The sequence below is a fragment of the Balaenoptera physalus genome (genome assembly GCF_965194825.1).
Source record: "Balaenoptera physalus genome assembly, chromosome: 3".
Taxonomy (NCBI): Eukaryota; Metazoa; Chordata; class Mammalia; order Artiodactyla; family Balaenopteridae; genus Balaenoptera; species Balaenoptera physalus.
The window spans coordinates 172331026-172475204 of record NC_138890.1 but is presented as its reverse complement, the minus strand read 5'-3'; the positions used below and the strand labels follow the sequence as shown (position 1 = coordinate 172475204).

Sequence of the window (144179 nt, the reverse complement as noted above, 5' to 3'; positions counted from 1 at the left end):
TCACTGACAGGTGCCTAGTCCCTGCATCGGGGCATCAGGCTCCCTATCCCATTTGCCCCTTCACCTCCTACCTCTCTGCCTCCCCCTCCAGCTTCCCCTTGTTGCTTGCTAGCTGCAATGGTTACCGTCTCAAGTTCTCTGCGCTCTTTGGGACCTCTCATTCGTCATGGTTCTACCTATTATTTTGATGTAATCTCTACCCCAGGCCTATCTTTTAATATCTAAGCCCCCAACTCCAAGAGCCTGGGTGCTCTCTGCCTAAAATCAAACTCGGGATCTTTCCTAATGTACTCCTCCCACTGTCTACCCAGCTCTCAGGCATAAAACCTGCGTGTCATCTAAACCTCTCTCTCTTTTCCTTACACCTCCCGCACCAATTAGTCGTCAAGACCTGTGTCTTGTGCTACCAGGATGTATCACCACTAGTTTTAATCTCCCTTCTCCAAGTGTGTTTGGATTTTGGTTCAGCTACGTATAACCAAAAAACCTCCAAACAACAGAAATTAAATGAGGTTTCATTCTCTTATGTAGAATAAACTCAGAGGTATAGTCTCTGGCAGAAGTCCAGACTTAGCTTCTGGCATTAAAAGTCTGGAGCTTTCATGCCAGAGGTTTATTTGGGTGATGGATATGGTGACCCCATGGATGTCAGAGACCAGGCTGCTCTAGCTACTCCATCATTCTCGGTATATTACCCTATAATCCAAAATAGCTGCTTGAGCTCCAGCCATCACATTCATATTCCAGATGACAGGAAAGAGAATGGGATGAAAGAAGGATAGGTTCTCTGTCTTTAAAGATAGTCCCTGGACACATCACACAACACTTCAACTTATGTCTTATTATGCAGGACCTGACTGCAACAGAAGTTGGAAATGTTTGTCTTTTATTGATGCCCCAAACAAAATCAGGGTCTGTTACTGCAGGAGAAGGAGAGAATAGATATAGGGAAGCAATCAGCCATTGTGGCCACAAAAAAGCACTTTTCTCCAACCGAGTATCACAATGAAGTAGTCAGCTTGCACTTAAGGGCCTTGGTTTTTTTTTTAAAAAGCTGTAAACTGTAAAGATTAGAGTTACAGCTAGTCAGTTAGATGCCGACATGGAGAAGCAGGCACAAAGCTATACCTGGTCATGCACAGGAGAGGTATGTCTCCCACCTAAGCAGAGCCCCATGGGGTGGAAAAAGGGCAGGCAAAATTATTTCTGTGTGTGTGTCTCTGTCTCTCTCTCTCTCTCTCTCTCTGTCTTTCTCCGTCTGCATTGTTTCACTGGACACGCAGATATGACATGACTCCACCGAGTCCTGGCTAGCCTCATGGCCTCTTGTCTCCACACCTGCCTGCCCTTTTCCCATCCATCATTCCCTCTAACCCACTCCCACCTCCCACCCAAGCCCACTCCATGGATCTCAGGTACAAATCCGCTCCTGATTCACTCTCTCCATCATTGGTCCAGGTAGGTACCTGTCCTGCTCTATGAGTTTATTTATCCCTGACTATCCTCCTCTCCCATCCTAACCTTCACACACACACACACACACACACACACACACACAGGCAGCCAGTCCCGTATGAGTGATGCACATCTTTCACTTGTAGACTGCCGTAAAACATGGTGGATGTTTGTTTTGGGCGCATGCATTCTTACGTAATTTAGTTAAGTGTGTTTGGCTGTGGGTCTCGTGCTGCTTCGTACTTTTTCCAACCAGCCCTATGTTATTAAGACCTATCACTATGTGCAGGGATACTCTGTGGGTCTAGCTGCCTCCGGTGCTTGACGATGTGTGTATCCGAGAGGGCTCCACCAGAGAAACAGAAGCAGCAGGAGATATGTACATACATAGCCAGCTGTGGGGGGCTGGGCTGTGGGGTGGGTGTCAGGAAGGTCAGGCCAGAGCTCCGGGCCCAGCTGAGGCTGCTGTCGGTCCGCAGACAGAATTTCCTCTTCTGGGGGCTGCAGCTCTGCTCTTCAGGTCTTTGATTGAATCAGGGCCACTCAGATTATCCAGGATAATCTTTCTTACTTAATGTAAACTGATTACAGACACTCATCACATCTACCGAATTCCTTCATTGTAACACTGGAATAGTGTGTGATGAACTCTGTCCCACCAGCCAACACACAAAACTAAACTTCCTGGCACCTGCTCTGCACCCTGCCCAGCCCAGCCCTGGAGACACGCCCCAACGCCTCCCCTTCCCACCGCGTCGAACGTCTTCACAGGAGTTCCCATAGGAATCTTGGTGACAGTTTCTGTAGGATCCAGGTGTAGGTGCTAGGCCATAGCTCTTCATATACTTAATTTTACTAAACTCTGATGGATTGAGCTAAAGAATGGCTGTGCTGCCCCCAGAAGTGCAGGAAGGCTGCATCCCGAGGCACAAAGGGCATCTGCAAGTCTGATGGGTGTAAAGTGATAGTTTTCATGGGTGGAAAGCCATAGTGTTTTTCAGTGTGCAATTCTTCCATTATGAATGGGTTTAAAAGACTCTTGTTTTTGTTAAGTCTTTGAAGGTTCTTCTTCTGTACATTGCCTCTTTGTACATTTTGCTCATTTTTCTATTGGGGTTCTTAACTTTTGTTGGTCAATTTCAATGTTTCCTTGTATAATTTATTTTTCAGCTACTAGTTTTAGACATGAGAAGCATCTTCTCTCAATAAGCACTAAACAGAAATCTTTATCGAGGTATCCCTAAATTCATCAATAGTCTATTTTGTCTTATAGTGTTCGGGAAGTTTATTTAACAAGACCTCTCCCCCTCTGTATTACTAAGATACCCATTCACATTCTCTTCTACTGCTTTAAGGAGTTGTCACCTTTACTGTGTATAATATTCCCACATGTACAAGGTTCTGGCTCTGGCTCTGTCTTGTTTCATTGATTCTTTTTTTTCCTTCAAAAACACTATGTTGTTTTTATTACTACATCTTCGCAGAGTGTCCTGATATCTAGTAGGACAAGTCCTCCCTCTTTCTGCTCTTTTTCAAAGACTTTAGAGATTCCACACAAAATTTAGAGTAAATTTATCAAGTTCCTCAAAAAAAAAATTTAACGGCAAATGTGATTGGGCTTCACTTAGGAAGAAATGTCTTCATCCCCTCCCAGGGCGTGGATTGTTTCCTATTAATTCATATCAACTTCCAGGTCCATTTCTAGAGTTTTAAGTGTTAACCATAGAAGTTTCTTATGGGCTTAGAAGATTCCTACACACTTTTTGTTATTGTGAGTAATGTCTTGCTTTTTAATTATATTTCTATGTTGATTATTTCTGATGTCAAGAAACATTGTTGATTTTTAAAACTTAATTAGATACCCATCAACATTGCTAAACTTTCTTCTCATTATAATCGTTTGCTGACTCTCCTGGCTTTCCTTATAAGATGATCATATAATTTGTAATTACTGGTCTTGTGTTAAAGTTACTCATGTATTTGACTCCTTGGAAAAGACAGAATCCATGCTTGACCCACCTTTTATCACGCTGGCACCAAGCACAGTGCAAAGATGTTCAATTAATATTTACTGAATGCATAAACGAATGATGAGTCATCAAAAGGATACGGTAAACATATTGGGGCCATTCAGAAGTGAAAAATCCTGTCAAATTGGGTTTTGAAATTGGGTTGAGTAAAAAACATACATGTTTACTTGAGTAGGATGGGTTTGTGATTGAGTCTAACCCAGGGCCCATGCTTTGGGGACTAATTGTCAAAGAGAAACCACTGTCGAATCAGCAGACATAGGGACAGTATGGACGAGTGAATAAAGAACAAAAAAGATAAATCAACACGATGTTGCAGGTCAGCTCCACACAGAACTGCTGGGTCCTGGCAGGTGCAGCCAGCGGCGCCTGGTCCCTCCAGCCCCGCCGGCTACCTCCCTTGCAGGAACCCGTCCCGGCTGCCGCTGTGGTTTCCATTCTGTGCGTCCCCTCCTCCTGCCCCAGCTCTGACCAGACTCTTCAGGTTCTCGTGCTTCTCCCACCCATCTGCTTGGCTTTCTCGCTAATCTCTCCTCCCCCCACACACTCCCTGAGCTCCCACCGTGTCCAGCCCACCTCTGGTTGTGGGTGACCTGGGACACTTGGTCCCTTTGGGACACTGTTGGCAGGTCTTTGCCAGGTGGGACCTGGAAAATCAAGCAGGAGGCAATGATGGAGGCTGGGACAGGCCAAGACAGGGTGGGACTGTGCCCTCGTTGTCTTCTCCTGGGGTCACAAGCCTAGAACAGCCAATTGTCGGATTCCCCCCTGGAGCTACTTTTGACTCTGATGGTCAGGAGGAAACAGTTTCTCCCCTGAGACTCTGGAGCCACCTTGTATGTCTCTGGGCAAGTGTATCCCTGTCCACCCCCTGGGGGCTAGAAGCTGGGGCACTTGGTCTCACCCTCCACGGGTCTCCTAACCCAGGGCTTCGGCTGGCATCACAGCCTTCACGGAGACCTTCGTTTGGAGTTGCTGCCACTGCACTGAGTGGGCATTTGGAGAATATCCAGGGGCAAAGACCAGCCCCGTGGTTTTCCTTATCCTGGACCTTTTACCACAGAACAGTGTCCAGTGACACCTGGGCTGGCTGGCTCCGCTCCTGCCCTCTGTCCGAAGGTGTGGACCTTCAGTCCTCAAGTTGTCCAGGGCCTCTGAACAAGCTCCGTCCCTTGGGCTTTGGGTCAGGTGACAGATGGGCCCCCGAGCCACGGCAGAGCCTCCTCTGCCATCACCAGGTGGCAATCCGACAGCGTGAGTGTTCTGCGTTCCTTCACCACCCTCCCCAAGAAAAACGTGTGGGCCACAGGCAAGACCCAAGCCCAGCTCTCCGACCTTCTTCTCTAGGACTGGCTTAATGAAGATAGACGATCACTGGGGGCACCAGCGGGCAATTTTTCCCCTGTTCTTTAACAGAAAAGAGAAAATGCCAGCAGATCTAATTTCTAGGCAGAGCAGATTCTCATTAGAAACTCGCAAATGTGATCTGTTCTCTTCCCCATGTAGTGTGTGTATCATTTATCTTCTTCTGGAAAGGGATACATTGATCTTTGCAGAACTTTGCTTACAAAGAATAGAAAATAGCCCCAAACTCTCCCTCTGCACAGAAAAGGAGACTGGGTTCCTCCCTTCCATGGCAGACTCTCCCAGCATCACCCCCAGGAGGGAAAGGAGGCTGCGTTCGGCGTTCATGGCATCTACTTAGCTTCTTCCCCACGACTCAGCTCCTGAACATTCTTCATCTTAAACAGTGCCTCTCAAACTCCATGACACCTGCAGGACAGGTGTGTAGCTTTTTGGAGTATAGGATGGTTAATTTTAAGTGTCAAGTTGACTTGGCCATGGGGTGTCCAGATATTTGGTCAAAAATTATTCTGTGTGTGTCCGTGAGGGTGTTATGGATGATATTTACATTGAAACTGCTAGAATAAATAAAGCAGATTGCCCTCCCTAATGTGGGTGGACCTCATCCAATCAGCTGTAGTCCTGAACAGAACAAAAGTGCTGACCATCCCCGGAGTGAGAGAGAATTCTTCCTGCTTGAGGACCATAGAGCTGGGACATCAATTTTTTCCTGCCTTAGGATTCAACCCCAAACATTGGCTCTTCCTCAGTCTCCAGCTGGATGACTTGCCCTCAGATCATGGGGCTTGCCTGCCTTTATAATCATGCGGCCGATTCCCTGTAATAAATCTATCTCTCTGTCCATATCCTAGTGGTTCTGTTTCTCTGGGGAACTCTGACTAGTAGAGTACATTAACAATTTCTTTGTTTCCTGGCTTCAGGAAAGATCAGGTGAGTTCACATCGGCTCTGAGAGCACCAGGAATGGGGTAAGGACAGCTGCACCACCTCCTACTTCTTGATGGTCACCTTTCTGGACCTCAGGGCATACATCACTAATGGGAAGAGGTGAGAATAATAATCTTTTGTCTCTTCATTTCTAACTTTTTCTCTTAATGTCATGAAGGTTGGACTCTGGTCTGTGTGTCCACTGCTCATTACCAAGTGTCTGGCAGAATACCTGGGGCATATAGGTGGTGCTCAGGGAGGAGTTGTTGGATGGATGCATGTTGGGGGGGGTGGATGAATAAAGGGATGATGGAGGGATGGAGGGATGGAGGGATGGATGGATGGATGGATAAAGGGACGTATGGATGCATGCATGAATGGAAGGGTGGTTGGAAGGGTGGATGGATGGTGTGACAGTTAATTTTATGTGTCAGCCTAACTGCCTTACCGGTATCTGGTTGAACATTATTTCTTGGTGTGTCTGTGAGAGTTTCCAGAAGAGATTAGCATTTGAATCCGGAGCGTTTGTGGTATAGTAGATTGCCCCTCCCAATATTAATGTGCATCATCTAATCCTTTGAAGACCTGAATAAAACAAAAAAAGTGGCACGAGGAAGGATTCACTGGCTCTCAGCCTGGCTGAGCTGGGACATCGACCTTCTCCTGCCCTTGGTGCTCCTGGTTCGCAGGCGCTCAGACTCAGACTGAAGTCTACACTATCAGCTCTCTGGCTCTCAGGTTTTTGAACTACACCACTGGCTTTCCTGGGTCTCCAGCCTGCAGAGGGCAGATCACGATACTTCTCCACCTCCATAATCATGTTAACCAACACCTTATAATAAATCTCTCCCCAGATAGATAGATACATAGATGATGGATAGATGTGTGGGTGACTCGTGAATCCAGTCACTCTGGACCCTTTTTCTTTTCTCCATACTCATACTCTGGTCATCCAAATCAGTGCCAGAATCTTCAGTAGATCTTGCTGGGACCTGCCAAGCACAGCAGAGATTGGCATGCGTGTGTGCTGCTGTGCACCTGTGCAAGTGTACGGCTCTGTAACACAGGAAGAGAACAGGGAGACAGGGGAACAGAGACTGGACATGGGCTATGTTCTGGTGTAGACGCAGTCCTAACCCAGTAAACACAAAATTCAGGACCCATTGGTGTAGATCTTCTGAGTCAGTCTGACTGAGAAAAGGGATTCTCAGCAGCTGAGTTTTCCCGGGACAATGCTGGCCCACCTGCCCCTCGGGGGGTCATGAGGGAATCCAGTCTTGGGCTCCTCTGGTAACAGGAACGTTGGCCAGGCCAACCTTAGACTTATCCTGCTACACCAGCCCTTGAGCTCACCTTCCATGACCCTTTATTTTCCAGCATCATTGCAGGTTGAGCTGAGACACAGAAGTGGTTTCCCAGGCCAAAAAAAAAAAAAAAAAATCTTAAATAATGTTTGGACAGAACTCTAAGGGATTTAGACGTGTCTGATGTAAGCACTAATACATGGGTACTCACAGCCACACCCTTGAAGGGAGATTTCTGACCCTGGTTACACATGGTGGTGATTGAGTGTGAGCTCTAGGAAGGCCGGTTGCCCCGACACCAGCCAACTCCCACCCTCCAGTGAGGTGGCGGTGTGCAGGGCAGTTGCCCTGGGAACACAGGTGGCCGCAACTTTTTGAGTTCTTGGTCTGCTTTGGATGATTTGGAGATCTCATGTCATACTGCAGCTTTGGGTCTGAATCTAACTCCTCTGCCCCATTCTTATCTTCTGCATCCAGCCTGTGGCAGCCTGGAAAAGCAGCTTGCAACATTAATTGGAAATTTACCAAAAGTCAAAGTCACAAACAGGCTCTGAGTAAAAGCTGCGTGGACTCTTCCACGTTAAAAATACACATACGTGTAAATGCGCATCAGCAGGCGACCATCGTTAGCGGCGGCAGCATCCACAAGATCAATGTTACTGTCGTCGTCAACATCAGCAGCATCATCAACATCAGCAGCATCATCAACATCAACATCATCAACATCATCAACATCAGCATCATCATCAACATCAGCAGCATCATCAACATCAGCAGCATCATCAATATCATCAACATCAGCATCAGCAGCAGCAGCAGCATCATCAACATCAGCAGCATCATCAACATCAGCAGCATCATCAACATCAGCAGCATCATCAATATCAGCAGCATGATCAACATCAGCAGCAGCATCAACATCAGCATCACAGTATCTTCGTCAGCATCAGCCTGAACAGCAGCAGCCTCAACACAATATCATCAGCATCATCATTATCAACAGCAGCAGCAAAAGTGTTCTTAACTAGCTCAGGGCCAGGCATCCCTGGTCGTGCCTCTGCCCACCCGCATCAGAGAGTGGAAAGAGATTACTCTTCCTATAACAGAACGAGTTGTTTTGTGTGTCTTCCTGCGATCCTGGGCATGTTTGTTCACCTCTGAGGCCCTGCCCCACTGCTGAGCCATGAGACCTTCCTGCTCCAGGCCTGTCTCATCCCTGGCACATTCCTGCTGCCATATCTGTTCTGCTTTTTTCTTTTCCTGAAACTCTTCTGCTTCCCGCCTCACCCATACAGGTCTGCCCACCTTCTCCCAGAAGCCTTGCGCTCCCCTTGCCTTCGCTCACCCCAATTCTCCACCTTGGCCTGTACCTCCCACCTTGGGAATTAGTTGCTACTGTGGCCTCCCAGCTGGTGATTCCCACTGTGTAAAGCTGGCAGGTCTTTCTTTGTGGCCTCCACGTACTGCCTCCGCCTCAGGTCTGGAGCCACAGGGGTTCAGCTGGGGGCCCAAGACAGGGAGCAGGGTTAGGGTGGCCGTATCGCAGCTGCCAGCCTTGTTATGACCCCTTTTCCCAGGGGTCTTGCCTTTTCCCTCACCCATATCCCTTTTCCCAGGAATTGTTTAATTTAGTCAAGTTAAATTAGTTACTGAGTTACCTGGTGCTGTTATTCACTATAGGTAGTTTATCATGTATTGTTGACTCAGTTTTATTTGTATTTCCTTTTCGTGGCTGTAATCGAATTGTTCAGAGAGTGTGCCCGTGACCAAGCTCTCCAATTTACTCTCAGGGACGGGGAGGGTGACGGGTGTCTGATCTTGCATGCCCCCCCGAGGCCTTGGGCAGCCGTCTGGGGAACTGAGTTGTACAACTAACTTACAGACCCTAAGGTCTGCCACAGAATGTCGGCGCAGGGGGGTGGTGCCCGGTCCAGGTGGTCCCTGAATAGATGGTGGTTCACTGAGCAGGTGAAGGTGAGAAGCTGCTCTTTAACGGAGCGGAAGCCTCCAGGATCTCAGCGAGTCTCAACCCTGCCCTTGCAGGTGGGCAACGGGCCTGTCAGGCTCACCCCTACCTCCTAGGCAGTTTCCTCATCCTCTTGTGTCCCGGGAGGATTGGCAGGATTGGTGGTGCTGGTGGTGTAGACAGAAACCCGAGGAATGTCACTGAGCTGCAGAGACGGCTCAGGACCCGAGACGGCCATTGTTTTCGTTTTTTAACATTTACTGAGATATACTTCTCATATCACACGATCCACCCACTTGCAGTCTACAACTTGATGGTCTCTGGTGTATTCACGGGTATATGCAATCATCAGTGCAGTCCATTCTGGAGCATTTTCATCATCTCAGAAGAAAAGCTTGTGCTCTTTTTCTCCAGCACCTCACACCCCACCCCGACTCCCACTAAGCTACCCTCCGCCTCCATAGACCTGCCCGTTCTAGGTGTGTCACGTAGAAGGAATCATTCCATACATAACCCTTTGTGTCTGACTTCCCTCACGGGGCACAATGCTTTCAAGGTTCATCCACGTTGTATCAGGATTTCTGCCCTTTTTATAGCTGAATGATATTCCATTGTGCGGATAGACCACGTTTTATTCGTCCGTTTGCCCACTGATGGTCCGTGGACACTTGGGTGGCTCCCACCTTCAGGCTGTTATGAACAATGGTGCTGCGAACATTGTGTATTGCTTCTTGTTTCGGCTGCTTTGTTGCTTTCTAGAAGAAAGTGAAATACGAAACAGTTTTTCCCATGGCTCCAGGCCCGTACCCCAGGAGCACATGCTCAGAAGCACCCCTGCCAGGCATCGGCTGATTCAGGGCCCAGCGACAAAGCGAACCCTCAGCTGTGGGAGGGAACCACTTGGCCCCCAAGCTGGGGGAAAGGGGCATAGTTTAAAGACAGTGTCCTGTGGGGACCAGCGTGGCCCATCTTCCCCGGCAGACCCCTGGGCACCCCCAGCCTCCTGGATCAAAAGCGGTGCCGAGCTCTCCACAGGTGCCTCAGGTTTAGCCAGGGGAGGGGCCCTGGCCTGGTCCTGGAAGAGAGGCTCAGGATTTGGATGGGAAAAGCATCGTGTACCTTTTGGGCATCAGTAAGTGAAGCAGAACTTATGGACTCCTAAGGTCTGAGCGGAGGAGGGCCCCGGGGAAGGCCGTGTGGCAGGACAGTCTCTGCTTCGTTCACAGCCCTGAGCTTCCAAAGCTGGGGGAGGAGGGCAGGGGACTGGGGCACTGGGTGCTGGGGGCAGGGCGGGGTTTGGCTGGAGTCCTGCTGGGATGCCTGGAGTTTTGCAGATCCAGCTGGGAGTGCCACTCTGCCCCTTGAAGGGGGCAGCTGTTCAGAGCGAGACCCACTCCCCTCTGCTCCTGTTCCTGCTGTTTGAGGGGCTGGCTTTCGCCACAGTGACCCTGCCAGGCCTGCTCAAGTTACCATCCCTCCCTCCTTCCCTCCCATGGCCCTTCCTGCAGAATGAGTCACTGAGCCCAGAAGGGCTGGAGGGTTCGGTCTCTCTCCCCTCAGATTTTTGGTAAGTCTTCTGGAATAACTGTTTTCTTTCTCCTAAGCTGTCAGCGCTTGGTGGGGGAAGAGCAGACCTGCTGGGGTCTCTGGGCCGCTGACACAGGGGTTACACCCGTGGCCCCCTCAGGGCTGGCCCTGTAACTCTGCAGGGTTTCCTCCTTTCTGGCAGGGATGAGTTTCCCGGGGAGGTGATAATCGGGCTCAGGGCTGTGGCAGGGGATGAACTGACACCCTGCTGGGCCCTCGGAGGCCCCGTGTGTCACGTTCACCTTCCCAGCCCTGGCCCCAGCACGGGGCTCCGCTCGAAAGAGACAGCTGACCAATATTTGTTGAATAAACAAGTTTATTGATGTTTCTCCCTTGCCAAACAAGATCAGCTATTCGGGGAACCCTTTTATTTTTCCAGATAGAAAATTTAGAATAGGGACTTCTCTGGCGGTCCAGTGGTTAAGACTTCACCTTCCAGCACAGGGGTTGCGGGTTCGATCCCTGGTCGGGGAGCTAAGATCCCACATGCCTCGGGGCCAAAAACCCAAAAAACATAAAATAGAAGCAAAATTGTAACAAATTTAATAAAGACTTTAAAAATGGTCCACATCAAAAAATCTTTAGAAAAGAGAAAATTTAGAACAGCGTCCAACTGTGGCACTGGAGGAGCCCTAGGGCTCATCTTGCCCGTGGTTCCAGACCCCGGCTGAAATGCTGATGCCCAGGCCTTTGCCAGGCCATGAAGTAAGGTGCTCTGGGTGGGGTGGGGGGATGCTTTAAAGGCTCCTCTGTGGCTCTAACATGCGGTGCGAACACCAGCCTTTGCACAGATGGAGAAAGCAAGGCTCAGGCAGGGTGCGAACTTGATGGGCGGCTGGGACCAGGTCCCTGGTCCTGACTCCCGGTCCACGGCTCCTCCTGGCATGGTTTGCACACCCTGACCTTGCAGGGACAAGGGGACTTTCTAGACACCACCCCACGGGGCAGCGACCACGATCTGCCTTCCCAGTCAACCTCCATGGCTTCTGCACTCAGGATGCCCCTGTGCCCAGGAGGCAGGTACCAACACGCTGAAACCTTGGTCCCCATAGCCACAGCGCCTCTGCAAAGAGCCACCGCGCAGCCATGAAAGGTAAAACCCCGTGGACCTCAGCATCAGAGCATCGGGTGGACACAGCCCTCGGCAGTGCTGGACAGGACAGGTCTGGGCATTTACAGAGCTGCTGTCTCCTGTCTTACCTGCAGCCTGGGGACAGGGGCCAACGGGTGCAGGGACATCGCTCTTGCAGGATGGCAAGGCAAGAGTGTCAGGCAGTAGAGGTATCTGCCAGCCTCACCTGCAGAATGTCTGTTTCTAACCAATGACTAAAGGAAAAAGCATCGCAGAGGCAGAGCTGGAAACTGACCCAAGCGCCTAATGCGCAGCCGCATGACGCCGTCTGAGACCAACATGAGGACCAGGTAGCTTCCTGAGTCTTTGCTACTTTTTATGCTTTGATCAAGGAGTTCATGAACAAGGAAGCAGGTGGCAGAAGTGAAGTGGGGAGGAGGGAGCAGGGCAAGGCGGGCCCACTGCCTCCTTGCTGTGTGACCTGCTCAAGTGTCTGTGCCTCTCTGTGCCTCAGTTCCCTTATTTGTAAGAACCAGCGGAGATGAGCACTGCCTAGGGCCACCACATATGTTACATAAGTTAATCTGTGTAAGCCCTGGCATAAAGCAGTGCCACGTGCCTGGTGTCCGGCGGATAAGAGCTGCGGCTGTGAGTGCCCTGGCCCTTCTCAGCCCTTACCTGCTCCACCCGCTCTTCCTTCAAGGAGTCAAATCGCTGCAGCTGTTGGTGCAGTGAGGGGTGGGTGTCCTTCACAGAATCATTCATTGTCCCACGAGCACGGACTTGACTCTGCCATGTGCAAGTGCAGGAGATGCTGTGGGTCCGAGGGTTGGCAGGACACATGGATGGACCGGCCCGGCTCCCAGGGGAGAGTTAGCACATGTCCTGAGCTCCTGCATGGCATAGACAGTGAGCTGTGATTCCTCACTGTGTGACCCGAGCTAAGCCTGAGGTCACGCCGGACCTCAGCCCCACAGGAAATACGAGAGGGTCAAACTTGGATCTGAGCCCCTGCCACCCCACCCCACTATTGGAGGGTCTTTCAAATCAGCTACTGGTTGTTTTACTAGCTTCTGACGTGTGCTATCTGGGGCTCTTCCGTATGCCATTTAGTTCATTTGGGTGTAATTTGGTGAAATCCAACTCAATAAATATGAAATACGTACAGACTTACCATATTCACTTTGCATCACCAGGACAGGAGGAAAGTTTCCACAAGACACAGTCTTTACTGCCAGAGGGTTATTATGGGATACAGGAGACCATAAACTATTTCAGCGCCAACAGGCATGATGCGGGGAGTGTGAGGATGTGCTAGAGGTGAAGGTTGGGGTTGGGGAAGAGGCAAGTTGGGGAGGGAAGTTTTGGGGGTGAACTTGGCCTAGATTCTAGAGGCTCATGATTGGCTGGCTGGTCACCATTTTACCCAATGGGGTCAAATGCTGGAGCGTGCAGAGGCAGGAGCAGCTCTGCTGGGAGAAGACCCCTGCAGAGCCTGGACCGCAGGGGGACGCTGAGCCCAGGACAGCAGAGCCCTAGAACAATCCTCGGGTCATGAGGTTGGAGGACGGTGACTCAGATATTGGCAAAGGGAGTGAGTATTTGATGTGATTAAGAGTCACTTCATGGAGAAAGCGGAGCCCCCGTACAGTGCTGGGCGGAATGGGAAATGGTGCACCCACTTTGGAAAACCATCTGGTAGCTGTTTAAATGATTAAACATAGAGCTACCCTACAACCCAGCAATTCCGCTCCTAAGTATATGCCCAAGAGAAATGAAAACGTGTCCATGCAAATACATGTACATGAATATTCACTGCAGCACTCTTCACAATAGCCAAGACGGGGAAACAACCCAAACGTCTATCAGCTGATGAATGTACAAACAAAATGTGTTCTGTCCATACAATGGCAGACTATCTGGCCATAAAAAGGAAGGAAGTACTGATACAGGCTACAACATGGAGGAACCTTGAAAACATTATGCCAAGTGCAATAAGCTCTTACTAGAGGACAAATATTGTATAACTCTATTTATATGAAATGTCCAGAATAGGGACATCTATAGAGACAAAAGCCAATTAGTGGTTGCTCAGGGCAGGGGGGATGGAGAGGCAGGAAGTTGAGAGCTGAAGGGTCTCCTTTCTGAGGCTGTTAAATGAGGTAACCGTGATTGTGGTGGCATACATCTGAATACGCGAAAACTATTGAATTTTACGCTTTCAGTGCTGAATTGTACAGTATGTGAATTCTATCTCAATAAAGCTGTTTTAAAAAGTCATTTCAATGGAAGCATTGGCAGACTCATGTGAAAGGCTGGATATGGGAGATAACAAAGAGGGAAGGGGAGTCCCACAGGTCACAGGAGTTGCCCTGTTCATGTCTCAACTCTCGTCTGTTCCCAGGGGGTCCTGTAGGCCCCCTGGGCTCCTCAGTAAATAACAGGGGAGAAGAGAAAGAGCAAGGAACAGCCCGGGCCCAGGCAGCATTAGTGAGTCCACAGTGCACGCACATAATGATGCACCGCTGTCGGTAACAGGGAGACTAAGGCTCTGAAAGCAGAATTCAAGCATCTTGAAAGCTAGAGGGAGAAGAAATTCCCCGTGGCCTCTGAGTGTTCAGTGCATGCATCTCAAGACCTCCCCATTAGTCTGAGGTGTTTTCCAGATTCAGCAGAAAAGCACTTTGAAAGCTGCAGGTGGATTAAGAGCCCAGGAGGGACAGAGCCCCAGTGCCACTGTCACCGCTCATTCTGCAACGTGGGACAAGCCGCCCCATCCTCCACCCCAGCCTTCTCAGCTGTGCATCACAGGTCACAGACCCAGATCTTCAGAAACATGTTTGCACTAAGAATGCGATAAAAAAAGATATTGTAAACCATTTGTATCTGTCAAGACTTTGAAAAATGTTAATAAAATGGCCGTGTCCAAGTTACGCTGGGCCTGCTCCAATTTCAGAGCAGCAGAAGAGGAAAGGAGAGAAAACTTTTATTAAAAACTGAACAACTGGAACAGGTAGGAAATTTTTCCTCAACATCTTCCAAATTGCATATTTTTCCTTTTCTGTTGGAGCTATGAACACAGCTGAGTTAGTCGAGTGAAGAACATTTCTTCCTGGGGAGACAGCTGTCTTTAGATGTTATCTTATTACTTCTGTAATGCCCCACTTTGACATGGGTGGAGGGGAAGGGCCCAGCAGTAATCAATATCTTCAGAACCCCCGCTATGGAGAGAAACACCGCAGGAAACAGAAAAGCGGACGCTTTCATCTTTCTACCTTGTTTTCTCCTCACGTATCTAGGAAGAGGGACCCGCTAGTCTGGGGCACATCGACAGCGTCTGCTCTACGCCATGCCTGAAGGCCAGCTCCCCATCTACGTCCTATGGGACAGAGGAGAACAGAGAGAGAGAAGCAAGATGCAAGAAAGGATGCAGGTGAGGGTGTGGAGTAAAAGGTGTGTGCCCTGGGGTCTGCAGGGAGATGTGTGCGGGTCACCCGGGGCCTTGCAAACTGCAGGGCGGGGGTGGCCTCCTGACAGCGGGCGTTTCTAACAGGTCTCAGGTGAGGACGACACTGCTGGGGCAGGGACCCCACCTCAGCAGCGGGGGTGGAGGGCTACAGCGGAGATGCGGTGGGCAGCGCTGACACGAGCTTCCCAGGGACTGAGAGGAGAGGGGAAGGGGAGCAGGGGTCTGCAGGGTCCTCACGGTGCCCCCCCTCCCTGCCATCCTGCACCAGTGCAACGGGGAGGGGGGAGAGCAGAGGAGCCCAGGCGAGGCGATGCCCTCAAGGGTTTTAGGTGGAGAAAGAAGGGGAGCGGGAGCTTCAGAGCACAGGTGGGGGAGACAGAAGGTCTTGCTGGTGGCCCGTGAGGCCCTGGGCTCAGGGAGGGGCTTGGAAAAGCCAGGAGAATGAGGAGCCAGCAGCGCTCGGGCAGGTGACCAGCCTCTCCGGACTCGGATGCTTGTCTGTACAGAGCCGACCGGCACTGTTGCAGGGATATCCATCCCAGTGCCCTGAGCAGCCCAGACCGGCAGCAGCGGGAACGGGGCAGCAGGTGCCTCGGGGTACGGGAGTGAGAACCAGTCAGGCAGGACTTGTGCTGGCCGGGGACCCTCACAGACGCTTATGGCTGGTGTGACCGACCCCGCGGGCACCAAAGGCTCCACGTCCCCCAAGGTTTTCCCAATTCTCGTGTTACTTGTCCTTTTGGTGAAGGCTGTTGAAGATGGTAATTAAAACTGCAATGACATCTCAGAGGGTGTGCTCCTTTCCTGGGGAGGTTGAAACAAATTCACACCCATTGTGTGGCTTGAAAACAACCAAGATTTATTGTCTCAGAGTTCTGGAGGCCAGGAGACTGAACTCAGGTGTCTGCAGTCCCTGTGAAGGCTCTGGAGGAGGGGCCTTCCTGCCTCTTCCAGCATCTGGTGTTGCTGGTGGTCGTGGGCGGTCCTTGGCTTGTGGCTGCATCACTCCCATCTCTGCTCTGTCTTCACGTGGCTTCCCCCCTGGGTGTCTGTGCCCAGATGGCTCTCTCCTGACAAAGACACCAGTCATTGGATTAGGGCCACCTTAATCATCCAGCGTGACACCTTCACTTGAGGCCCTCTGCAAAGACCCTATTTCCAAATCAGGTCACCGGCACAGGTGGGAGGTGTTAGGACTTCTCCACATCTTTGTGGGGACTCAGTGAAACCCACACCAGAGGAGCAAGCGCATGAAATAACCGCTAGTCATTAACGCTTTCGTTCACCTTTGTTTCTGCCCCCATTAGCCTGCTGGTCACTGAGAGACCAGAAGCGGAGGCCCACGCTGATGTGCTGCACAGCTGGTGGCCCAGCTCGGCTGTGTCTGGGGCAAGAGGGGCCAGGGAAGCAGAAGCAGTGGGGTGGGTGCTGGGGTCAGGGTTGGGGTCAGGGACTAAATGAGGGGAAATTTCATGGCCCAGGAAGGGGGCAATGGTTCTAAACGCCCCCCTGCACACTCTATCCTGGACGGCCTTTGGCCCTAGTAGTGTCTCTGGATCCAAGATCTCCAGGGTTGCTCAGAACCCACCACCTTTTTAGGTTCTGAGGGGCAGCAAGTGGACACACCTCAGAATTGAGAAGATAATTCCCAGGGCTTGAAGCCTGAGAACTGCTACTTCATAGATTTACGGGAGCTCAGATTTGAGCCATTATAAAGGTCACTGAAATCTTCTCTCCCATCCAAACGGAATCCCTGGTTTTCATAAAACACTGAAGAGGTTGCCCTGCAGGGACGGAGGATCACCCAGTTTAGCGTCACCTGCCCTAGAAAAAAGCTCAAACCCTTTGCAAACCTGGAACTTTTCTTCATTATGGAAGAAACTTAAGTTCATTGGGAAGAAATATTTTGTACAAAAGACGCATAAGGAGAGAAAGTATACCTCTCCCCGACCCTCGCCTCCACTCCAGGAAGGTACCTGCCCTTAAGTGTCTGATGTGTGTCCTCCTTTTATCCACGTGTGAATGCACATCACCTTAGAGTAAGAATGTGGTCCTGCGGGTGTCACGGGTCCCCCAGGCACTCTGTGCTACACAGGCTCCTGTCACACAGCCACACACGCCCCTCCTCTTACAGGGGTTTACAGCCTGATGACAGGGCCAGGCATCCTAGGGTCTCTGCTCAGGACCCCCCTGTCCCGCTGGCCACTCCAGCGCCCCTCTGTCCTTCCTCATCTGCGTCTGCGCCATCACTGCTGTCTCTGTCGGCTTTGTGCCAACAGGCAGTCTGCTCCCCATCCCCCGAGACTCCACGGCCATCTGGACCTGGCTCTCTGCTCAGTGGCCTCCGAGTGGGACATTGTCTGTCTCCTTTACACATCCAGCCACCTGGACATTTGGCCTCTTGTCACTTGGAGATTAACATGGACACCCGTGGGGTTCATGGGATAAAATGTAAATATGTCTTTGGATTGGTTATATGCTTCCCCAACCTTTTATTTTCATTTTTAGATTATTTTGATGTTTGTGTTTCTGGCAGTTTTGTTCCAGGTAAACGTAACAAATGATCGAATTAGCTCAATGCAGATAAGGGTGTTTTGTGATTGAAATGATGCCTTTTTGGCCCAAATCTAGACCCCTGTGCCTGCAGGAAGTGTAGGACGGGGTGATGGGTCACCCTTTGAAATCAGGGGGTACAGCAGGTCGGGGAGAGGTCAGACAGAGCTGGAGCAGGGCAGGAGCATGTGTGCATGGACACATAGAAGTTTCTAAAAGCCGGGACCAGGGTCACAGCTGAGCCCCTCCGACCGGCTGGCAGCACACCCTGTTGTCAAGGCTCTAAAATCCTTCCCTTCGCCTGGAGCTGCCCCAGGGCTGCTTATAGCCCCGGAGTGGGTATTTTTAGAGCTTCCGTTCAACTAATTCGGTTACCTTGGGTATAAAGAAGAAGGGTCAGCGTCCCTGGTTTCCTCGGGCTGGTTTTCAGGGCTGCTATAATAAATACCACACGCTAGGTGGCTTAATAAAGGAGAAATTTATTCTCTCAATGCTCTAGAGGCCAAAAGTCCAAAGTCAAGGTGTCAGCAGGGCTGGGCTCCCCCTGACTCTGCGTAGAATCCTTCCTCGCCTCTTCCAGCTTCCGGTGGTGCCCACATCCCCATGCCCCTAATCTCTGCTCCAGTCTCTGCCCCATCACACACGTTGTCCTGTGCACGTCTGCGTCTCTTCTCCTCTTGTTATAGCCACACCAGTTACATCGGATGAGGGGCCACTCACGGTGGTGTCACTCACCATAACTTATAATTACAACCGCCATGACCTTATTTCCAAATCTGTTCACATTCTGAGGTTCCAGGGGTGAGGATTTCAATGCACCTTTTTGGGGAACACGATTCAGCCCATAACACCCCTCTCTTCTCTCAGTGACAAGATGGCAGCACTGCCAACCACCACCTGCTAATACGTCGACAGTACCTCCCAGAACCCCTTGACGTGGCGGATGTCATCAGCGGGCTCTTCCGCGGAGCAAATTTAAGTCACATAATTACGTGTAACACTGTGACCGTTTCCATCTTTTTTGGAACGAAAAAGTCAATTTTTTCAGCCTGTAGCTCAGGGCAAAAAGGTAGTTGTGCCCCTCGATGCGCCCTCTGACTGATTTCTGTGCTTGCAGCGTGAAGAGAGGATTTCCAATTTGGAAGTGAGAACCTGAATGGAGAGAGAGCCTCCCCCCATTGCTGGCCGAAGTGCTGCCCTGCTGGGACATGGGAGCCTCCCCCACCTCCCCCCAGGGACCTCCCCAGATCCGCAGGCTCCAGGCCACTGGCATAGAAGTGGTGGGGCTGGTGCCGAGGGGTAGGGCGCCTCCTATGGGTCACTATGAGAGAAGCATCCCTCGCGTGGACTGAATGTGTCCCCCCAAATTCCTACATTGAAGCCCTAATCGCCAATGTGACTGTATTTGACAACGGAGACTTTAGGGAGGTAATTAGGCTAAATGAGGTCGTAAAGGTGGGACCCTAATCCTACAGGACTAGTGCCACCATAAGAAGAGGAGATTAGGACACAGGCATGCACAGAGGGAAGGCCATGGGAGGACACAGCAAGAAGGTGGCCATCTACACCGCAAGGAGAGAGGCCTGAGGAGGAACCAGCCCTGCCAACACCTTGATCTCGGACTTCCAGCCTCCAGAGCTGCAAGAAATGAAAGTCTGTTGTTGAAGCCGTCCGGGCCGTGGTCCAGTGTCACAGCGGCCCGAGCTGCTAATGGCCGTCCCCACCCGGATGCGAGGTCCGGAGCAGGGCTGGGAGGGGTTCAGGTGTGTGGCTCTGGCAGTGGGAGGACAAGGCTGTGGCTGAGGGGACTAAGAGGCCAGGTGCCTTCGGTGTTAATCAGCTCAGGCCGCCGTAACGGAACGCCTCGGATGGGGCAGCTTAAACAAGGGGGTTTTACTGCGCGCGGTTCTGGAAGCTGGAAGTTTGACACCAAGGTACCAGTACAGTCGGGACCCGGTGAGGGCCCTGTCGCTGACTTGCAGACGGCCGGTTTCTGTCCTCACCTGGCTGAGAGAGGAAGCTCTGCGCTCTCTTCCTCTGCTGATAAGGATTCTAATCCCATCGTGCAGGCCCCGTCCTCAGGACCTCATCGAAACCTGGCCACCTTCCAAAGGTCCCACCTCCCAATACCCATCCCGCTGGGGCCGGGGCTTCAGCCTTTAAATGTTGATGGCGTACAAACATTGAGTCCACAGCACCAAGCCAGGCGTGAATGGGAAGGAGGCTGCGGAGGGTGAAGCCGTGTAGATGGCTCAGGGGTACAGGGGGGAGCTGCTTGCATGTGGGGCAGGGGGTGCCACACGTTCTGGGGCGGGGCATCGCTGACACGGCAGCGGGAGCTGGAAGGTGGTGACGTCAGCCTCAGGCAGGGCTTCCTCTCTCTCAGGCAGGAGAGGGTGAGGGAAGAGCCAGGCGCCCTGCTGAAGTGAGACCCAGGGAGAGCCAGGGAGCGGAGGCCCAAGGGCCCTCCTCCTTGTCACCGAGGTTGCTGACTCCCGTTTGGGGCCTTCCTCTCCCCCGGGACCCCTGCCCTGCCGGGCCCTCGGAGGTGAGGCCCCTCCACCTGTGCCTCTCCCGGCTGCGCTCCTCCGATGGCACTGGGATGTCCTTGTGGCTCTGCACGACCTCTTGCCCATCTGCCCCGGCTCCACCAGGCCGCTGAACTCCCGGGAGATGACACCCCGTTGTTCCCATTCCCGGGCCTGCCTCTTCCACAGCTCACTTCCCGCACCCAGCAGGGGCCCATCACAGGGGCCACCCTTCCTCACCCTCCCCAGCAGAGCCTGGTGCCCCCTCCTCACCCATGCCCAGTTGGTCCCTCCTCCGGCCACCCAGACCCTCAGGCAGTAACAGAACTCGGGGTCTCCTCCATCCCCCGCAAACCATCCCCACCAGGGTAAATGCCACGACGGCTGTGCTTGTTTACAACCATCACTCTGCTTCTCCCCCTCCCCTCTCCCAAGATCCTGGACTCCTGGGGGCAGAGGTCAGGCCTGGATCACTTTGAACTCCGGCAGTCGGGGGCATCTAGCAAGCCATCTGGTACATGAGAGAGGCTTGCCACTTAGTTTTTAGGAAATAATGAATAAATCCCTGAGAGAGGCTACAGTTCATTACTTCTACACAAGTCTGAAAACTGTACGTGAGCATTACGTTTAATATTAACATTTTAATGGTTACGTAAATAAAATATTTAATGCTCTGTGTCTGGGACACTTTCAAATTGTCCAAGAAAACTCATTTCTAAGTGAGCCTTTTCACATTTCATGGCGTCCCTACTCAACACTGTGTTCTGTGACAGGAGGAATATAAGAAGGGATGATCAAGACTGACTCTCCTTCCTGTTCTAGAACTTTCCAGCCGCTCCTGCAGCCCCTCCCAGCTCAGTCTGGAGGCGGAGGACCGTGGTGGCCACCTCTCCTGGGAGCACACCAGAGGCTGGGGGTGGAAGGGGCCACTGCTCAGGGGAGCCTGCCTGGACCACACGCGCCTCCCCGCAGTTCTGCAGGCAGCTGACCACGGGCACAAGGCCATGCGGCGGAGACCTGTCCCAGCTGTGAGTCAGCCTTCCACCCACAGGTGGCCCTCTGCCCACGGATGGCCCTCGGACAACAAGAGTGGGGCCTCTTGTCCCAACCCTGCAAACAGCCTCACTGAGGTAGCTCTGCATCTTGCTTGGGACATTGTGGAAGGCCTCAGGAATTGGTCAGCCCCAGAAGGAGGGAATGGGGTCTTGTGGGCAAAGCTCCTTCCCCACTTCCCTGCAGGCCAAAGCAAAGCAGCCTCCCACTAGGGCCTTCCCTGCAGGGTCACGGAGTGACCTCAGCTGAGTGCAGCACAGGGCAGCAGACCCCAGGACCCACTTCCGCCTTCTCTGCTGTCTGTCTCCCAGCTCCCAGAATGACCACTTCCTACTCTTGCCCCTTCCTTGAGGAGCCAGCCTCCAGACCCTGGGGGCTCCTGGAAATGCCGGTTCTGGCTGAACCCAAAATAAGCCTCCGTGTCCAGAAGTTTCCCATTAACGTCGGGGGCCAGACCTCTCTCCTGCTGAGCCAGTGTCCAGCAGAGATGGATGCAGGGCACCACCTCCCTGGAGAAGAGGCAGCCCACCAGGACGCCTTTCCTGCCTGGGAGGGTTTGGGGTGAATCAGTACCGAGGGCAGCTCCCTGATCCAAAGCTCTCTGCCACCTCCTTGGTTCTGTTTGATGCAGGTTCTGCGTCTTGGCAACCCAAGTGTCTAGATGCCGGGGCTCTGGCCAAGAGCTGTTTCTCTAAAAGAGCTTGTGACATTCTTGGCAGAGATGAAAGAGAACGGCCTTCCTGCCACCCAGCCTGGCTGGTAATGCTCTGAAGGGCGATGGGTGCTGAAACTCGCTTGCGAGGTCTCCCTCCAGCAAAGCCTTCGGATGTGCGGTTTCCCTGGGACTCACGCCTTGGCTCACAGCCCAAGATGGCAACAATACGAGGAGGTGAAACCTGACCAGATGCCAGACTCCCGCAGGGACCCCGTCCCCTCCCTCCATGAATGGTGGATGCGAATATTGGCAGAGGGGCCGCTGCCTCGGGCCTCGCTGAAACCCCTGCCAGCTGAGAGCTCTGGCCCGACATCTGGTGGCACTTGGTGAAGGAACCCAGGGGTCCTCGCTTCTTCTCCCCGGGGCTGTGCATGGGGTGGTCACATCCCTCCCACCTTAGCTGAAAGGGGCTCTGGAAACTGATTTTTTTCAATGGATGTAATGTTGTCTTGGATGACATGGGGTTTCCCTTGGTAAGGAAGGCAGAGGTGAACAGGGGACGGGCAAACAGCAGCTCTGCCCCAAACACAGAGAAGGCCCTTCAGAAGGAAATGGGGGCCCAGCGACCCTGCTGCAGGGATGGGGCACTGGATCCCGGGAAGGGTGGGCAGTGGGTCAGGCCATGTCCTCAGGTTGCAAACAGAGAATAGGAGAGAAAGAGCAGTACCTAGAGGCCTGGAAAGGGCTGTTTGCCTTCTTGGGACAGTAAGAGTGAGGGTCACACGGAGCTGGGGGAGGAGCTTGCTGGGGAAGGGGCCCCGTAAGCCAGACATGCTCTTGCACAGGCATGAATTCCCCACCCAGGCACCCCGCTCGGAGGCCTCTCACTGGGGACCTTATCTAGGGCTCTGGTCTCCACTGCGACTCAACACCGCTCCATTCCTGGCCCTTCCGCCCTCCCTCCCACGGCCCCCCAGCCCTCTAGGTTTGGAGTTCCTGGCAGTGGGATGATGTTCCCAGGCTGGGCTGATCTTCCTGACGCCCACCTGGCGCCATGTGTCCAGGGCGCATGTGAAACATGGGAGTCGATGCCTTCCCCTGCCCCTCACACTCCTCACGAGTCAATAACCAGACCTTGGTTGTCACTTTCAGGTTGGCACATTGATCTAACTGACCACCTGGACACCCGATTGTTCAACAATCTCTAGTTTCTAGCGTCGATCTGGGGCCCCAGCCTCCTAACAGGGGTGGAGATGCCAGGAGACCAGCTGAGGAGGAGCCAGCCTCAGAAGGCAGCACCGGGGCCTCAGCTGACGACCCTGCAGGCTGAGCCCCGGTCAAGGTCCCCCTGGAAAGGTTGGCCCCTGCCGCCAACCCCGGAGCCCCCTGCACACTTCTCCCAGCAAGGATACGGGGATGCAGAAGTGTCCTCTCACTCACTGGCCACTCGCAGAGGGTCAAAGGCCCAGCTCCCCGCTCCATCACCGCTGCTTTCTGCCCCCAGCACAGGGCCTGGTGGAAACGTTCACCAAATACTCCCCGAGGTGGGGAGGGAGGGAAGGAGGGAGTGGATGAATAATGAAAAAATGGCGCCCTAAACTCGCTGAAGAGCTGAAGCCAGAACCACTTGCTGCGTGGCTCCTGTTTCCCCTCCCCAAGCACCAGGCCAGCATTCAAGTTACTCAGCAGGCAGAAGCAGGGTCTCCCTTTTACTGCTGATTTTGGAGCCCTTGGGCATCCCAGCCTCAGTGGACCTGTCTCCATGGACCACACCTGTCTCCTCACTCCTGAGTTCACGTCCTGTCCACAGAGCTGGTGCGACCCTAGTGCCTGTCTCCAAGGCCAGGCCTCAAGGGAGAGGAAGCTTCCACATCCTGTACCTTGGGGCTTGATGTCGCCCAGCCATCATGCTGGGAGGAAGCCCAAGCCACATGGGCATGTCCTGGCCGACAGCCCCACTGAGGTCCCAGCTGACAACCAGCAATGGCCACCGGACATGTATGAGGATGGTTTTGAGATGACGGCTGGATGCAATCCTGCAAGAGACCCTGGTCAGCTCCTTAAAGGAGCAGCTGGAGGAGCAATAATATGAATTTAAAAGTAATAAAATTATTGTCTTTGCTTTAAGCCACTACATTTTAGGCTGATTGGAGATTCAGCAGTAAAAACTGGAAGAAATGGTCAACTAATAAGTGTTGCTAAAATTGAAGTAATAGCTCCTTCCCTGCCCATCTTAGAATCAGCCTTCTGAGCTGTTAAATTCCATACAAATGAGTCATAACTCTTCTTAGGAAAACTGCAGAACGCTCTTTTTATCACTTTGAATCTCTTTTGAGAAATATCACCTGCATTGTGGGCCAGATCTTTAAATTTTAAAATGTCGATTTGCAACGCGGGCCCTAAAGGCTACTCATAAAAAAGGCCTCAGAGAAGCAACTCCCTTTGTTCATTAAGACAGTATTTTCTGCCTCGCTCTCTCTCTGAGCAGCATAAAACTCTTTGCTCAAGGAGCCAATATTTGAGCAGGAATAGGTTGCTTTAATAATTGATAATTAGATAACTTTAATATAGAATATAAGGTAGAATGAAACACAAGGTAAATGCATGCATAAAAGTGAATGGGGTTCCCAGCGCTCCCAGCACAGCGGCAGCGGCGGTGGAGATGACGGCCCAGGCAGACAATGAACTTGCAAGCACACGGAGCCAAGGTGTTACCGTCCTCCTCTGAGCATCTGCAGTTCTACTCTATTGAACTCGACCTTGAACCCATCCTACTTTATACCATGTTCTTTCTAGTTTTCCTGGGTGTGGTCCACTCATCCAGGCCCAGCGAGCCTCTCAGGGGTGAGGAGGCTGTCTGGGGGCCCACTCAGTCATGAGAGACTGCCATTTGTTGAATTAATGCATCAAAAGCTATCTTGTCCGGAGATTGGTTCAAGATGGCAGAGTAGAAGGACATGCGCTCACTCCCTCTTGCGAGAACACCAGAATCACAACTAACAATCATCGACAGGAAGACACTGGAACTCACCAAAAAAGATACCCCATGACCAAAGACAAAGGAGAAGCTGCAATGAGATGGTAGGAGGGGCGCAATCACAATAAAATAATATCCCATAACCACTGGTTGGGTGACTCACAAACTGGAGAACAATTATACCACAGAAGTCCACCCACTGGAGTGAAGATTTTGACCCCCATGTCAGGCTTCCCAACCTGGGGGTCCGGCAATGGGAGGAGGAATTCCCAGAGACTCAGACTTTGAAGGCTAGCAGGATTTAATTGCAGGACTTCAACAGGACTGGGGGCAACAGAGACTCCACTCTTGGAGGGCACACACAAAGTAGTATGTGCATCAGGACCCAAGGGTAAGGAGCAGTGGCCCCATAGGAGATTGAACCAGACTTACCTGCCAGTGTTGGAGGGTCTCCTGCAGAGGCAGGGGCTGGCTGTGGCTCACCATGAGGACAAGGACACGGGCAGCAGAAGTTCTGGGAAGTACTCCTTGGCGTGAGTCCTCCCAGAGTCCACCATTAGCCCCACCAAAGAGCCCAGGTAGGCTCCAGTGCTGGGTCACCTCAGGCCAAACAATCAACAGGGAGGGAACCCGGCCCCACCCATCAGCAGACAAGCAGATTAAAGTTTTACTGAGCTCTGCCCACCAGAGCAACACCCAGTTCTACCCACCACCAGTCCCTCCCATCAAGAAGCTTGCACAAGGCCTCTTAGATAGCCTCATCCACCAGAGGGCAGACAGCAGAAGCAAGGAGAACTACAATCCTGCAGCCTCTGGAACGAAAACCACATTCACAGAAAGATAGACAAAATGAAAAGGCAGAGGACTATGTACCAGATAAAGGAACAAGATAAAATCCCAGAAAAACAACAAAATGAAGGGGAGATAGGCAACCTTCCAGAAAAAGAATTCAGAATAATGATAGTAAAGATGATCCATGACCTCGGAAAAAGAATGGAGGCAAAGATCGAGAAGATGCAAGAAATGTTTAACAAAGACCTAGAAGAATTAAAGAACAAACACCTAGAAGAATTAAAGATAAAACAGAGATGAACAGTACAATAACTGAAATGAAAAATACACTAGAAGGAATCAATAACAGAGTAACTGAAGCAGAAGAACGGATAAATGACGTGGAAGATAGAATGGTAGAATTCACTGCTGTGGAACAGAATAAAGAAAAAAGAATGAAAAGAAATGAAGACAGCCTAAGATACCTCTGGGACAACATTAAACACATCAACATTCACATAATAGGGGTCCCAGAAGGAGAAGAGAGAGAGAATGGACCCAAGAAAATATTTGAAGAGATATTATAGTCAAAAACTTCCCTAACATGGGAAAGGAAATAGCCACCAAGTCCAGGAAGTGCAGAGAGTCCCACGCAGGATAAACCCAAGGAGAAACATGCCGAGATACATAGTAATCACATTGACAAAACTGAAAGACAAAGAAAAATTATTAAAAGCAACAAAGGAAAAATGACAAATAACATACAAGGGAATTCCCATAAGGTTAACAGCTGATTTCTCAGCAGTAACTCTACAAGCAAGAAGAGAGTGGCACGATATATTTAAAGTGATGAAGGGAAGAACCTACAACCAAGATTACTCTACCCGGCAAGAATCTCGTTCAGAGTCAATGGAGAAATCAAAAGCTTTACAGACAAGCAAAAGCGAAGAGAATTCAGCACCACAAAACCATCTCTACAACAAATGCTAAAGGAACTTCTCTAAGTGGGAAACACAAGAGAAGAAAAGGATCTACAAAAACAAACCCAAAACAATTAAGAAAATGGTAATAGGAACATACATGTTGATAATTGCCTTAAATGTGGATAGATTAAATACTCCAACCAAAAGACACAGGCTTGCTGAATGGATACAAAAGCAAGACCGATATATATGTTGTCTACAAGAGACCCACTTCAGACCTAGGGACACATACAGACTGAAAGTGAGGGGACAGAAAAAGATATCCCATGCAAATGGAAATCAAAAGAAAGCTAGAGTAGCAATACTCATATCAGATAAAATAGACTTTAAAATAAAGAATGTTACAAGAGACAAGGAAGGACACTACATAATGATCAAGGGATCAATCCAAGAAGAAGATATAACAATTATAAATATATATGCACCCAACATAAGAGCACCTCAATACATAAGACAAATGCTAATATCTGTAAGAGAGGAAATCGACAGTAACACAGTAATAGAGGGGGACTTTAACACCTTACTTACACAAATGGACAGATCATCCAGACAGAAAATTAATAAGGAAACACAAGCTTTAAATGACACTATAGATCAGATAGATTTAATTGATATTTATAGGACATTCCATCTGAAAACAGCAGATAACACTTTCTTCTCAAGTGCACACGGAACATTCTCCAGGATAGATCACATCTTGGTCACAAATCAAGCCTTGGTAAATTTAAGAAAATTGAAATCATATCAAGCATTTTTTCCAACCACAATGTTATGAGATTAGAAATAAATTACACGAAAAAATCTGTAAAAAACACAAACACATGGAGGCTAAACAATATGTTACTAAATAACCAAGAGATCACTGAAGAAATCAAAGAGGAAATCAGAAAATACCTAGAGACAAATGACAATGAAAACACGATGGTCCAAAACCTATGGGATGCAGCAAAAGCAGTTCTAAGAGAGAAGTGTATAACAATACAATCCTACCTCAAGAAATAAGAAAAATCTCAAATAAACAATCTAAACTTTCACCTAAAGGAACTAGAGAAAGAAGAACAAACAAAAACCAAAGTTAGCCGAAGGAAAGAAATCATAAAGATCAGAGCAGAAATAAATGAAACAGAAACAAAGAAAACAATAGCAAAGATCAACAAAACTAAAAGCTGGTTCTTTGAGAAGATAAACAAAATTGATAAACCTTTAGGCAGACTCATCAAAAAAAAGAGGGAGATGACTCAAATCAATAAAATTAGAAATGAAAAAGGAGAAGTTACAACGGGCACTGCAGAAATACAAAGCATTATAAGAGACTACTACAAGAAATTCTATGCCAATAAAGTGGACAAACTAGGAGAAATAGACAAATTCTTAGAAAAGTATAACCTTCCAAGACTGAACCAGGAAGAAATAGAAAATATGAACAGACCAATCACAAGTAATGAAATTGAAACTATGATTAAAAATCTTCCAACAAACAAAGGTCGAGAACCAGATGGCTTCACAGGTGAATTTTATCAAACACTTAGAGAAGAGCTAACACCTATCCTTCTCAAACTCTTCTAAAAAATTGCAGAGGAAGGAACAATCCCAAACTCATTCTACGAGGCCACAATCCCCCTGATACCAAATACAAAGATACTACAAAAAAAGAAAATTACAGACCAATATCACTGATGAATATAGATGTAAAAATCCTCAACAAAATACTAGCAAACAGAATCCAACAACACATTAAAAGGATCATACACCATGATCAAGTGGGATTTATCCCAGGGATGCAAGGATTCTTCAATATATGCAAATCAATCAAGGTGATACACCATATTAACAAACTGAAGAATAAAAACCGTATGATCATCTCAGCAGATGCAGAAAATGCTTCTGACAAAATTCAACAGCAATTTACGATAAAATCTCTCCAGAAAGTGGGCATAGAGGGAACCTACCTCAACATAATAAAGGCCATATACAACAAACTCACAGCAAACATCATTCTCAATGGTGAAAAACTGAAAGCATTTCCTCTAAGATCAGGAACAAGACAAGGATGTCCACTCTCGCCACTATTATTCAACATAGTTTTGGAAGTCCTAGCCACAGCAATCAGAGAAGAAAAAGAAATAAAAGGAATATAAATTGGAAAAGAAGAAGTAAAACTGTCACTGTTTACAGATGACATGATATTATACGTAGAGAATCATAAAGATGCCACCAGAAAACTACTAGAGCTAATCAATGAATTTGGTAAAGTTGCAGGATACAAAATTAATGCACAGAAATCTCTTGCATTCCTATACACTAACAGCGACAGGTCAGAAAGAGAAATTAAGGAAACAATCCCATTCACCATTGCAACAAAAGAATAAAATACCTAAGAATAAACCTACCTAAGGAGGTAAAAGACCTGTACTCAGAAAACTAAAAGACACTGATGAAAGAAATCAAAGATGACACAAACAGATGGAGAGATATACCATGTTCTTGGATTGGAAGAATCAATATTGTGAAAATGACTATACTACCCAAAGCAATCTACAGATTCAATGTAATCCCTATCAAATTACCAGTGGCATTTTTTACAGAACTAGAACAAAAAATCTTAAAATTTGTATGGAGACACAAAAGACCCCATATAGCCAAAGCAATCTTGAGGGAGAAAAGCAGACCTGGAGGAACCAGACTCCATGACTTCAGACTATACTACAAAGCTACAGTAATCAAGACAATATGGTACTGGCACAAAAGCAGAAATACAGATCAATGGAACAGGATAGAAAGCCCAGAGATAAACCCATGCACCTATGGTCAACTAATCTATGACAAAGGAGGCAAGGATATACAATGGAGAAACGACAGTCTCTTCAATAAGTGGTGCTGGGAAAACTGAACAGCTACATGTAAAAGAATGAAATTAGAACACTCCCTAACACCATACACAAAAATAAACTCCAAATGGATTAAAGACCTAAATGTGAGACTGGACACTATAGAACTCTTAGAGGAAAACATAGGAAGAACACTCTTTGACATAAATCACAGCAAGATCTTTTTTGACCCACCTCCTAGAGTAATGGAAATAAAAACAAAAATAAACAAATGGGACCTAATGAAACATAAAAGCTTTTGCACAGCAAAGGAATGATAAACAAGACGAAAAGACAACCCTCAGAGTGGGAGAAAATATTTGCAAATGAATCAATGGACAAAGGATTAATCTCCAAAATATATAAACAGCTCATGCAGCTCAATATTAAAAAAACAAACTATCCAATTAAAAAATGGGCAGAAGACTTAAAGAGACGTTTTTCCAAAGATACAGATGGCCAAGATGCACATGAAAACCTGCTCAACATCACTAATTATTAGAGAAATGCAAATCAAAACTACAATGAGGCATCACCTCACACCAGTTAGAATGGGCCTACAAACAACAAATGCTGGAGAGGGTGTGGAGAAAAGGGAACCTCTTGCACTGTTGGTGGGAATGTAAATTGATACAGCCACTATGGAGAACAGTATAGAGGTTCCTTAAAAAACTAAAAATAGAATTACTATATGACCCAGCAATCCCACTACTGGGCATATACCCAGAGAAAACCATAATTCAAAAAGAGTCATGTACCCCAATGTTCATTGCAGCTCTATTTACAATAGCCAGGACATGGAAGCAACCTAAGTGTCCATCAACAGATGAATGGATAAGGAAGATGTGGCACATATATACAATGGAATATTACTCAGCCATAAAAAAGAATGAAATTGTGTCATTTGTAGAGACGTGGTTGGACCTATAATCTGTCATACATAGTGAAGTAAGTCAGAAAGAGAAAAACAAGCATCATATATTAACAAATATGTGTGGAATCTAGAAAAATGGTACAGATGAACCAGTTTGCAAGGCAGAAATAAAGACACAGATGTAGAGAACAAACATATGGACACCAAAGGGGGAAAGCGAGGGGGGTCGGGGTGATAGTGGTGGGGTGAATTGGGAGATTGGGATTGACATATATACACTAATATGTATAAAATAGATAACTAATAAGAACCTGCTGTATAAAAAATAAATTTGAAAAAAAACATGTAAAGCACAGGGAACACTACTCAATACTCTGTAATGACCTACATGGGAAAAGAATCTAAAAAAGAGTGGATATATGTATATGTATAACTGATTCACTTTACTGTACAGCAGAAACTAACACAACATTGTAAATCAACTATACTCCAATAAAACTTAATTTAAAAAATAGAAGTGAATGAGATTAATAGCATCATTGTAGAAAAGGCCTCCTACTGCCCAGCAGGTCAGTGTTTGGTTGACAAGAAAAATCAGTCACCTCAGACTCCTTCAAGAGGGTCAGAGAGTGTCAGCCCAGAGCAGGGAAGATTCAAGGGCAGTTTACTGCCTGGGAAGGAAGTTCTTTGCATGTCATCAGGGACTTGTTCAAACGGTGAGTCTTTACAGAGCACAGGCTTTGGCTTCATCTACAAGAAGCCTTGGGGACACAATGCTACTTTTTGGTGCTAGAAGGACCAAACCAAGACAGTTTCAAGGAAGTTGTTGACAGGCGTGTGATGGCTCCCTGCAGACTCTACACCTGGGTTCTAGAGCAGCACGGAACAGAAGGTGCATTTGCTTGGGGTGGAGGTAATCAGGACCAACGGGAAGACTTTTGCAGCCTTACAGCCCCTTTCAATCTTTCCCAATACACCCCTGAGCCGAGAGTGTCTGTCAGTCTTGGAAGATGGATTTGGAAATTGAAGCCAAACCACAAGATTTATAAACAGTGCATTTGTTCCTGGTCTTCTTGACATGTGGTAGCTCAACTAAAGTAAGGTTTCTGTTCTTGTTTCCTCTCTTTTTTAAAAAAAAATTGGACCTCAGAGGTGCAGAATTGGGGTCTGTGCATAATCCTAGATTCAGGTTATAATACAACCATGGGTCCATGTACGGCTGTCTTTGTTAGGTACGCATGTCTATCTGTCTGTATATGATAAACACCCTGAGCTCACCAGCCAGCTCAAGCATGAGAACACTGCAGATAACTAATACCTTCATATGTGCTCTTTTCCCATCATCACTTTGCTTCTTTCCTCAGAGGCAACTACTGTCTTGAATTTGGGATTCATCATTACTTTGCTTTAAAGAAAACTATTATGACATACACATGTAGGCCTACATATTTTGTGTAGCTGTGCATTTTTAAAACTATATTAAAAGGCTCTCATACTATATGAAGTCTTCTGGGACTTGCTTTTTCATGCAACCTTATGATGCTAGGAAGCATTGTGTTTTTAATCTGGCTGTAGTTCGCTCACTATCACCCATGTATAGTAGTCTATGTGTGCGTGGACTCCGTTTATATAGGAAGCTGGGATTCTTCCAGTTTTTTCCAGTGCTATTGGAAACAGCACTGCTATGTGCATTCTTATTCGAGACTTCTTTTTTTTTTAATTTTTGAATTTTATTTTATTTATTTCTTATACAGCAGGTTCTTATTAGTTATCCATTTTATACATATTAGTGTATATATGTCAATCCCAATCTCCCAATTCATCCCACCACCACCACCCCCACCGCTTTCCCCCCCTTGGTGTCCATACGTTTGTTCTCTACATCTGTGTCTTGTTCGAGACTTCTTATACACGACTGTAAGCATCTCTCTTCATGGTTTCTAGGACTGGAATTGCCAGATTGTTGGGTAGGCTAATGTTCTAATTTACAATGTTCAAAGATTGATTTCCAGAGTAGTTTTAACAACTTACGCTCCCACAGCAATGTGTAAAGTATACTCTTGATCTGCTTCCTCTCCAATACTTGGCACTGCCGGGCTTCATAATTTTGCCGAACATAGGTGTGCAATGGTATTTCATTATGTCATGGGCATGTCCCTGATTTCTAATGAAGTTTATTATAGTTTACTGGGCCCCTGTATTTCCTCTTCTCTGAAAGGCCTGTTCATATCTTTCACCCATTTTTCACATCAATTGTCTTTTTCTTATTAATTTCTAGAAGTTTGTTTTATAGTCTGTGTCAGTTACATGCGCTGCTAATACTGTCTTTATTCTAGCTTGCCAAATTCATCAGTTTCATAGTGCGGGATTTTGGTGTATTGTTTAAGAAAGCTTTTTCTACCCCAAGGTCAGAAAAATAATCAATCACCTATATTTTCTCGTTAAAAATTTTAAAGTTTTGTTTTGATGTTCCTACGTGTAAAGTTGACCTTTGTGTCTGATGTGAGGCAGGGATCCCATTTTACTTTCTTCTGTATGGACGAAGAAAAACCACTTTTCTAGTTCCATTTACTGAACAATCTCCCTTCAACCAGCAATGTCCCATGTCACCTCAGTCGTGTATCAAGTGGTTCTGCTTGTGGGTTCTCTGTTGTGCCCCACTGGCTGATTTCTTATCCTTAGCCCAACACCACACTGTCTTAATTGCTATAACTTCATGATAATACTTGACGTCTGCTAGGCAAATCCTCCTCCTCCTTATTTTTGTTTAGAATACACATGGCTCTTTCTCAGTCCTTTGATCTTCACTACACGTGTTAGAAATCAGGTATCAAGTTCATGAAAACCCTGTTGTGATTCTGAATGGAGCTGCCTTAAATCTAGAGATCCATTTAGAGAGAATTTGTATTTTTGAGCCGTTTTGTTTTCCTATTCACAAACAAAGGATATCCAGCCATGTCTTTGGTCCTTCTTTAATGTCATAGTCTGTACAGATTTCCTGTGTAAGGGTTTTACAAATAATTTCTCAGATTTGTTCTAAGAAACTTGCAGATTTTTTTTTTCTACTATAATGTTTTTTGCTATTCACTTTTCTTTTTCTTTTTTTTTTTTTTTTTGGCTGCATTGGGTCTTCGTTGCTGCGCGCGGGCTTTCTCTAGTTGCAACAAGCGGGGGCTACTCTTCGTTGCGGTGCATGGGCTTCTCATTGTGGCAGCTTCTCTCGTTGTGGAGCACAGGCTATAGGCACGCAGGCTTCAGTAGTTGTGGTGCGTGGGCTCAGTAGTTGTGGCTCATGGGCTCTAGAGTGCAGGCTCAGTAGTTGTGGTGCACGGGCTCAGTTGCTCCGTGGCATGTGGGATCTTCCCGGACCAGGGATTGAACCCATGTCCCCTGCACTGGCAGGTGGATTCTTAACCACTGTGCCACCAGGGGACTCCACCATTCACTTTTGAAAATCAATTTTTCATCTAGCCACCTTGCTAAACACCCAATTTTTCTAATAATTTATAGACTTTTGTGTTATCACTGTAGATAATCATATCTACAAATAATCATTTGTAGATATTAATATTTGCACATTTGCAAATAATGACAAGTGTTTCTCTTTTTCATCCTATGCTATTAATTCCTTTTTATATGTAATGTCAAAAAGAAGCATAGAGATATGGGACAGCTTTGCCTTGTTGTTGATTTTAAAGTGGATGCTTCCATGTTTCATCATTAGAATGATTCATTGTGTATATTTTAGGTATCCTTTATTAGGTGAAGAACATGTGCTATTACTCCTAGTTTAATAAGAAATTTTTATTTTTCATCGTGAATGGTTAATTTTATAAGAGGCTTTTTCAACTTCTACTGAGATGATTTTCTCTCTCAATACAATGACATTTTCAGATTTTCTAACATTAAATCTTCCGTGAACTTGTAAGCAATTCTTAGGTATTGGTTATTATCATTTTCATACGCTCTGGGATTCAGTTTGCTAATATCTTGTTAGGGATACATCTTCATAAGTGAGATGGGCCAACAATTTGGCTTTCTTATACTGTCCTTGGTTTCAAGGTCATACCTCGCTTATAAAATGAGCAAAAGCCAGTTCTCTCAAATAAATTAATTTTCTGTCTCTCCTTGTTGACATTTTCAAGTTAACGGGGCCAGCTCAGTAAGCAAGATGGGAAGGAGTTCAAAAAGAGACAAGAGGGGCATTTTAACAAGTTATTAGGATACGAACAAGAACATGTTTTATAAAGACAGCCTATTTCAGTGTTTCTCAACTCTGGCTGCAAAACAGGATCACCTGGAGGGCTTTTAAAAAAAATGCCTATGTCAGGCACACCCAGGCCAATTAGACTAGACTTTCTGGGGTCGGGCCCAGACATTGCATTTTTTAAAAGCCCTCTTGAGTGGATCTAACCTGTAGCCAGGATTGGAAATACTGGCACATAAGAATCTGGATTTTCCTTTCCGTGAAGCAGTATCACAGATCTTCATCTTATTAATAGAGTGTTTGCTGGCATATTTCTGAGTGGTAACAATGGTGCTGATCACAGCACAAACAACAGAGACACTCATACTCGACAACTCGTGATTGAATAAACTATGGTTCTTTTATTCAATGAAATCTATGTAGCCACCCAAAGAAAGTTCTACAGAGATGTTAGTGATCTAGAGTTCATGCAGATTATAAACTAGTAGGTACTGACCATGACATTTCATAAAACATTTAGAGAGAGGAAAAATCGCATGGATAAGCAACAAATAACCTCGTTAATCACTCTGTGTTGCGAGTAGGAATTGTTTTAGCTTGCTTTTATGGGGTTTTTTTCCCGTAGCCTGTTTGAAATGCATAGGAAGTTCTTAGGCAAAAGATAAAATAAAATGAGACAGTTACATAATATCTTACTTTATTTAAGACAGTTTTGTTACAAGGACAAATCCACTCATGTCAACTCCAGCTTCCGTATGCAGCACACACACACTCAAGATGACGTCAAGCTGGCATAGAACCAGGATCCGAAGGTTCAGGTGCAGCCCCTTCTCCGAACTCCTGTCTCTCTCCCTCTCTGAGAACCTGCTCCTGCTTCCGTCTCCCCGGACGTCCCCTTTGCCCAAGTCTGTAGCTTGCCGTGGAGGGCCTTGGACTTAGTCATAACCACACGATCTTTGAATCCAGTGCCATCCCTTTGGGCAAGTTGCTAAACCTCCTCAAGGCTTAGGTGGTCATTTATAAACAGAGACATAATGGGACAACCTCACATATTTCTAGCAAAGTACCTGTTGCCTTAAAAACATTCAGCCCATGTTCACTATAAAACATCAAGGGTGATTATTACTTGTTGAAGATGTGCGATTAAACCTCAGCATTGGGGCTTCCCTGGTGGCGCAGTGGTTGAGAATCTGCCTGCCAATGCAGGGGACACGGGTTCGAGCCCTGGTCCGGGAAGATCCCACATGCCGCGGAGCAACTGGCCCCGTGAGCCACAATTACTGAGCCTGCGCGTCTGGAGCCTGTGCTCTGCAACGGGAGAGGCCGCAACAGTGAGAGGCCCGCGCGCCGCGATGAAGAGTGGCCCCCACTCGCCGCAACTAGAGAAAGCCTTCGCACAGAAACGAAGACCCAACGCAGCCATAAATAAATAAATAAATAAATAAAAACACAAAGTTAAAAAAAACCCTCAGCATTGCCCAGGGGGACAGAGGGCAACAAGGACATTCTGGGGCTTGGGGGAACAACAGCATGGACCAACCTCAGCATCCCGCAGAGCCAGGAGGAGGGAGGCTGACGTGTGAAGGGGAGACGGTGCCTGGAAGGATGGGCTCCTGGCAAGTCAGATGGATGGCCTGCTCTGGAAGGACCAGGACCCAGAGCCCTTCCTGCTTCCGCAGCCTGAGGCTGGAAGGGGGGCAGCCTCCCCTGACCTTTGCCATCACCATGAGCCTGGACCTAACTGTCCCAGCCAGCACGGCCCGAGGAGACAGAGAGGCTGGACACGTCGACATAAACAAGGATGGGCGCCCACAGGAGAGACGAGATTTTCTCCAACTTTCTGCAGACTCTAATCCCACTAGTCTGTGCAGGCTGTTCACTGAGCGCTCGCCAGAGCCCAGGCACCAGGGCCGTGGCACTTGCTGACCTGCTAAGTTCTCTGACCCACCCAGGCCACTGCTGTGGCCTCAGATGCGGGGCGTGAGGCACAGAGGTTGGAGGCACCTATCAGCCCCCTCCCCAGGGCACAGCCCAGCCTCTCCCCTCAAGCCCGTGCTCCCCGGGATCCACGAGGGGTGTCACTACCCCCACTCCACTGCCTGCACCCCTTTCGATCTGTCCCCCTCCGAAGCCACCGCCCAGGTCTCTTCTGAATGACGGTGCTGACCTCTGAGATGCGGGGACTGCCTCAGGCCCACGTCGTCCGCACGACCGTGGAGACCTTTCCCAACCGCCCACCTGACAGTGTGGGCCCTGCTCAGAGCCCCCCCCTTGCTCCCCATCACCAGCCACCAGGTGTCCCAGGGTCGTAGAACGTTATCCTAGGAGGTGCTCTTTGCCAAGTGCTTTGGGGGGAATGCATTTGGAGAGGGCAGCGCCCCATCTGCCCTTCCTGGGATCCACGGACACAGGAGCACGTTCAAGGCTCTGAACCGAGCCCAGAAAGAGGCAGAATTTACTGTCCTAGAGAGAGAAAGTGGAGCAAAGGTAACTGGGCAGCGGGAGGGAGGAATGGGGAGTTAGTGTTTAATGGGCACGGAGTTTCAGTGTGGGATGGCAAAAAATTTCTGGAAGTAGTGGTGATGGTAGCACAGCATTGTGAATGTACTTAATGCCACTGAACTGTATACTTAAATATGATTAAAATGGTAAATTTTATATGATGTATATTTTACAATAAATAAACCTAAATAAACAAACAAAACCCCTAAATTTATCTCATGGTTTCCATGGCACTCGAGCACATGTCAGCTGGGTCCTCGATTTCCAGGCTGAAATCAAGCTGTCAGCCAACTGTGTCCTTATCTGGAGGCTCAGGTGAGAAATAATCACCTTCCATGGCCCTCGGGTTGGTGGTGGAACGTATTTCCTTGCAGTCGTAGGAGAACTGGGGTTCCCATTGTCCTGCTAGCTGTTAGCCGGATATGACCCTCAGCTTCTAGAGGTCACCCTCAGCCCCTTGCCATGTGGCCTCCTCCATGGGCCCCTCAAACTTCCAACCTCTTGCTCCAGGAAGGGCTCAGTTCCTTGAAGGGCTCACCTGATTAGGCCAGGCCCCCCGGGATCATCTGCCTTTTGATTAACTCAAGGTCGACTGATGAGTAACCTGCTTACAGGCATGATATCCCATCAGAGTCACAGCTTCTGCCTGCAATCCAGGGGGCGGATTATAAAGGGCATGCCCACCAGGAGATGGGCATCTTAGGGTCATCTTAGAGTTCTGCTACCACACCTGCCCATGTATATTAGAAGTCCCACTAAATCGGATTTAACCTACAATAAACAGCTGGTTCCACTGAGGTTCTCCGCTTGGCTTGTAGAGCCTCCTGGGAAAGAAGGTTTTACTGTGAGACATAGAAGGAATGAAAAATTAGTCTTTACCCTTCTGCAGGGCCAGCCCGCTTTGAAGACCTCAGGAGCAGCATTTGCAAGACACAGGCAGCTGGAACAGTTAGTGTCAGTCGCTCCATCTCTCTGCAAAAGAGAACCCCTTGTGGTTGTCAATTAGCTGTGCTTGCTGGCTTAACAGTCTGTTGCCTGGACTTGAAGGTAAAAAAACTGGGTCAAACGAAATGATTTCAGGCCTGCGAAAGAGTTATGTCTGCTGACCATCCTGTCTGTGCTCTGGACACTGTCAGTGCTTGGAGGGGCGTGGACAATGGTCTCCAGCCAGGCTGCCCATGAGAGCCCCTGGGGACCCTTAAGAAACGGGTGCCTGGATCCTACCCACCCAGACTGATCACATCACGTTTTCCTGTGTATTCTCAGCTCTGCTCAGGTGGCGCTAACGGGAGGCCCAGACAGAGAACCACTAGATTGGATAATCATTTGGGGAACAAGTCCTAATATGATAACAATTAGAAACCAAGCTGATTTCGTTGAAAGCGTATCCAGCTTATTAGAGCAAGAACTGGAGCCCTGTAGGGAGTGGGGATACAGCTTAGAAAGAACTTGGTTTCGTGCAATGGGAGAGGGATGGCTTGTTTCCAGGACATCCAGAGTCAGAGGAGGATTCACGGGGCCAGAGACGCAGCCCACTGCGCACAAGTTCAGCACGGCCCTCATGGAGCTGTGGTCTCCTGGGCACGTACAGCAGCAACACGATGTGTCCCAAAAGCTTCTCAGATCCTGGCTGGTTTTGTGTGTGTGTGTGTTTAACTGGAGCACAACAGGATTCAACTCTGTGATCTTGCACTTTTTAGGTGAGATAATTGTATCATGGTGTGCTAAGAGAAGGCACATCTTTTTCTCCTGGAAATTTATGAATGAGATCATAGACTGTCTTGGATTTGCTTTAAAATCATCTAGGTCAGGTGTGTGTGTGTGTGTGTGTGTGCGTGTGTGTGTGCCAGGGGGCGGGGTCTGTAGACATAACAATATAAGCCCCAATGTGACTTGTCAGAGTTGAGCGATGGTTGCATAGGGAGGGTTCATTGTACCATTCTCCCCACTTCTGTGCATTTGAAATTTTCCATAATAAAAAGTTAACAAAATTAATCTGATGAACCAAGAGACAAAAGAATAACACATCAGTTAAAACTTTAAAAGTTACCTTAAGAAGAAACAGCTGAGTTCAAAGCGGCACTGAGCTCTGCTGCTGCCTGAGAAGATCCTCACAGCCCTGAACCTGGAAACCACGTGCATTATGACCTGACACAAACGTGAGATCCGGCGTTGGGCTGGGACCTGCCCCTGCCTTGGCCGTGGGCTCCTGACAGAGAGAGAGAGACAGCGCTCTGGCTAGGACCCCCTCCACCAAGATCTCCGGGACAGCAGGGCCAGGTCTGCATCTCTTTGCACCCTCAGCGCTTGGAACAGCACGTGGTGCAGAGAAGTGCCTGAAAAATCGCTGGGCGTTTACAGAACCAAAATAAACCAACTGATTTCTTCTTCTCCTTCCAGGTCTGGTCAGGCCCTTGCAGAAGATGCTTCCATCTGGGGATCCCCGTTTCCCAAGGATGTAAACAATGGAGAGGGTGGAGATGTTGAGACAGAAGGGCCTTAGCAGGGGGAGCAAAGGCAAACAGCAGACACGCAAGGTCTGGACCAGGATGGGACTGGCCGTTTCTCCATGTGGCACCCAAAGGAGACGAGAGGTTTCTATTCTGGATCAGGGGTGAGCCGCGTGAGAGACGCTGAAGAGCTTGCTGAGCGGTCATCCCACGGGGCAGAGGTCATGGCTATTCTCTCACCAGCCATCCTGAGCACACGTCATGGCGCTGGGCACGTAAGGGTGCACTGTGGAAGGAAGGAAGGAAGGAGGGGGAGGGAGGGAGGGAGGGAGGGTGGGAGAAGGGGATAGAGGGGAGGGGAGGGGGAGGGCAGGAGGGAGAAGCTCATTATATCAATAGGAAGTTACGGCATATTCCACACTGGAGACCTTTTAAAGGAGAAAGAAACCATTCAGGGATTTGGACTGCTGAATTGCAATACTGAAAATGCAGGGCTCAAACCAGTCCAGGAGAACTGAACCTTGAAGGGGGAGTGGAAGAAACACACAGGACTTATAAAAATAGAACTCTGGCCCATGGTCTGCAGTAACCAGCGCGGGAAGCAGCCCCTTATCTGCAGTAACCAGCCCAGGACGCTGCCTGCAGTATTTAGTGACAATCTAGGAAGCAAAACAATAATCCCAGCCTCACGTGGACAGCACTTGATTAATAACTGATGACTTCCCTGATTTTTTTTTTTTTTTTGCCCCTTCCCACTTATGAGCAGCCAGAGAAAGCGGATGTGGTCCCCTAATCAGTCACATAGGTTACCAGCCTCCAGCCCCCAGGCCCACAGCCTCCGTCGGGGCCACCTGAGCCGTCCCTTTCCTCCACCAGGAAGCTCTCCCACTCCTAATCTCTGCCAGAATGCCTCACCACAGCCGGATCTGAGCAAACAGCCTCTGCTTTCCTCATGTGGTGGGTCTTCTTTTATTTCTACAGCCCTCACTCCCAGACCGTTTTCCTCCCGCTTCTGCCCCCGGCTGCCCGTGCTCCCTCCTGCTCCTCCTTCATTGCAGCTCTGCAGGTCACACTGTCAGTTGACCTTCTGCCCCTTACTCCTACCCCTGGGGCATCCCCTCAAAGCACCTCTGCCCTCCCTCCCTCCCTGCCCTGCTCCCTCCATGGTCCTGTTCCCCTTTCTGCCTTTGCTGGTCTCTGGACTGGGGTTACTGGATAAAATACAAGATGAGAGTCAAATTTGAATTTCAGAGAAACAACAAATAAGTTTTTAGTATATAAGTATATCCCAAATATTGCATGGGACATACTTATGCTTAAAAATATACAGTCATACCTCGTTTTATTGCACTCCTCAGATATTGCATTTTTTGCAAATTGAAGGGTTGTAACCCTGTGTTGAGCAAGTGTATTGGCACCATTTTTCCAACAGCATTATTTTTTAACTAAGGCATGTACATTTTTTAGACATAACTGCTACGGCACACTTAATAGACTACAGTATAATGTAAATATAAATTTATATGCACTGGGAAACCAAAACATTCCTGTGACTCACGTTATTGCCATATTCGCCTTATCATGGTGGTCTGGAACCAAACCCACGATCTCTCTGAGGTCAGCTTGTACACATGTTGTTTATCTGCTAGTCAAATTTGACTGCGTGTCCCGTGTTCTTATTTTCGAAGGCTGATGACCCCACCCTGCGCTTCCCCAGGTGGCCATTTACCCCCCCTTCCCCCAGCCCAGTGATGACTTGGGACAAGAAAGAATGGCCTCTGGCAGCAGGACCTCTACGCCCCCAAGATTTCAAAGAAGGCAGTGGAGACTTAGGACGCTGATGTGCACACAGGGAGGTGCGGGAGCTGCACTACCTCTGCGCTCCCCCGAAGCTGGGGAGGGGGCCCTGCCGGCTGCCTGAGTCACACAGTCACACACGTGTCACGAATGATCCTCTAATCGACACCGTGCGGTCGTGATTCCACCCATTTCAGATGCGGAAGCCGAGGTCACAGCAGGGCTGGACCTGCACTCTGGCCTCATTGTGTGGTGGGGTGCCCACCTCATCCAGGTGACCACAGGCAGCAAACACAGCTCCCCTTCTGCCCCCTGAGGCATCCAGGCTGTGAGCTGGGAAGAGGGCGAGGCGGGGGACACCCCGAGAAGAGACTCTCCGAGCCTGGAAATGCAAGAGCATCATTCAACCCTCCTGCCAGCGATTACCTCTGCGCCTGGAACGCACGTGCTTGTGTCTTGATTAGAGCCACACTCGGAGATGTTGGCTGTTAACTTGATAAACCTCAAGCAACATCTGTTGGGTAGAAAGGATGACCCCAGATGTTATGCCACAGGTGCCCCGTGGCCTAGTGCCCAATTTTGCATCTCCTCTCAAGCTTATTCCAGCATCTCCTTTCCAGCTGACTGTACCTATCTCCGTTCCTCAAAAGCTCATTAAACCAGCGTCACCTTCCTGCCGCTCCCCTCGTTGCCTTCTGAATCATCAATGAATCGTTGATCCACGGTCACTACACACTTGTCTCAGAATTGGGTTTTGAAATTTTCGAAATTATACCTGGACCCCATGACGGCACGCTTGTGCTTACCGGTTTTTTTTTTACATGCAGCAAATCAAGCCGTGCTTCCAAAAAACCATATACAGTAAAAGTCTGATGTTACGATTAGCTACAGGCTAATATTTATCTTGTCCTCAAATACCAGCATTATTTTTAAAAGAAAAGAAAAGGCTTGCTGAGCTGTGGGGTCCATGGCAGCAGCCGGGACCTGGGAACTAGCCCTGACTGGAAGATTGTCACCCACTTTGGTTTCCACTTCGGACTGTCACCTCCAGGATGGGGGGGAGGGGCACGTGCTTTCATATCTTGACGTCTGGTGATGGTGCTGTGTCCTTGTCTACAAAGCCCTAAGGAGCCAGAGCTACTCTGAACAGCAGTAATCATAAAAGGCCCTTCAGGTAAGCTAATTTGATGGGGCAAGCACGCAGCCCACGGGTATGTATCTGGCGAGACCCCCTATCGAGATGGGAAAGTGAGGCAGTTATCTGATGCGACACGGATTGTGGAGGGGTCAGGAGACGAGGGCTCAGGCCCTAGCTGGACCCCGTGCGGGCCGCTCCCTCGCCCAACATCCAGGGGGTGGACAGGGGCCCTCAGTCCCAGCTGCAGGGAGAGGCGATTTCGGGCTTCCTGCTCTGGAGGAGGAGGCCTGCCAGTCTTGGGGCTCCTGTGCCTCCAGTTCTGTGACTTTGGGTGACGCCCTTCTCCATCCCGAAGGCCGTTTCCTCACCGATAAGCGAGCCTGGAGGGCTGAGTAAGCTCTGAAATTCTGCATCTTGGTGGGTGACGATATTCCCGCCCCTGATTATGGAAGTTTGTAGTAATCATATTTTTGTTTGCATGACAACTTTTTTGGTCTTAGCGCTGACTTATTTGATGCCAAGTCCTTGTTACGACAGCCAGCTCGCCACCATTTTATACCATCTCTTATCCTCCTTGTTCCCTTGGGGAAACACTGCCTGCCTTCTAACCGTTTCTAGAAATGCACTCCGGCAAAACACCTGTGGTGCTTGTGCCGGGCCCTCCCAATCACGGGGTGAGAGAGCTTCTGCTACGGTCGAGGGTCGGCCTGCAAATTCCCTGCTATGGCTGACCCACGGTGATGGTCCTGAAGGCGCAGAGCAATGGGGACTGGGGGAGAAAGGCCGCAGGCACCTCGACGCCCTGTATGCCATGATGGGGAAGCAGGGCACTGAGGGGGTTCTCCAAAGGCCTGCAAGTACTTCTTAGAGCCACCGCGCTCTCTTCTGAAGAGATTGATCCCCGCGGGACATTCACACGTGTCTGGGAAGCTACTGAAACCTCAGCATGTATTCATCTTCGGAAGATGAATGATGCATCTTCAAAACAGAGGAGGATCTCCCTGATTCATAGTGGCTTCCAGTCCTGGGACGAGGGAGGACCACACACGAGAGCCAGTGTCCGTCGTTGGTGTGAGGTTGATGGGCGTTGCCGATTCAGCTGATGCAGAGGTGACGTGGCAGCGGGTCAGCAGGGAGGGTAGGGCCCCAGCTCAGGGATTCTGATGACTCTCCCATGGCTTCCAGACACACTTTTCGTTAAGTCATTGCCGGGCTGTCTGGTGCCAGCCTGCAGCCTCAGAGGGCAGGGCCACCACCAGCTGGGCTGTGCTGGCCACAGACGAGCCTGATGCCTGAGTGGTCCAGGCAGCCCGTCCTGGGCCAGGATGTTGGAGAGGCACAGGGGTGGGGTGGCAGGCCACAGTTCCACCCACCGTGAGCTCACGAGCAGGCACCCAGCCCGAGCGCAGGGGAGGTGAGAAGGAGTCTAAATCCCCACGTGGGCATCAAACAGCCTGGGAGGTTATCCCGGGGTTTGAGGACGTGTTTTCTTAGCCCCAGATCATCTCCTTACCTGAGGCTCAGGTGAAGAAGGAGTGATCTGCTCCAGCAGGGGGACAAAAGCTTTGTCTACCTCCTACACGGCACCATGCATCACTTTGGTCACACGAAGTGGTTAACTCTTGTCTTGGTAACTCAAATGGCTTACACAGCAGAAATTTATTACTCACGGCTCTGGAGCCTGGAAGCCCAAGATCAGGTGCGAGCGAGGTCGGCTTCTGGTGAGGACTCTCTTCCTGGTTTGCAGACGCTGCTTTCTTGCTCTGTCCTCACGTGGCAGAGAGCAGAGAGACGGCAGCTCTTCGGTCTCCTCTCATCAGGACACTAATGCCATCCTGGGAGCCCCACCCTCATGACCTAATCACCTCCCAAAGGCCCCACCTCCAAATACCATCACATTAGGGATTTGGGTTTCAACATGTAAATTCTGGGAGGACGTAAACATTCAGTCCAAAGCAACTGTATTACTTTTGTGTACCATTTATTTTTAACAAGTAATATATATACACAGGACAAAATTTTAAAGTATACAAAGCATTCCCCTCTGATTCCCATTGCCCCAGATACCCGGTCTCCTCCCTGGAGACAAGCGCAGTGACAAGTTCCATGGGCATCCTCCAGAGATAGCCATATAAATAGTGCAAAAGCTGGCAGGCCATATGGGCCATTCTGCACCTTGCTTTTCTGCACTTACCGACGTATGTTAGAGATACACATCAGTAAATATAGAGCTACCTTATTCCTTGAGCAAGTCTTATTCCATTGTGGACATACAGCAATCTATTTCATTGATCCCCTATTAGCAGCTGGTTTCCAATCCTTTGTTCTGACCATGCCACAGTAATTAATCTGAATACACACCCTTTTCCCACTTACCAAAATATTTGTTGTATAAGTTCCTGGGAGTATAATTCCCAAGTCAAAACTTATAGGAATTTTAAATTTGACAGAGATTGTCCAACTGACATCCAGAGAGGCTTAATCCATGTGCACCCCACCAGCAATGTGCCAGGGCACCTTGCTCATAGTGTTACAGGGGAAAGACAAACTATCCCATTGCTTAAATTTGCATCCTCTCATAAGACTGGGCATATTCCAGATGTTTACTGGCTATTAGTATCTATAGATTTTGCCTGTTTCTCTGGGTGTTGATCTTTTTCTTTTTGATTTGGAGGCACTCTATTTATTAAAGAAATTAGCCCTTTGATTTGGCATGCTTTTCAATTTATCTTTCGTCTTGACTACTTTATAGTTCTTTCTTCCATACAGGGGATTTTTATGTAGTTGAATTTTTGAATCTTTTCTTTCATGTTTCTGGGTTTGGGGTCATATCTTTTAAAACCTTCCCCACCCCAAGGTTGTAAAAATCAGTTGAACTTTAAACGCCCCCTACACACACACACACACACACACTCACTCACACACTCACACACACTCACACACACTCACACACACACTCACACTCACACTGTATTAAATGTAAGTCTACTGCAGTCACACTGCTTAATGTCCACCCATAGAATCACTGATCTTCTAAGCTGGAGGGAGATCAAAGGTCAACAGGTCTAGGGCTTCCCTGGTGGCACAGTGGTTAAGAATCCACCTGCCAACGCAGGGGACACAGGTTCAAGCCCTGGTCGGGGAAGATCCCACATGTTGCGGAGCAACTAAGCCCGTGTGCCACAACTACTGAGCCTGTGCTCCAGAACCCACGAGCCACAACTCCTGAAGCACGCCTGCCACAACTATTGAAGCCTGCGTGCCACAACTACTGAAGCCCACGCGCCTAGAGCCCGTGCTCCTCAACAAGAGAAGCCACCGTAATGAGAAGCCTGCACACTGAAACAAAGAGTAGCCCCCGCTCACCGCAACTAGAGAAAGCCCACACACAGCCAAAAATAAATAAATAAATTTATTTATAAAAAAAAAAAAGGTCAACAGGTCTGGCCCCCTTGTTTCAGCAGTGAGGGAACTGAGACCCGCTTGTGGTGACCATCACCACCTGCAGTCCCACTGGCAACTGGCCGTGTGGCTGTGTGAGCACTGGCCACAGGGAACCCACCCTCGGTCTCCCCTGGATTCTGCCCAGCCCTACCCCACCTCCAGGCCCAGTCTCTCTAGGGAACCAGGAGAAGAGCTGAGGCGTGGCTTCCTTTTATAAAATTCACAGTGTTTCTGGTTGAAATTCCATTGATATTTAAATCATGCAATGCCTTAGGCTGGGGGCTTTGGCAGGAATTTCAAGATACAGGTAGAATTCCAGGGAGCAAAGAGAAGAAATTCTTCTTCCTGCCAATCCTTTTTCTGGGGGGATAGAAAAACACGTTCCTGAAAATGCCCATCCTGACCGTGGCTTTCCCTGGAGAATGACACACCGAACAGTACAGGATGAGGAGCTCAGAAGGGGGACCACTCTGTCCATCCACGCGCAGCCCTTGGGGGAACCCGGTGGAAGATGCCCGGGCACCTGACCAGAGGGCGGGGATGGAGGGAGAGTGGCCGCGAAAGCCCTTTTGGACACTGAGGGTTAACTGTTGCTGCTCGGTGGGACCCAGCCCACGGGTCACCTAAGAGAAGCTCTCCCACTGGGATTGGAAGTGGCTGATTTGATTTTCTTCTTCGTCTATAAAATGAGTCATTTCTTACCCATCCCTTGGGGACGATTCCCTTCCCAATGGCTCTAAATCTAAGCAATTCTCTCTAACCATCTAATACATGCTCTCAAATAGATGCCTGGTCTCCTGCTCCACTGTAAGTCCTGGGGGCCCAGGGCTCAGACGGGAGGCACAGCACCCCAACTCTAGTGAAGGGAGGGCAGAGCCACCCCCAGAGAGAGCTGGGCTCTGTGAGCAGGTCGGGGAGCTCAGGGCTTTAGTGACTCCCCCTGGCAAGTCTGACATGCAAAGACCCACTGCCTCACCCCGCAGGTGAGCATGCCTGTGCAGCTGTAACTGGTGCATCTGCAAACCCCAGATCTCCGGGGACAAACGACGCACTGGCCCCAGGAGCTGCAGAGGCTGCCCGCACCGCACAGGCGAACGAACGCGATGCCGACTCCGGTCCCGCATGGCTTGGCTTTCCCAGGCTCTCAGCCAAGGGGACAGCAGGGGGCAGCTCTGAGTCAAGGGGCCAGCAGGGGGCAGCAAAGGCGAAAATGCGATGGGAGGCTGGCGGGGCAGTGTGGCCCGGCGGGGGGAGGGCAGGGTTGTTCAGAGGCCGACATCCACCACTGGCCTGATCTTTATTATTCACAGATATCGGGGTGCCTGTGGCCTGTGGCTGGCCCTACTCCGCAGGAGTTAGCCCCTATAAGAACTCGTGGAAAGCACACCTGTGTGCCCCCCTAGACGAGGGCCGTGGCGTCCCCGCCAGCCCTGCGGATCCCAGGCACCGGATGCTCACCCTCGCCCGTCATCGCAGGAGCCTCGAATGCACCCACCCACCCCTCCCCAGGCAAAGGGAACCAACATGCTCCTGGCGCATCCCTCTGTCCCCAGGAACAGCCCGAGGTATCTGGGCGCCCGGGTCCCTCCTCCAATCCAGCCCATCCACAGCGACTCAGAGCTGCCCCCCGCTGTCCCCTTGGCTGAGAGCCCGGGAGCCGAGCAAGCCTGGGAAAGCCAAGCCATGCGGGGACCGGAGTCGGCAGCGCGTTCGTTCGCCTGTGCGGTGCGGGCAGCCTCTGCAGCTCCTGGGGCCAGTGTGTCGTTTGTCCCCGGAGATCCGGGGTTTGCAGATGCACCAGTTACAGCTGCACAGGCATGCTCACCCGCGGGGTGAGGCAGTGGGTCTTTGCATGTCAGTTACAGGAAGGACCCCCCCCCCCCGCGCCCCCGCCAGGGCAGCACGTTTCACAGAAACGTGGACGCGTTTGCCCTCCATGTATGCACCCCCTTCTGCCCCTTCCTGATGGCAAAGAGGGAGAGGAGAGCAAGGGCTCAGGGACGTCTGAGACCTACCCGGCCTTCTGGTCCTGCAGCTCCAGGGGGAGCTTTTAAAATCCTGTGGCTGAAACTTGGCATCTCTCCTCTCACTCCCCCTCCTGGAGATTCTTGATACTGTGCCTGCATGGGGTGGGGGGGAGGTGCTGGGAGGGCCCCAGGCTGGGGAGGGGGTCTTCTACATAGCTCCACCTGCCAAGATTCAGATGAGCTTAATTTTCTGCAATTAATGATTTTTTAATGTTCTTAGTGTCATGTTCCAAGTGTAAAATTCATATCCATAATGCTGAATAGATATGCTTTTTAAGCTACATCCGCACAAGACTGCACGAGGAGTCTCTCCTCCCTCCGCAGGCTGCCCTTGCGAGGCAGGAGAGAAACCCCAGCTCTGCCCTCTGAGAGCTTCCTCCCGTTTCCTCGTCCTGAAACGTGCCAGGCAACGATGCCCACCAGGCAGCGTGTCTCCACGTGGGAACGGGGCACAAGCATTCAGCAGGTGTTGGCTTGGGAGAGGAATCGGAGATCACGTGGGAGTCGCCCGCCAGGTAGACGCTTCCCAAGCACCGGCTGGTTCAGGTTCGGCTCCTGGAATCTCACAATAGGCTGGTGTCCCAGGGGTGGGGGGCTGGGGGCTTGTTTAGCCCCTTCCCTGAGTCCTGTGACCAGCTGGGCAAAGCAGACACACACACACACATACACACAGAGGTGACCAGAGAGCCAGTCTCACTTCTTTCCAATCCGTAAGCCTGAGGGAGGGACAGAAAAGCCAGTGTCCCCTCGAGAGGCTGGCATCCGTCACGCAGGACGCCTGCCGCTGGGATTTGCTCACCAACACCAGGCCCTGCGGAGAGAGACAAACCTCCCCGTCCTGGTGGAGCTTGCTGTCTAGAGGGAGGGAAGCAGACAGAGAATGAAGCACATAGCTGCTAGAGGGCATGTGGAAGCGCAGGTGCAAATGCGACCGCGAGGGTTCATGACAACAGGTGAGTACCTGGGCGGGGCCCCGTGGCTTCAGCTGGTGAGAGAGAGGGCTTGGGAGACATCTCAGCTCCCAGACTCTGGGTGACACCTGACACCACCGTTGTGGCTTTTATTTTGATTCCTTATGCACATCATGCTAGTGAAGGCCTCTACTGGGACTGTCACCCCTAGAGGGTCACAGCCAGCCAGGCAGAGGCTAAACACCCCTACAAACACACCTGGCCACCGTTCAGCCCTGTGAGAGGATAGGGAAGAGCCTCATCCGTCCGACTCCTGGGACCCAAGTCCTAGAGCAACAGAGATGAACAGAGATCCCCGCACCTAACCCAGAGGTCACGTCAGAGGTGCCAGCAACACAGCGTCTCCTGAAATCTAACCGGAAGCACAGGGAAAGCCCACCTCCCAGGATGATGGCGCTAACCTGAAGGCACCCAGGTGCCCGCCACCTTCACCCCTTCAACTTTGGTCCCTTTGATGAGCAATAATCAAAACTCCTTGATACTATCATTTCTCATTTCTTAAGTCTGCGTGGGGCTGTCTAGTGGTCACTTGCACACCTTTTTCTGCAAATTACCTGTGTCTCTCCTTTGCCTACTTTTCTCTCAAATTGTTCATCTTTTTCTTAGTGATTTGAAGAAGCTATTTACATAGCATGGAGGTGATGTGTTATCTGTTACACATATGGCAAATATTTTCTCTCAATGTGTCACTTTGTAAAAATCTTTGTTTATGATGTCTTTTATCCTTATCAAATCACTGAACTATTTAAATAAAGGTTTTTTATATACCTTTCCAGTTCATTCTCTTGGATTTTCATACATAGATAATTATCTGACCTGCAAATAATGGCAGTGTTGCTCCCTTCTTTCCCTCATTTCTTCTCTTGGTCTCACTGTACTGACCAGGTTGTCGATGTGGACTAACTGAGACAATAGTGAACAATATCTGTTAGTCGGTTCTGGTTTCTAATATTTTTACCATTAAGTATGATGTTTGATACAGGATTTCTGATAAATACCCTTCATGAAGTTAAAAAAGTTCCCTTCTATTCTTAGCTTATTTTTACTTTTAAGGTAAGGAATGAGTCTTGAATTTCATTAAGTCAATATTTTAATTTTTCTCCTTTAACCACTGAATATTCCTTATGATTCCTTATGTAGCTGTATTCAATGTATACGTTCATATATAGTTTATTTTATAATGTAAATATATAATAAATAATATCTACAGTATATATAATAAAATACACAATTATATAGAGAATGTAATTCCTTATGCCCCGTGAATACATCATAGCGCATCCCTTGTTTTAATTCCCGGCTTGTCTTGTCTCACTAATGTTTTACTCAGGTCTTTTCACATCCATGGTAGTGATGTGTCAGCAGCTGGGCTTCCTTCTTCGTATGTGTCCTTGACCACTTGGGGCCTCCTGGGTACGCCAACATAGAACGATGGGGGAAATGTCCTAACGTTTTCTATAAAGTGAATTTAACATAGGAAAGAGGTGTTCCCTGAAAATTTGGCAAAGCTCACCTGGAAACCCCCCTGGGCCTCGTGCCTGTTTGGGGCGAGGAGGTGGGTGCATCTCCAGCCGCCCTTTCCCTTTGTTTCTCTCCGTTTCTTGGAACAAATCTGGTGATTTCCTGTATGTTTTCATTTCACCCATGCCTTCAAGCCCATTGGCACGACGGCAGATGGGTGTGTCCTTGCACACTTACAAGTCTCTCCGGTAGTGCAATTGCCTTCTCTCACTGCCTCTTTCTTCCTTGAGCAGTTTACCAGAGATGTGCCCATTTTACTGGTCTTTCCAAAAGCTTTTGAATGATCGGTCACCCCTCATGTATATGTGTTCTGTTTCATTGCTTTGTGTTTGCTCAGGCTTGTTAATTGATACTCAAATCCCTATATTCTACTTTGCTTGTCAATTTCTGATAGATGTTATTATTAAAATGTCTTAATATAACTGTGGATTTGTCAATTTCTTCTTCTATCAGTAATATTTTTTGCTTTTTTAGTATTTTGTTGTAAGATGTTTTAAGGTTAAAGGCTGTTATATATTCTTGGTAGATGATTTCTTTTATAAATATAAAATATATTAAATATTCCTGTTTTTCCCATTTAATGTGCCTTACAATGAATTCTGTTTTATTTGATATTAATATCAACACACCTGATATCTGTCCTAATTTAAAATGCACATATTCCCTGACCAATAAATGTCACTGATAGGAATTTATTCTAACCCACATGCCATGTGCAGTATTTGAAATGAAAGGTACAAGGTTATTCTTGCAGGCTTTTGGGGTAGTAACAAAGGACCGGAAACAACCCAAGTGCCTATTCACAAGGGTTTGGCTAAATAGGGGATCCTCTGCCCCCTAAGAAAGAACAAAGCTCCTGATGTACTGATATGAAATCATTTCCAAGCTGCATTATTAAATAAAAACAAACGCTAGGAGCAGAACATTCTGTATAGAAGTCATGTTTGTGTAAAAGGGAGAAAATGCCTGCATGGAATATCTCTGGAAGGATATACAGGAAATTACTGATGCTCATGGCTGCCATGGAGGAGAAAGGGGGCCGGGCGAAGGTGGGGGGAGGCATCTTGCTGATGTGAACCTCTCAAATACTGAACGCTGTGAATGTTGGACTCTTCCAAATAATATTAAAGTAAAACACCCACACCTCCATCTTTCGTTAGTGTTTGCCTGTGTCCGTCTCGTTTCAATTGTTTGAGCTGTTTTGTGTTTCTTGTGTTTTCTTGTTACTTCTATCCTTTTTCCCCATTCTTTGCTCCCCTTAGACTGATAAAATTTTGCTACCTTTTTCCTCTAGTGGATGGGAAGTCATAATTCCTATTTTTATGTCTCTACCATGTTGACAAACACGTGTCAATTGTGTAGGGGATACACCATGCCTGGGCACACAGCCCAGCCCTGCTTCCTTCCCTGGGCCTAGCGTTCCGATCCAAACTTCCTGCGTGCAGATCTCCAGCCCGGGGCTGTTTCCCAGGGAACCTAACTAAAACATGCATTGCTGAATCAGCCTTAGAGAACCGTCACCTCCCTCCCAAGCAGGACAGGCCCTCAGCACACCTCGACCTTCCCTCACCCACCGGAGTTGACTTGCTGATTATCACTGGGAAGCAGAGCCCTGCCCACTTCTATATTTATATGTACTTTATGTCTCTGCCTTTCCAAAGATTGCACCACGCAAACGGTCCAACGCTAATAATGAGATCAGTTATTAAAAGGCAAATGTGAATGTTGGCGCTGGTTGCATCCCATTTAGTGCATGCTCTGGACCCTTTATACTGTTTGTACTTACTGTTTAAAACTGGCTTAAATATTTAGACATTTTGTTACTGGGAAATGCTATCTGTTGCAACCAAAATCCACCTGGAAAAACAAACCACAGATATTTATTTTTATTTTAAAAAGTGTAGCCATTCTCCTGACACCAATGACAATCTTATAAATAATCTAATTAGAACACAAATTTGCATAATTTCCCAGGTGCTTGGATACTTTTAATGCAAGGCCAATGTTTTCCAGGTTTTATGAGTTTCTCATTCGCTACTTTAAAACTATCTTCAATACTGAAGTTTGACTTTAAGGATGGAAGGAGCTGGTGATGGAAACTGGTGCTTGAAAATCAAAGAATGGGGTCCATTACACAGTTCCGTATTTCCTGCCGAGACCAGTTCCTGAGCTGCTACCACTGGCATGAATAACCCCCTCCCCGAGCCCATGAAAAGAAGTGACAGGAGGAGCATATGACCCAGGCGGTGCTGTGCGGTTCCCGGGCTTTCCCTCCGTGTCTGCCTGCCTTAGTCACTCCTGAGACTGAGGACCTCTGCAGCAACAGAGCCTGTGAGCAAGACCACAGTTTAAGCTGCATGCACTTCACCCAGCTGATCTCTGTCTGCCTGATCAAAAGGTTTTATCCAAGAGGGAAAAGAAACAAGGGCTATGGACGTCCCTGGTGGTGCAGTGGATAAGAATTCGCCTGCCAGTGCAGGGGACACGGGTTCCATCCCTGATCCGGGAAGATCCCACATGCCGCGAAGCAACTAAGCCCGTGCGCCACAGCTACTGAGCCTTGCGCTTTAGAGCTCACGCACCACAGCTACTGAAGCCCACATGTCACAACTACTGAAGCCCACACGCCTAGAGCCCATGCTCCACAACAAGAGAAGCCACTGCAATGAGAAGCCAGCGCACCACAGCGAAGAGTAGCCCCCGCTCACCACAACTAGGGAAAGCCCGCGCACAGCAACGAAGAACCAATGCAGCCAAAAATAAAATTAAATCTTTTTTTAAAAAAAGAAAAGAAACAAGGGCTTAGCAGTGAATGCCTTGTCCTAGCAGCCTAAAAAAATCAGCCTCCACCTTGAAACACTTGCTGTCAAGTGCTGTCCCCAGTGTGTCCCACTCTGTCACAACTTCAGCCGTATCAGGTGGGTTCCGTCCTGATGCCCATTTCACAGATGAGGAAATGGAGGCCCAGAGATGTTAAGAAACTTGCCCGGGCTCACACAGGCAGTCAATCAGTCAGTAAGTGACTATATCAGTTATCTATGGCTGTGTAACAAATCACCCCAGGATTTAGTGGCTTGAAACATGTATCGTCTCGTGGTTTCTGTGGATGAGGAATTTGGGTCTTTTCTGGGTCTCCGTCTTCAAGGTGTCTCAAGAGGCTCAGTCATCTCAAGGCTTGACTAAGGACAGACCCGCTTCCAGGCCCGCCTGCACAGCTGTTGGCAGGATTCAGTGCCATGTGAGTTGCTGCCCGAGGGCCCTCAGCTCTTTCTCCTTCAACACAGCACTCACGTCATCAAAGTGAGTGAGCCAGGGCAGAGGTGTGCCGGGAAGAGCTAACACAGCAGGGCTGAGACCACTGTCCTCAGAAAGGCCTGAATGCAAGGCTGGCCTCTGGGAACTTAGATTTTGGGAGTGTTCCTCCCACCCTAACTGATTGGGAGGGTTTCTGTGCCTCGACTGTTTATGCAATGTCCTGAACACCTGCTTTCCTCGTGGAAGGCTGGGATTTTGAATGTGCCAGGCAGCGGGCGCCTACATGACCAGCCCCGGTACAAACCTTGGGCTCTGAGTCTCTGATGAGCTTCCTGGTGGACAGCACTTCACACGTACGTCGCAACTGGCTGGATGGTTCTCCCAGCCCGCTGGGAGAGGACTCTTGGTTTCCTCCCGCCTCTTTGATGGCGGGAGTGTTCCTCTGCATGGTTAGGCATCATTAATCTCACCAGTGCCCTTGCCGTGGGCTTCGCAGGTCTTGCCAGTTTTCTGTTACCATAAACGATGTTGCATTGCATGATATAGACACGTCATTTTGCTCACTTGCAAGTGCAGGAAGTGGACTTGCTGGGTTTGAGTTACGTATTTGTCATTCTTTTTTAGGCACTTTATTTTATCATCTTCTCTAAGGTGGTATTCTAAAGCTCAAAGGAAACAGAGGCTTTTAAGTGAAAAATTTGTCTCCCAGGTTGACCCACCTGCAACCAACCCACCGCTATTTCTGGACGCGTGGGTCTCCTTCAGAGACGCCCTCTAGACAAATACGGGCGTATCTGTGTCCTGGCGAGGAAACGTTCGTTCTTCAGCCAGATCGGTCTTCTCTCCTGCAACGTCGTCTTTTCAGAGCAGAAACCCCTCACCAAAATGTTGATTAGAACTGGAGAGAAACCTTCAGTATAAGTGTTCATGTTAAGAACATCCTTGTCAATTTTTATTTTTGGTTTTTAAACGGTCTCATGAGGCTTAGCCATATGCCATCATCCTCTAGCTTATTTTTTAATAAAAGGGATTTTTTTTTAAGAAGCTTTCTTCTCCCTGTAGCATCTGTGCTTCTTCTTAGCTGCTTTGTCCTGTTTGCTTTGATCCCTACATTCAATGACAGAGGCTGTTTCCAGACGTCTGGGGAATCCTTGGCTGTCTACTCCTGACTACGCGAGGGCTCCAAGGCGTCTCAGCTGCACTGCTGGGGAGAATGCCACCTGAGGGTGACTCTAGGGGGCCAGCTCTGGGAACCCTGAGGCCACGCCTTAGATCTTTCCCCTGGAGCTGGACAGGTTCCAGAGAAGTGTCTTCCAATAATCTCCCACGGGGAGACTGGCCGCCCCAAACATTCGGGAGCCCAGGGAAGGGCCGCCTGTGGACGGTTGCACAGCGGACTGCTTCTCGGTTGTGCTCACCACTGACTTAGGGGTTCACTCTCTCGGTTCTCTTTTTACTACCTCTGTTTGCTTTCCAGCTTCTGAAATTGTGTTGCTTCTGTACTGCCCTCTCTTTGTTTTTGTTTGTTACAATGTGGTTACTGTAGTTTTACTAGGGCTTGGGGGGCAGTGAAATTAGATGCCTGGATTCAATCCATGTCTCGAACCAGACAATCCCTCCTAATTATCCTCTGCTTCGAGGAAAGTTCATAAATTTACATTTGACAAAAAAGCTTAGAGGTTTAAAATAGCCTTAATTTTAAAAGAAGCAAGAAAACATACACTCATATATCACATTTGTTCCTCTGGAGGTTCACTCCTTACTGGCAATTTTGAAAAGCCGCTGAAACCATGAAAATGTGATCACTAAAAAGCAGCCGTTGCAATGCAACTGTCCCTTTAAAAGGAAGGTGTCCTGCGATAGAGGCCCCACTCACAACTGAACTGCCGGCTCTGCTCCTGTAGGTCAAGACTTTTTAAAAAATTGGAATCCTGTTAATTCAGGGAAGGAGCAGGAGGTCTCAAGAAAAAAATTTGAATTTATTTTTTCAAAAGGTAATGAAGGCTTGGTTATGTTAATAATAATAATAATAATAAATGTTATATACCAATTGTTGTACCCCTACTTAGGGAATCAGGGGAAATCATTTACATTTAAATTTGAATTATTTTCATTATGTTTTGGTAACTAAAGTTCCCGTATTTATCAAAACAGCCTACCTGCAGGCTGCTCATAATGTGATAAAAAAATAAACTACTGTGTTTTAAAGAAAAAACAAACATACAAAAACAAAAAAATTGGAATCCTGGCTTTGTCACTTACTCTGTGTGATGTCTGGTATTACTTATTTTTGCTTCAATTTCCTTATCTGTGAGTAGGGGGTGATACCCCCCTCCATTAGGTTGCTGTATTCAGTGAGTCACATATCAGTTGTCAATTTACTGTCTCACGGCTCCAAGTTCATCCATCATTGCCCTCTCTGCCAAAACGGATCTGGGTCCTTGAAATAGTTCTGCCAGCTCTGTCAGTAGAGGGCACTAGAGTGACACTGCAGGAAGAAGGGGTTTTGCCTCAAGATTCTGGTGTCCTTGCTCCCCAGCTGCCCCACTGTGTGCAGCTGCCCCGTGTCCAGCTCCTGCAGGGTGCAATGGCCAGCAGCGCCCAGCGGCCAGCAGCCTTCCCCGGCACCCTAGAGCGCAGACTTCCAGCAAGTTCCACCAATGCAGAGCCATAGCAATGTCCCTGCGGTCACACCCTCCTCAACAAATCCTGGGGTGAGGAGTGATGGGTTCTTCCTGAGGTGCTCTCGCTCAGGGCTAGCTGCTCCTTCTGTCATTCCCATACCCTTCACCATTCTCTTTACTTTTTACCAGCCAAGCCCTCATTACCCCGACCCCACTACCGTAAGCCATCCTTCCTATTAAATTTCCCGTTCCCACAAATTACTATGTGGTTTCTCCTGGTCACACCTGACTGACATGAGTCAGTGTAAGTAAATCACTTAAATATCATTGGCAAAGGCCCGACATTGTCCTGTTAAATGACTGTTATTACCTAGGCCTTGGTTTGCTTACATGTTAAATTGGGATGAGATCTAAATACTCAAGGGTGTTTTATCGACTGCGTGGGCCCACAGTAACTGTGATGCAGTGTGGACAGACCTGGGTTTGAATTATGGCTCTGTCATTTAATATTGGTCGTGACAATCTAACCATGCCTATATAGACTACAGCTATACAAAATGTTTGTAAAGTACCTCAACTGAACAAATGTTAGCCATCTTTACTGCAAAGAAAACAGCAAGCGTTCTAATTTGCCTTTACAGGATCACAGTCTTGGATGAGCTAAGGTTATATAAACCAACGGTCCTCAACCTGACCACAAGTTAGGCCATATTGGGTTTAGACTCCACTCCGGTCATAAGAAATAGAGTCTCCAATAATAGGGCCAGAAATCTGCATTTTAAAGAAGCTCTGGAGAAACTTGAACAGAACTAAGAGCTCCCCCTTCCCTTTGGTTGGTGAAGTTGGCCCTGGCACAGCCGGTGGGCATTGGAAGGGCCAGAGTCTGAGGCTTTCAGCTCCAGTGAAAGAGGGGATTAGTACCTTCAAATGTTGAACAAATAGAAATAGGAAAATCAGGGCTACGCTGCTTACGTGGGGAAAAAGGGAGGATAAATAGGGAAGGGGGACTACAATAGAACCCGGTGTTGGGTTGGAATCAGAGGTATTGATGTGACATGGTTTGAAACAATGTATAAGTAACACATACAGATGTACAAATGTAAGGTGTGTGCACACACACATTCATTTCCTAGCTCTCTCTGCTGAGAGGGTCTGTAAGAAAAAACACCTCAGTAGCCGTGACAACACCTAATACCAGACGTTGGTTTCTACCTACCAGGTTCCACTAAAAGGATCCGGGAATCCGGGGTGGCTCCAGGACTGGACCATCATTGTACCAGAAAGAAGCATGATGGGGACATGTGGAAGGACGTTAGAACCGACTAGAAGCAGCTCCCATCAGCAAATCCTGGGACAATGACAGTAACATATACCTTACTGAATAAAACAGGAATCCTTGAGTCCACATGATATAAATGAATAAAGAAGTAAATAGGGGAGAGGGGAAAAGTGTTTAGTGTAGAATGCAAACTAATAATGTAGAGGAGTGATAAAACTGCAAATTATCATTTTGCAGATCTCATGGTAAAAACTGGTTCAGGAAAAATTACCAAGAAATGCTAAAGCTGGTAAAGTTTGATAACAAAGAGGTACATAGTCAAAGTATCTCCCTGCAAAATACCTGTTAAGGTTTTAAGTGAAGAAATGTGGAGGCAGTTTTACTCAAGTAAAACTTAACTAGGAAGCGACAAATCCACATCACGAGCCTCTTGATGTGCTCCTGGTGCCTTTGTTTTTAGGAAAGACGTGCTGAAGTATGAAGGGACAATGAAACGTGTCTGCAACTAACTCAACTGGTTCAGAAGAAAAATTAGTCACACACACACAGACACAGGAATTTAGGTGAAGGGTAAATAGGAACTCTTCACACTACTGAGCTGGAAAGTATTTCAAAATCAAGAGACTTAGGAGACAAATCAACCAAACACAGTGTGTGGTCTATGTGTCCAAACCAATTTAAAAAACAAACTGAGAGTAAGCAAATGTGAACGTTAACTAAGCTATTTGTGGGGTTTTTTGGTCTTTATTTCTTTCCCATCTCCCAGCAACCACTTTTCTACTGCTTTTTTCTGAATTCAACTTTTCTTTTTTAGATTCCACACATAAACGACACCATGTCGTATTTGTCTTTCTGTCTGCCTTATTTCACTCAGCACAACGCCCGAGGTCCATCCATGTTGTCACAATGGCAGGACTGCCTTCTTTTTTACGGCTGAATAATATCCCATTGTATATATATGCGCCACATCTTCTTTACCCATTCATCTGTTGATAAACACTTAGGTTTACCCGTTTCCGTACCTTGGCTATTGTAAATAACATATGACTAACATGGGGGTGCAGATATCTCTTGGAGATAAGTTTCATCCCTTTTGGATAAATACCCAGAAGACTGCTGAATCATCTGGTAGTTCTATTTTTAATTTCTTGAAGAACCTCCAGACTGTTTTCCACTCCCACCATCAGTGTACCAGGGTTCTCTCTTCCCCATGTCCTCACCAGCCTTTCTCCTTTTAGGTAATAGTCATCCTAACAAATTGTGAGGTGACATCTCATTGTGGTTTTGATTTGCATTTCCCTGATGACTGCTGGTGTTGAGCACTTTTTCATTTATCTGTGGCCATTTGCCTTCTTTGGGAAAATGCCTACTTAAGTCCTTTGCCCCTTTTTTTAATTGGATTTTTTTTGAATTCAGTTGTATGGGTTCCCTGTATTTTTAGTATTAACAGGTTAAATTTTAGTATTAACCCCTTATCAGATATATGGTTTGCAAACATTTTCTTCCATCCCATAGATTACCTTTTCATTTTGTGGGTTTCCTTTGTAGTCCCACCTGTTTATTTTTGCTTTTGTTGTCATACCCAAAAGAATCATTGCCAGGAGCCATGTCATGGAGCTTACCCCTTATGTTTTCTTCTAGGAATTTCAGAGTTTCAGTCTACATTTAAGTCTTTAATCCACTTTGAGCTGACTTTTGTATATGTGTAAGATAGGGGTCCAGTTTCATGCTTTGTGCATGTGGCAATCCTCTTTTCCCAGCACTATTTATTGAAGAGACTGTCCTGTTCTCATTGTATAGTCTCAGTTCCTTTGCCAAAAATTGACCATATATGCATGAGTTTATTCCTGGGCTTTCTATTCTGATCTACATGCCTGTTTTTCTACCAATAGCATACTGTTTTGCTATAGCTTTTTAATACAGTTTGAAATCAGGAATATGATGCCTATAGCTTTATCCTTTTTCTCAAGATTGCCATGGCTATTCAGGGTCTCTTGTGGTTCCATACAAATTTTAGGATTCTTTTTTCTGTGAAGAATGCCGTTGGAATTTTTTAGGGCTTGCATCAAATCTGTAAGACCATTTTGGGCAGTATGGACATTTCAACAATATTAATTCTTCCAATCCATGAGCATGGAGTATCTTCCCATTTATTTGTGCCTTCAATTTTTTCATCCATGTCTTAATAGTTTTTGGTGTACAGAATTTTCATGTAAGTTATTTGACGTTAAGGAATTGTTACTGCTTTTGGTGTGAAGTTATTGAGGTTATTTTTTATTTTTATTTTTTAAAAGATTTTTTTGATGTGGGCCATTTTTAAAGTCTCTATTGAATTTGTTACAATGTTGCTTCTGTTTTATGTTTTGGTTTTTTGGCCATGAGGCATGTGGAATCTTAGTTCCCAGACCAGGGATTGAACCCACGCCCCCTGCACTGGAAAGCAAAGTCTTAACCACTGGACCGCCAGGGAAGTCCCGAGGTTATTTTTTAAAAAGAAAAAGGGTCCTTATCTTTTGAAATGTTAGACACGATTTACTTCAAAATAATACAAAAAGGTGGGTATTAATGAGACTGTATTCACTGTGAAAGCCAGGTGACAGGGACGTGAAGGTTCACCACACCATACTCTTCTTTCCTGAAATTTTGATGGTCTTGATAGGATGTGTCACCCAGAACCCCGCCTGACACATAGCAGGGACCTGGTAAGTGAGTAACTGAAACGGCCACGCAGCTCCTGCCTGGTGAGCACAGTGCCCGAGGGAGCCCATTCAGGACTGGAGACGGTTCCCAAACTGCTAAGCAACCCTCTGCCCACCCACATCGGGCTCACTGTAGCTGCAGCGTCAGTACCGCCCTCTGGAAGATAAAAGGTTAACCCACAAGAAAGTCCTTCAAGCGCTTTCAGGCCTAACTACTGACTTTATTCAAGAGCTGCCTTCACATTAAAATTCCTTCCACCAGCTAAGAAGGCTTTAATCCTAATGTTTCCATTAACCCCAAAATAAGTTAGTTCCTTCTGCCTCATGAACTGGAGTAAACACTAGAGTCGTACACATACCCATTTTCATTAATGACTCTTTATTTAAACTTTCCAAGGATCCCAAACCCCATTTAAAAATTAAAATTGCAGGGTACTCCAATAAAAGCACATAAAACCCTCAAGACTAGTATCACAATTCACGATACAGCTCTTACTGTGAGAAAGTTTATTTTACCTTTTATTACAAAGGCACAGAAGTCATCTGAGACCTCAGATATTAACCCCACTGCGTATTAATGTCACACTAATGGGCCACTTAATACAATTATTAAAGTTGATAGTACAGTTTTCCAACAATCCACACGTAGTTACAGATTCTCTCTAAAAAAAATGCCTAAAAGAAGCACTAGGCCTTAAGACCAATACAGGCATAACAAAAGGGACCTGAAATTTTCTGCCAGGGCAGTTATAATTCTTGGTAGAATAAGACTTTAACAATGAAAGTCTATTACCGGCAACAGGCATACTGGACCCAACTTTGCCAAAGAAATGAGGAAATTCTAACAAGCTAAAAAAATACCTTCCATACGCTCCACGTGAAAGGCGTCCGGGGCTCATTCACAGACCTAACCTGCCGTCACCTCCCAGTCTTGACAGACGTGTGCCTCACCGGTCACAAGTAGTCCTGGGTTTCGCCTCAGCGGCGGCGCCGAGGCGGAGGCCCCTGCAGCCAGCGCACCGGGGCGGGCCGGTCGCCGGGTCACTGCCTGTGGCGGCCTCCGGCCAGCCGGCTACCCTGCCCCTTGCTCGGCACCCAGCTGGTCCTCCGGAGCCCCAGGGCTGGCTGCACTCTCGCTCGTCGGAACAGCCCTCTCTTTCTTCTTTTCTGCCGACACCTCCAGCCCCATCATCCTGAGATAGTGAAGCCGTTCATTCTTTGGCACAAAAGTTCGAATTGAGGCCTTTCCCCGCCATCCACACAGCACAATGGGGCACTGGAGCGTGTCCGGTTTCCTGTGAACACAACGGCTCTGGGTAAGCATTAAGCATCCTCCTAACTGCACCGTAGGCAGTGCTAACACACAACCGCTCCCCAAAAGCACCCCAAAGCCACGGGGAAGGCACTGTAGTCTGTGATTCTACGGAGGCTTCTCTCAAAGGAAAACCAGCTTCCTTCCTCCTGTCCTGAAGAGTACCAACGCCCTCAGGTTGGCCAGGTTTTCCTTCTAAAAACTCAACAGTGGAATAACCCCCAACTCTGCAGATTTCAAAACTCACAGTGGAATAACCCCCAACTCTGCAGATTTCAAACACTTTCAGTGTTAGAATTTCCAAATACTTGCACTTTCGCCAATGTGAAGACCCATCTGTATGCCCCACCCTACCAACCACCAGGAACTTGTCCTGTCCCTCGTGGCTCCTCACAGCTCGCGGCCCACGTCTACAGATGAGCAAACTGAGGTCCCGCAGAGGCCGGATAACTGGGCCCAGGGTAACAGCGCCAGCCGGACGGGGCACCAGGACCGGGAGCCAGGACCACCATGCTTTCCGTACTCAATGCTTCCCGGAATTGGGTCTGGTCACCCACCCCCGTAACGGTACGATGCCCGGCACGCCGAGCCTGCCTGTGTCCAGCAAGCAGTGCCACCCAGGTCCAAACACCCTGCCTGCCCAACCGGCTTCCCAGGCGGCATCAACTCCCCTTTCCTAACTGGGAGGGCGGCTACTGTCTATATTACGCATGTGCCCCTTACCAAGCACTGTGCGTATCAGCCTGTACCATGCATACTGTTATTTACTTTCTTTCAAACGTGACTCTGGTCTAGTTTTTAGGCTCCTAAAGCCCTCATTTAAGTAAACATGTGTCCCAAGCCTACCTGATGCCAGGCATCAGTGACACAGGCTGTGCAAGGAATAAACAAGCGTTTCAGTCATATTTCTCAAAAAACAAACAGAAAAAGAGAAGAGAAAGGCCTGAACCAGGAAGAGAGAAACCACTAAGAAAAGGAGATGGAAACACATCGGACCTTTCCATTTTTCTAGGACAGTGAGTTGATAAAAAACGATGACAGGAAAATACCAGAAAATTCCCATACTCCCGTTTTCTTCCTCTTTAAAAAATCTAATTCCTGAAGCTGTCTTTTCACCTGTGTACTTCAACCAGTAGAAACCAGCATATGTGGAAAAGCGGACCCGCATCTTAAAACAGCCTACAGTTTTCTACGTGGGCCACACGAGCACTGTTACCTTACAACCCACCTGCCGTCTTACTCCTGGTCCCGCCCCGCCCCAGGTTGCACCCCACGGACCATGCTGGGTGCCAGGACCTGGCCTCCCGTGCGAACTCCACCCAGGCTGCTGCCCAGCTGGTCCTGCCTTCCAGAGAAGCTGCCCAAACCCCTCTCCAGCCCAGACTCTGCTCTATCTCCTCCTTTGGAAATGGTGCTTTATTTGACAGAGGCAGCTGTTAAATGTAAACCAGTCTGGGGACGCGAACGCTGACTCTGCCACCCCCTTGCTGAGGACCCCTGGGCCTGACACCCAAGTCCTCTGTCTTGTTTCTGGCAAGCGCTGACCACGTGGGACCTGCTCCCCCTGCGAGGGGTGTCGCAGAGCAGTGGTCCCGTGGTCCCGAGGTGGCTGTCAGTCTAGCTACGGGGGCCGGCCCCCCATGCCCCGGCCCAGAGCAACACTGCCTGGTACCTAACAGGTGATCCACAAACACCAGCCGAACCAACAGCCGAGGTGGAAGAACTCAACCTCTCTTGACTGTCCTATCTGTACACTTTCTCTGTTTAAGGTAAAAATCAGAATTAGATTTCTAGGGCACAGAGAATAGGACTCTGCATTTTATCATCTAAATAAAAATACATGTGGCTTGAAAGGAATGTTTTATCAAGAGTATCTTCATGACATACGAGAATATTCCAGTTCTAAAATTTGCACAGTACTATTTGAGAGGAACATCATAAAAGGCTTCTAAGACCACCCACCACCCCCCCACGGACAAGAACACGGAGGCTCCGAGGGCAGGAGCGTCTCACTTACGCGGGGTCCGGTTCGTACTTCAGGACGACGCTGCCCTTGGCTGGAAGAGAAACAGACACACACTGGTCGAGCTCTGCCAGCAGGGACACCTCTGCTGTGCACGTTTGTGTGCCCAGAGAACAGTAATCTAGACTCTTGGTCTCAGGGATCTGGAGGCAGAAAAGAGGCCTTTCCGTCTAACTTCACAATGCCATCTGCAAGCCAGGCACCAAGTGGGGTCACGGGGACAGTGGGGAAGAGGCTCACGTCAGACCACTGAGAGACTGAAACACTCAGCAAGCCTCTCTCAGGAGCAGGGAGGTGGGGATTAACTACTGCTTGATTCTCAAAATTCAAGACTAAATAAATAACTGCTCCCACTCCCCGAAAGAGCATGGAACAACACATTAAAAAATGCCAAAAATTATGCTGCAGTCGTCCAAACGTAGGATTAAAAGAGAAAGAGAGCACACGTCCCCTCCTCCTTTAAAACAATCCCTACTTTGAACGCAGCCCTGCCTGGGGAGACGAGGAGGCCTCGGCCCGGCAAGCTCCTACTCCTCAGGCTTCAGGCCTGAACGTCAGGCATGAGACCACGTTAACTTCAATGACTGATTTGTGCCCTTTTCAGCCAATTGAGCCGGAAATAAGGAATAAGTTATAAAAAAGTAAGCAAGAAAGAAAAGAAAAACAGAACTAGAGTCCAAGTGGGATTATTTGTATTCTTAGGACGAAACGTCACTCAGTGATTCGAGGTGGAAGTTTATGAAACAGAAAAGCACGGATGTGACCGCCACCCGCAGAGCAGCAGGAACCTTGGGCAAGGACGCACATTCTGCCGCAGGGCGCTGGTCAAGGTGCCAAACCAAGCCGACAGCCTGTGCTCGTCGGTCCCCTGGGCCTCGAGACGCAGACCCACCCGAGCGCTGGGACCTGCCCTCTGCATCCACGTGGGGCCCGGCCCTGGCTGCCCGAGTGACAGTGGGCAGCCTGGGGCTCTGGCAGGCGGGCTGGCCGGGCCCCGACACCTGCACAGGTAACCGTGGAAGGCTGGCTCGGGGAAGGAGAGCAACCCCAGCAATGCCCTTGACCCTCAATGAAAGGGATTATCAGGTATGTCTCCAGAAATCCCTCCGAAAATCGACGCAAGCACTAAGAACAAAGTCACAACGTCCTGAAACATAGAAGTGAAAAAGCTCCATCAGGCAGGAACACCTACATCTTCACTATGTGTACGAGGACAAGCTGCGTCTCTACGCCAGCCAAACTGCTTACCCATGTCCTTGACTTGGCTGTATGCCTCACTGCTGAGTTTTCTAAAAAACGGATTTTCCTGGGTTAACAGAATTTTAACATCTTCCATGGAGACGATGATAATTCTTGAATTAATAAATGGATACAACGTATATATTCCCTGTGGGAATAAAGAGAGGTGGCCATTACGAATGGCAGTAATCACCACCCAGGCACGTGAGGTGAGCCGCCGGCGTCTGCGGGGTCTGGCCGGCCCTCCCCTCACAGCAGCCCCTCCCCTCAGGGCAGCCCCTCCCCTCACGGCAGCCCCTGGCAGGCGGGATGCCAGTGACACGCGGGACACACGCCAGCAAGCACAGCCCCACCCTAGCGCCCCGGGAAAGCTCAGTGTCCTCGAGAGCCCCCCTGGCAGAAGCCAGCCCGGCGCTCAGTGGTCCTGACCCGCCAGGCCGGCTCAGAAACACCCATCCACGCCTCCGCGGCCCCCACCGGCCGCGCTTACCTCCTGCGCCAACCGGAAAGCACAGTCGAACTCTTCACCGCTGTTGTTTCGACACCAGACTTTAACCCCAGTGTTAATAACCTGGGATGGAAAATATCAGATGAAACGCACGTAAGTGAAAGTCAGGATAATCGACTGAAATACTCCTTTCTACCACAAGGAGACAGAGCTCTAAGTAGCTGCTGAAAGAAGGAAAAAAGGAGTGGAAAATACTTCAAGAGTCATCTGACTAAAATAGACGTTCTCTTGGCCCAACCGATACTCTCACACGGCTTCGGTTTCTGTGGCTTATACGGACTGATAATTACAACAGACGTTAAAACCAAGAAACTCTGAGAACACAAGAATAGGTCAGCACACGTTCCACGGGCCATCAGGAGCAAGGATGCCGTCAGCCTGGAAACCCCAGCAGACACCCAAGAGAGGAAGGAAAGACGGCACCTAACGGCCCAGCCCTGTCCTGAGAACACTCTGACCTCGGGGGCCTCCAGACCACACAGAGATGAGCAGCGTTAAACACGCAGGCAAGAGGGAAACGAGCTGGGAAAACTGTAAAGCAAATGAGAAGAGGGCCCAGCAGTGGAAAAATTCTAAGGAAAATGGAAACAAACAAAGCCAAGCGCCCACAGGAGCAGCAGGCAGACGTCGGTCCCCCACGACACAGACAGCGTGAGCCCAGCGGGGCCGACAGGACACGGCCGAGCAGCCTGGGCCTGGCAGCGGCTGAGACCCCCGGGCAGCTCGGCTCCCCTCTGCCCACGACGCGCAGACTGGCAGGGCCGCGTCAGGACCGGCCCCTCCCGCCCGAGTCCCAGCAGACGCGAAAGCACAGCGCCCTGAGCGCACGCGGGCCCCGGGGCTGCGTGAGTGGTACCTTCACCCTCTCGCTGTTGTTCAGCAGCACGTTTCTCAGCTCCTTGGACACCATGTAGAGCTGCCTTCTCTTCCCCTCCACGGTTCGCGTTAACAGATTCATCTTTGGGAAGGAAGGGCCCAAAGCATAAAATTTCCTGCGAAGAAGAAAGGGCGGCTTACAAGAGTTCCGTTCAGAATGTGACGAATGCCTCTTGGCAGCCTGCTCGCCCCGACAGGTCCCGCTCCTCAAAGCTGCCGTGGGTAAGGGTGCCGGCACTCTGCCGTGGACGCCCACCTTCACCCGCTTCACCTGGGCCTCCGGGAGCTTCGCCCGAGCGCAGCTAGATCTGGGACCTGCGTTAACAGGTGCGACCTGCCCCTCAACTGCTGCCCCAACGCCTCGCCCGAGAGCACCCACCTGCCCCGTGGGCGTTTGAGGGGGGTTTTTACAGACTCAGGCAACGGACCCGCTGTCACGAGACAATGAATGTAAGTGACCACTCTGGTTTAAAGATACCGAGTTCAACAAACAAGGAAGAGGGGAACCCAAGACTGCTATCCTGAGCACCTTTCCCCTCTGTTCTACCTGGAAATCCCACCCAGACCCACTACTCTTCACTTCCTAACCGGGAACAAGGCGGGGAGCCCTGGCCGCAGCCCAGAGTTTTCCATCTCTCTATCATCTATACCTTTGGGCGGTGTAGGTTCTCTGATTACTGCTCACCTTAAATTGAAGGGTTCAGTAAACACCCTCTAAACTTTCATCCAGCTCCAACATGCGTTAAAAAGGGGCTAAATGAAAAACTACAGTTAAATGTGACCACGCGTGCATTTAACCCTACGGTAAATTTAAAAGAAGAACTTAAAACGCTGAACTCATCCTTACTGGATAGGTGGAAATAATGGGTCGTCTTCAGGAATAAATACAAACGGATCTTCTTTAAATCCAAATAACTTCATTTTCTTAGACGGAGGAGGACTGAGAAGGGAATGGAGACGAGACGATCTGTCATCTGAGAAATGCCGCTAAATCCCAATAGCACACGCCTCCGCCCGCCCAGCCCTCATCCCAGCTCCGTGCAGCGCGGGCTCTGTAGGGAAGTAGGTCTCTTCCCTCCAGAGGACAGCCCGCGGCATCCACCCTGGGGGTTCCTCAGCACTGAACCGTGTCCTATACAGCAAGGACCTTCTCACCCCTGCAAAACCACCCCCGAGACAGCTCTGGGTTCCTGTTTAATCTACGAGGGCTGGGGAGACACGAGAACGTGAGCAACAAGACACACCGTTTCTTACCCACACACACCATCTTTCTTATTTCCATTATTCTCTAAATTCTCAGCTCTTTCAGTTGCTTCTGTGTCGCTAATCCCAGCAGCCGGTTTACTCTCCAGCTCCAAGGGGTGGGAGACGCTCTTTCCCATGGGGTCTGCTGGGCCCGGCTGCACAGGCCCCCGTGGCTCTGCAGACTCACCCTGCAGCTGGAACAGGGGGTAAGCTTGTTTAAACTCAGCCAACAACCTCCTCTGCCCTGATACAGGAAAAGACGGAACTCAAAACGTCACAAAATCCATCCAAATGAATACAGCATCTCATGTACAAAAGAGAGACAACAGAATTTTTTTAAAACAAGTGTTTTAAATCTATCTGCTATTATAAGCAGAATTCATGGGCACTGATTCTAGTTTTAACTTCCCGTTTCCTAGCAAAGGCCAACAACGCCAGCTTGTCTTCACTCAGAAATGCTGCCGTGCATCTGCTCTGCGTGATGAGTCGCATGCTGCCCCAAACATACTATCCAGGGCCGAGAAGACAAGGACATACATAAAGGACAGTGGAAACTCTCCCAGGACCCCTGGATAAACCGCTGTGGAGATTAGAAGAAAGATAGTAGAAAGATAAAGTGCACCTCCAGGGACCGAGAAACTACCTGTAGAAAAACGAACTTCTGATCCGGGATAACAGTATAAATTTGGCTTTAAGAATGTGCAAAACGTTTCACTTACATTAATTTTTTATGTATGTTTTATATACGATCTTACATAAAAAAACTATTACATGACACATAGCACGGCAACTACAAGTAATAACACTGTTGCATATCTCAAACTTCTTAAGAGAGCAGATCTCAAAAGTTCTCACCATGAGGAAAAACATTCTGTAACTATGTATATACAAACAGAATCATTATGTCGTCCACCTGAACTAATATAATGTTGTATGTCAATTACACCTCAACTTAATAAAATTCTTTAAAGCTACACGTCCTTTCTAACAGGTCACGAGATTGGTAAAAGTGATAATTCTCAATCCCTATGAAGTGAGTTTATGAATTAGGACACTTGAACACAGAAAAGTTCAACGTGTCCCTCAGTTCACAAAGCTATTAAGTGGACAAGTTGCTAAGGTCCTAAAGCTATTAACACTAGGCAACACCACCTCCCAGAAAATGTACTCTACTTAATTGTTGAAAAAAAAAAAAAAGGCAAAACAGAACAAACCCCCAAACCCTTTGACAAGGCTAGCGATGGTACGCATCCTTCCTATGCCCACCTGTGCCTGCCATTCGGAGCCCGTTTCCCACGCCCCTCTGTGCAGGAGGCTTTTTCTGCTCCATTGCAATGGCCCAGATCTAATCCTGCGCCCTCACAAGGATACCAACAGCACTTCGTCAGCATGGCTCTCCCTGGCTCCAATCCTGACTGTATTTACAAGCTCCATCACTTCAACTAGACAACGGCGTCCTGAAGACTGAGAATCTGAGTTATCAATGTGGCCCCAGCAGAGTCACGCTGGGCGAGCTCACAGGGCAGGCCGCCAAAACAGGTTTTCTCAGCTAAATGAATGAGGAACTGACACACTCAAAGGAGACAGAAGAAGTAGTAAGATTTAAATGAGCAAATGATACCAAGTTGTTCTAAAAAGTAAGATGCCACATCAGAGGTGGCACACTGAAAAGCTCAAAACCACTTATGTGACAAAAATGTCAGCACAGCCCCAAGTGCAAGGGAATCTGAAGTACACGTATGCGACAGGCTCTGGCCAGTAACCATGTAGTACAGCACCAGTCGTGCGCTTTGACCATGTCAGATGTGACCGGTGCCACGTAAGATGCTTCTTCGAGTGAAAGTTCACACTGTTTTTAAATCTCGGAACGAAAGCATGAAAAATATTTCACTAATAACTTACTTTCACTGCATGAAAATCACATTTTATTATACTGCGATAAATAAAATGTCATTAATCTCACTTTTCCGTTTACTTTTTAAAACGTGGCTGCAAGAAAATTTAAGTTACCGTGTGGCCGGCGTTCATGTGTTAGGGAGCACTGCTCCGAGCTCTGTGGTCCCATTCCTGACCGGGAGTGAAGGGCTGTGAGAGTCAGGGGCTCCGCCTCTGGAAAACCTCTCCAACTCACAAGCACCGTGCCGACGGCCCGCAAATGCCACGTCGCTTCAGTGTGAGGCTGTGCCCCAAGCATTCGTCGGGATTAGCCATACCCCAGAGAACGGTTTCCTTTCTGTTTCTCCGAAGGCCAAGCATTACTTGTCCTCGTTTTCCAGCACGCACTGTGACCCCAGGCCATGTTCCACGGTCACGGAAGGAAGGCTGACGGACACGCTAACAAAGTTCCCCACGTTGATACACTGATAAAGGGGAGGAGAGCGCATCACACGGCAACCTTGTGTCAAGACTCAAGGCTGCCCTCTCCGAACCCCTCGGCTTCATGGCCTCCCTTACATAACCCAGGGGGCGGCTGAGGTTCGCTCGACAGGTCAGGCCCTATCTATGTCCACGTCAGCCAGGCCTGGACAGCTTGTCATGACCTCTCATGGCCAAGGCAAAGATGGGCTGGCCTGAGGTTGGCAGAGTTGTTCCGACTGAAACTACCCACAGGAAGGCAGACACAGACACTGGCCTGCAGGGGTTCTTTCTGATCCTAGACCACAGAGCAGTCGTCTTTACGACTTTCCAATTTTTATTAAAGAACTGGATTTAAGATATAGAAGAAATGCATTTCCCAACTCTGCCTTTTCCACCTCCCTTGTAAGACACTGCTGCTTTCTGGAAAACTCAAAATTTAAATTTAAGAACACCACCAGCACCGCCTCACACACAAAAACGCTCCACTGACCTCAGCCAGCTTCTGCCTCAACTGCACAAAAAGACCGCACGGTATGTTACGTTGTTTTGGAAGATGTTTACCTTTGGGGGACGTTTATTCCATGGCATTGAAGACTTTTTCACAAATACTGCCACGAAGAACCCTCCAGTGTTTTGATGATGTGGTAATATCCTAAGACTGAAACAAACAAACAAAAAAAAAACACCCCACACAATTTACCGTTTTTAACTGATCCTAAGTACACTCTTTTGCTGTAAATATTCACCCAGCCCTCACTGACAGAATCGTCAATGTGTAATGTGTAAAAAGTTAACGTACTGGCCAAAGTATTACCTAATTAAGTTCAAGCCATTTATTTTTTGTTATTTACAAATGCTCAACGCCTGCAGCTCAGGCCCTGAGAACCTTACTTGCTGAAAAGCTCACACACGAGGGGTCGGCCACAGGCGCAGCCCAGACCACGCAGGACACGCCAGAGATCCCACCTCCCCACGAGCTCACCACCGCTCTAGGTGCATCGCCTGTGACTTCTCGGGGTCCTTTGGGGGGAACATGGTAGGCCGAATTTGGGTGTGTCTGCTGTGGGGAACATCATCCCACGTTGCAAACCACTGCCCATCCTTCGTCATCACCTGCAGGACGAGAGGGTGGGATTCTAGATTACCAGCCCCACCTAATAATAGGAAAAGTCAGAGTGGGCGATTCTCATTTCTCTCCAAAGCGAGGACTGTTTGCAAAGATAAAAATGAGACAACCTTTTATTCCATGAAACAGGACAATCGTCCTATAAAGTAGCATTTTCATTTTCCATGTGGGTTTTTATTTCTTTTTTAAAACAAGCCTCAGATTGTTCCTCGTTTAAAACTGAAAAGTGAATTGTTTCATATTGGAAACAAGGCTTGAATTCCAGCCAGTTAAAAGAAAAAAAGCAAAACTATACTTATGGGGATGAGAATAAACAAAGCTGACTTCTAATTGCAGAATAAAGACAGGAAAACTTTTCCAGGGCCAGAGAGAAATATTTGTGTAATCATACCATTTGTCATTAAACATAATTTTGAAATTGATTCTAAGCTGCATAACCAAATGTACTATTTATTCAAGTTACCCAACCGTGGGTGCTTTAAAACGTCCACAAGTCTAACACGTCTATCGAGCTGATCTGCCCTTCTGAGTCAGAGACCTTGCAGAAAGACTACCTTCCACTGTGTGAGCCCAGGCATCCACTTTAGTCCTGGCAACTCAGAAGACACATCAGCAAGCTCCAAGGCACCTATGTATCAAACAAAAAACAAAAACAAAAATTCACATTATGCCCAGTGAAAGAAGCTAATTATAAAAGATCACATATTGTATGATCCCATTTACAGGAAATGCCCAGGGAGGGCAGATCCACACAGGCAGAGAGCAGATTAGTGGTTCCTGGGGCGGGCGGGGGTGGGAACAGGGAGTGACTGCAAATGAGCTCTTCTCAAAAATGCAGTGAAGTCACTACAGATCACCGAACTGCACACTTAGAACAAGTGAATGTTACGTGCATAAATGACAACACAGTAAAGCTGCTGCAATAGGGAGCTGCAGAGTCCACACCGTGTCCGAGACAAACTCCACAGCAACAAGAGAAGCCACCACAATGAGAAGCCCGCGCACCACAACAAAGAGTAGCCCCCATTCGCCACAACTAGAGAAAGCCCGCGCGCAGCAACAAAGACCCAACGCAGCCAAAAATAAATAAATAAATTTATAAAAAGAAAAAAACAAAACAAAACACTGTGTCTACAGTAGCACTACTAAAAGAAGCTGTAAGTTCGGGCCATTACAGGAAACCTCTCAAATCAACTACCATCCACAGACCACAGACAGATCAGACAGTCTCAGGAAGAGGAAAATCCAACATAAGCTCCATGGAAGCTATGAAAAATGCAGGCAATCATGAAAACAGAGCGAAAGAATCCCCAAGGTGGAGGCCCAACAGTAAGAAACCTTTGACAAAAGCATCATACTGACCTCCACTAGTACATCCAAATATTCTGGCTTTTAAAAGCAAACACTAGATAATAGTGCAAGTGTACGAAAACTGGTTTTCTCAATCAAACACTGCCCTGGGCTCAGCAGTGACTTCCTGCCAGCATTTGGGTCAGAAGCTGCCAACGCTGGCCCAGCGCGTGTAGACTGAAAGCCTATCAGCCACCCTTCCCCCAGCTGAGTCTGAGGACTTCCAGGTGGGGACCACAGCCTCTCCAGTCGAAATCCCCAGCAACTGCAGAGTACAAGGCCCAGCCAAGGCCTACTGTCTGATGAAGCCACGTCCACACATGACGCCTCTACATGACGTCTACACATGACGGAGGATGGAGATGAGACATCTACAATGTGGTCTGGAGCAACCACGTGCAGAGATGGCTGTGAGAGCAAACCCGAGACTGGAAACCCACCTGCCTGGTAAGAAAGTAATTACAGAATAGGACACTAAGAGTTAAATGTACTGTCAAATTACATCACCCACAGCCGTCCTCTTCACATGCCTTTCGAAATAAAGTACCATCAAAAATGTAGAGCTCAGACTTCCCTGGTGGCGCAGTGGTTAAGAATCCGCCTGCCAACGCAGGGGACATGGGTTCGAGCCCTGGTCCGGGAAGATCCCACATGCCGTGGAGCAACTAAGCCCGTGTGCCACAACTACTGAGCCTGTGCTCTAGAGCCTGCGAGCCACAACTACTGAAGCCCGTGCATCTAGAGCCCATGCTCCGCAAGAAGAGAAACCACCACAATGAGAAGCCCGCGCACCACAACAAAGAGTAGTCCCCGCTCGCCGCAACTAGAGAAAGCCTGCGCGCAGCAACGATGACCCAACGCAGCCAAAAATTAAAAAAATATATATATAAATAAATAAATTAATTAAAAAAAAAAATGTAGAGCTCATAACCATGCAAGGAACACTGTTCAGAAATCACGTCTTTATGTAAGTACAGCAAAACAAAGTAAACACAACATAGTAAATTCAGGTCGAAAGGACCCCAAAGGTTTAAACAATCAGAGGGCTGACCACACAGCACAGAGATCACTAGGCCACTAAGAATGGAACAGAAGCCTAGACGGTCTCGGATACCGCCTCAGGAAATGCACACCTGTTTCAACATCTGCATTTCAACTTGCTTCATACATAAGTAGAAAACTCGGTAGCATTCTATTCTGGAAATGTAGTTAGTTTGAAATTTCCAATTATTTCTGTTAAGGAGAAACTGACGGAAAGGTTAACATTTCAGCAAAAACATGAAAACATTATGAAATGTTCTTACAACCTGTCTGGCCCCTCAGTATAAAACAGTGTGATAAGACCTCACACCCATTAGGATGGTTACTATCAAAAAACAAAACAAAAAAACAACCACCACAACAAAAAAAACCCAGAAAATAAAAAGTGCTGGCAAGGATGTGGAGAAATTGGAACCCTTGTGCACTGTTGGTGGGAATATAAAATGGTGCAGCTGCTGTGGAAAACAGTATGGTGGGTCCTTAAAAATAAACACAGAATTACCATCTGGTGCAGCAATTCCACTTGTGTGTACGCACAAAAGAACTGAAGGCAGGGTCTAAAAGAGTTATTGGTACAGCCATGTTCAAAGCAGCGTTTATTCACAACAGCTAAAATGCAGAAGCAAAACCAAGTGTCCATCAACAGATTAATGGATAAACAAAATATGGTCTAAACATACAATGGAATATTTTCAGCCTTAAAAAGGAAGGAAATTCTGATATACTATATAACATGGGTAAACTTTGAGCACATTTTCTGAAAAGAAGTAAGCCAGTCAGTCACAAAACAACAATACTGTAATGATTTCACTCAAAGGAGATATCTAGAGTGGTCAAAGTCACAGAGACAGAAAAATAATGGGGGGGTGAGCAGAGGGGATACTGGGGAGTCATTTAGTGGGTCCAGAATTTCAAGGTGAAGAGCTCTGGAAATTGGCTACACAACAATGTGAATGTAGTTAACACCATCGAACTATATATTTTTAAATAGTTAAGATGGTACATTTTTAAGTTATGTAAGTTTTACCACAATTTTTTAAAAAATGCAACAGTGTGGTAAGGATCTGACATAACCTTTCAAACTTAGAGAAACAAAATGGGCAAACTGCATAATTCACGAAATACAACAAACCCATTATATAAGCATGTTTTTAATCAGGGATACCTCATTTTAGGGTTTATGGGCTAATCACACAAACGAACGTAGAAATACAGAAAAATACACTATAGCAATAAAGGTTTTGAAAAGTACATACATACTCTTATTGAAAGATCATCATGCACTTACCTTCACTCTTTTCCAGTAAAGATGCTATGACTGCTTCATCTTCAATGGGGTTTAGTGAACACGTAGAATACACCATCCTGCCGCCTTCCACTAGCTGTTCAGCGCCCCGAGTTGCAATCCGCAGCTGTAAACTAAGGGCCGGAGACTAGGTTACCCTAGGTTACCCTATGTGCCGAGCACATCCGCACGGCACATACGTCATAGGCACTGACTATAGCACATATTCATTACAAATTTTATGACAGACATAATAAAATATAAAATACTCTATGCAAGGTGAACAACTCCCATATAAAGAAAAAAATAACAACAAAAATTTTAAGATTTTAAGTGAAGTTAGAGTAACCCTATATAAGATGTTCCCTGTTTATCTAAAAAGCACCTATTTATAGATGTTGTTACTATATGTTGTTGTTACTGTTCTGTTAACCTTTCCCAACATGCCAACAAGCAAAGCATAAAGCTGATTAACAACTGAATTCAATACAGTAGCTAAATTTCACTATTAAAAAGTCTCCATACTTATAGAAATATTTGCTTTTTCTTTCCATGAGCAGTTTGCATCTCTTAGTACATTATAATCCCAATTGCCTGTTTCACAAAAACAGTAGTAAGTTTTTAACAGAGAAACAAAATTTCCTGAAGTTATTTATGGTAAATATTCATTAGTACCCTCTAGATCACCCATAGTTCTATATTTGTATAATTTTAATGTTAAGTGAAAAAAAGAAAGTAAAGCTCTGTAGACAGTACAATCAAAACAGCTATTTTAAAAATCCCTCTGCATGGAAAAACACTATAATACACCAGGCATGACAGAAATTATCTCTGAGTTATAAGAGTTTCTTTTTCCTTTCACTTCTAAGAACTTTCCAAATTTTCTTTAAAGACAACCAAAACATATTTCTGAGAGGTCAAAATGTTAAGCAAAATAATTCAACACAAAAGAACTGAAAACAGAGAGGAGAAATATTAGTAAGAAATGGTCATTTCATGGAAAACACATGTTTGAAATGTTAAAGGAAACTTTTATAAAAGGCATTCTCAATAAACGTGTACCTGAAATGTATACAATCTTCAGTTCCCTACTCTTGAGAGGTTTTAAAAACAACTACTTCTGACAAATAAGCAAACTCGCATGAAGGTGGCCATTAACATTCTGAGGCTTACGGTCAGTCAGCTGAAGCTCTGGATGCCCAGGTAATTCAACCATAAACCTTCACTAATCTCTTAGTCACACAGGGCTACCAATTACACAGTTTATTTACCCATGCAGCTGCAAGCTGTTTAAGGTGCTCCACTTTTTCCAGACGTCAATGTTTTTTCTCATAGTGCCATCTCCACTGCAAAGAAAGATATTTAAGAACTTAAAACTCTGAACCGCTAAGATGATCACAGCTTAACAAATATGTCATGTTCCAGTTAAATTACAAAACAGGTATCATTATTATTATTATAAACACCAATTAGCAAACAATCTAAATTCTCACAAGCTACAATAAACTTTCTATTTTTGTTTTGGGGACACTCTAGTACAATAAACTAATTGCACTTCAATTTCAATGCAATAAGGAAATAAAGATTTGAAAAGAACACCTCTGTCAACAAAGAGATAGTAATTTGTTTCCATTTGAAAAAAAATACTAGCAAAACTAATCTTCAGACCTAGGACACAGAACCTTTTGATCCTGCTACTTAGAAAAGAAACTTGGCTAATCAACAGTAACATTTTAATCAGAATTACGAGAATAATGATAAATTTACACTCATAAAGGATTCCCACAGCAAATTCAATTAAGCCAATTTAATTTCTTTACCAAGATTTTTCTATATATCACACTTAAACATTTTTTAATTTCTGCTTTTACTTAATGGAAATCATTTACATGTAAATTCCATAATACAGAGTTGATCAGTTAATCTTTCTGTCCACATCTAATTTTATCTACTCAGAATTTGAGTAATTCCTGTGTCTGCTGGCTTTCTCTGTAAAATTTAATTTTCCTTGATGGTCTAGTCACATGTCCTTGAGGTGAAGGGTCTGCAGGATGGAAACGTCCTATACGATATAATTGCTTTCAAATAACATCCCTTGCTTGTATGGTGGTGGCTTAAATTCTAATTCCCTCAACTTACAACTCAGAGCTCATGAGGTCACGTCTTTCTCACAGTATGATATCTGTGATCGAAAGAACACAGGGGTGGGAAAAATCAGTTTTTCTGACCCAAAGGAAAACTAAAAAGCTGCCATCTAAAAAGAAAGGAACGTAGCTCATGACCTATTTCAATTTTTTGAAGGAGAATTCTTTCGGTATTTGACAGGCAGTCACACTCAGTGCTAATGAGTTCTGCCACCAGCAGTAATCTGCCCCTTGTTTAAATAAGACAGGATTTAATTCCGATGTGTCATATTTAAACACTGTGTTTAGTGCTAACAAAGTTCTGTGGCAGCATTTGTACTATGGTCTCAACAAAGTCATGTGTTCAGAAGGTATTAAACGTGTGACACCAGTGCCTATGTCACTGCCTCCAGGAAATTAACAGACATTTTAAGTTTTATTCTCTTCTTTTTGGAAAAACTCAGTTATTCAGCTATGCCATGAAATTCTTTTATAGGTAAACCCAAAAAATCTATTGTAAAATTTCAAGAAAGCTATGTGTACAAATACAGATGAGTTTCCCAAAGGTTGGAACCCCTGGGTTTCTCTGTGCTACATAAGATTCACCATAGAAGCCCAATGTGATCACGTATTATCCTATGACAAGTATCCTACATACTCACCGGAAGTAAGCACAAGCAAATCGCTCCCGGCACTAACATCCTGAAATGCCTGTTAACGAGGCTTTATGATGACGCTGCTTGCCTCTCAGGTATCTTCTTCGTGTCCCTTTTTAAGACGATCAAAACCACCCCCTTGGGCTTCCCTGGTGGCACAGTGGTTGAGAATCTGCCTGCTAATGCAGGGGACACGGGTTTGAGGCCTGGTCTGGGAAGATCTCACATGCCGCGGAGCAACTAGGCCCGTGAGCCACAACTACTGAGCCTGCGCGTCTGGAGCCTGTGCTCCGCAACAAGAGACGCCGCGATAGTGAGAGGCCCGTGCACCGCGATGAAGAGTGGCCCCCGCCTGCCACAACTAGAGAAGGCCCTCGCACAGAAACGAAGACCCAACACAGCCAAAAATAAAAAAATAAATAAGTAAAATTAAAAAAACAAAAAAACAAAAAAAACCACCCCGTCTGATCTCTTTGTTCTGTTTATCACTAAAATTGAGTTTCTGTCTTCTGATTTACGCTCACAGTGTCTCTCTCTTCAAACCAGGTGCCACAAGCTTCATACCTGCAATTGCATGCGTGCCGTGTGCAGATTCACTTTAGACTATATCTGATCTGGTTTTGAGTGGACTCTGGGCTTTCTGGCCTCTGAATCGTACCTGCAAGGGACGTCACATAAGATGCGGTCGTAGAAGAGAGCCTCCTTCTTCCCGTTCACATCCACCTGGAGCCGAGGGATGCAGGAGGCGTCGTGGTTGACCACCATGATGCAGGGGCTGCCCAGCCGCTTGGCCTGGTGCACAAGCAGGTAACAGCGCTTGTTGTCCACGTCATTCGCGATGACAAACCCCTCTGGGAACGCAAAGCTGTGCGTCAGGTGAAGGGTGGCGTAAGTGGAGCAATTTCCTGAAATGCGCAACCTCTAGGTGGGCAGGTGAGACGGGCAACTGAGCAAACTTAAGACCGAGCTTCAGATTTGCTAGAACTAGGGACGTGGTCCAGAAAAAGGAACCAGGTGGCTCGGCATGGATTTTACAGTCACTTAAAATGTCAAAACTTCAAAATTCATCTGTTCAACAATTATTCACTTTGTACCAATTACTGTGGCAAAAGTAACGTTTCCATTATTAACTATTAACTAAAAAGGAGGGTGAGGGGAGAAAGATGTAGAAAACAACGAAATCCCCCAACAAGTGTTTAAAATAGTGCACATGTGCTGGGCCTCCATTCTAGACTCTGCGAATCCGCTTCCTGGGGAGGGGCTGAGGCTCCTGAGGGTCAACCCGCTCCCTGGGAGGCTCTGACCTTCGCAAACTTACATAACGTCCTCCAAGTTCAAGACAGATGTCCCATTTCGTATGTGATGTCTGGTAATGTCACAGAACTTACCTATTAAATGGCGGTGGGATTTGAACCTGGGGAGTATGACAGCAGCTCTGAACAACTACACTCTCCTGCCTCTCACACAGGTAGTAAACAGTCAAAAGGAAACAAAAACCCCAATGTGAGACTGTTACTACTGAAAACTCAGAGGGCAATCTACCTACTGTGGCTTTAAAAAGAAACACCACTTGCTTTTATAGAAAATACACGGAATCCTAAAGTAAAGGCCCTCCCCACAGTGCCCGTGCGGGTCTGGGGACACGTGATAGGTGTGCACAGCATCCAGCTCTGCTTTCAGAGACACGGAACCCATCTGCCTGATGCCTCCTGTGTTACGCTCTTTTCCTTGGCTACAACCCACCAAAGTAGCACCCCTACCCTTCAAACACCAGCCCAGTGCATACCTGGGAAAGGCACGCTCATGTCGGCATGCAGCATCTCGATGAGCTGTGTGGTCTTTGATCCAGGTGCTGCGCACATATCTAATATCTACTGAAAAGCAAGAAAGTGTCTGATGTTCTTCTTTTGATAAATCAATCATTCTACATTTAATTTAGAAAGACTTAAAGTTAGTTTTTCATTTCTATTTCACAACCCAAACACATATATTTATAGAATGAATCTATAGCATGTTATATTGAACTTCCAGGAGTCTAATATTATATAATGTCCCCAAACCACAGAAGGATAAAGATACTTACTCCACAGGGGATAGGAACAAAATGGCACTAGACACCAGCGAAAGCAATACATTTAGGGATGATGAGTAAAGATGCTAAGTGCGAGAAGCAGTATAACAAGATGCTACGAGGCAGGGCTAGCGGGGTTCAAGTCTCAGCTCAGTCACTGATGACTAGTTTGTGACTTCAGGCTCCACTTTTCTTTGCCTCCTTCCCCTCATCTGGAAAAACGGGGACAGCGATAGCATCTACCCTCACAGGGATATGTGGATAATAAAGTGAATCAATCCACAAAAAGAACTAGAGCAATGCTCAGCATTCAACAAGTCCTCAATACACGTTCACTATGACTTTCAACCGATTTAGTCAATCAAGAACACTGAAGATCGTCTGAGTAGTAAGTAAAGAAACTGAGTTGTAAAAATTGCAAAAAGAACCTAAAATAAAATATATGTCATTCTCCACTTTACCCAAGGTGAAAAGGAAAACAGAAATGACTGACTATATAAAGAAAAAAAGGTCTCAACAAAACAGAGAGACACAAACACTGATAGTAGCCTACCCACCAGAATTTTCTATTCAATGCACAATACCTTATGGTGAGGGTGAGCATTAAGCAACAGTGGTGGAATCATGCTAACGGCTTCTTGACGACTGATGTTTCCCTTAGAAAATAAAATTTTTTAAAAATCAGCAATGGCATTAAGAAAGGCAGAAAAAAATTAATATTGGGCGTTATTTCCAATGCAACAGGAAAATACCATATAATTATCCACAGAACACAAAAGTTAGTACTATCACATAGTAAGTAAGACAGATTTTTATACTAGTGGATAAATGGTTGCTACCAAAAGACTAAGTAAGGATGCCCGTTAATATCAAAACAACATTAGAATATTAGAAATTCAAGTATAACACGAGCACAGGACAGGACAAAAATCTCTGTCAGAAGTTTCACAGCTGAAACTGTAAGTTCTATTTCTTAGTTCTCCTGTTTCCAGAACAGCCCACGCCTGCTTTGTATTCCTGAGAACTGTCCCCATCAACCACTGCCCCCACGTTTCCTGTGGAAGAGAGAGAATAATTAAAACTCCTCACTAAACCAACCATCCTCTAGATCTTCACTCATGGGTCAGGACATCTGTTAAAATGTGCAGCTGTTCAGATTCAGACAAAGTTTCTCAGTGAAATCCAGCACTTGTGTCAATCACAACTCTATTTTAACAGCTTAGGACTAAACACTTAACAAAAAGCCAAAACAGCATCAGCTGCCAGGAGGCTTCTGCTTCTTTACAACCTGGGGCCCCTGCCCTGGAAAGGTTGCCCAAGCAGCCATCACTCATCTTACACCGGCGCCCCTGACTGTCAGAACCTAAACACAGGCCTCCACTCACACCTGTTCCTTTCACCTCATGGGTTTCCGGCCAGCACTGCACCTGAGAGGACTGAACAAGGACTGCCGCGCCAGGGGCACGGACCCCAAGTTCTGCGTTACACCTGTGATTCTGATGAGGCTGCCTTCTGTTTTCACCCGAGCTGTCATTCAGAGCATTCACGTAGGACGAGGATGTCAGGCCCTTGGCTGGACACCCCAGCAGGTGGTCCCTTGATTCATGGACACTCTTTGCAGCCAACTTCGAACAACCCAGGGAGTATTGCACCCTGCTGACTCCTGATCAAAAATCTGGACTGGTTCCCGACAATACACGCCACCAACACTAAACTCCAGTGTCCTCTACCTTTCAAAGCTGCCCAAACCCAGCTCTTTATGACCTACCGGACTGTGTATCCCTCCATTCCCCACAAACCCTCTGCTCTGTTGAAGTTCGAGCCTAGATTGCTCTCTAACACATCCACGCAGATTAAAAGCCGAGCCAGAGAACCCCTCCTTGTATGAGCCCGAGCACAGAGCCGGGCCCGTGGTGGTGCTCAGCTCTGTTTACTTCTTACCAGGGTGGGGATGGGGGTGGGAAACCAGGCAAGCGGAGCCCAGGTTGCCAGGTTACCAAGCTGGACACAGAGCCCCAAGGGGGGACAGCTCTACCCTGGACTGAGTAGCTACTAGAACGGAGCGAGGTGAAAGGTTTCTAAATTGGTTATGGCTTCAAGGCAAGAAACATGGGAAGCACGATAGTCCTGTCAGCTGGATACAGAAGCTCAGAGGTGACACACAGAGGTTTCCTTGGCTAGAAAAAGGAGATTAGAAAATAGGAAGGGGCAGCTTCTGATTTTAAATGTGAGACTATTAAGAATGCCAAAAAAACTGAAAGTAAACTGCAAAGCTTACAACATCCAAATTTTATGGGCATTCACTCAATCATGCGTTACACACGGGAACAGCTATTTTGTTGGGGAAGACGTGATGCTAAAGGTTAGAAGTTCAGTGACGGAACCGCAATCAGGGAACCTGGGATGGCTGCGGAGCCGAGAGGGCGAAGGCGAGGTCGCTTTACAAGAACCAAAGCTGTCGTATTTAGGTCTTGTTTGTCTGTCCAGCAAAGGTGGGGTAAAACACTTTAATAAAATACACACGGCCGTGAGAACATATGACTTTCTCCACGGGAAAGGCACGTGGCACGCGCACCTCGGAAGGATGTGAGAGCAGACAGGGCAGCTGCTCCAGAGCGAGGCCCATGGAGCAGGGCACTGTGCCCACCCCGGGGCTGCGGCCACCCCAACCCGGAGTGGCCAGAAACAAGGAGCCGTGCCGGCATCTGTGGCGGTGCCCGCCGGACGTTTCCCGGTCAGAGGAGCCACACGAGAGAGCAGCTGCGTAAGTTACCAGAAATTCAGGGGGCGACACACACTTCAGCGGGTCTTCTCCGGGCCTCGGCCACCTCACCACTCCCAGTGGCACGTATGGTTAAAATAAAACTATGGGACTGATACTGAGGCCCATTTAAAGTTTCAAGGGAACCAGCAAACGTAGAGGTATCTACTCACAGATTCAGTTTCGCTAACCAGAAACTGGTGAAACTTTTCCAATTGTGGAGACTTTCTCAAGATTTTTCGACTTAAGTTTGTGTGCCAGGCAAGTTCTTCAGGATACCTGACCGAAAAGAAAGCAAAACATTTATGGGTTATGTTAAAGCGGCCTCTTCACACTTCTTGCTTATACAGGTCATAAGCCAAACGAGACACCCAGCTGTGTTCCGGCCGCTCAGGCCCGTGCTCGCGTGACGGCCGGCAGCACTGTGAGAGCTCTGGGACACAGGGGCGCACTGTCGCTGCCCCGTGGCCCCGGCACAGGCGGCCTGGGCGCTCTGAGAGACACACGCACACGACGCCACTGAGAAGTTATGGTGACGCACGTCCACGATCTGATGAAATGGGAGACTCCCACCCCGCTGCTCTCCACTGTGGTGAGCTAACGTAACGGCACGGAGGCCAACAGAGGACACAAGGTGACGAATTACTTATAAAGTGCAGATCACACAGAATCAAAGTAATGCCGTAGGGCGGGTATTAGACTGTTTGACAAACATTTGATTACCATCTTTTTAACTATATTTTTCACTATTTCCAAAACAAACCAGTCCAATAACGTACTGAAATGTTTTACATACCAAAAACCCTTGGACATCACCAATGCATTAACTTGAGCTCCTAGGTTGCTACTTATACAGACCTAAGAATGAAGCTTCTCCTGCCATTTCTGGGAATATATTTGAACCGTCTACAAATCACGCCATCACTGATTAGGAAGTGTGTGCTTTCTCATCGCAGCTTGCACCTGCCCACCCACTGAGCTCCAGCTGCACAGGTCAGTACACGGATAGGACACATGGGGCCACGCTCAGCATAACGTGGCACTCGGTGACAAATCATACCGAACTCACTGTTAACTCTGAGGTACAATAATGAGCTCAACTTAACAATGCAGGGTTACAATGTTTCCACGTGTCAAACTGCAGCTAAGGTGACAGCCATGAAAATGAAGCCGGAACGTCTGTAAAACAACACATCTGACTGCTTTGAAACTCTGATTATTTGACAGACACAAACTCAGGCTTAAGATCTGAAGACACTGCTCAACTGTCATGTTATCATGAGATACATTTGAAAAATACTTTCCACCAAATAATGAAGATTAAACTGGCTGAATCTGTTCACAGCCACCCTCCAAATGTCCTGGTGTTTTGTTTCTATCTCATATGCCTGTTTCTCTCTTCAATATTTAACCTGTTTCAAATATACAGAACCAAAATGCAATCATACTTATCAGACAATTCCAAAAAGTTTAGCTTTAAATACTCCCTTTGGCCTCACTAGAGGTGAATGGCAGCGATTCACGCACGTTGGCTCCAGCTGTAGAACTGAAGAAAACCTGCTGCCCCACTGCTACCTTTGCTGATACCCAAACGTCTACTGGCAACCCTAAATTGTCTGTGACTGATGACGGCACACATGCCAGTTACTACTTTACCAAGTCACCAAACACCACTAATTTGAATGCTGCCTGCCACTATTTATTGTACATTGCTGAAGTTTCAGTTTCAAATAGAGACAGCAGTCTCTAGATATAACTTGAGGGAATATTTCCTTATGTGCCTTACAGGTTGAATTTCTAGTAGTTAAAATATAAATTTACTATTGTAAGAATAAAATTTGATTGTAAGTTATTATGATTGTGAAAGCTCTTACTCTTATGAGAAAAATATTTAAGAAGTTTTAGACAGTTAAATACAAAGACAGACAATTAAAATGAAAATGTATGTTTCTTATGTAGCTTTAGGAACAACTCTTTTGAGCTAACAAATGTTTATGAAAATCTTCACGGATTTCAACATCAAACAATCTTAAAAAACTGTATTTAATTTATAGTTATGTAATTCAGATTTAGCTCCTGAGTCTTTAAAGTCCTATTTGCAAACTTGTCGTATCTTTTAAGGATAAATTAAAAGCACCACTGTCCCCTTTGTCCCTAAAAAATTCTTAAGAGAAACAGTCTCTAAATATATACAACACCTATGATAAATCATCTTCAACCCAGACATTTAAAAAGAACACAAACAGCATGACAATAAGGTGTGTTCTCAACAACTGTCAAAACAAGGTCTCTTAAAAAATGCTTTAGGATAATTCCTTACAGCTCCTAGTCTATGAAAAGTAAGGATAAAAATGAAATCTGCCCAAGCTATAAGTCCTATACATAACATTCCTTCTAGAAAACCTGGTTCCCAAAAACATTTCTCCTATATTACATCCCACTATGTACCAAAAAGTTAAAAGAATACATGATCTATTTCTGCATTTTGAACAATACAGAAAACCACCAGAAGTATTTTAAGTTTCTGCTTGACTTGCTTACTGATTTATGGGTTTCCCACACTTGACAAGTGAATTTGATTGATTAAATGTTTATACAATAAAACTATCACACAACTGTCACTGATAATGGGAAAAGGGTGAATATCAGGAACCCAAATCTTACAACGTGCTGCTCCCACCCTTCAGCCATGTTCAGAAAATCAAAGCAAACAGTAACGTGCAGAGAAAGCCTGGCAGCTACTGGAGTGACTCGCTGTGTTCTTCACCCACAGAGCACCTGCAGAGCCTTTCCTACAAGTCTGGGAACTCACTGGTCCTGTACCCACACCCAAAATTCAAAAATCGAGAGCAAAAAATAGCTGTTAAATGTTCAATGAGCTGATTAAACAAAAGTATGACCACAGTTTGCAGAGAACAATAAAAATAGTGAGACTAATTCCCGTACTTGTTGGAACTGTGGAGGAAAATTCCATAAGGACAGGCCCAGATAAAAGGCACCTCTTTCCCACAGGAGCATGCTGAATTTTCAGCTCCTCTTACTGCCCAGACGCAGAGGACGGTCAGAGACCGCTGCATCTGAAAAGCCGCACCTCTGAACATAAAGTTGAAGGAATAAATGTTTTCAGGTGATTGCGAGAGGCAGCAAATGCAGGCAAGATTACTAGAAATAGAAACGTGCACAAAGACGACCTTAAACCTGCTTCTGGAAACATCAGATGACCCCTACTTAAGTGCCAGGACATCAGTCACATCTCCAAACCTCGGCACGGAAAGGTTAAGTCTGTAACCCAGGGCCTCTGAGAGGAGCAGCGGCTCACCGCGCGAAGGCTGCCTCACTCGGCAACGCTGCAGGCACAGCAACTGGAAAACATCTTCCTTGTCCACTGGCCTCAGGACAGCAGACGTGCAGTGAGTGACCACCAACAGCCACCTAGCACCTGAGTCCTTTCCCTGTCCTCTAACAGTCAAGCTTTTAAACTCTGACTAAAATCACTTAACGAAGAAACCATCATGAAATTTTCTGGCTTAATACTGAAGGTTTAGTCCTGTGTCCCAGAAATGCATTCTATAATGGTGACATCTGGTTTCGATCTGATTTCACCATCTGGCCATGCAGCATTCATTCTAAAGGTGGATGATGTGCACATCTGTGATACAGACACTGAAAATCCAAACGGCCAACAAAAGAATGGAAGCAAGCAAATCCACAGCCCATGATTAATGAGAACCTGACCTTGGTTTGTGATCACTAAAGGGTATCACAAGGGCAAAAATGAAAGATAACATCAAATACTTGAAGAGTCAAAGTTCCAAAAGTTGCCAGGAAATGCTGGTTAAATTCAGCGTTTTATGGCAATCATTTAAAATGTGGTGTTGTTGTTTTGTGAGAACTCTCAATACCTCAAAGTTGATCATCTGAAATGTGGAACTACAGCAATTTAACGACTTTTCTGTTTATAAATTAGTCCAGGGCTTGGCATTCCTATGGTTTGTGCTCAAGTACTCCAGACATTTTACGAGACAGAAGGGTCTGCCTTCACACATCTGAGCCCTGAACTGGACCCTGAGAAACAAGTAAGCCACAGGACACCTACAGGACAGTAAGATAAAAGGGCGGTGAGCAGAGAGGGCAGGAGTGTGCTTGGGCCCTGGAGACAGCAGACACACAGGACGGCTGAAGCGGTCTTTCTGAGCCCTTGCCAGGTGAAGGGCTATGATGTGATTTCTAGTCATGTGATTCCTACTCTTTCATTTTTTTAAAATAAATTTATTTATTTTATTTATTTTATTTTTGGCTGCGTTGGGTCTTCGTTGCTGCGCGCGGGCTTTCTCTAGTTGTGGCGAGCAGGGGCTACTCTTCGATGTGGCGCGCAGGTTTCTCCTTGCGGTGGCTTCTCTCGTTGCGAAGCACGGGCTCTAGGCACGCGGGCTTCAGTAGTTGTGGCTCACGGGCTCAGTAGCTGTGGCTCACGGGCTCTAGAGCATAGGCTCAGTAGTTGTGGCACACGGGCTCAGCAGTTGTGGCTCGCGGGCTCTAGAGCGCAGGCTCAGTAGTTGTGCACACGGGCCTAGTTGCTCCACGGCATGTGGGATCTTCCCGGACCAGGGCTCGAACCCGTGTCCCCTGTGTTGGCAGGCGGATTCTTAACCACTACGCCACCAGGGAAGCCCCGATTCCTACTCTCTTGTATGACTTTCGGTGGTGTTGAGTAGTCCGAAATGAAGTCACAGGGACCAGTGTGAATCTCCGTGGTGACTGTTCGGAAACGTCCGGTATTTGGTAACGTCCTCAGAAAGACAGCGAGGGAACAGAAGGGGCGACAGATAGAGAAGAGAACCCCGGGTGCGTAACTCTTTAAAACACTGAGACAGTGGCTGGAAGGCTCATCGTCCCGGGCCCTGATGCTCCAAGGCCGAGGAGCTGCTTCAGAAGGACAGAGACGCTGCTGGGGGCGCCGTCAGAGCAGACGGGGACTTCCCGCTCGCTCACACCCCAGGAAAGGGGACCAACACTCATGCTGAGACGCCTCCTTCGTCACCCCCTTCCTTCCCTCAGGTGCATGACTACCTTCTCTTGTGTAGTGTGGTGTGTACAATAAACCGAGTGAGTCACAAAATGAATATCGGCTACCCTCCGTGTTATCTCCCACGCCGTGATTCTTACCTGGCCTAACCGCTGGGCCCTGCAACAAAACATTAAGTCTGCAATGCTTCTGACATGAAGACAAGGGGTGTAAATGGAAATGGTGGAAATGGTAACGTCAAGGAAGGAAAAAGGCTGGACTGACTTGGAAAAATTAACTGAAATCAAGACTTCAATACACTACGCTGCAAATCACATAGGAAAACTTGCACACCAGCGTGAAGTAACAGCGATAAAAAAAAAGCCCTGGGAAGAAGAACTGGAGAATGCCCGGAAAGTATATTCAGGTTCTTTCACGCCAACAGCAAACGCACTACCAAGAAATACATTCAAGTGAGAAAGATTAAAACCCCAGAGAAATACCCAACAGGATGAAGCCTCGTTATACCTACCAACTCAGGGGCTGTGGAACTTCAACTTTCTGCCCGTCCACCTCCAGGTCCTCCAGTTCCTTGAAATACTTGTTCTTTAAGCAATGGAGAATCTCTTTTGCGTGGCTATTAAAAAGTAAGCAAGTTTCAAATCCATCTGGAACGCTAATTTTATAAATTTTATCTCTTTGCAAATTCAAGATTATGTTTTAAAGCTAAAACTATCGTTGTGTGGAGAGAACACATTCTTTAATTACTGCCTTTTTAATCTATTCTTTCAAAGCTTAAACAATCCTCATTGTCTGACCACTAAAAGATGATAAACTAAACACAATACTACTGCACTCCTTCCCTCCTAAATATTCCTCGAGTTCCATTTTCACTTGCAGGTCATCTTCAAAAGGTATAACTGAAACCATACCCTGTAACTTACACACTCAAGGCCCATAAGGCAAAACACAGTGATTAACTGAGACCTCTAAGCTTGTTTTGCAAAACACCAGGGATGTGCAGACATGGAGACAACGTGCTAAAGGCCCCTTCACGTGGCACAAGCGCGTTTAGCGACTAAAATAACCCACGGTAAACTTTAGACATCACAGGCTGAAAATCCACCACATGTAACAGACGGAACGCCCCACCCTGAATTTGCACATGTGACCCATAAACAGGCAGGAAGGACAGAGAACCTGTAGGGAACTCTTGAAACTCACCCCAACTTTCCACCCATCATTTCCGAGCGCCCTCCTCCTCTTACTGCCCACCTCCAAGATAAATACCCCACTCAACAGCTGACGGGGAGAGCCGAGCACTGCCTCCTGTCTCCTTGCTTGGCTGCCCTGCAATAAAGCCTTTTCACTTTCTGCAAAAGCCCCTTGCCTCGGTATTTGGTCTCTGTGCAGCGGGCAATGGGCGCGCACTTGCTCACCTACACGACTACAAAAAAAAATTTTTTTTTTAAAGGAAGAGAACACTGTACGTTTCACTTAAAACTCGGTAATGTCACAAATTCTCATGTGTTCCAAAGGGTGGGCATCCTCAACTCACGAATTCCCAGGAGTCAACCCTTTCTCAGGCTGCATTTTCCTTTCTCACACTGGCCTCCCAACTTGCAATCCCTCCTTTCCCTATGACGTAGGACACTTAGGCTCCCTCCTCTCAAGGCCTCCGGGGTCTCGAATCCGCACCGCTGACGTGCGCTTCTTGGGGGAAAAAATAACACCCGCGTTTTCAACCTTGGGCATGCTAACCCCAACTTTCCAGGAAATACGAAAAGCCTGACCCCCTACCTTTTGTAACCCGTAATTCTTAGCGTGGCCGGGAGAGGCTCCCTGAGCGCGTCCATGAACTGGTCCCACTCGCCTTCGGGCACGATCTTGAGCTCCTGATAGTAGTGCTCGAACAGCTTGTTCTCCTTGACTATCTCGGGGTAGCCGCCTTCCCAGCCCTGAGAAATAAGAAGGACGTGTGCCCGGGGCCGAGGAGCCCCCCCTTCGGCGCCTCGCAGGCCTTGGGATCGGGGAGGCCCCCGCGGGGCCCCGGCTCCTACCGCCCCTCTGCGCTTCCCGCCGTCCTCGGCGCCGTCCTCCGCGCTCCCGGGTCGCTGCTGCTGCTGCTGCTGCTGCTGGAGCCGCCGGACCCGCGACCGCCGCCCCATGGCCCACGCGGCAGCACACGCCGCCCGCACACAGCGAGCCGCCACCCTCAACCGCGAGCACTTCCGGGCTGCAGCTCGAGGACCCCGCGGGTCCGCGCCTGCGCCTCTCCCGGACCTGCAGGACCCTTCAGGAAACAAGCCAGAGAGCCGAGACCCGTGCTCCAGGAAAACGACGAGCAGGAGGAGCCGGGGACAGCCCTGAGTGGGAGAGTGGCTCTAGAGAGCAGGCCGAGAGACGCCTGCTGGCCGAGGGCCTGGGTTTCCGCGCGGGCTCAGGCGGCGATGCGGACAGCCCGAGGTCACGCGTGCGCACCACGGCGACGGGGGGGGGGGGGGGCGGAGCGGGCCCGGAGTGGGCGGGGCTCTAGCTTGTGGGCGGGGCGGGCGGCAGGCCCGCCTCCCGCCCAGTCCGCGGCGCGCCCCCTGGACTGGTGAAACAGGCGGGGTTAGCGTATCCACTGCTCCCTGGCCGCCAGGGCGGCGTGGATCCCGACCCCGGGTTTTGACAGCGGGCCCCGACCTCAGGTAACCGCGCCTCCCGCCGCCCCCGCCGCCGCCCTATATGTGGCGCGTCGCGGCTGCCGGGCCATGGAGCACGCCTGCCGTCCCCCACAATGGAGCTGGCCGAGCGGTTCCTGCTGGACGCGCTCGCCTACCTGGAGTGCGCCCTGGGCTTCCTGTGCTACGTGCTGCTGAAGCTGGTGGGCTCGCCCTACGGGCGCTACGCGTCGCCGCGCTCCGCATTTCGGCTGCCGGCGCGGGCCGCCTGGGCGGTGCAGGAGCTGCCCTCGCTGGCGGTGCCGCTCCTCGCGTGCGCAGGCGCGCCCGCCGAGCGCCTCAACCGCTGGCCCAACTGCATTCTCCTGACCATGTTCCTCGTCCACTACGCGCAAAGGTGAGGGCGGGCGGCCCCGCGCCTCTCCCTGCCACCCCTGGTGCGCTGCCCTCTCCCTGCCACCCCTGGTGCGCTGCCCTCTCCCTGCCACCCCTGGTGCGCTGCCCTCTCCCTGCCACCCCTGGTTCACTCCCTTCTCCCTGCCACCCCTGGTGCCCTGCCCTCTCCCTGCCACCCCTGGTGTGCTGCCTTCTCCTTGCCACCCCTGGTTCACTCCCTTCTCCCTGCCACCCCTGGTGCGCTGCCTTCTCCCTGCCACCCCTGGTTCGCTCCCTTCTCCCTGCCACCCCTGGTGCGCTGCCTTCTCCCTACCACCCCTGGTTCGCTCCCTTCTCCCTGCCACCCCTGGTGCGCTGCCCTCTCCCTGCCACCCCTGGTGCGCTGCCCCCTCCCTGCCACCCCTGGTTCGCTCCCTTCTCCCTGCCACCCCTGGTGCGCTGCCTTCTCCCTACCACCCCTGGTTCGCTCCCTTCTCCCCGCCACCCCTGGTGCGCTGCCCTCTGCCTGCCACCCCTGGTTCGCTCCCTTCTCCCTGCCACCCCTGGTTCACTCCCTTCTCCCTGCCACCCCTGGTGCGCTGCCCTCTGCCTGCCACCCCTGGTTCGCTCCCTTCTCCCTGCCACCCCTGGTTCGCTCCCTTCTCCCTGCCACCCCTGGTGCGCTGCCTTCTCCCTACCACCCCTGGTTCGCTCCCTTCTCCCTGCCACCCCTGGTGCGCTGCCCTCTCCCTGCCACCCCTGGTGCGCTGCCCCCTCCCTGCCACCCCTGGTTCGCTCCCTTCTCCCTGCCACCCCTGGTGCCCTGCCCCCTCCCTGCCACCCCTGGTTCGCTCCCTTCTCCCTGCCACCCCTGGTGCGCTGCCCTCTCCCTGCCACCCCTGGTGCGCTGCCCCCTCCCTGCCACCCCTGGTGCGCTGCCCCCTCCCTGCCACCCCCGGTGCCCTGTCCCCTCCCTGCCACCCCAGGCTGGCTCCCTCCGCCTGTGCAGCAGGGCCTGGCGCCCTCTCCTTGCGCCTCTGCTCCCTCTCCCAGCATCCTCTTTCTACTTTTCTAGTTCCACTTCGGGCTCTTTGCTGTGGGTGGAGGAGCTCTTTTCCCCCAGCCAAATGGTCACCTGCAACTTGGGAGCCTGGTTTTCTCAAACTCCTTGTGACTTCCCTTTTACAATGCTTGGACTGTATGGGCGTGAATGGATCACGTTCAGAGACTTTCACCTCCACATTACGCAAGCGCCCCCGCAACTGTGGAGGTGGCTTTCCAAGAAATAACCTTAAACACACATAAGGTCTTTACACTGACTTACAAATGTTTCGTTTTTGTGAAGAATGCTCAGTGGCTGTGTCTGAACTGTTCAGGTCTCGTAATAAGTTGGGACTTTCTCCAGCTCTTAAGTTTTGGCTTTTACACAGCTAAACCAAATGGCTGGACAAAAGTTTAAAATCAGAATATGAAAATGTGTATTCCGACTTCAAAAGGCTGCCGAGTTAAAAAGGGCGTTCCCTGCATGCTAGAGACCTGGGCTGACCTGCTCTGTGAACGTGGGCAGGTTACTTGACCTCTGTAATCTTGGGTCCCACCCCACTACGCCCACTTCATTAAGTGGGACGGGAAGGAAGTGTGGGTGTCTCTAAGCCTCTCTTGAGTCCCTGGCACAGCTGTGTCCCCATCTGCTTTTAAGCAGGCACTGGAAGTGGGCAGAGTCAGTGTTCCACAAGGCTTTCTGGGTGCCCTGTTTCTGACACTCCTAGAGAATTCCAGTAAGCAAAGTTGTTACCAGACCCATGGAGGTTCTGTAATGTGATTGAGCATTACTGCAATTTGCATATCAATAGAATTCTCATGACTACATACATTTCTCTATAAATATGCCAGAATCTGTGTCTGTTTTTGTCACAACTAAAAGCAAGCTCTGGAGTCAGACTGCTAGGTGTTACCCCAGCCACGTCCCTGGTGACTGGTGAGGTAAGTTATTAAGCTGCTCTGCAGCAGATTGCCCCATCAATGAAATTGGCGCAGCCATGGTACCAGCTACCCACCAGTGGGATTGGCATGCCTTAAATACTCAAGGCAACTCCATAAAATGCTTGTGAGGTTCTGGGAAATCTGAATGCTCAATGGTGACAAATAACACCACTTTATATCACTATGCAAATGGGCGTATCCACATACACACTCTGCGTGACATTTGTGCATGCTGTTGCCAGCTTCAAGTGCCAAGTAAAAAATCTTCTGAAGACATTGAAGGCATTGGAAAGATATGAAGGGAGCACTTTACAGAGCTTTGTCTGAAAGCCTGGAGTTGAAGCTTTTTGATGTAAGGTGTCACGTGTAATTGTATCGGGGCTCACTCTAGTGGGAGACTGGATGCAGCCTCCCAGAGGGCCGAAGTCGCTTCTACAGATAGAACTGGAATAGATCCTTTCGTGCAGATGAGGCCACAGAGCCACAGAGTTCAGGTGTTTTACCCAAGGTTGTTGGATGAGCGATTGCCGGGACTAACACCCCGCTCCCCTCCTCGGTTTCTAGACCAGTGGCTTCAAAAACTCTGCTCCAAAGGATTTGCCGGGTCACGTGTAGTTTTTTAAACTGCTGGGCTATTTTTTTTTCCCCCAAGTCGTTCATGTTACTATATATGTAGCCCATGTGGTTTGGGGGCATTTAAGTTTTTCCAAATAGAAAAGATAAACATCTTCCATTCTACCCAAGCAACTAATTTATTCAACGGTCATTTGACCTAAGTCGGTGAGCCCTTGGACGAGAACGGAAGCGCAAACCACATTGAGCGCTTGTTCCAAACCACTGAACTCCTTGACCCAGAAGCTGTTTCCTCAGCCCCTCATTTGTCAGGGCTCTGTAGACCAGACCAGACAGTAAGAAGGGAGACAGGTGAATCCAAGCCTGAGTCAGACTGGTGGCGGGAGAAACACGAACCACGGGACATCCGTGGGAGACACGAGACCGAGTGGGCAGCGACTTCCAGAACTTGGCAGATGTGTGCCGAGGCCCTGTGCTAGGACATGGGCTGACACAGGAGGGAGGCGGGGCCCCGCCCTAGGGGAGCTTGAGCCTCTTGAGGACTGAAGCCAGAAGGGGGCTTCCCATGGTCTGTGGGAAGGGGTGTTTGCCTGTGTGTTTTTAGGTCTTCATTCGGCACACGTTGACTACGGATTGTTTGACGTATTTGGCATTCTACTCATCGTTGGGCGTACAGAGTTGAGAGGTTCTCTTGAGTCAGTGAGTACAGGACAAACTCTGGAGAATCAACAGGATCTTTGGGGCACAAGAGCCAGGGATGGGAGGGAAGGCCTGCCTAGGAGGGCAAGAGGGGACAAGTGGGGGCCAGAACACACCAGGGCCCTGACCAGCTCCCCCAAGGATGGTGAAGCATGTTTGTAGTAACTTTTTTTTTTTTTAACTTTTTGGCTGCACCGCGTGGCATGTGGGATCTTAGTTCCCTGACCAGGGATCGAACCCATGCGCCCTGCAGTGGAAGCACGGAGTCTTAACCGCTGGACCACCAGGGAAGTCCCCGTAGGAAGGTTTTTTTAATCTATGGCAAACCACATGGTTGTCCGGCCGGCGGCCTTTGCATCCTGTCTGCACTGAGGTCGCCTCCTGTTGGTCACGGGCTTCTGAGTTCCCAAGGGCACCACCGCATCTTCTCACACCGCCGTTGGTTTCGTGTGTGTGGAGCGTGTCCGACCTCTCGCCCGCTCACCTGAGGCAAGTGTATGCCAGAGATGGGCAGTTGCCTGTTCTCACGTCCACTCAGAGCTGCTGTGCATTTATCAGAAGCCCAGGTGTGGCTCCCTCAACCCCGTCTCACCTCGTGTTCTACTGCTTTCTGTCTAGACAAGCGGGGATTCAGTATGACTGGAACCCAGCGTACCTGTATCACAGATTTTCCCTTTCCATTCAGCAGGGAGTGAGTGAGTCACTGATTATTTCTTCACCAGCTCCTCTGTTTAACAATAGTTACAAACCAAAGTCCCACTTGAGCGCTGAGATGTTTATTTACCACTGGGGCCCCAGTCACCCCGAGGCCACAGAGGAAGGGTGCCAAACACCCCCCTCCAAGTGTGCAGACTTTGAAACACCCACCCCGAGGTCTGTGCTCAGCCAGCTCTGTGACCTTGTGGGATCTTGATTCTGTTGTCATCCTTGATTGCAAGGCCTCAAAGCACCTCACCTACTTCAGGTTCATCGTTCCTCCTGCTGGGGCCTGTTAATGGTCTGGGGAGAGCCTGGCCCAGCCTCTCTTTTAACTGTGTCATAAAGCATGTATAACATTAAAACACAGCAGAGGACTGGAGAGGGTGAAGGGCACACCAAATCCTTGGCCCTTGCCTTGTGGATTCAAATAATTTGAGAAGGAAAACTTTTATGTCAAAGTATAGAATGACAGAAAGTAAAGTATTCATTGTGTCTGTAACCTTGCCTTGAAAGAGCAAAGTGCTTATTTAAGTATGTAGCTTTACTGCAGTTTAATCACTACAGGGAAAGAGTCTTTTACAGAAGGAAAGAAAAGCAAAGGGAACTGATCCAAATCTAGGAAGTGCTGTAGATTTCAATGATGTCAAATTGTTGAGAAAAAAGTAATACAGTCAAATATTAAAATCAACAACCACTCTCAGTTTTAAACATTTAAAAATGGTTAAATCTACCATTACCTAAATTACTGCCAGATCACCAAGTTGGTTACTTAGTGTTCCCGAACTTGGGTGGGCGACATTATAGGCTGTCCTAGGAGATGATGGCCAACTGCTTCCATTTCCAGAGTCAAATCATTTGCTGAATGATTGCGTTATTTCTCGTTGCAAGAAAACTGCAGTGTTGTTATTGCAGTTTATTGGGAAAACATTTTAAGAGAGAATTCTTATGCTTCACTATGCGAATTAAGCAGTCATGGAGCTTGTGTCTGGGAGCCCCAAAATTGAGATCTTAACTTTCAACGATTAAAGAATTGTCATTCCACGTGGTTGCCGGCATGTTGACCTTTGAAAGGAATGCTTTCGCTTGAGTCTTTCCAGCAGATGGGCGCAGTGGTTATTTGCCAGTTACTTGGGTTTTGTGTAGGCATTAACCCTACTGGCTTGAGTGGTTCAGGAAACCACATGAGAGCTGCTTGGGAGGATGAGAAGCTTGGGTCTCTGGGCGCTACTTTGCAGTGAGAGTAGAAATGCGGGCTAGCTCTGGGGACTTTGTTCTTTTCTGTAATCCATTTTCCTTTATGGGTGCTAATAGGACACTTTCTTGTTTCCTTAAAATTCAGGACAAAATTTAAGGAAAAATTTGTGGTTTGCTTTATTAATTTTGCCTGATTCTCTCTGAGCCTTTTCCAATAAGCAATTGCAGGTCTTCAGCCCAAGAAATCAGATTTCTCCCTCTCACTCATCAGGTCTGTTCTGAATGTATTAGCTTCCAGGATTTAAAATACATGTGTGCGTATTGCATGCAAACCTACAACTGAGGTACGTGTTCCTGTAGAAAACTTAGAAAATGTGGAGGAATTCAAGGAAGAAAATAAAAACCACGTATAGTTCCATCACCCAGAGATAACACTGACGAAATTTTGGCATATCTCTTTCCCATCTCCTTCACTGTCTTTAATAAGTTTTTGATACTTTTTTTTCTAAGCAGTAAAGATAACACACATAAACACGCATAAAACCTTATATCCCACTTTTGTCACTTCACATAAGTATTACACTGGCTTAGTAGACATGCTTACTAAAGACGACTTCTAAACACTAATGTGCCACAGAGTGAATAGACAGAGCCAGCCCTGCCTGGTCCTGCTTCTTGCCACCACTTTGCGATGTGTTGGATGGCACACCTGGGACGTTGCCTTGGAGCCTGCCTCTTCCTAGCCTACTGTCTCTCTCCATCACCCAGGGCACCATATTCCTCTGAGCCTCTGGGTCCTGATCTGTTAAATAGGGTAAATAGTAACAGTTCTGAAGTATAAAAAAAAAACATGTTGTATAGGATTAGGAATTATTGGGAACATTTTTGTCAGGAACTACGAGAAGCACTTTTATGCTTTCTAAGCTTGTAAACTCACCCAAAAAGTAAACAGATGGCAGACTGCCCTGAGCATCAAAGCCCCACGGAGTTTCCGGCATCTCAGGGCTTTTGGTTCAACCAGGCATCAAACATTCCCTACATTCCTGATTGTCCTACAAACACAAACTTTTGTAAGTTTCCCTGGGTAATAAAAACAATTTGATGGAAAGTACATATTCTTTCTTTACATGGAACAGAAAGAAAATAAAATAAGGAAACTGTAACACAATGAAGAACAAAGTGTCAAATTCAATCCCACATCCACTTCTGATGATGTAGGAAACAGAATTCCTTCTTAGCTCCTTGGGACCTGGCTACTGTGTATCCAGAAGAGGAAATGGCTTTATAACCCAGTACCTAAATAAAATGCTTTTAAGTCCAAGTGCTTCATAGTTTCTCAAAAGATTATTTCTATTTTAAGGAATTTTCAACCTCTGACTTAATACCGTCATTTTAAAGAGGGGTGGTATTCATGTCCCGTAGGTGGTTGTGAGGGTGAGGCAATGTCTGAGAAGAGCTTTGGAAGACGAGTGTCTGTTGTAACCAAGGTGGCCTGGGTCCCAGACCCTGGCGTGTGACTGGTGCTGTGTCCCTCCAGCAGGTGTGCCTGCCTTCCTTACTGTCTGAGCCTGGATCCTTCACCCTGATAAACGGCTGGGGTCCACCGCAATCCTTGAGATGCTGTTGTCCCTCCAAAGTCTAGATGAAGGCTCACATGAAAGCCGTGCCCAGAAGCCACCGCTCCTTGGTCCCGTTCTGGTTCCTAATTGGCCCAAGTCAAAGGAAAACACTGCTGACAACAGCTGCATGGATTTCCAAGGAAAAGATGTAAAGCTAAAGGGAATAACCCAAAAAGAGAAAAATGATCGAAAAGATGCCCAGAGGGAGCAGGGCACTCCCCTCTGGAAGGCCTGTTGCACTTGGACATCTGGCTCCTGGAGACCCTAGCCGGCATGTCCTCAGAGCCAGTCCTGGAGGTCTGCAGGCATAGGTGGCATGGCTCAGGACAGCTTGTTCTGACTTCGATGGTTTTATGGCCAGGCCCATGGTCATCAGGGTCACTGCTGTCCCCTCCAAGGGCAGAGAGCAGAGAGCAACAGAATAGGCCTGTGTCAACCTATTATAAGGCCCTGTTTGCAGTCCTTGCCCCTTTACTGGCATTCACGTGAGACCAAAGAGAGGTAAGTCCTCTCCCCAGGTCCTTTATGACTGTCTTCCCCACGTTCCCCCCAGGGCATGCATAGGAGCAGAAGTCAGTGCACCTCTCCTGCCTGGTCAGGTAACAGGACACAGGTGTGCAGTCCCCGCCAGCCACCAAGCCACAGTGAGCCCCGGAACGCAGCGGCTGCCGGGAATCCACAGCCGGGGCCACAGGCAGGAAACGTTTTCTAAGAAAATCAAAGTGATGGTTCTAGGTTAGATCTCCTGTTTTAAATCTAGACCAAGGGCTGTGAACTTTTTGGGAAAGGGCCAGGTAGTGCATATGTTACACTTTCTGGGCCAAAGGCCAAAATAAGGTACATGGTGTAGGAATTTGTAACGAAAGAGAAAACAAGATTTCACAAAAGTTGTATTGACAAAATTTGAAATATGATACCTTAGTGCAATTTTGGTAATACAGGTGTAATGAGAAGAATGGGGTTCTTTTTTTTGTTGTTGGGGAATAACATTTAACTTAATTGGACATCAGGGTTAGGGCACCTTCTTATCAAAATCTCTCGTTAAGTGTCTACCTCCTAGCGCGATGACATTTTATCTTTGAAAATGTCCTTTCGTGCATGTATGTCCTGCCAAATATTCATATCAGTCCACAAGTTTATGATTTTAATTTAGCACAACCCTAGCTTGAAAGCCTTTTATGAAATTTTTTTAAAACTTTATTCTATAAATTTATTTATTTATTTATTTATGGCGGCGTTGGGTCTTCATTGCTGTGTGCGGCTTTCTCTAGTTGCGGCGAGCGGGGGCTACTCTTCGTTGTGGTGCACGGGCTTCTCATTGCGGTGGCTTCTCTTGTTGTGGAGCACAGGCTCTAGGCATATGGGCTTCAGTAGTTGTGGCACGCAGGCTCAGTAGTTGTGGCTTGCGGGCTCTAGAGCGCAGGCTCAATAGTGTGGCTTAGTTGCTCCGTGGCATGTGGGATCTTCCCAGACCAGGGCTCGAACCCGTGTCCCCTGCATTGGCAGGCGGATTCTTAACCACTGAGCCACCAAGGAAGTCCCATGAAATTCTACTGCATTCTTCTCTCTTGATATCTGCCTTTTAGTGGGTCATGACATTGTAGATTAATATCTTATGATTGAGTATCAGGTGGCAGCTCCTCGATTACACAGCTAAGTGGATTTTGAAGTATGGAAACCAAGGTTCTAGAAACACTGGTAGAACTAGTCTGGGCTTAGAAATTGTGTCCACTGCACATTGATGTGAGAAAGTAGATCTTGCTGCTGCTTTTAATTTTTAACAGCATGGAAAGTATTAATATATAAAGCAGTTTGACATGACATGTTATTCAAACAGTGTCAGTTGTCATTGAAATAACTAACACAGTGTAAATTTTGCACCTAAGTGATTTTTGTCCTACAGTTTTAGGTGGATTCACTAAGAAGGTGAATCGAGCCTGTAGCAAAAGCTAATTTCCAAACCCTTTAAAACTCAGTAAGAGTGGGCTTCCCCTGTGGCACAGTGGTTAAGAATCTGCCTGCCAATGCAGGGGACACGGGTTTGAGCCCTGGTCCGGGAGGATCCCACGTGCCGTGGAGCAAATAAGCCCCTGCGCCACAACTACTGAGCCTGCGCTCTAGAGCCCGCGCTCCGCAACAAGAGAAGCCACCGCAATGAGAAGCCCGGGCGCAGCAACAAAGACCCAACGCAGCCAAAAATAAATACATAAATAAATTTACTAAAAAAAAAAAATCTCAATAGTAGTGGTTGAGAGCAATTTTTCTCAATGAGAAAATTTGTCTTGAGCTCAAAATAGTGGTCAAGTCCATGGAGGGACTGTCACATGCACTGTTGATGCTATTGATTCAGTCACACACAATAGATTTTGTTTGTTTGTTTTGCCGAGTACCTGATGGTATAGGAGATAGCTTTAAACACCTTACTTTTTTTTTTTAATTAATTAATTTATTTATTTATTTTTGGCTGTGTTGGGTCTTCGTTTCTGTGCGAGGGCTTTCTCCAGTTGCGGCAAGCGGGGGCCACTCTTCATCGCGGTGCGCGGACCTCTCTCTATCGCGGCCTCTCTTGTTGCGGAGCACAGGCTCCAGACGCGCAGGCTCAGTAGTTGTGGCTCACGGGCCTAGTTGCTCCGCGGCATGTGGGGTCTTCCCAGACCAGGGCTCGAACCCGTGTCCCTGCATTGGCAGGCAGATTCTCAACCACTGCACCACCAGGGAAGCCCTAAACACCTTACATTTTCACAAGCTTTGTAAATTTGTAATTCATCTGTGTGTCTGTCCCACACATTTTTACCACCATGAGTAGTAACATCCTAGCTGATTCCACGTTAGGCTGTACTGAACTAGTGTTTCCTCAACCTCTTTGGAAGTATCCTCACCTTTAGTTGTTCCACGCAGACTGTTTAGAGAACCTGGGCCTGCAGTCACTCCAGCCTCGGCCCTGAGCCCTAGAATAAACAGCTCAGCAATAGCAGCCGCTTCCGTGGACACACCAAGAGCCAAGGATGCTCACATGCTGCATCTTCCGCCTCGCTTTTTAACTACTGACGTCGCTCCTGGTGTCCTAACTCCTCCAGCGCTGTTCTCCCCAAAAGGCTAATAATAATGTACAGCAAGTTTATATTCCCCGGACATGTTTCTGCGGCTGCTGCAATTAATTGCCTCACCTTTGGCATATGGTTTCCCTTGCTTGGCTAACAAAATGAACTGCTTGGTAGCTTCCTTTGGGGGGGGGGCCGTAGCCTCATTTTCATTTCTTTTGTAAAGAAATTCTGTCATGGGGTGCTGTTTTAAATTCTCTGATTTTTTTGATCGTTGCTTTCCTGGGAGTTGGGGACATTGTGATGACGGCTCAGCCTGGTAGTGGGGACCTCTGTTATATCCTCCTGGCACAGCTATAGTGGCATTGCCTTCCAAAGAATGCTTTGCCATCTGATGCAGTAACAAAATAGCCCACACTCCACTGTACCTTCAAAGCACGAAGAGGCCATCAGCTTTTCTTGTTCTGACAGGATGGGTATGCACTGGTCATACACAGCCCAGTGCTGTGCTTGGTACTCGGGTCACTGCATCACGGTGATGGGCAGCGAGCGCACCAAAGAGCGGTGCAAAGTGATGAGATGGCCACGTACAGGTTCTGTCACAGCTACTGAACTCTGCGCAGACAACGTGCAAACAGAGGGCCATGGTCACGTTCCAGTACTGCTTTATTTATGGACCCTGAGATTTGAATTTCATGTAATTTTCACGCATCATGAAATATTCTTTTGATTCCCCCATCCCCAATATTTAAAAATGTAAAAAGCATTCTTAGCTCACAGGCTGTAAAACACAGGTGGTGGACAGGATTTGTCCCAGGGGCTGTGTTTGCTGACACCTGATCCAGACTCACGTTGATATCACAGGCATAGAGCATTAGTGACGGATGAGGAACATGTGTGAAGGCAAAACAAAAGAGAGGTTTGGGTTTCACCTTTACAGTGTGCTAGCCAATGTTTGCCAGTTCAGAATTCAGCCCTGAACTTGAAACCGGGTTGGGAGAAATCCATCAAAAGTTTGCTGTACAGAAACGTCTACCACCTTTGCAGAATGTTTCCTCAAAGCTGCTTCTTCAACACTTCATGCATCTATAATCTAGAAGTTTGTGACATCTAGCCTAGAAGTTTGCCTCCCACCATTTTTTAGTACCTGTTTTTCCTATTCCAAGCTTACTGTTTTTCCCTCCACTCTCTGACCCTGCGTTTCTATTAGCCTGTGTTGAACTCAGCATGTTCCATTCAGGTCAACAGTCCGTCTTTCAGTCTTTTATTTTTATCAATGAATGTAATGTACATTTTCAAGTTCTACATTTTAACAGGCATCTTTCTAAACCAAGTCCAACCCCTGCGTCCCCCACAAGTCTTATATCCTGCTCTCTCTTCTTTTTTTTCCCGTATTTCTCCAGACTTGGAATTCTAACACTTTCTCAGTTCAGTCCTGCAATTTGCCTCCTGGAAATTTCCTTGAGACCATAACTCCCCAAGAAGTTTTCTCCTAACTTTCTCACCCTACTGTCCCCTTTCTACTTTCCCACGGCTAGAGAATCCCCTACGCTGACTGTGGAAATGAGGCTGCTCGCTCCTGGTACTTCTGAAGTCTGGGCACTCAGGGACAGGGTGAGAAGCATTTTGTATTCTGCCATCGACCGTTTCCTCTGGGTCTCACACAAGGGGCCCTACCCTGGCTGTGAAACAGGGAGAGGCAGAAAGGCACCTTGACAACAGTGCCCAATCACAACATGTCAGACTCCCCGCCTGTTTTTAAGGGAGGCTATGCCGGTCCGAGACACGCACACTTACCCCCAATCAAGACCAAGTCCTGGTCTTGCAGTGTGAGTGTTTGCAGTTAACCTGCATCTCCAGTGCCAGCCCACTGTACCAACTGTCTGCCAGATAGGAATCATGTTTTCCCGAGGCGGAGAGAAATGGGTGAGATTCCCTGTTCTTTTTGGGGGGCTTGTCAACACTGTAGTTTCCAGGCAAATCTCTACTTCACTGATGATGTCATAACCAAATGGATGCTTTGCCCTAAATTTGAATAAGGTCTTCTTTGGGGGAAGTGGCGTGAACAAGGTGAGAACCTTGAAGGCTGCTTGTGATTCATGTGAAAGTTCTCCCAAGAAGCTGAGTGAGACTGTTGGGGAGAGAATCCCTTGAGGATGCATAGCCAACATTATAGTACTATTCTCGTGCTATTACTATTACTATTAACAATCAGTTACGTTTTTACTCTAGAGTAGATGGCCAAAATGGAAACAATAAGTGTTTACATTTTTCCTTGTTTTAAGCTATAATTTACATAAATAAAATTCACTCATTTTAAGTCTATAGTTTGATCAGTTTTGGTGATTGGATTAAGTTGTGTAGTCGTCGCCACAATCTGGATACAGAACTGTTGTACAACAATTCCTTTCACTGACAGAGGGATTCAAGTTGTCACTTTCTTCTTGGGTCAGTTTTGGTCACCTTTGTCTTTTAAGAATTTTGTCTGTTTCATCCACGTTGTCAAATGTATTGACATAAAGTTGTTGAAAATAGTTTCTTATTATCCTCTTAAGGGCTGTAGGTTACGTAGTGATGCCCCTTCTTTAAATGTATTACACATTGATTTTAAAGAGAAAATTCAAACACAGAATAAAGTTTTGCATCCTGTTTTCTTCATACATTTCAAGTTTCTTGTCCTTGTATTTTCCCTCTTTAAATTTTTAGTAATGTGCCCCTACACCAGCGTGATATAACCGAAGAACATGATCTTCAAATTGCCCAGGTTTACACTGAAACTCAGCCACTCTCTAGCCCTGTGGCCTTGAGCAGATTACTTAACCACTCTGAGTCTTAATCTTGTCCTCTGTCAAATGTGCGTAACACTATCTCCTGTGCAGGTAGCTGGGAGGCCTTGCTGTGATGGGCACTCAGGGAATGAGAGCCATTGTGATAGTGATGGACAACGTGATGCTGGTCCCCAACTCCTAGTGCTCAGACTAGAACGAGTTACTGGTTTTAGGATGGTGGGAATTTTGAGAGCCTCTTGAAGCCTTCAGTCTCTCTCATTCAGTGTGTCTGTTTCACATTCTGTACAGTTGGAATCCTGAGTTTGTGCACAGTGGTGTCCATTATTGAAACACAGTTCATTCTTTAACTAGAAATGCTGCTTTTAACAGATGTAGTACTCTGGGCAAGTATTACTAAGAATGACTTTTGTACAAAAAGCAGGATTAAAAACCCAAGACACTTAAAGTAGAATTGCAGAAATTAGATTCTTTATTGTTGTTGCTTTTAAAAAAAAAAAAAATATATATATATATATATGTATATGTTTCTTTTTTCCGAAGGGCCTTGATTTTCCCATTTCTCATCCGAGGAGGAAAGCCCATGCCATTGTACACCTTTATGCTGGCATTCATGTTCTGCACCTATAATGGCTACTTGCAGAGCAGATACCTGAGCCAGTATGCCGTATATGCTGACAGCTGGCTCACTGACCCCCGATTTCTAACAGGTGAGTGTCCTTAGTGATGCGCTCCATCCTCCTAATCATAACTTCGGTGCTCACCTTCCAGCAGTGTCCAGTTAGAAAGCGCACACTTCTTGAGCGAACAGAGAGTCTGCGTAGGTCCATGGCCTAGCAGGGGGCCAAGCACTGGCGGAAGGGAGGGTCAGGCTGTTCCAGCGCCGCATCAGTAGCAGCAGATGACGCAGGTGCCCGTCACCCTTGCCCACTCAAGCACTGAAAGCACAAATACCTGTTCTCAAGGTGAGCCTAAAAATAGCAACCAGCTCCGGCAGAGTGAGCAGTGGATGGGAGTGAGTTCATTTGGGCACTAATTGACTGTGTAATCAAAGACAGTCGTTGAACAGTCGTTAAACAGTCGTTAAACCTCCCACGGTTTCTTCCGGAAAGCGAGAGAAAGTCAGACTGGGTCATCTTCCAACAAGGCAATTAGACTTTTATGGTTATACTGACTTCAAACTTTGAGGTTTGTGAAGTTTTCGAAATTTTTAAAATTTTTATCAATGAATGTAATGTACATTTTCAAGTTCTAATTATAACCTTACAAGTTCTGAACAAAAATGATGATAGAACATTAGCCATCAGAAATATTTGCAAGGATGTTAAAACTACATAATTGGGGAGCTCTTGTCTGTAAGGAAGTTTCTTCTATATGTTTACCCTCCTAACGTTTAGACATTCTAGCACATTCAGGTATAGCTTACCCCCAAGGTAGCATGTTAAGAATCTTGAGTTGGTCCATCAAATTCTCAAACTGCCCCAGAGCCCTTCACCCTAAAGTAAATAAAGTGACCTTACGTTTCATCTGGCTTTTTCTCCATGTGTATGAATTTGTCATAATAGAGAAAACGAACATTTGAGTAGTACTTTGTTGTCGACGAAGCAGTTTCACATTTCTCGGTCATATTTTTTTCTGTGAATTAAAATTTTGCTCCCAGGGCGGAGTCCTCATCAAACCTGAGAACTGTGACAGCAAGGGATCTGCTTCCTCATCTATCAAAGCGGGGACGAATGCGAAAATTTTCAAGAGCCTTTTCTAGCTCCACAAGTCTGTGCCTCCATGAAACACCAGACTAAATTGTTTTGTTCGCACCCTGCCCCCAAATGTCGTCTTGATTTATCTGCTCCCTGACTGTCTGATTTTCTTCTGCCCCAACTCTCAGAAGGAGACAGAACAGGCTTGGCCATCTGCCAGGAGCTGTACCCACGCCTCTGCCTCTCCGAGGTTCAGAAGAGGGCAAAAGTTAGGTCCTTTTCACAGGAGAAAGAAACGTCATATGGTTAAGCAGCTGGCCTCAGATCTAAATCGAGTAATAGCTGGTGGTTTAAACCAGACATCACACTGGCCCACAGTGAGGGCAATGAGGGACAGAGAAAGGGGATGCTTTTTAAACTCAAAGGTTTTAAATGTTTATTTGAGATTCTCATGGGAATCGTTTTTATGATGAATTGTTTGAGCTTTTGATGAACAACAAAACAAAAGAATTCTTTGGTCTGTGAATTTCAGTGTCCTTTAAAGGAGCTCTATAGATAGACCATGTTATCTGCAGGTGCCTTTGAAATTGGTCTAAAATTTAAGACATCAATAAATTGTATACAGACTTCTTGACTTCTCTATGATTGAACAGAAGTAATTGAAAATGAGGAAATATGCCAACTGAGAAACAAACTGGGTTACTTTTTTGGTATTATATTCATTTCATAAAGTTTATAGCTTTTGTAATTACATGGATAATTTTAGAAATCACATAATTAATTATACTTACAATAGTTATTATGAAAAGGTTAAGCAAGTATCAATAATAATAAAATCCTAACAAAAAGTTTCCCAGAGAAGTAAGAGTGGTTAAGCTAAAAGAATTTATACAAAGATTTTAAGATCCCTAACGATGAAATTAAATGTTTAGTTCAGATAAGCACAAATATTAGTTTTCCTACGAATCTAGGCAATATAGGGAGCTTGTCTCTTAGAAGACAAATAAAGGAAGCATGGAATTTTGAGAACGTGATGCTTTCTGGAACAACAAATTAGGGGCCAAATCACCTAGAAGTGACATACTGAAATTCAAAGAAGGTAGCGAGTCAGCCATAAATTGATGGATCCAATAAGTGACTTACAAAACGTATTAGACAATTTGGTACAAACTGTTTAGAAAGGAAGCTGCCTAGTGAAGTCAATAGGAAGAAATCTTGAAAGCCTTGCTGTAGACCTGAACATGGTTTGTATGTCCCTGTTCTAACTGTGGAAAACTATCTAATGCCACTGGGATAACTGATGAATAACTCATAATGTTACTCCAAGTGTACGTTTCTTTGAAATTGACTTGAATGCCACCATTAAGCACCATCTGCCTTTCACATTTTTCTAAATATCTCAGAATAATCAAATTAACTCTTTTTGTGAAATCAAGTTATTCCTTTTATCAAACACTATTTTGACATTTTGCCTTTTCTTGTTGGAATTGATTGATACGATACTGATAAGTCTTCTTTAAGTGACGAGAAACCTCCGAAGCCCTTGAAGAATTGGAGAGAAAATGTTCACATGCTGTGGAATATCTACTCAGAGCCGGGCAGCTGGCAGTTGAAGATTTAGTTGGGGGATGCGGTGGACGAACAGACCCAGGACCACCGACTGATGAATGAGCAGGAAATCAGGGGTGGGAGAGGCCATGGATGTGCATTCAATTGTTCAGATGAGGTTATAGAGAAAGAAGAGAAGAGGACCAGCGATTAGCTCCTTGGAACCGCCCCCTCAAGGGGCCTGAACGCAGCCAGTCGTGGTGGTAAAGCCCGCGCTGGGATTTCCCGTCTCCTCTTCTGCCAAACAGAGGGGCCAGAAGGGGCGTCGTGCATCAGACAGTGTTTGAGAAGACAAATAAACTTTGTGGGCTGACCCGCTGACGATGATAATACCTCTTCCTAGAAAAGAGCCTTGTGCCTTAGTCATAAGTCAAATTTCTAATCATACCCGTCATCCTAAAAACATAGATTGTGGCCATCAGGTCAAGCTATTTTAAATAGATTAGATAATTGAATAGTATTATTAGAAAAGCAAAGCCCTTATCTAGCAGGCCTAGAGCAGTGCTTATAAGTCATCTTTCTAAATAAAGCACAATATTTATTATAACAATGATTTTTGCTATCAGTCATGGCTAATATGTTATACCAATAATGATAATATGAAGGACTACAGTAATACCCTTCATTCAGGCTTGGGTTTGTAAACTTTGTAGTTTATTAACCATAATACTCTTGAATATTTTATTTTCTTTATATCTTATTTTCTTTAGGTTTTGTCTTGTGGTTGTTAGGCATGCTGATAAACATCCACTCAGATCATGTCCTAAGGAACCTCAGGAAACCAGGGGAGACTGGATATAAAATACCAAAGGGTATGTACCAAAAATGGGGAATTTATTCTAAAATTTTATTGAATGATGCTTTGCTGTTTTAGTTTTGCCAGATCTCGTAACTAAAGTGCAGTATTTGTTAGCTGCAGGTTTTCAGTGTGAGTCACCATTATTGTTCGTAACAGTGACTGATTACTGTTTTGTTAAAATGATAGAGGAAGCAATTCTGACTAACTGAACGCTTATTAAGCAAAAAGGAAGCTCTAATTATATCTGTCTTTGGAAAGAGAGATTAGTAGGAATTTGTGGTCTACAAGGGGTGTCCAATACTTCATTTCTAGCCACAGAATAGAATTGATACCTTGATTGACCCTCCCTCCGAAAACAATTTAAAATGTTGGGTGAAAAATTTAAATGCATCAGTGTGGTATCAAGAAAGCAAGTAATCATCAGAGGGCAAAATCTAAGTGAGTGCTAGAGTCCAGAGTGCATCTTGTTTTAATCTGTGACCACTAGCTGACCCTCATGCTGGTTTTGTGGCCCAAATTCGTGCCACTTGCCTGGTCTGAGAAACGTCCAGCTGTGAATTAGGGTCCATGTATTCCTGGGGATGGTGCGCTCATGCCTGTGGCCAACGCAAGCCCAGATCCCCAAGGAACCTGCCTTCAACTCAGGCCTCCGAGAGCCCAGCAGACCACACACCACAGAATAAGGGCCACAGTCAAAAGTTGCAGAGCCCATGAGGAATAGGGCACCACGAACAAGAGCTTCATGAACGTCAGCGATCTCAGATCTTAGAATTCATAGACACAAGTTGTAAAGTGAATACTTAAATATTTAAAAAATAAAAAAGGGATTGAAATTATGAGCAAAGGAGAAATATACTCTAAAAAGGACAAAATGGATACAAGCTGGAAAATAGTAGAGCTTCTGAAAATTTTCTTTAAAAATCAGTAGGTAAAACTAAAACTAGAGCGAAAGTGAGAAGCACACAGCAGCACTTAGTTTGGTGTCCTTCACCTTATCTTCCTGGAAACCATACAGGAATAACAGCAGAACAAATGACCAAAAAACCCTGTAAACCTCAAATGACTTAAACTGTGGCCCTGGGGTTACCCTTGGAGTGTGCAGCTCTGCTCTCCGGCCGATGACTCCCAGGCCCCCATGCCCTGCTCTGCCCCTTGGGTCCCCCCCACCTCCCTGGGGTGTAGTGGCCCAGATGTTGGGGGAGGGGTCTGGTCCACACAACACCCCACGTGCTTCGAGAAGGGTCTGGCCTGTCATGTAGACTTGATGAATCTGTGAAGATTTGAGGAGTGAATGAATGAGTCTGTCCTTGAAAATTTGTACTTTCTTCAACCCTTTGTCTAGGGGTCCCTATAGGTCCATTTTATCAAGTTGGTTCATTAACTGTTAGTCTGTGTCCCATCCTTGTTTAAGTTTTGTCAGCTTGATTCATTAACCAGTGAAGTGATATATTGAAGTGCGTTAAAACCGTAGCATTTTATAGTCAGACAAACAGATAGGTATTGATACAGGCATGTACTTACTACCAGAAGCTGTGATATGAAACAGTAAAACCGGTCACGTTAGATGTGTCTCATTGATGAAAATTCTGTAAAGGTTGTATTTCCCCAGAGTTGATTTGTATGTTCTCCGAGGAAGTATCCACTGGTATCTCTTAAGTCAGGATTTCATTAGGCACTGTTTCATAGTGAACGCACTGCTGGGTCTCTGTTTTCTTCTAGGGGGCTTGTTTGAATACATCACTGCAGCCAACTACTTCGGAGAGGTCGTCGAGTGGTGCGGCTACGCCCTCGCCAGCTGGTCCATCCAAGGCTGGGCTTTTGCTGTGTTCACCTTCTGTGTCCTGCTCACCAGGGCTCAGCAGCACCACCAGTACGTTTGAAAACACTTTTGGCGTTTCTAATTTGTCCTCCGACCTTGGTAGAGCAACCTGCAGGTTAGATTTTTGAAATGTTCATATCAATTTGCCAAACCCCAGTTTAGACCAGGCTTTAGCTAAATGAGCACGGAACCACGCAGACGTCTGAAGAATAGCCCAGGTGTAGTCGTCAGATACGCGTCGGCCACGTCATTTGCTCCGCCCTGCGCTGAGCCTCTTTGAATGTCTGCTGCTGGGCTCGGTGGTCAAGTGGAATGTCAGGCAGGGGGATTCAGGGTCTGACGTGGACTCGCCGATGACCGCAGGGGACGCTGGCTGGGCAGCAGGCCCTCGGGCGGCTGCAGTTGGAGGCATCAGCGTCTGGCCCTTGCAGAGCCCCTTCCCACAAGGGCACCCCACTGTGCAGGGTCCCTGATGGACTCCTGGGATACCGCACCCCGAAGTCACATTGTTTTCCAGAGTGTGGGGCCTTTATCGGATCCCCAAAAGGGTCTGTGATCCACTTGACCAACAACGTAGAAAACAAAGTATGTTAAAGCTGAAGCGAGCTTGGGGGGCATCTTCCCCATCTAACAGGTGGGGAAACTGAGGCTCAGGCTCAGACAGGGTGGAAGTCACGTCTCGCTGAGACTGGAGAGCTCGCAGACCATCTGAGCATCGGGACAGTGCCCTGATGCCGCAGCAATGCTGGAAGTTTGGCGTGGCTGGCTCCCCAGTGCCCACATGGACAGCTCGTGTCCTCTGAGCTCGAGAGGACGCTGCTCTGCTTCCGTGGCCTCATTCACTCAGAAACATTCCATCCTAATCTCCAGGGCTGCTGACACAGAGGCATCCAAAAATGTATGTCATTGTCCTGCTTCACAGACTTTGCCATCTCTTTGGGGAACAGGACAGAGCTGGAAGGCCAGCAGAAGAATAGATGATATCACGGTGCAGTGGGAAACACAGACTTCTTAGAGTCAGAAGTCCTGGGTTTATTTCCCAGGCTCACCATGTATTTAAAGACACAGAGGATTATTATTGGAGGTAATGAGGAAGAGCTAAAAATATCTGTGTAGCTAATAGTTAAGGACATTACAGCAAAAGCGTGAGAGTTATTGAGTTCCTGAGAGCAGCACCTCTGTTCTTTGAAGTGCCCCCTGCGCTGGTGAGCTGGTGATCTTCCCTCCTGCCAGTGAGGGGAGCAGGGCCCCAGGGCCAGGACCCGTGTATATGCCGGAGCTGCTGCGAAGACAGGGGTGGGAAGGAAGCCCATACCAGCAAGAGCTCAGGAAAGGGGTTACAGCATCAAAAGTGGCACAAACGTTCAGGAATGATTCGCCGTCTGGGGTTGGATTGAGTCCTAACCCCAGGAACAGAGTCCGTGTAGACGGGCTTAGTTCAGATGAGGTCGCCCTGGAGTCAGGCCCTAGTCCAGTAGGACTGGTGTCCTTATGAAGAGGAGACACTTGGACACAGACATGCACGCAAAAGAAGCGACGGCTGCGTTCAGGCAGACACAGAGGGAAGCTGAAGGCCGAGAGTGTGGCAGTGATGGAGCCACAAACCAAGAACCCCAGAGGCTGCCGGAAGCTGGGAAAGGCTGGAAGTGAAACCGTGCACCTCAGACTGGGACTTAAACCCACGTGCCGGGACTTAAACCCACGTGCCGGGACTCAAACCCAGCCGAAACCCAGATTAGGACTTGAACCCGGCCAAAGCCCACAGTCTTCCAACTGAGGTCACACACCTGCTTTCAGGACTTAAATGAAGCTCAGATTCTTGATGTCTCATCGCAGAAAGAATTCAGTGAGAGACAAAGTGATAGGTAAGAAGTGGATTTATTTAGAGAGAAACACACTCCGTAGAGAGAGTGTGGGCCATCTCAGAAGGTGAGAAAGGCACCAGGGTATGGGGGTTGTCAGTTTTTATAGGAGCGGGTAATTTCATAGGCTAATGAGTGGGAGGAGTATTCCAGCTATTTTAGGAAGGGGCGGGGATTTCCAGGAATTGGGCCACCGCCCACTTTTTGATCCTTATGGTCGGTCTTGGAACTGTCATGGCGCCTGTGGGTGTGTCATTTAGCGTGCTAACGTGAGCTTGCTGATACTGAGGCTCAAGGTCTGGTGGAAAAAGTCGACTTGTCCGCCAGCTTGGATCCATTTGGTTCTAATCAGTTTATGTCATGTCCTCGGGCTGTGTCATTCTTTCAAAGGTTGTGCCCTGCCTCTTTCCCTCCTGTTTCAGAAGGACCCTCCCCTGGAGCCTGGGAGGGAGCAGGGGCCCTACCTCACCCGGACTGCAGGCTTCTGGCCGCCAGGCATAAATGCTGTTGTTTCAAGCCCCGGGTTTGTGGCTCTTTGTTACAGCAGCCCTGAGAAACCAACACCCCAGCCCTTCCAGGATTTACAGTCCATGGGGCCGTAAGCAAAGGCAGTGAGTCTGAGCTCCTCAGTTTTCTCCTCTGCTAGATGATTTCCCCAGATCTCATGCCTATGAAGCACTTTTCTCAGAACCAGAAAGATTCATACTCTCAGCAGGCCTGGCTGAAATAATATGTTATTATCACTTTAGACTAAAAGTATCTAACAACGTCCTAGAAAATGAATAAAACAAAACTAGATTCATGTAACAGCAGTGACAACAACTGCCAGCTATCTTCCCCCCACCCCCGCATCCCTTCCCCTCCTTCCCTCCCTCCCCCTCCTCCACCTTCCTCTCCTCCGCCTCTTCCTTCCCCTCCCCCTCCCCTTCGTGTCCCCATCTCCCTCCCCTCCCCCTTCTCCCCTTCTCCTCTCCCCCTCTCCTTCCCGCCCCCCTTCCCTCTCTCCCTCCCCCTTTCTCCTCCCCCTCCCTCTTCCCCTCCCCCTCCCTTTTCTCCTCCCCCTCCTCCTCCTCCCCCTCCCTCTCCCCCTCCTCCCTTCCCCCTTCCCCTCCCCCTCCTCCTCCTCCCCCTCCCCCTTCCCCTCCCCCTCCTCCCCGCCCTCTTCCCCTCCCCCTCTTCCTCCCCCCTCCCTCTTCCCCTCCCCCTCCTCCTCCTCCCCTTCCCCCTTCCCCTCCCCCTCCTCCTCCTCCCCCACCTCAGCACCAGCACCTACCCCACACAGCCCAGTGCAGGGGCCTAAGACCACTTTCTCATGGCCATGGGGGAGATGCTATTCCTGTCCATTTGTTATATTAGATATTAAAAAGTGAATATTGGTTGGTTTCTAACAATAAAACCAAAAGAGATAATCCTGACATTTTAAGAGCGTGGAACAGAGGAAGATTGAACAAGAGCACACTAGGTCAGTCATAAAGATGTTTTCTTAAATGAAAACAGGGCACAGGAAAATCCCTCTCAACGCTGCAGTGTGACACAGATAGAAATAGACAGTAATCCTATTTTCCAAATGAAAGTCTCTGTAAAGAAAACCCAAAGGTGTTCTTTGCAGATTCACGGGTTGAAAGGGCTCTTTTTCATTCATTTGCTGTTTAAATTGATGTCAGTGTGAAAGCAACTTTAATTGTTGAACAATTAATTCGGTTTAGTGGAAGTATGTTCAGAAATGTTAGATTTACAAGCTGAGGACAAAATAAAGCCTATCTTTTTTTTTTTTTTTTTTTTTAAATCCAGTCAACCCAACTAATGAAACCATTAGATAAATTGCTTCCAAAGGGAAACAATCCCTAGGACTAGTCCTTGCACTATATTTGACTTACTGACAATGTTCTTAAAGCAATATTTTATTACAATGAACTTCTTTCTGTAACAACTAGACGTGAAGTATTTAAATCCATAAATGATTGTTATATTGATAATTAGATCTGTAGATCAGAAGCTTAGGGTCACCTGTTCCGAGTAGCTAACAGATATTCAGGTCTGAGGGCCAAATTTCAAGGAATGGTTAAGGGGGGCACGTTTTCTCACCGTTTTCTTCCCTGCCAGCCTCCAGCCGCCATGCTTGTTGGATGGAGCCGGCGCGTGGCGGCACATGATTTCACAGCTGTGCGAGAATGAACTCAGACGTGTGCTTGTTCACACTCGGGCACTGGAGGTTGGGGCCGGCCTCAAGGGCAGTCTTTGAGGGCAGACTCTGTGGAAATAAATTATTGCATGCTTATCTATTTGTTAACTTTAATGTCATTTTTAAAAATGAACTCAATGTGTCTTCAAGACACTGGTTGATGACACAATGATTTTTTTAAAAAGACCCACACGAATATGACATGCTGCCATCTTGTCACAGCCTGTTTCATGAGACTTGGGTGCATAACCGTGATTTGTGAATGCTTGGAAAGTGTTTACTCAACTGTCAGTGACCCATCCCTGTGTTCACAAACACAAAGCTGTTTCTGAGCCAGAAACACACAAACGGTTAGCGGTTTTTTTGCATTCAACAGAAAGGCAATGAGATGTTAGTTCAGTCTCCACAGTAATAAAATCAAGACAAAAAATTGGTATCCAGCCGTGGTCAGTGTCACATAAGCTTTGATTCTAGGGGTAGAAAAATGAATGAGAAAAGTAATAGAAATATGCTGCTTGTCCTTTTAAAAGTATCTATACATACACACATACTTATAAATCTTAAGGTACTTTTTGCTTTTTGGCCGCGTGGCATGTGGGATCTTATTAGTTCCCTGACCAGGGATCAAACCCGTTCCCCCTGCAGTGGAAGCACAGAGTCCTAACCACTGGACCACCGGGGAAGTCCTGTAGAGTATATATTCTTGAGGTGGGTTTGTGGTCTCAGTGATCACACAAATGAGAAGTTTCCTGGGTGGCTGCACAGCGCCTGGAGCCGTCCCGAGGGCGTGGGCGGGAGCGCCTGTCCTGTTCTTGCTGTCTTCGGGCCGCCGCCTTCGCTGTCGCCCATCTGAGGCTGGTGTCCCGGGTCCCCGGGCAGTTTCAGGACGGGGGCTCGCCTCCTGCCCTCCTAGCGTGCTGTCCACACTGCTGCCCCGTGGGAGGCTCTTAGGAGCTGGCTGCTGGTCCGTGTCCTGGATCCCACGCGGGCTGTCTTAGTCTGTTCAGGCTGCTGTCGCAAACATGCCATAACCCAAGGCCTTATAAACAACAAACGTTTATTTCTCAGAGTTCTGGAGGCTGGAAATCGGAGACCTGGGTGCCAGTACTGGCAGTTCTGGGAAAGGCCCTTTTCTGGGTTGCTTTCTCGCTGTAACCTCAAGGACAGAAAGAGCCGGGGGACCTCTTGAATCAGGGCACTAATTCCATCCTGGAGGCTCCACCCTCATGACCTCATCGCCCCCCAAAGGCCTCACCTCCTAATACTATCATCGCCTCGGGCGTTAGGTCTTTCACATGACTTCTGCGGGGGTCACATTCAGACCATAGCACAGGCTGACGTGAGTAAATATGCGGCCTGTGCACATTCTTGGCGCCTCTGCTGCCCGTAGCCCTTCTTGTCTCCACGCACATCACTGATCTGGAAAAGTCCGTTGTTACCGTGGCCTCATGTCAGGGGAGGTGCTGCTTGATCTGAGGTCCAGTGACCAGCTTCTGTGGGTGGTTCTCGTCATGTGTCTTTTGGGGAATACAGAACAGCGCATGAGAGCACCATGGCATCTGCTAGGTTGTAATTCTGTATTTGTGGATGGCAGTGTTGAGTTGATCTAAAATCGACAGGATTTTGTGGACTCACTTTCAGGTGGTTGTTTTCATATGTTTCTGCCATCTTAACAAATAAGCTAATTTATTTTTTTAAATTTTTGAATTTTATTTTATTTATTTTTTTATACAGCAGGTTCTTATTGGTTATCCATTTTATACATATTAGCATATATATGTTGATCCCAATCTGCAAATTCATCCCACCCCCACACCCCCGCCATTTTCCCCCCTTGGTGTCCATGCGTTTGTTCTCTACAATAGCTAATTATCTTCCATCATTGTTTTTAGTCTGTTTAGCACTCTTTTGTACTTATGGAAAGGCTTTTTCTGCCTATTTCTCCATTTTGTCAAATTATTTTTAATCTTTTACTCCTTCCACTTAGCTGCCACCCTTCCCAACGGGCTATTACCCCACAACAAATGAGTGTGCCTTTGTTGATTTAATTTATATCAAAACTGAAAATACCTGTCTGAGTGCAGGGCCGAATTATGAACAACCCGTGTCACGTGTTCCTGGGTTCGTTTGAGAGTCACCTGGCACGTAGCTGCGTGCCCCTGCCACAGACCCTGGGTCTGGAGCAGAGAAAACTCTTGGGGTAACTAAAAGATACTCAGGATACACCTACTCGGTTCCTCTCCCCTCCCCCAGTCAGCCTGCTTCCCAGGATCTGCAAAGATAGCGCCCCAGTATCCTGATGTGCGTGTTTATCACACGCCTGTAATTTTCCCTGCCAATATAAAGGTGAATTATATGAGTCACATCTTCGTGAACCGTGCTGTACAGTCTGATATGTTTATTCATGATACAGACCAAGTCAAGCTATGTGTCTGAGATGCCAGAATTTGTATTACTACTTTTAAAAAGCTCAGTATCCCTTTATGATGAGAAATATCGTCCGTTTTGTTAGCCACTGTTAAATGTTTCAGTGAGAAAATTAACTTTTTTTTAATGTATTTTTTTGTCTTATTTCAGGTGGTACCATGAGAAATTTGAAGACTATCCAAAATTCAGAAAAATTATGATTCCATTTTTGTTTTAAGTTCGTTGTCAATGGGGTTACCTTCAGCTTGAAGCTTTCTGATCATGTTTCTCTCAGGATGATATAAATGAATTTATGTCTCTGTAATTTTTCTGCTACTTCACCTTTTTCAAGATTTGCTCTAGGATTGTGTAAATGAGTAAACTATCTAATAACAGTAGCAAATGTGTAAGCTACCTAATCACGGTCTAATCAAACTGAAATGGCAGGGGGAAGTATGACGCTGCATACCAGGTCACGGATCTGGAACTCTGTAATTACAGCTTGACCCTCCTCTGATTTGTTTGCCTCTATGGACCAAAACATTCTCTACCCCTTGCACAACTCCCTACAGCAATGGGTTTAAGGTCAAAGGTGATGTCCCCTCCCCCTATGGAGGCGTGTTCTGTCTTCATGTCCCTCTCATCCCCCTAGGTCGGAGAGGCCTGGGTCCCCACAGACTACCCACCACAGCCTCTCACTGTTGGGTGCTGGGCAGGTGGAGAAGTTGGGCGTAGGGAGAGGAGAGGCCCAGTGGAGGCCGGTGCAAAAGGCCTCTGGCACCTGCTCCAGCCTGGACCACCAGGTGACTTCACTGGCAAGACAGGGCACTGGGGGCATTCTTAAGGAGCAAGCTGCTGTGTCCCCCATGAAAGGGACTTACTTCCTGGAGGCCCTGAGCTGGGAGCACGAAGGTGCTGCGGGACAGCCTTCCCATCTCGGGTCACTCGCCATGAGCCATTAGGAGTCTCTGGCTTGGGATGATTTTTCTTCCTCCTTCTAGGTAGAATTAGAATTTTTTAAAGGCACTTTTTCTTTTTAAGTACCTCTCAATATTGCAAAACTATAATTTGAAGCAGAATTTCTTATTTTAGATGCACTCAAAACCTCCACGGAGATGAATGACAGTAATAAAATGTACTACTTACTGCCAGATATGTAAAAGAAGTCTCCCCGCTGGAAGGCTACCTACTGAGTCTCTTGGTCCCTCTGTGAAAATCCAATGAACACATGGTACAGACCCCTCCTCACCTGGGACAGCACTACCTCTATTGTTCCCACATTTGTAGGGGTGGGAACCGAGCAAGGTGTAAGTGGAGAGAGTCCGTGTGCACTTATGATCGCTAACGATGCTGGGTGGCAGAGGCCTCCGGGACACGCCTGACGTTGCGTCCTGTATGTTCTCCGACCGACTGCCACCTTTGGGCAGGGAGCAGGCCCTCCTGCCCCTGCACCCTGGGCCCCTGGGCACCCCATTGGCTCCCTCCGGCTTCTCCTGGCTCACCTTCCCAACCAGGGGCTCCCTCCCCATGAGGTTTCATGTAGAAACTGTGTTCTTGGTGTTAGTGGTTTTTAGAGTCCCTTAGGGTTTTAGAATTACACGGAAAACTTTTCCTGATGTGGTTGGGCTTCATTTTTAACTAAAAATTGAATGCTTTTGTGGGGAAATTCTGTGATCAAATAAGCTTTGGCCCTTTTTCTGACTGAATAATTACTTGAAACCATAAAACAACAAATATTTAGGATCTCCTCCAGAAAACTCAAAAATCTGAGCGAGTCTTGACTGATTTGGGCCTCTGGGCTCTGGAAGGTGTACCTGGCCAGAAAGATGCTTGTCTGAGAGCTAGAGATGCTCACTGTGATTTTTACTTCTGTTGGTGCTTCTTTTTTATTTGAGTGACCAAAAGTTTGGGTTAAGTGGGGATTTGAGGCATGGTGCTACTTCACTGTCATGTGCTGGGTGGATGATTGACAGCACGAAATCTTGTTCTATCTTGTCTGCCTGTCTTCCCTTTGCTAAAAACCGTAACTGGAAAATTATGACAATTTGTTATTGTGTTAGTTAACAATAATTAAGGAGATTAATAAAATTACTGGTAAAAGTTTGGTTGTTTTGTTACCCTTCTGTGTGGACAATTCTTCATGCTAGAAGTTCAGACAGCCCCCTGAAATCTCTTTCCCACCCATATTAATATTTCATAGTGCTAAATATTCTCTTCTATCTCTTGGTAGAGCTGTGTGACATTCTTCATATAAATCTTGTGCATTTCTGCTAAGGTTATTTTTATTTTTATTTATTTTTTTAACATCTTTATTGGAGTATAATTGCTTTACAATGGTGTGTTAGTTTCTGCTGTATAACAAAGTGAATCAGCTATACGTGTACATATATCCCCATATCCCCTCCCTCTTGCGTCTCCCTCCCACCCTCCCTATCCCACCCCTCTAGATGGTCACAAAGCACCGAGCTGATCTCCCTCTGCTATGCGGATGCTTCCCACTAGCTATCTGTTTTACATTTGGTAGTGTATATATGTCCATGCCACTCTCTCACTTCATCCCAGCTTAAGGTTATTTTTAGATATATGTGAATGAGAATATGTCCCCAAATACATTTTATAACCAGGATAAATCAAACCTACTGATGTTTGTATATTTGTCACATCCAGCCATGCTACTAAGATTATTTTATGAATTCCAGCCTTTTGTTGCTGTTATTCTTAGGTTCTCTAGCTTTACAGTCATACCATTCTCAATAAGTAGTTCCTATTTTGCAGTATTTGAAGCTGTTGCTATTGTCGTTTGCTGCTTATATTAGCAAGAAATTCAAAAGCAATACTAAATAATAGAGGTGATTGCTAGAATTCTTGCATAATTTTAACAGGAATGCCTAATTTAGAATTATTATTTTGAGCATTCATTTTCTTGTGAGTTATCGTTCTGTTTAAGCTTTAGCCGTTGGGATCTTGTCTTTGCTTTTTTTGTTAGTCTTCTTTTTATTGAGAATTTCAAATGCACTTCATACAGATCAGAAATGAAGGCAAGGGTTGGCCAGCAGGCGTAGAGGAGATGGCAAACTAAGAACAGGCTCACTTGGACATTCTGATCTTGTAGATTATTCATTAGATATTCTCGAAGTTTATCTTTTTCTGTTTTACTCTATGTTTTTTATGGTAATTTCCTCTGTATTGCCTCATTTGTTAATATTCACTTTGATCTTATTTTCACTATTCTAATTTGGGGGAGATTTTTCCATTGTGTTCGTAACTGCTGAGAAGGAGTGCTTCATTTATTTTCTTCTGAGCATGTGTATTTTTGGCTTTTATTAAGGCTCTATGTTTCTGCTAAGTAACACTGACCACATTTCCTTAAGTTTAACCAAGTTCCTATAATTATGATCCTGAATAGTCCCAGCTATGCTTCTTAGATTTGCTTTGATCCAAATATTTTTAGGAAACTAGTTTTTTGTTTGAAATCGTGCTTTTTACTTTTCAACCATTTGGGGGGATTTTATTTAAACATTTTTTGTTCTTTTCACATGTGTGGGTATAGTAGAGACCATTTTCTGTGAGATTTCTCCTTTGTGGATTTTGAGTTTTCCTTTGCAGCCTCAAACCTTTTTTTATAAAATAACAACACCATTTTTAAAGTTGGTGCTGTTTGTTCTATAGTTAATTCAAACATATTAGTTATATTGTTAAAATTCCCTTTTTTTTTTTTTAGCACCTTAGGAATGATTTTATGTTTTTAGGAGTTCACTTAGAAGCTCCCAGTTAAATACGATGAGCTGAACGTATGCTTTGACTTCCTCCTCCCCATCCTGACCCCATTACAATCGCTGCGAAAGGATTTAAGGGTTAAGGAGGGATGGCCCCATAAGGAGAATAAGAGCGGGTCACGGCAGCGTATCCACAGCACGTGTGGGAGTGGAGACAGGTAAAGCTGGGCAGAGGTGATGTGAGGACGCACGGAGCCCGCAGTGTGCCTGCCAAGATGGTCCTTCCTAGACGCCAGGGCTGATGGGAGGGTGGGAGGGAAACGTGCACCTTAATATAAGGGCCAACTGCACAGAGCAGGTGACAGTGCCCCCTCCCCCACCCCATTCCTGCTCCCCACAAACAGCACGCAAAGCCCAGAAATCAGCTGTATACTCATTCGCAGGGAAAAGCGTGGTGGGAGCAGGGGTGGGAGGCCTGCCATGAATAAAAATTAGCTCTCTGGGGAGACCCCGAGCAACTAGATGTTGGCAGCCCAGGACAAAATGTGTCCACGTTTTGGTCTTTAGGGACCCTCCAGTGTAGCGTGGTAGTTCGTCACCTTCTGCCTGGGGCTGCCCGGGAGCCTGAGGAGGCATTGTCCCCTTCGCGATAAGCTCCTACTCTGCTTTTCTGGTGCTTTTTAAAACTGTGAACTGATGACCAAGAATCACCGGATACTTAGAGAAGTCTCTGTCGTGAAAATTAAAACAGATGCCTCTGGAGAAAACATCATTCCAGGAGCAAAAAGGAAATGTTTTTTAAAAAATTGTAACATCTGGGCGATTCGGCATCCATAGATGAGTGGACAGCTGTGGGACTTCGTGCGCTGGAATACGAAACCAGCGATGTGAAGGGGTGGCCTGCTGACAGAGGCTTACAGACCACACCTGATAGAGATTTTGTATCCAAATACGTCAAGACCTCTCAAACTTCAGTAATAGATATTTTAAATATATTTTAATGGGCAGAAGATTTGAACAGACACTCATCAAAGAATACATTCGAATGTCAAGTAAGCGCATGCAAAGGTGCTTACCATCTTGAGTCACTAGGGAAACACCCATCAAACCACAACGAGATACCACTGCCCATCTCTTCGAATATCTAAAATTAAAAAGAATGACCAACCACGGTTTGGCAAGGATGTGGAGACCCTGGAACCCTCACATACTGCTAGAGGAAATGGGGAATGATCTAACCACTTTGGAAAACACTTTAACAGTTTCTTAAAAACTTAAACATACATTTAATATATGACCCAAACATTTTACTCCTATGTATTTACCCAAGAGAAATAAAAGCACATATCTATACAAAAACTTTTACATGAATGTTCATAGCAGTTTTATTTATAATAGCCAAAAACTGGAAACAATCCAGTTGTCCACCAAGGGGGGAATGACTTAAATATATTGTTGTGTATCCATACAATGGAATACTACCCTGCATAAAAAGGAATAAACTGTGGATCTCAGCAACAACATGAATGTGTCTCAAAATCATTATGCTGGCTGAAAGAAGCCAGATAAAAAAGAGTGCCTGCTGCATTGTGTGGAGATAAGCATTTGCCTGGGAATGAGGGCAAGGGGCAGGGGTCTTACGAAAGGGCATGAGGAAACCTTTGGGGTTGATGTTTGTTATCTTGGTTATGTGAAGCTGTGTGCATCAAATTATACACTTTAAATATATGTAGTTCATTGTCCCTTACATCTCGAGCTTTTTTTAAAAAAATCATGTTATTACACTTGCAAAACAATAGGATGCTATGAAAACGAAATTATCTGAGAACAATGAATCTAGGAACTTAGAAAACGAGAATTTGATAGAAGAGGTAGAAGGCAAAATCAAGGCTGTCCTAGAAAATATAACAAAAGACCCAGAACAAGGAAACACAGCACCATGTAGACGGTCCCACATTTGACTCATGGGCATAACAGGAAAGCCTTCTCCGCAATTCTTCCCTAACTGGGATGATGTCAAGAACCTCTGTCCACATAAGCTGATCTGAGGATGGCTTCAAGGTGACCTGTGAAACAAGGCGGACTCAGACTAGACCGGAAGCCCTGGGTGGCCTTCAGGTGAAGGAAGGAAGCAAGTGGCAGAACAATCACTGGAGAATGATACAGTGTTTGCGAGTTGAGAGGGAAACAAAACACTGTATCTGTGGAGAATGTGCATGCACATGTAGTAAAAGTATAAAAACAGGGATTGCGGGGGCTTCCCTGGTGGCACAGTGGTTGAGAGTCCGCCTGCTAATGCAGGGGACACGGGTTCGAGCCCTGGTCTGGGAAGATCCCACATGCCGCAGAGCGGCTGGGCCCGTGAGCCACAATTGCTGAGCCTGCGCATCTGGAGCCTGTGCTCCGCAACAAGAGAGGCCGCGATAGTGAAAGGCCCGCGCACCGCGATGAGGAGTGGCCCCCGCTTGCCACAACTAGAGAAAGCCCTCTCACAGAAACGAAGACCCAACACAGCCATAAATAAATAAATTTTAAAAATAAAAATAAAAATAAATTAAAAAATTAAAAAACAGGGATTGGATACACAGAAGTCCTTGATCATGGTTGTCTTTGAAGAGGATGTTTCAGCAAAAATAGAAATGAAGTCTTCCCTCCCCTGAGAGCAAGGAAAACAAAGGGGCAGCAAACAGGCTAGAGAAGAAACATAACCTGGCCTGAAAGAGTTAATCACGCCTTGGTTTACTTTAACTGTCACTGATTTGGAGTAACTAGATTTGTACTTTACAAAGCTAACCTCACTCCCTGACACTATGTAATTTACACTGGGTACCTATCACCCCTAACTCTGTGTGAGTTACATCCCGGGGCACTTACATTCTATACACCCCTTGTAACAAATCACCCCCTATAGGTTTTGCATTTCAGAAACAAGGTCACCGGGTCGATAAACCAGAGGCAAATGGATGCAATTACCAGACTGCCGGACCCCAATTACGGGGCGGCCTGACGCCAGCTATGACTGTTTTGAAATAATGCAAAGGAAAGGAAGAATGCAAGACCTTCACTACTTTGATCCTTATCATATACCCCGGACTGCGAGAGCCCCACATATAAAATCTTCCCTGATTTCCAAGGAGGGAGAGCACAGCTCTGGAGGCGCTAGCCTGCTGTGTCTTCCTTCTGCCCGGCAGAAAAATAAAGCCATCTCTCTCTCCCACCAAAATCCCTGTCTCTATTTCTGTTCGGCCTAGGTGCACAGGGAAGCCAACATTTCGGCAGCAAAGGGAGGAGACCGGAATTGAGGAGGGGAATCTGGGCTACTTCAGGCTTCCAGTCGAGTTTGTTTTAAAGATCTAAAGCAAATATATCAAATCTATGTTTCAAATATTAATATTTATGCTGGGTGGCTACGTTATACTTTGCAGTTCTATGTGTTTTTATTTTTTAATTAAAAAAGGAAAAGAACACAGAAGTGGACAGTGGAGTCTGGATGGTGAGGAAAGTGAAGCCAGGATGCTGCAAATAGGAAAGGAGAGAACGGGCTGTAAGCAAGGCGTGCCTTGAGTTGGAGCAGCCCTGCACATGGAAACTCACAGGACTATAGAGAGCCCCACACAGGCAGCCATCCCGTTCTTAGGGCAGAGGGTCTCACACCTTCCTTTGCTGTCGTTGTTGTTGCTGGGGAGATCAGAAGCAGCGCAAAGAGTTCATGAACACCGTTGAGATTTGATGACAGTTCCCACACATGGAATGAGGAAGTTTAACAGACGACAGATACTGTATCCCCGTATCCCAAAAGAGGAATGCAGGGTTAGGTTACTCAGTACATTTCTGGAGAAACCTGTGGTCCACTGTGGCCAGGCACGGAATTAGACAAGGGGGCTAAAAGGCACAATGCAGTTGTGTCCCCAGTAGATCTGGGGCCTAGTGTAGAAGGAAAATACAACGGGTTGTTTACATTATGGGAAATGAAAAGGACAGAGGGCCCTCACTCTGCTCAGAGGCTATAGTATGTTTACAATTTGGGGAAAACAGTCTGGGCAGAGGCCATACCTGTAGAGGCCAGAGGAGTGGAAGGCCAAGAGGCTTCTGGGACCAAATGTAGCCCAATGTTGGTGAAAATAAGTGAGAAAGGGGGAATAGGAGGGGCTAAGATAAAACAGGTGAGGCACGTGTGAGGAAGACACCGTGTGGCAGGCAAAGGACAGAAAGTCCTGTCGTTCAGAGCCCGCAGAGATGTCTGAGAGGGGCTATGACATCAGACCTGGAGGCTCCAGAGTTTTCTCTGGCAGCCGTGAGTGTGATGCAGAGGAGCGGGCAGGACAGGGAGACTGGTGAGGGGTCAGGAGAAGAGCAGGTGCGGACCTGCCCCAGGCAGGTGCTGGGGGAGGGGTGGGCATGATCAATACCGAGGAGTAGAACTTGAAAGGCTGTATTGTTTTTTGTTTTTTTGGCCTCACCGCACAGCCTGTAGGATCTTAGTTCCCCAACCAGGGATCGAACCCCGACCCCCTGTAGTGGAAGCACCGAGCCCTAACCACTGGACTGCCAGGGAAGTCCCATGAAAGGCTGTATTTTTAAATGAGCCAAAGATCTGAACTTCACTAAGGAAAATACACCTGTGGCAAATAAGCACATGAAAAGATGTTCAACATTTTTAGTCATTAGGAAAATGCAAGTTGATACCACAGACATCCTACCACACATGTGATAGAATGGCTCAAATGAAAAGCCTGAACATACTAAGTGTCGGTGAGGATGTGAAGCAACTCAAAGTCTCACACACCTGGCTGGTGGGAATGGAAAATAGCAAGACCGATTTGGCAAACCAGAAATTTCCTTCCTCTCTTTTTTCTCTCTTTCTCTCTCTCTCTCTCCCCCCACCCCGTCTTTTCTTTGTTTCTTCCTTATTTTCTTCTTTTCATTCTTATATTCTTTCTCTCTCTCTCCCTTCCTTATTTTCCTTTTTTTTTTTGAATTGTCAAATATTTAATGCTAATTAAAGACCCAATGGTCTTACATTTTTATCACTATTTGATCATGAACAGCAAACATTGTTGGTCTAAAACATACCATCTATCTATATACAAAAACACTGTAACATATTCTTAGGCTCTAATTCTGAGTTTCAAAGTTAAGCTGAATTTCTATTGAATTTTAGGAAATGTTAACTGTAAAAGTGATTGAGCTTTTTAAATGTATTGCTTGTTCTTTGAAGACCATTGACAGAGTGAATTTAATAAGCACACCGCTGGAAGCTTTAGGAGTTACGTTCCTAATATTTATCTTGCCTGGACTTAAAATTACTGAAAGCTTTCCTTCACTGTCAAAGCTCAGAAGTATTTATCCCACGGCATACTGAACTGGAAATGTGCCATTAGAGGATTTGGAAACGGTTTATCACATACGAAGTAAAGACCATAATACCATAAGAGACTCCAGTTCAAGTTGGCAGGCAAAATATAATTTAGACTTAAAATGCTGTATTTAAAGAGAAAATAAATTTTCAATTTGGATAAATAAAAATACTTTCATTTTCAAAGGCTTGGCACCACAAAGGATGGCGTGCACAGGAAGAATCCTTACTTCACAGTGTCCTCTGCTCTTTCTAGAGACTTGAAGCTGGTCAAGTAGTGAATAAGAATGAACATTTTCCTCAGTAAGATTCGTAAGTCATAACTTATTTACTTCCCCCCATTAAAAACTGTTACGTTCCATTAAATACTGTTACATTTACTTCAGGTCATTTAATAAATTTATTTATTTATTTATTTATGACTGTGTTGGGTCTTCGTTTCTGTGCAAGGGCTTTCTCCAGTTGCGGCGAGCGAGGGCCACTCTTCATCGCGGTGCGCGGGCCTCTCACTGTCGCGGCCTCTCCCGTTGCGGAGCACAGGCTCCAGTCGCGCAGGCTCAGTAGTTGTGGCTCACGGGCCCAGTTGCTCCGCGGCATGTGGGATCTTCCCAGACCAGGGCTCGAACCTGTGTCCGCTGCATTGGCAGGCAGATTCTTAACCACTGCGCCACCAGGGAAGCCCTACTTCAGATCATTTAAAAACTAGGTCTGTTCAAAGTGGAGGTTCTCCAAGTACAATGCAAATTTGTTTGACCAGAGAAAAGCAAACCTTACTAAGAATATAATCTTTATTGACAACATTTTAACCCTCTTTTTTTAAATTTAATTTAAAAAGCTAGTCCAAAAATGGCCTCTTCCTGTAAAGATGCATCTCTTCCAAACCACAGTGAAAGAGATGTAAGTAATTTTCTATTTTATCTTCTACCACATGCCTCAGAATTCCTCGTGAAATCGCTCTCGGACACACCAGAAGAGCATTTGCAGAATGAGTTATGGGGATGACAGTGTATGAGGCTGTTGGACGTGTACACAACAAAACCAGGAGGCTGATTGTTAACCCGTTAAAATTATTCAGACGTCAAATGGTTGGTTATGTGCTAATTATTTACATAGAACATGGATTCACCAACATAAAAAATAAGTAACAGCTGCCAGGAGACTACTTCTTTTCATGTGCAGAGGGTTAAAACTCTTCTTCCCACTTTCTGCAGGCAAATCCTCCTCTGATAGACATCTTATGCCTTCCTATGATAGAAATCTCTGGCATTTTCCCAAGTGATTGTCTGAACAGCAGGCTAGCAGCCATCATAAACAGAGACGTCAGCCTCAAGTGGGCCGTTCACCCAGGCTGATCAGTGCCCAGGAGGCTGGGTTCCAAGGATTAGCTATGAGCGCAGCGTGGCCTCCGCGGCTTACGTTTTATCCACCCCTGGACAGCACTGTCCCAGGGCCCGTCCATCGAGGTCCACCTGAAGACCTGGTAGGGAACCTGGGGCATAGTCGGGGCTCAAAACACACTTGTTAAATGAAACAATGACTCCCACACTGCTTCTCACTCAACAAGAAAACCAAGGTAGAAAAGCTCCACGCTTTAGGACGGGACAACCTGGGCTGAGGGTCTGGATCCTGAAATAAGTGTCCCGTAGGGAGTTGGTGGCTTTCACACAGACAGTCTGGACAAGTGTGCCTGTCGCTGCCTCTGGCTGGAGGTCATTCAAGCCTACTGCCAACCACAGCTGGCCTGTGTATTTTTAGACCTGTAATCGTCTTGGAATCCTGTATGCTTGGACACGAGTGCGTGGGTGCACATGATTGATGGCTCTTGGGGGTGTCCCCTGGAGACCCCTCTTGCACAGAAGCAACTTCCAGAAGCTAAAACCCCTCCCTGGGCCAGCTTGGGGCCCTCACATCTGCCTCTTTGCTCTGTTATTGGATCTTGTTCTCAAAGCGCAGACTCAGCCTTGACTAGCATCACTAAGGATGAGATTTGGGCTATCCTTGCGCTATGATGAAGTCCAAGATTGCCAAATAAGTCGCAACTTAACAGCCTGTAGCTGCAGCGTGATTCAGGGGCCCCTGGTTCCTCCAGCCTTCTGCTATGCCCCTGGGGAGGACCCGCCGTCTTTGTTTTTCCCATCGGAACATGTGACCCCAGCCCCACTGGGACCAACTCTTAGCTGAGATTCAACGTGGGACCCCGGCGCTGTCCACCCATCCCAGGCAGGAGGCTGGTCTGCAGGGAAACTGCCCTGCTACTGCTGAGGCTGTAGCCTCTCCTCGGGGACCAGCGTCCCAGCCTCTCTCTAGCGGCCAGGGCAGTCTTCCCTCATCGTTCAGGATCCTTGGGGAACCGGGTGCATCCAGGGGTCCAACCCACAGCTCCTCATTCAGCATGGAGAGACACTGGCCGCCCTGCCCACGGACCTGCTGCCTTCTGAGCTGCCTCTCAGCATCTGCAGTCTCCTATGAGCCGCCTGCTTTCCCATACCTGGCCTCCCTCTGCCAAAATCACTCTGCTGTGGCAGCCCTGGGGCTGGAGCAGGGGCCCACGCCCTTTCCCACAGCTTGTCCTCCCCTCTCCCCCGGGGGGCAGTTTCAGAGAGCTCCTCCTTCCTCCCCTCACTCTGCCCAGGTCTGGAAGGGACAGGCTTCCCACGCTGTCCTCGCTTGCCTAGCTGGGCTTTCTTTCTGCCCTTCAACTTTGTGGCTAAGCCTTGCTGTTGCACAAGGTGCGGGACAGAACGCGGGACTTGTTTAGCACGAAGGGGCTGAAGTCAAGTGGTATTGCAGAAGCTGTTATCTTTTACAATTACCAGCTGCCTTATTTGTTTTAACCCCAAGTGATTTTTCCCTCAGCCCCAACAGACGGTCCCTTTCCTTCACTGACTCAGAATCCCTCCAGCAACCCCCAGGGCTCAGTGCCAAGCTTCTCCTCACTTGACCTGGTAGCAGTTGGCACTCTGCCTGGCAGGGACTTCTCTCTCTACCTTTTACCTGCTTCTCATCCAAACCACCTGAGTCCCAGGCTCCTCCCTCCCATGACTGTGCAAGGCCTCAGTCATCCGCTATCTGCTACCCACTCAGTCTGCTGCTATTTATGGGAAAACAATCCACTGGCTGTCTTGGCTAAATCTGAAATCCAACAAGGCAGAGAGCTTACTATACCTGCCCTCCTCAGAGGATGCTTCTCAAGGGCCAGGCTTCCTCCTGTGACTTCCATTTCTGCTGGATCCAGGAGGGAATGTCTGCCCCGGGTTCCACAGCACAGCAGTTTGAATCACTCTACCCACTGATTCCATTTCTAGAAACCTCTGTTTTATTGGGTAGGACCCTCTTGATATTACATCTCGGTGAGAAGAGAAATGCCAAAGGGGATGGATACCCAATGGGTCAGCTCATGGAGAAGCCATCTCCAGCAGGCTACCTCACCTTCCCCTGGTAAGCCCAGCATCAGGGACAGTGCCTGCAGATCAAGCCCACTTCTGTTACGTACTTTCAGCTCTAAAGACTTTCAGCTCTAAAAAACTCATTCGAATCAAGCTTCCACAAAATTTAGAGTCGAATCCATAGTTTTATGTCAATACCATAATCACTATAGCTTTGTAATATAGTTTAAAATCAGGGAGCATGATACCTCCAACTTTGTTCTTTCTCAAGGCTTCTTTGGCTATTTGGGGTGCCATACAAATTTTAAGATTATTTGTCCAATTTCTGTGAAAATGCCATTGAAATTTTCATAAGGATTGCATTTATTTGTAGATTGCTTTGGGTAGTATGGACATTTTAATATTGATTCTTCCAATCCATGAGCACAAAATATCTTTCCATTTATTTGCGTTCTTCCTCAATTTCTTTCACTGATATCTTGTAGTTTTCAATATACAGGTCTTTCACCTCCTTGGTCAAATTTCTTCCTAGGTTTTTTTATTCTTTTTGATGCAATTGTAAATGGGATTATTTTCTAAATTTCTCTTTCTGATAGCTTGTTATTAGTGTATAGAGACACAACAGACTTTTGTGTATTGATTTTATATCCTGCAATTTTACTGAATTTGTTTATTAATTCTAACAGTTTTTTGATGGAGTCTTAGGGGTTTCCTATATTTACGTTATGTCATCTGCAAATAATGACAGTTTTACTTCTTCCTTTCCAATTTTGATTCCTTTTATTTCTTTTTCTTGCCTAATTGCTCTGGCTAGGACTTCCAATAATATGTTGAATAAAAGTGGTGAGAGTAGGATTTCTTGTCTTGTTCCTGACCTTAGAGGAAAAGATTGTCACCACTGAGTATGATGTTAGCTGTAGGCTTGTCAAATATGGCTTTTATTATGTTGAGGCATGTTCCCTCTATACCTGCTTTGTTGAAAGTTTTTATCATAAAGGATGTTTACTTCTGTCAAATACTTTCTCTGCATCTATTGAAATGACTGTATGATTTTTATCCTTCATTTTGTTTAATGTAGTATATCACATTGACTGACTTGAAGATATTGAGCCATCTTTGCATCTCTGGAATAAACCCCACTTGTTCATGGTGTATGATCCTTTTTTAAAAAAATTTTTTTAATTAATTAATTTATTTATTTTTGGCTGCATTGGGTCTTCGTTGTTGCGCGCTGGCTTTTCTCTAGTTGCGGTGAGCGAGGGCTACTCTTTGTTGCGGTGCTCAGTCTTCTCATTGCAGTGGCTTCTCTTGTTGCAGAGCACGGGATCTAGGTGCGTGGGCTTCAGCAGTTGTGACATGCGGGCTCAGTAGTTGCAGTGCATGGGCTTAGTTGCTCCGTGGAGTGTGGAATCTTCCCAGACCAGGGCTCGAACCCATGTCCCCTGCATTGGCAGGCGGATTCTTAACCACTGCACCACTAGGGAAGTCCATGTATGATCCTTTTAATGAATTTGTTTTTTTAATATTTTGTTGAAAATTTTTCCATCTGTGTTTATCAGGGAAATTGGCCTGTAATTTTCTTTTCTTGTGGCTTCTTTGCCTGGTTTTGGTATCAGAGTAATTCTGGTCCCATAAATGAGTTTGAAAGATTACTTTCCTTCTCTGTTTTTTTAAAGAGTTTAGGAAGGATCGGTATTAATTCTACTTCAAATGTTTGGTAGAATTCATCAGTGAAGTTGTCTGGTCCTGGACTTTTTTTTTTTTTTTATAAATTTATTTATTTTATTTTTATTTATTTTTGGCTGCATAGGGTCTTCACTGCTGCACGTGGGCTTTCTCTAGATGCGGCAGGTGGGGCTACTCTGCGTTGTGGTGCGCGGGCTTCTCATTGCGGTGGCTTCTCTTGTTGCAGAGCACAGACTCTAGGCATGTGGGCTTCAGTAGTTGTGGCTCGTGGGCTCTAGAGCGCAGGCTCAGTAGTTGTGGCGCACGGGCTTAGTTGCTCTGCAGCATGTGGGATCTTCCCGGACCAGGGCTCAAACCCGCATCCCCTGCACTGGCAGGCAGATTCTTAACCACTGCGCCACTAGGGAAGCCCTGGGCTTTTGTTTCTTGGGAGGTTTTGATTACTGATTCAATTTCTTTTATGTGTAATTATGACATATAAGACTGTAACACCCATCTTGTGAGATGCTCTCTCTGCTTTGAAGAAGCCAGCTGCCATGGTGGAGTCTGCCCCATGGAGAGGTCCACATGACAAGGAGCTAAAAATGGCCTCCAGGTGACTCACAGCAAGACGCTGAAGCCCTCAGCCCTACAACCACAGGAACTGAAGGCTGTCAACAACCACACCAGCTTGGAAGCAGATTCTTTCCAATTAGAATCTCTGATGGGATCCCAACCCAGCTGACACCTTGACTGCAGCTTGGTGAGACCCTGTGCAGAGGACCCTGCTAAGCTGTGCCCCCGAGTCCCAACCCTCAGAAACTCTGCGGTCATAAACACGTGTTGTTTTACACCTTAAAGTTTGTGGTACAGTTGTTATGCGGCAATAGATAACTAATACAATTATAAAGAGTATGATGGTTTGCTTTTTTTTTTGAAAACCACAATGGACTGAGGACGGAAAACTTTTCAGAACAGCTCAGACAAATGTACACATATCAGGACATCCTCTTAACCTCACAAAGAACCAGAACATTTTGTAAAACTGCCTTTTGTCTGTTGGTTCTAGCCCCAGTGCTAACATCAGGTTTGGTCAAAATGTCCTTCCTGCTTTAAGTTATTTCAAACCCCAACTTGTCAGAAGATCGTAAATGGAACTGCTAAGTCAGTAAAATAGTCTTTCTGAACTTCTAGGACCTTGTCCACAGAATGATGGAATCTAATTAACACTATCATTCAACTATGAACCAGTTTAAAAACTGCTGAAAGCAGACCACTTCCTCAGGTTTTTTTTTTAATGACATTCTCCACTTTTCCCTGAAGAAAATGGGGCTGGAAAATCATATTTATATTGCCACTGACTAACGGAACTCAAAGGTAATATTTCAGAATGTTCACCTTCATTTATAAAAACCTCACCTTTGTCAAATACAATACGAATGGAATATTAGATTGTTACCTCATCAATTCCCGGGTCTCCTAAAGCAGTCAGTTTTTACATAAAATGAAGATACGTTTAAAGGAGCAATATAAAACTCCCTCAGCATTTAGTGGTCTATCTAGACGTCTGTTGGCAAATGGACAGGTGTCTATCTATAGGGAAGAACAGGAAGGATTAAATACTATTCTCCTGCTTTCAGGAAGGATGATGGGACTCTCTATTCCACCAGAAATGAAACAAGATGGATTCAACAGGACTGGAGCCTGGAGAGCTGATGGGGTGCTGGGGAGGGCTGCCTTAGCATTAGGCAGAGGACTAGGGGTTTGCATTACCCATGCAGCTAGTCTGCCGGTGAGCATTTGTTCTGCTGCAAATGGAAAAGGGGAGGTGGTATCTCTTTTTTTTTTTTTTCCTAAATAACCCATTAACTTTAATTAATTAATTTATTTATTTTTGGCTGTGTTGGGTCTTCGTTTCTGTGCTAGGGCTTTCTCTAGTTGCAGCAAGCGGGGACCACTCTTCATCGCGGTGCGTGGGCCTCTCACTATCGTGGCCTCTCTTGCTGCGGAGCACAGGCTCAGTAGTTGTGGCTCATGGGCCTAGTTGCTCCGCGGCATGTGAGATCTTCCCAAACCAGGGCTCGAACCCGTGTCCCCTGCATTAGCAGGCAGATTCTCAACCACTGCACCACCAGGGAAGCCCGGGAGGTGGTATCTCTTGAAGACTGTATATATGAAGCCCTCTGGTCAAAGAGATCTGCCCTTTGCCAGGGTACCTCCCTAAGTTTGCATTTCCTCTAGGAAGATACTGGAAACCCAGCTGCTTTATATAGATTACACTGGAAGAGTGGGTTCTTCAGTATCTATGAATGAGTTGGTTGAGGAAGAATGAATGAATGAGATTGTTAAAGCTCTTTATTTTGGAGGGAATATTTGGAAAAGTGTTATGTAGTACCCAGAGTGGAGTGAAAACCATGGGAAATGAAGGGCCGCTGGGCTAAAGACAAAGCCCAAGGATGTGAAAGACGTCTCACTTCCCGTCTTCCTTCACAGAGTGACACCCATCAGAGCTTGGTCAGGATGAGGATGAGTAGCAACGAAGCTCGCAGTCGAGCCCCACAGTTTGGGTGCATTTGGGAAGAGTCTGGCCTGGATTCCTGGAAACACTGACTTAGACATTCCAGAGGACTGACAGTTCGTTATTTCCCAAAGCTTAAGGAGGAAAACCGAAGCTGTGAGTAGGGGGCCTCTAGGAACCATGGTGCCCACACACAGACCATTGCCAGGACACACTGAGGATCTCAGACAGACAGCCACTGGGCTCTGTCACTCAGTCCCACCAAGAGGAGTTCCTTCTGTGGGGTGGCACGCTTCAGGGCAGACAGCTCCAATTGTCAATGTCAAACTAGGGATAGAAAGAGCTCAAGCATCATGGTCAAGCTGGACGCTGAAACTCCTGGCAGTTGCATTCCTGTTTGTCGATGTTTGCTGTCCGGGCTGTTGTCTGTGTATTAATCCCGTCTTCCCATCAAGGTGACGAGTGAGCCACCACTCTTTGCTCTTTGCGTCTCTCACTGTGGCTGACAGGGCGGTCCTTAAGAGATAATGTTAATGTCTTAATAAATATTGGCTCATGGAGAATTTGCTGGAGCAAGCACAGACACTAAATTTAAATTCTTCAGTTTGATAGAACTGAAAACAAGCCAATTCTCTCAATGAGGTGACAATTGCCTTTCTCTTTTTAAAAATCTAGCTTGCATGACCTAAAATACACAAGTGGGAGGCAGTATTGTAGAACTATCTCAAGTTAATTAGTGTCTAGCTCTTTGCAAAGTATTCAACAGTCTAGATTGGTTGCTTCCGCACATCGCAACTCAGCGAGATTTGGTCTCAAAGGCTCCACATGGCTGAGAAAACTCCATTCCCAGCTAGGATCCTCTGGAGAGGGCAGCAATTATTCCCCATTGTTTTAACATTGATTGTACTGTCTAATTTGAAAGCGTGTAAAAAAGAAAATGTTACTTGGCATTAGTATCATTTCCCATCACTTTTGAAAGATGTGTTAAGGGAGTGTTTGGCCCAATCAGTCTAGAAAAGTATTTCTCCCATAATGACAAGCCAATTATTTCTGCTTTGAATTACAAATATCTCCCTTAGGCCCATAGGGAAAAAATGAGTGACAAACATATGAAAAAATGCTTGATATCATATGTCAGTAGGGAATTGCAAATTAAAACAACGAGATACTACTGCACACCTATTCAAATGGCCAAAGTCCAAAACACTGACAACACTAAATGCTGGTGAGGACGTGGAGCTGCAGGAACTCTCATCATCGCTGGAGGGAAAGCAAAATGGTGCAGCCGCTTTGGAAGACAGTTCGGTGGTTTCTCACAAAACTGAACACGCTCTTACTATACTATCCAGCAACTATGCTCCTAGATGATTGCCAACCTAGCTGAAATGAGTTGAAAATTTATGTCCACACAAAAACCTGAACATGAATGTTTATAACAGCTTTACTTACAATTGCCTAAACTTGGAAGCAACCAAGATTTTTTTTTTTAATTAATTTATTTATTTATCTTTGGCTGCGTTGGGTCTTCGTTGCTGTGCACGGGCTTTCTCTAGTTGCAGCGAGCGGGAGCTACTCTTTGTTGCAGTGCACGGGCTTCTCACTGCAGTGGCTTCTCTTGTTGCAGAGCATGGGCTCTAGGTGTGTGGGCTTCAGTAGTTGTGGCACGTGGGCTCAGTAGTTGTGGCACACAGGCTTAGTTGCCCCACAGCATGTGGGATCTTTCCGGACCAGGGCTTGAACCTGTGTCCCCTGCATTGGCAGGCAGATTCTTAACCACTGCGCCACCAGGGAAGTCCCCAAGATGTTTTTCAAAAGGTAAATGAATAAGGAAATTATGGTACATCCATGCAATGGAATATTATTCAGAGATAAAAAGCTCTCAAACTACAAAAAGACGTGGAGGAAACGTAAGTGCATATTGCTAAGTGAGGCCAATCTGAAAAGTCTACATATTGTATGATTCCAACTATATGATATTTTGAAGAAGGCAAACTATGGAGACAGTAAAAAGATCAGTGCTCGCCAGGGGTTGAGAGTGAGGGGAGCGTTGAGTAGGCAGAGCACAGAGGATTTTTAGGGCCGTCGAACTATTCTGTATGACACTATCCTAACGGACACATGTCATTACGCATTTGTCCAAACCCATGGAATGTACAACATCAAGTGAACCCTAATGTAAACTATGGACTTTAGTTAATAATAATGTATTATTTTTATTACAATTATTTATTTTAATTCATCATTTAAATAATAATTTAATTGTTAAATGTAAATGCTATTTAGGTTTTACTTTATTTAAATTCTATTTTTAATATCATTAATTGTAACAAATGCACCACACTAATGCAGGATGTTAATAATAGGGGAAACTGTGTGTGGAGAGAGGGAAGGATACAGAAACTCCATTTTCCACTCCATTTTTTTCTGTAAACCTAAAACTGCTCTAAAAAAGTAAAGTCAATTAATTAAAGAAACAATAGCTAAGTGGAAAGAGAGGGCATTTTGTGCATTCGGACAGACCGTTCAGACGTGTGATGTGTGATGCCCTGGGGCGGAGCCCGCGGTAGGTAAGAGAGGCTGCCCGCACCCTGAGCTTCTGATGCTCTGGTTCTCCCAGGGCTGAGCTCCACTGCCCCCTGCTGAAGGTGCCCGGGGAAAATGGACAGGTGACTCATGAGCTGCTTCGCAGAGCTTTCTGCTGGATGAATTTCTCAAAGGCAGGTGCCTAACTCCAGCCAGGGAGTGCCTTCTCCAGAGCTGGACACATGTGCCCCGATCCGCACAGCTAATCCCCTTTCCAAGCTGGGCTCAGGGGAGGGAGGGCTGGTGGGGATGGCCAGGGCTGGGCAAGTTATAAAAATGTGCCCTTCCTCAAGACACTTCACGTCTACCTGTCAGAACATTGTCACAATGTTCTGATTATTTATTTATTTATTATAATTTATATACCAATAATAGTCACTTTTTTTTTAAGTGTAGTCTATCTACTCAACACATTTTTTATTTACTTATTTAGTTGTCTATTTAGCCGTTCTGCGGGCATGCGGCATCTTAGTTCCCTGACCAGGGACGGAACCTGCACCCTCTGCAGTGGAAGCGCGGAGTCTTAACCACTGGACCGCCAGTCTTGTTCTTATTTTAGAACAAGACACTTGCATCTGCTAGAAAACTGTCAAGATAAATACAAACCTGCACTGTCCACACCTCTGATGGCACCTCCTAGATGTGGTGCCCCCCTCCGCACTCCCCAACCACCCGACAGCTCCTGGAATATCCATCCTGGCGGCTGGTCCCCTCTGTCCCCCAGGAGGCATCCTCTTGCACACTCACTCGCCCCTGCTTAGGGGCCAGGAGACCTCACAGATGGTGTTCAGAATCCCTTCGTGCAGCTTCCTCAGGAGTCCTTTGTTTCTTAGGTTAATAGCACAAAAATGGGCTACTGTTCCACATTTCTATTTATTTCCATCAGTTAATTGGACCTGGCTCTGCCTGAATAAGAAGGTTTTCTCTCTTGGGCTCCTTGAGAAGAGAAGCCTTGGGGTGCCGTCCTAAATCTTCAGGCCACAGACTCCCCGTACATCACCTTCCCAGTACTGAGTGCAGCGTGCGTCCTGAGAATGTCCGATGCCCGTAATTTACAGCTTTTTTTTCTATTATAAGTAGCAATTTAATTCAGGACAAGAGATGTTATTCAAAGACATATAAATAATAGTCTCTACTAAGAATGTTCATTGTGTTGAGAATAAAGCACTGGGAGATGCAAGATTGGCAAGTGAATGCCAAGGCTGGTGGGGCTCGGGGACAATTTTCCCTCTTGAATAAATGGAAAGGAGCACACTGCTGCTTTCATTTTTTTTTAAGAAGTTGAATATTTTACTATTAAACCGTTTCTTGTTTTCCTGCAGGGCTGTTGCTTCACTGTATAAAAATAGCACCCGCAAACACAGTATATTGCAAAATTAAGATAGTAACGCTCTTCATTGGACACTATGCAACTAACAAACTTTTCTCCACTGCCATTTATTTCCAGTGGGAATATCATTGAGTATTTTGACCCAAATCCAGGGATGGCTGTAAGCAAGTTACAATATTATATAAGGTTAAGATAACAATGTTATCCTTGAATTACATAATTTTTATAACTAGTTTTACCACAGATAATTTCAGGAATTCTGAATGTTATAACTGGAGACTAGCCTAAAAATCATAGGGTGTTGTGAAAAAGTTGCATAGGGTTTATCTGACGTCATTAGGAAGTTAAGGGGTATTTTCTTCAGGCAACATTGTTGCAAGTAGTTTCTTTTGCTAAAAGTTGCTTTTAAAAAATCTATCCACGACTAATTTAAGACAACTATGCTAGATTAAGTTGTTTCAAACTACTTTATTTAGGGGTTCCATTTTCACTCCTCAATAGATTTTATGTATTTTTCATATGCTTCTTCACTCATTAGTTCATCTAGTTCTGAAGGGTTACTCTGTGTCATCTTGATCAGCCAACCATCTTCATAACAAGATTTGTTGACAAGTCCTGGATTTTCTGCTAGAGCCTCGTTAATTTCAGTTACTTCTCCTGATAGAGGAGAATGGAGTTCTTTAGCAGCTTTCACATTTTCCAAAGCACCAAATTCCTCTTGTTTGTTCAATTTTGTCCCAGCTTCAGGCAGCCTACAGTGAACAACATCTCCCAAAGCTTCCTGTGCAAAATTGCTGATTCCCACTGTTCCAGCACCGTTTTCTGTTGTTACCCATTCACGTTTGTCAGTGAATTTACTCACCGACAGCAGAGCAGGGCTGGCGCGCAGCGCCCCGACGGCGCCCGCCCGCAGTCCCCAGGGCCACTGCGGGCAGGACACGTTGGGCACAGAGATGGCGCGCAGGCTGCAGACCACGGCTGCCACACTCCGCGCCGCTCGCAGCGCCATGTTCGCAGGGGTCACTACTTTCATTTTTATTAGAAAATATGCCTTATAATAGCTCCCAAGTTTTCTCTTTCAAACTGTCAACTGAAAAAAATGCACAACCTAAAAGTTGAGAGTTGTTTTATCCAGTGGACAAAAATGAGGACTTAAGCCGGGGACAAAGAATCTCAGATCACTCTGAAGAGACAAGGTGGGGAGCCAGGTTATATAGGAGTTTTTGCAACAAAGACTGGGTAGTGGGAATGTCAAAAGATTATTGTTAATTAAAGAAAACCAGACATCTCAAGTTAAGGAGTTTGGTGCTTTTCTCTGTATGGGAAGATGCAAGAGTCTGGACTCACTGAAATCATTCCTTCGATAAGCACCTCAGCTGTCTGGGGCCAGTATCCTGTGCTTTCTCATCCTGAGTCTCCTCAGGGTGCATCTTTGTGGGGTGGCTGCAGTGACTGAGGGCTTGATGGCGGGCATCCTGTTTCTATCCTGAGTTCCCTCAGGGCTCACCATCAGGAGACTGTAATGTGATGGCTTAAAGGCTGCTACATCCTTTGTTTACTGATATGGCAGGCAGCATTTTTAGTTCACATAATAGAGAACACCCATCCTACCTTGCAAAGAGGACAGATTCAATGCCCACTCTCCTCCACTTGCCTCCCTCCCCTCTCAACATCCTCCTGACAAGCATTCATTCAGCTCTTGCCAAGTGGCAGGCAGAGCTCAGGCTCAGGTGATACAGAGATGAATACAGGACAGTTCTCAACCTTGAGGCACTCATTACCTGATGAGTCAATAAAATAAAATTTTAACACAAGGTGCCAGGTATGTGATACAAATTATGTTCAAGACACGTGTAAGTGGAGGGGGAAATGTTTGATTCTGCACAGACATCAGGTAACATTTCAGACTAGTCTTTGGCAGAAATAATTCTCATTGTTATCAACCATTTAATTCTCTTCCTGTGCAACCAGGAGGATGACATTTACCAGCTCCATTTACACAAGAGGGGCCCTGAAACTAATTCCAGCCGGTGGGAGGTAGGCAGATATGATAGATAATACTTCTAGGCTGGCCAATAAATACCTTGCACACCTGATCCTTTCTCCTCTTCTCCTGTAGCAAATCTAGAGCCACATGTTAGAAATGGCAGCATCTCAAGACAGAGGAGCCAGGATTGCTGAGTCACTGCCTGAGGGAGGTGCCCCAGCTGGAAAATCTGCACTGGATATCAAGTGCATGAGAAATTTTACTTTGTCGAGCCACTGAAATTTGGGTGTTGTTTACAACAACTAGCGTAATTTGTTTAACACCATGGAAATTGCTGTTTTGCAGTGGGCTGTTTGGGTGACAAAAAATAGGTGGCTATTTTCTTAGCAGTTGGGCAAGAGAGGGTGAAGAAACAGCATGCTGGGTGACTGGACATCTACGTGATGTAGTGACAAATCATTCGACCAAAGGGTCACCTGCAGAGACTTGGAAGGCAGACCCCATCACGATAGGGGGTGTACTGGAAAATGGAATGTTAGAAACGTGTTTTAATTGGACTTGGCTCTGTTTGGGAAGGCAATTCAAGGAAGAGATGAGCTCAGGAAATAGTTGGCTGTTTTTAAGCAGAAAATGAAAGGTAATAGAGAGTCCAGAAATTCAGGAACTTGTAAGGCTGCAAAAGGTAACTGTTTCTAGTCGCCAAACAGTAAAATATGGGAATAAAATGTAATTGAGCTGACTTTTCAGTTTTGGTGAACTTTCTGAGTGAAATAACATGACTCGGGACAAAGGTGTGAGTGAGCGGGTAGACTGCCCCCCAAGCCCAACGGCCTCCAAGAGGCTGCCTCTGTTGAGAGAGAGTCACAGGAGTGAGGAGGCCAGAAAACAAAGGAGATTCCAGAACAGTGCTTAGGAAAAGTCTTTGGGTGCAGTTATAGGTACCTGAGAGTGACTGGAGGCAAATACATCAGCAGTCACTAAGTTTTTGAGATGATTGCTTTGCCAAGAATACCACGAGGCAGTGAGGTAAACAGGGAAAAGGGGTCTGTCTTTAGGTAAAAAGAAGGTTGAGAGATGGTCAAGATTCAGTGTTCTGGACACCTAGGGTCTGATCCTGTCAAACTGGAAGATAGATGCACAAGCCTTGACCTTTTCAGAAGGTAATTGGACTATGAATCACCACAAACTTAACTACATGGTGACTCCAATATTAACTGTTCTTTCAGACATGGTACCTTTACTGGAAAATAGGAACAGAGCTCCTGGCATTTGATATGCAGCTATTGATCTGACAAATGCTTTCATTTATTATTTTCCAACTTGCAAGTACCAGAAGAAGTTTGCTTTTACTTGGCAGGGCCAACAATATACCTTCACAATCTTGCCTCAGAGTTGTATTCACTTGTCTTCTCTGCCATAATCTAGTCTCTGGAGAACTTGATTATTTTGATATCCTTCAGAATATCACACTGACCCTGTATGTGCCTGGAATTATGTAGATTGGATTTGATCAAGAAATAACAAGTACCTTCAATGCTATCTCAGTCAACTCAGGCTGCCATAACAAAACACCACACTGGACAGTTTAAACATCAGAAATTTATTTTCTCACTTCTGCAAGCTACAATTCCAAGATCAAGGGGCCAGCAGGGTTGGTTTCTGGCAAGATCTCTTCTTCTGGTTTGCAGATGGCTGCCTTTTGCTTGTTTCCTCACCCAGCCTCTCCTTTGTGCAGAGAGAGAGAGAGAGTGAGCCCTAATGTCTCTTCCTTTTATAAGGACACCAGTCATATAGGATTAGACCCAACCCTTACAACCTCATTTAACCTCAATGACCTCTTTAAAGACCTCATATCCAACTATAGTAATATTGGGGGTTAGGACTTCAATATATGAATCTGGGGGACATAATTCAGTGTATAGCAGATGTCATATAAGAACCATGACAGTTAGAGCAGGTGAGATAAATACAAGGAAAATTCATGGGCCCATTAACTTGATAATGTCCGTAGGCCTCTATAGTCTATAGCCCATCAGGATACTTTTTGAAGGCTAAAGAAAAGTTGCTGCACACAACTTCTACATAAAACTAAAAATAGATTCCATACTTAGGGGCACTTTAGGATTTTGGAGGCGACGCATACCACGTTTGTGTGTGCTAGTCCAACCTATCTACAGAATAACCAGAAAGACCACCAGTTTTCAATGGGGTTTCAGAGCAAGAGAAGATTCCGTAGCAGGTGCAGATTACAATCCAAACTGCCCTGCCACCTGAGCCTCAGGGCAGAGCGGATGAGTGGTGTTCCCTGTGTGTGGCCTCTCTGGGGAGCCCCAACAAGAGGATCATGGGACAGAACCACACACTTTTGGAGCAAAGACCTCTCTTCTGCAGAGCAACAGACTTCTCTTTGAATAAAAACACCTGGCTTGGTAATAGGCTTTGGAAACTATGGAACTTTGACCACAGGATCTGTGTCCTTGAGACTTGAATGCTTCATTCTGGACTAGGTGCTATCTAACCCACCAAGTGTGGGTGGTGCATGAGTATTTCATTACCAAGTAGATGTTGTGTCTATGTGCTTGGCCTCTGGCTGGTATAGAAGGCACAAGGAAGTTGCATAAGTATGTGGTTCAGACTCTGACCTCTGTCCCTGCCAAGTTGCCTCATTTTCCTCGTGGGAGATTTGTTATGTCTAGTTGACTGGGGAGAAGCCCTCATGCCTGCTTTATAGTTGGTTCTACACAACGTGGAGAAACCCTTGATGTGGACGCCAGCCCAGTCAGGGGAGCCCCAGCCACAACTGCTCAACTCTGATGTCCTAATTAATACAAAAGCAGCCAGAGACAATATGGCCCCAATACACATGGCTACGTCCCAATAAAACTTTATTTATAAAGACAGGCAGCAGGCTGGAACTGGCCCACAGTCCATAATTCTTGACCCCCTATCCATGGGAGACAGACAGTGAAATGATTGATGAATAAGATGAGTCACTGGCCATCAAAGACTCTCCATAACCTCTCCGAGAATATTAAAAACCACTTTGAGATTTGATATATGCCTGAGGCACCCATTTGCTATGAATTATTTCTTACCTGCATTTAAAAGGATATCTTAAATTTACTCTTCATTTCTAAGAGGATTTAAAAATACTCTTAACGGACTTCTCTGGTGTTGCAGTGGTTAAGAATCCTCCTACCAATAATGCAGGGGACACGGGTTTGAGCCCTGGTCTGGGAAGATCCCACACACTGCGGAGCAACTAAGCCCGTGCACCACAACTACTGGGCCCGCGAGCCACAGCTACTGAAGCCCGCGCGCCTAGAGCCTGTGCTCTGCAAGAAGAGAAGCCATCGCAATGAGAAGCCCGCGCGCCCCAACGAAGAGTAGCCCCCGCTCGCCACAACTAGAGAAAGCCCACGCCTAGCAACAAAGACCCAAACAGCCAAAAATAAATAAATAAATAAATAAATAAATAAATAAATAAATAATAAAATTTTTAAAGGAAATAGGTTTTCTTAAAAAAGTAAATAAAAATACCCTTAAGACATATTTCATTATGAAATAACTTAATCTGTGACCCCCATAATAAATGCAGTAGTGGTCGTTCTCAAGGAGTAATTCTTTGCTTTTCAAAGACATTGCTTTTGAATTTCTTTAAATATTTATATCCCTGCCTGAATTCACTGTGTTGGATCTGGCAACTGTAATTTCCAGTAGAGGGGGTAAGTAGGTAGGGGAACATTTTTAACCTGATGCATTATAGTTAATTTATTTCAAAATGGCGAAGGGAGAGAACCAACGGAACAGCGGGGCTTATGGGCCTTGAGCTGCTCAAGGCCCATTGTGTGTGTGTGTGTGCGTGTTCGAAGGCCCACTCTCTTTTCCTCCCTCTACCGACTGTGTGGCCACCACCGTCCTGGAGCGGGCCTTGGCCACTGCTGCAGGCCACACAGTGGGCAAGGACGTCAGAGGCCCTGGGGAGGGGTGCACCCCTGCCGTAGCATCTCCCCTCAAGGCCAGGTTGGAATCCCTTTCTCACATCTTGCCCTCCACTGGTGCAGGCCAGTGTGGTGTTACAGTAACAGCCAGGAGCTCTGCACAGACTCCCAGCCCCATGCCTCACCAGCTACGGGATTCCTCACATCCCTTACTGCTCTGCACCTCGGTTTCCTCATCTGTAAAATGGGAACGATAGTAGTTCCCTTGCAGAGTTGTTGTTATGATTAAATGAGACAGTATCTGAGCAGCCAAACCAGGGACACCCTGCAGGCAAGGTGGCTCTTGGCCCAGTTCAGGGTCTGCTTCTGATATTTATTAAGCCTTCTTCAGTGAACTTGACCTCTCCTCACTCGCCTTCTTCAAAGTAACACTTGTCATTTGCACAGAGTGATTCAGTGGGTTCTTCCATGGTTGTTTCTCATGTTCTCCCCCTAAGAGAAAAGTGACTGTAAGGGCCATGCCTCGCACTTCTGTGTTTTCACCAGTAACACGCACAGAACAGCTGTCAGTTTCATATTCAATATTGGTAATAAATATTGATACTTATTTTTATTTCAGGGAGGTGAGCAATTATTTGCCTTCCTTCCTTCCTCCCTTCCATCCTTCCTTCCTTCTTTCCTTCCTTCCTTCCTTCCATCCTTCCTCCCTTCCATCCTTCCTTCCTCCCTCCTTTCCTTCCTTCTTTCTTTTCTTCCTTCCTTCCATCCTTCCTCCCTTCCTTCCTCTCTTCCTCTTTTCCATCTTTCTTTCCTTCCTTCCTTCCTCCCTCCCTCCTTTCCTTCCTTCTTTCTTTTCTTCCTTCCTTCCTTCCATCTTCCTCCCTTCCTTCCTTCTTTCCATCCTTCCTTCCATCCTTCCTCCCTTCCATCCTTCCTTCCTTCTTTCCTTCCTTCCTTCTTTTCTTCCTTCCTTCCATCCTTCCTTCCTTCCATCCTTCCTTCCTTCTTTCTTTTCTTCCTTCCTTCCATCCTTCCTTCCTTCCATCTTCCTCCCTTCCTTCCTTCTTTCCATCCTTCCTTTCTTCCTTCCTTCCTTCCTCCCTCCCTCCTTCCCTTCCTTCCTTCTTTTCTTCCTTCCTTCCATCCTTCCTTCCTTCCATCCTTCCTTCCTTCTTTCTTTTCTTCCTTCCTTCCATCCTTCCTTCCTTCCATCTTCCTCCCTTCCTTCCTTCTTTCCATCCTTCCTTTCTTCCTTCCTTCCTTCCTCCCTCCCTCCTTCCCTTCCTTCTTTCTTTTCTTCCTTCCTTCCATCCTTCCTCCCTTCCATCCTTCCTTCCTTCCATCCTTCCTTCCTTCCTATCTTCCTCCCTTCCTTTCTTCTTTCCTTCCTTCCCTCCTTCCCTCTTTCCTTCCTTCCACCTTTTTGGACACAGGGCAGTGGCACAGTGGGCTCTGGCTTCAGCTGTGACAGCTCAGGATGCCCACCTCAGGTCTGGTGCTGCCCTCCATCCACACAAACAGCTCTCTGCATCTCTGCAGGGACCACATCTGGCCCAAGGATGGAACGGCTCTTCGAAATCTCTGGAGCTGGGGACTGGACTGTCCTCCCTTCCTGCAGGGAACCTAGCATGCAGGCCGATGCTGGGCTCTGTGGTTGCTTCCCTTTGTACTTCGTTGATCCAAGGGCTCAGGGGGTCAGTGGCAGAGCCTTGGGCTCAAGAACTGCTCTCCCAAAGTGTCTGTTCTTCCCTGACCACCGGGCACTGTGGAGAGGAGGCCACAGGCTGTTGGGCAGGCAGAGGGTGGGGTGCAATATTTCACAACCACAGGTCTACTTAAGGGAAGTGCAGGACCAGCCATGGGGACAATGTACCAGTCAGAGCACCACAGACGAACATCCAACTTGGGATCTTTCTGTCCATCAGCCAAAATAACTAGGCCTCCTGTCCCAGCACCCCTTCTGGTACCCAAAAGCCTCTGCTAGTGGTCAGAGCTTCCTTGGTTGAATGTGAAGTAAGCGCAAAGGGGAGCAGGTGTTCTCCAAGGAGACATCGCTTGGACTTCGAGAGGCTGGTTGCCAGGGAACTTCCTTTTCCCTTGGTCAGTGCCAACTTCTTCATCTCGTGGAGCCATCCTTTCTTCCTGTTGGCTCCTGGACTGGTTGACCAGTGCATCCTTGATAATCCATCACACGTGGTTGTAGGAACAGTCCCTGTTTGCCCCAGGCCCATGCCAAGTACAAAGTACTCTTACTCACCCTTCATTTATTCACTCAACCAGTAGTTAATGAAGACCTACTGTGTGTGTGTTCCGGGCACTGTGCAAACCTCAGTGAACAAAGCTCACATTTGTGGAAGAAGA

The 144179-nt window shown here is 47.0% G+C and overlaps 2 protein-coding genes and 1 pseudogene across 4 annotated transcripts; 1 reads left to right on the top strand and 2 right to left on the bottom strand.

The window, feature by feature from the left end:
• Nucleotides 1–60711: 60711 nt before the first annotated feature.
• NSUN2 (NOP2/Sun RNA methyltransferase 2) lies at nt 60712–89694 on the bottom strand. The gene is made up of 19 exons (XM_082454381.1): nt 89389–89694; nt 89129–89286; nt 87861–87965; nt 82497–82602; nt 80147–80218; nt 79278–79362; nt 78150–78342; nt 75984–76058; nt 74716–74846; nt 71591–71664; nt 70893–71023; nt 70472–70568; nt 67562–67746; nt 67155–67247; nt 66288–66423; nt 65414–65494; nt 64933–65071; nt 63679–63718; nt 60712–61644 (listed from the first exon to the last, which is right to left on the bottom strand). Exons 1-19 carry the CDS (start codon nt 89494–89496, stop codon nt 61422–61424), a joined length of 2232 nt encoding a protein of 743 aa, XP_082310507.1. The 5' UTR covers nt 89497–89694; the 3' UTR covers nt 60712–61421.
• Nucleotides 89695–89931: 237 nt separating this feature from the next.
• Nucleotides 89932–117439, top strand: SRD5A1 (steroid 5 alpha-reductase 1). Of its 2 annotated transcripts, none has more exons than XR_014261731.1 (5): nt 89932–90391; nt 103507–103673; nt 106979–107080; nt 108787–109001; nt 115508–117439. XR_014261731.1 is itself a non-coding variant. In XM_082454396.1 (5 exons), the coding sequence occupies exons 1-5, from the start codon at nt 90111–90113 to the stop codon at nt 115572–115574; spliced, it is 768 nt and encodes a 255-aa protein (XP_082310522.1). In that variant the 5' UTR covers nt 89932–90110; the 3' UTR covers nt 115575–117439. The 2 variants fall into 2 exon arrangements, 1 of the variants encoding a protein (XP_082310522.1); XM_082454396.1 differs by having other exon boundaries at nt 108787–108937.
• A 10479-nt stretch (nt 117440–127918) lies between these two features.
• Nucleotides 127919–142597, bottom strand: LOC309657247 (glycine cleavage system H protein, mitochondrial pseudogene; annotated as a pseudogene). The gene has a single exon. The product of its transcript is annotated as a glycine cleavage system H protein, mitochondrial pseudogene (transcript).
• Between the last annotated feature and the right edge of the window lie 1582 nt (nt 142598–144179).

Excerpts from the sequence above, each read along its gene's own strand:
- NSUN2 (XM_082454381.1), bottom strand. The coding sequence starts at position 89,496 with ATGGGGCGGCGGTCGCGGGTCCGGCGGCTCCAGCAGCAGCAGCAGCAG. Across the intron at positions 89,287-89,388 it reads GCGGGAAGCGCAGAGGGGCG|GGCTGGGAAGGCGGCTACCC; the intron begins GTAGGAGCCGGG and ends CTTATTTCTCAG. Across the intron at positions 78,343-79,277 it reads CATGAGCGTGCCTTTCCCAG|AGGGGTTTGTCATCGCGAAT; the intron begins GTATGCACTGGG and ends TTGCGTTCCCAG.
- SRD5A1 (XM_082454396.1), top strand. The coding sequence starts at position 90,111 with ATGGAGCTGGCCGAGCGGTTCCTGCTGGACGCGCTCGCCTACCTGGAG. Across the intron at positions 90,392-103,506 it reads CTCGTCCACTACGCGCAAAG|GGCCTTGATTTTCCCATTTC; the intron begins GTGAGGGCGGGC and ends TTTTTTCCGAAG. Across the intron at positions 108,938-115,507 it reads AGGGCTCAGCAGCACCACCA|GTGGTACCATGAGAAATTTG; the intron begins GTACGTTTGAAA and ends GTCTTATTTCAG.